We start from the raw sequence: 118,074 nt of genomic DNA on the forward strand, positions 1-118,074 counted from the left end.
TAAAAACAATCCCCAACAACACAACATTCTAATTCATCTTAATAGCATGAGATTTAAATGACGAGTAGCTTAAATGATTATTATTTTTAATGCACTCAGCACCCTGAAAGAAGTTCCCAAAGCAAGCCTGCCTGCAATGGGCCTCCACACATCTGGACAAGAATATTTTCAGACCGGTTTTTAAGTCCCCCCCCCATTTATTTATTTATTTATTTATTTATTTATTTGAAACCACATTGTTCTCAGAACCACTAGTTGTTAATCTGGGGGAAATCGCACCCTCCCCTTTGTCTCCATTCCGATTGGCTGAAAGTTTTCCAGCTTCGTTTCGATTGGGAAATCACAGGGCATCCCTCCCTCCCTCTCCCTCCACGCGCATTCAGTGCCTAGCGCTACCCGGGTTGAAACTGACCAGCCCTCGGAAGGCGCATTAGTCAGTTTCAAACTCACCACGATGAGGCTCTTGGGAGCGACCCATCTCGCCTCTCCTCTCCCTTGCCCCCAATTGCAGCTTCTCTCCGGACGAGCCGGGGCGAGAACGCGCTCTTTTGCAGCCTGAAAGAGGGAGAGCAAGAGAGCGATCCTTGCAAGGCAGCAGGAGATAAGCCGGCACAGTAAGGAGATGGACGAGGAGAAGCTGCGGGCGTTGCTAACTCCGCCGACGCATTCCAGGACGGTGCTCCAAAAGGGTCCATTCCCTTACATTTGATTCCCTCTTCTCCCTCCTGCATTCGCCAGGGGAAGAGATCTGAAGATGCCTTTGGCGTTCAGGCTCTTTTGCCTGTTTCTTCTGGATGCAGCCCTTGGCAGTTACTCAGAGGATCAGTGCAGCTGGAAGGGGAGGTAAGGAACAGGGACTTTCCTGTGCTTTGGCTTCAAAACGTGTGGCTGAAACTGCTGCTGCTTGACTTTTGTTCATGTGCAGAGGTTTTCTTTCTTCCCTTCCCCACCCTTTTTTGTTCAGTCTTAAAAATATTGGGTTGTCTCCTTCCAGGCCTGTTGAGCTCCGTACTAGATATAGGGGTTCTCCTAGAGATCGAGAGGGTTAATGGGGGGCGTAGCTGTTCAAGGAGGAATGAGATGTTGGAAACTGAAGCTGTGCAAGGGGGAGCAATTCTCAGAGGTGTATATCCGACTAAGATTTTACTCAGAGTAGACCTACTGAAATGAATAGACCGCAGGCGTGTTAATTTCAGTTGGGTCTACTCTGTGTAGGATTAACACTGGACACAAACCCATGGTTTGCTTTAAAGCAAGTAAGTAAGTTCATGGCTGAAGCAACGATGGAGGTTGTGTTCAACGAACTTTCACTTAGAGGAGACCCATGGAAATGAACGGCCTCCATTTGTCATGGCTACTACTTTCAATGGGTCTATTCCGAGTAAAAGTTAGTTGACTAGAACCCTGGGCCTTTATGCTGGAAAAGCACGGTGGTTTGGCAGCCTCCTTATCTGATTGATTTCATTTTTTTCATAGAATTACAGTGGGACTTAGCAGGGTTTTTTTCTAGCAATAGGAGATTGAGAGTGTCATCCTATACATGTGTACTCAAAAGTAAGCCCCACTGAGCTCAGTGCGTCTTTCTTCCAGATAGGCTGCAATCCTATGCATATTTATCTTGCTCAGTTTAAGTTTGAGAGAGACGGGAGTACTGGAATCTCCTGTTCTTTGAAAATGGTTTCCCAGAAAGATAAGTGAAATAATGTTTGCTTAGAGTTTAACTTTCCCCTGGCTTAATAAACATGTACCACCCTAAACCATCTTGCGCAATGGCCATATTCTGGACTTCTACCAGAGACTCCTGACCTAGGTTGGCTGAAACTGATGGAAAGTAATGTTGTGGACTGACCTTTTGCACCTATGAGAGGCCTAATCAATGGAAAGGAGAGGAATGGTGTGATGTGTGCCAAGGTTAATTGTCTCTAGGGATCTTCATTTCCTTGGCCCAGAAATCTAGTACTCTCCATGGGATTCCTTATTTTTTTTTTGCTGTGGTTGCATCTACAATTGGTGTTACTCAGAGCAGACCTGTTGGAATTGATGGACGTCTAACTTAGGCCCGTTAACTGCACTTTGTCTACTTTGAGTAAAAACATAAAGAGTTCTTCTGGATCAGGCCAATGGTGGCCCATCTAGTCCACCATCCTGTTCTCACAGTGGCAAGCCAGATGTCTCTAGGAAGCCTGCAAGCAGGACCTGATCACAAGAGCACTTACCCCTCCTGCGACTTCCAGCAACTTGACATTCAGAATCATACTGTCTCCAACTGTGGGTACAAATTGGATGCAACCATATGTTACGTTGTCATCCTGATCTTCTCATAGGCACAGGGTGGTATTGATAGTTCCCCTAGCCTATTATCCTATCCTCACAACAACCCTGTGAGGTAGGTTGGACTGAAAGTAGTCAGCCTAAAATCACTTATTTGGCTTTGTGGCTTTGAACCCAGATCACGGCAGTCTACCCTCATACAACACTGTCTGCCTGTCTACTGAACTGCCAATATTTTCTTGATTACTGCCTTTCAGCTGCAACCACTTATTTGTAGGGTTGTCTTACTTTTGAAAAAAAGTTGGTGAAAGACCTCCAAGAGGATGGTGTAGAGCTGAAAAGGCTTCAGAAAAGGGTCACCAAAATGATCAAGGGACAGGAGCAACTCCACTGTGAGGAAGTCAATGCATAGCAAGAAGAAGTTGAGTAGAGAGAGGTGTGGGTTTTTTTCCCATAATAGTAGAATCCAGGGCTGGCCAATGAAGCTGAATAGGCAACGGAGAGAATTTCTTTGCACAGAACATAGTTAAATTATGGAATTTACTCTCATAAGAAGCTATGATGGCCACCAACTTGGATGGCTTTTAAAGAGGATTAGACAAATTCATGGAGGATGAAGCTATCAATGGCCACTAGCCACAATGGCTCTGCTCTGCCTCTACTGTCGGATGTGCTTCTGAATACCAGTTGCTATAAACCACAGGAGGGGAGAGTGCTCTTGCGCTCAGGCCCTGGTTTCAGGCTTCCCACAGGCATCTGGTTGGCCACAGTGAGAACAGGATGCTGGACTAGATGGGCCGCTGGCCTGACCCAGCTGTAAGGCTCTACTTGTGCTCTTAAAAATCTGGGGTTTAGTTTATAAATTTACATCAGAAAACAATAGTTTTGAAACAAGAAGCATGCTTTTTTTAGAATTTGCACATGTATGTTGCAGCACTTACCATTTTAGAAAATACATACTTTTTTCTTTGTTTAAGACACATTCCCTCTTTGTGTGTGAGAGAGAAGGGGGAAAGCCTGTTTTATAATGGATCTTGTCATTTGCATTTTGTAAGTATGACAAATTATGGGGGGGATCCTCTTCTGGCTGATTAACTAGGGGCGTCATTTTATTTATTTATTTTTCAAAGTAACTGATTAACCAGTTTAAACATTGCAACCGTTTTGTGATGTGTGCAACATCATTAGCGGTAGCAAACCAAATCTGTAAAGATTTCTGGATTTGGCACCAAGAGTTTCCATCCGAAATGCTTAGTTTGTTGTAAAATTATATCCAAACTTTTCTATAATTGAAGCTGGCTACACTTCACTGTATACATGCCTAGATTGAGATGCAGCGGTCAGAAGAACCGCTGTGCTGGACTGAAGCCTCAGCCTTTAAAAAAAAACAGATGACAAGCTGCGTGATTGGAGGCAGTGGTACAGTTAGGTAATTTTAGATGATGGGGTTTATGGTCTTACGTCCTCCCCCTCCCCTTGATGGTCATGTGCTTTCTTCCAAATGTGGCGAGACAGCCCTGCTGCATTTTGGGGGCCTCCTACTCATTCTGCTGAGTGGGGCCCTGGTCATCTGCCCCAAAATCTGGCTCTGATGAAGAAGAAAATGTTCGAGTTGGACAGAACTCTTCTGAACTATTACTGCTTCTGGAACTCATACTGTTTCTTGTATCTTTATAAAAGGGGAATCTGTTTCATGTTGGACGCTGAAATTTGATGCACAGAAGATGGGACAGACCAGAGCCAGGGGTGAGGGACCTTTGGCCCTCAGGATATAGCTGAACAACTCCCATCAACCCCAGCAAGCATAGTCAATGCCCCAGGGATTATAGGAGTTGTAGTTCAGCAACAGAGCCAGTGTGGTGTAGTGGTTAAGGTGCTGGACTATGACCTGGGATACCAGGGTTCGAATCCCCACACAGGCATGAAGCTCACTGGGTGACCTTGGGCTAGTCACTGCCTCTCAGCCTCAGAGGGAGGCAATGGTAAACCCCCTCTGAATACCGCTTACCATGAAAACCCTATTCATAGGGTCACCATAAGTCGGAATTGACTTGAAGGCAGTCCATCATCATCATCAGTTCAGCAACATCTGGAGGGCCAAATGTTCCCTGCACCAGGACGACAGGGAAGGAGGCAGCCTCTGTGTGTAGGCTCATTTACAGGACATCATAGCCAGCAGGGTAGATAAGAAGTCAATGCAGAGAGTGGAGCACTGCTGTATTAGGCACTTGACCAGGCCATCACCTGCTCTATGGTCTTCAAGGACAGACCCTTGTGGCATGCATTACAGTAGCCAAGCGAATGACTTGCAGAGTTGAGCAACACTAGAAATTCATCTTTCAAGTTTCAGTTTAAGTATCGCCTTGCACTTGAAATGCACAGAGAAAATGTATTGACAGTTTGCATTGGAACTGTTATTATAATCATTCTTTCTTCCTACGCGCACACACTTTATTTGTTACAGTTGTGGGAAAGGCAAAAAAAAAGGCCTTAATGACAAGCCACCGTAGATTTTTCAGGGGGGCTTTTCAAGCAGGTTGTTAAAGCCTCGCTAAACAGCTCACGCTGGGTTTGGTGAGCAAACACCCTCTCCAAAGGCCCCTGCTTAAGCAGCTGTTCCCCCTGGGAGATCAGGCCTATGTTACCCTATAGAGCAAAGGTCGTGGCAACAGCTAGGCTTAACCAATTCAGCTTTTCAGGCACAGACAGCTGACCAGAGCCAGTGTGCATTATGATTATTTGTTATTATGCCGTCAATGTGCATGATACATTTTGGAGAGTACAAGGGGACAAGTCTCTGTCCTGAGGAGCTAATGACCTCAGATTAAACGTGGGGGGAAACACCAGAGGTAGAATATTCAGGGGAACAATGTGTGATTCTTTCAGGACCCCTCCCTACGGCTGTGTGAGTGTATTCCCCAGCGTGTCCTTGATCCAGTAATTGTGTTAGTGGTGGATTTATTCTGCTTCGGTTTGTTGCGCAGTAATTTCAAGTATGGTCACATTCACACCAGGCATTTATCCCACCATTATTCCACTTGAAGCAGTCGTGGCTTCACCCAAAGGATCCTGGGAAGGGTAGTTTGTGAAAGTAGCTGAGAGCTGAAAGGAGACTCTTATTCTCCTCACGGAGCTATAACCTTTCAGAGCGGTTTAACAACCTTCCCAGAGAACTCTGGGAATTGTAGCTTGGTGGGGAGTATTGGGGTCTAACCACTCTCAGCCCATTTCACAAACTACACTTTCCAGGATTCTTTGGGGGAAGCCAGGACTGTTTAAAGCAGGATAAAAGTGGAATAAACGTCGGGTGTGAATGTGTTTTAAGAAGGCAAGCAGTTGGGGGCTGGCTGCGGGCAGACTATGGTTGGTGGAGCAGTGCCCCATTCAGGCCAACATCCCAGTCTGTACTGATTGGCTGGGGTAAGACAGAAGTGAGGAACTTCAGGCCTGGGGGCCAAATGTGGCCCTCCAGCCTCTCTGTCTGGACCTTGGAGCTCTCTCTCTAGGCCACACGCCCCACCAGTTCTGATCCATGCCCTCCTTGAGTGCTTTTGCCTAGTCAGCACATGTCCCAGAGCGGTAATAAAGGCTCGTTCTTGGCTGGATGGAGGGGTCTGTGTATATATATGTAGAAACCTCACCTTGGCATGGCTGGACTGGCGCCGCTTCTACCAGGCTATGCTTTCTTGCTTTCCTCTCCCCTCTGTAGAGTTACCAGGTCTCCAGTGTTTGGCCAGAGTCTCTGGTTTTTGGGGGCCCCTCCAGCTCTCTGGCTAGCACCCCTTAATCTCCAGATGCTCAGCTTCAATTAAAAAAAAATTAAGTTTCTAGGTGGTCTGGTTCCCGAGATATACACCAAAACGTCAGCCGCCGTCCCCGCAACTGTTTAATCTATTTAACTGATACGACACTGAAGTTGGTTCCTAGTTCCCAGTTCCTTATTTCCTTGAAAGTTCAAAACACTAAAAAAGAAGAGTTGACAAATACAGCAACTTCAAACCAAACTTAACATGTCTCTGAACCCCAAAATATATGTTGGGGTACCCTGTATGATATATCACTGTGATCGGGGGACTCTCCCCATCAAGAATAACAATATATTTATGCAATCAAAGTCATCAGGCTTCTGATATTATCATAAATACATAATGATGTCATGAAATCATAAAAAATAAGTAACTGGGGGTGCCCACCCCAAACTCTGCTCTGGGACAGCACAAATCATATACCCCAGGAAAGGGGAGGGTGTCCTCTACGAGATGCCACTATGTCCCGCCTGGCCCAGAGCTTCTGCTGGGCGCAGGACACAGAAGAGGGCATCTATACAAAATCAAAGCAGAAAAAGACATACAGGAAAAATAAGTAATTGGGGATGTCCACCCCAAAATCTGCTCTGGGCCAGGACAAATCATACACCCCATGAAAGGGGAGGGTGTCCTCTATGAGATGCCACTGTGTACCACCTGGCCCAGAGCTTCTGCTGGGTGCAGGGGAAGGATAAGGGCATCTATGCAGACAGAAAGGGTAGAGAATCTTCTTACTCTTACTAATTTCTCAAGACCTCTTTCTGAAGTGAAGGGTCAGATCTGTAAAGAAGTTTGGAGCAGCCACATTAAAAGATAAGGGCAGGGCATTCCAGGCAGGGGGTTGCCAACCCTGCTTGGATATGGATCTCTTTGCAGAGGATCCCTAGTCAAGCTTTACCAACAGCACAATCCAAACTATATCTACTCAGAAGTAAGTCCTGTTGAGTTCTATGGGGGCTTAGTCCCTTAGTACGTGTGTTTAGAATTGCAGCCTTCAGGGGCATCCATCTTTACTCCCGAATGCTCCCATCTAACATCTCCACAACACTAGGCTCCTTTCTTCCTACAGTGACCTTCTGGTGACTGGCCTGGCCTGAAGGTACTTAAATCCTTCTTGCTGAAGGCAAGTAGGCTAGATTAAATGTTCCCTACCCAGGCTCCATCTTTTAGCTAAGATGTCAAGCTTATTTTCCAGTCAGATTTTTTTTTTAATTGTACACTCCAAGCAACTGTGGCTGATGCTTAATGTATCATGCTTAATGACATCACTTGGGCCCGCCCCGTGACATCACTCAGGCCCGCCCCATGACATCACTTGGGCCCGCCCCTAAAATCTCAGGTTTTGGGATGCTTCTGACCTGGCAACCCTACCCCTCTGTGCCCCTTTTGGGTCGTGTCATGACTTTTTAGATTGCAAACCTGGGTGTGTTGTGTTTATTTCAGAGCTTGGAAAAGTTACTTTTTTTGAACTACAACTCCCGTCAGGCCCAGCCAACATTATGCTGGCTGGGGCTGATGGGAGTTGTAGTTCAAAAAAGTAACTTTCCCAAGCTCTGGTTTATTTATTGATAATGAAGCCGCTCTGGGAGACTTTCCAGCTGAAGAGTGGGATAGAAATGCTTTGAATAAATGCAAACCAAGTAAATGACAAGCCAGCACAGTGAATATTTTTATCTTGTGTTCTAGGTATAGTCTAATAGAGTGTTGTTGTTTTTGAAATTAAAGTACTCATCGATTTGTATTTTCCCAGGGCTGATGACTGACCAGTATCAATTTAGATTGTCCAGAATAATAATTTAATCCAGAGGCCTCTGGCTGACTATCAACCACCTCTGTTTTAAACCTCAAAGTACAAAAGAAAACAAAATTGGCATTTGCTCCTCTCATTAATCCTGTGGCACAACTTTTCTTCCTCTTGTGTTGTATGCAGAATGTTTAAAAAGAAAATGGGGGAAAATATCTGCAGGCATAGCATTTTGTAAGAATTTGGGGAGGGGGCAATTCATCCTTCTGGGTTGTATTCATTGTTAGACATAGAGTAGGCCCATTGAAATGAATAGGTAACTTAATTGGAGACAATCCTGTTTCTGAACAGGTGTGTGTGTATATATATATGTACTTATATACACTTATGTATATACTTGCAGTCCATGAACTGAGGAATCTCCAGGCTTCATTCAAAAAGTAGTAGCCAAGCCTCTTTTATCATAATTATCCTTATATCCAGTCAATCACTACGCTCTGCAGGTGAGGGCCTCCTGCAGATACCATCTTATCAGGAGGTCCGTTCCACCCAACAGCAGGAAGGGGACCTTTAGTGTGATGGCCCCTACCCTTTGGAATTCCCTCCCCTTAAATATTACCATCTCTTATCTTTTGGGAGCCTACTGAAGACCTTCCCCTTTCAACAAGCCTTTTAAGTAAAGACCTTATCCCAGTCTGTGCCTGTGTTGGAACTGCTTTTTAAGACTTTTTTAAAAAAAGCTTTTTGTTTTTTTAAAGATGTTTTGTTTTAACGTGTTTTTAAAAATGTTTTGTTCTGACATATTTTAAAGTCTGTTTTTATGATATTTGAGAATGTTTTTTAGTGTTTTCGTTTGCCACCCTGGGCTCCTGCTGTGAGGAAGGGTGGGATATCAATTAAATAAACAAATAAATGAAGTCCTCCTTTTTGTGGGTCCTCTAGAGGGCAGCACAATAGGGTTTTGGATGGGTGTGTGTGGGTGACACAACTGCAGCCCCTGTTGTTCGGCGATCTTGATCCTTCTCCAGAAAAAGACAGATTTTTGCTGCGAAATGGCAAGTGTCTTCGACCATCTGGATGGCCTTGTGCTGCAAGAGATGCCTTTCTGTTCATGGATTGGGGACAGGGCGTCCAGGTGTCCGACTTTACAGAGGACAGTCCTCTATTCCAAGAATGGGGAGCATCAGGCCGGGGGAGGGGGAGATGCACCTCTCCAGGCCTCCCTGTCTGGCCCCCGGAACCCTCCCTTGGCCCACCCCTCTTTCACCCCCCCTCCAGTGTTTTTGCCTGTCCTCAATGTGTCCTTGAACACTGATGCCTCTTGTTTGGATGGATGGAGGATAGAGAGGGGTGTGAGGATGTGTAGAAACCAGCGCCATGGTACAAAGGTGCATTTGCCATCATTGCCCTGCACACTTTTGACTCTTTGTGTACCAACCACTGGCATGTGTCCCACGAGAGGCATAAGACATTGTTACCTTTCCCCTAAAATCCGTATGCCATGCATTGTCCTGACTTTATTAGGCGTTGGCAAAACTGCCCCAAGTATGAGGCAACCCTTTGACCAACGGGGTCCTTCTTACGCTGTCTCCGTTCTCCCCTCTCTGGCAGTGGCCTGTCCCAAGAAGCAGGCAGCGTGGAACAGATCTCTTTGCACTGCGCTGAGGGGTCCCTGGAGTGGCTGTATCCGGCGGGAGCCTTGCGCCTGAGCCTCTTCCCCCGCCTTCCCACCGGCAGCACCAGCGGGGAGAACCCCAGGCGGGTGACGGCCTGCATCAAGTCCTCCAGCAGTTTCTGTGGAGCTCAGATTTACTTGGAGCGGGATGGCGTTCTGGAGCTTCTTCTCTCCGAGGCCGATGCCGTCGTGCAGCCCAAAGTGCGCTGCTTTAGCTGGCTCCCCAAGGAGAAGGTTGCCCTGTTCCTCCAATCCACCTTACACCAGGACATCAGCCGGCGGATCGCCGCCTTCCGCTATGAGTTGCGGGGCGACTGGAACTCCCACTTCTCGTGGCCGTCCAGAAACCTCAGCACGGAAGGTAAACCTCGCGTGGGTTTTGCGGCTGGGTTGGTGGGGAGTGTTTGGCTTTGCGATGCATCTGTGCCGGCGTTTTCCAAAACGTCTTGACTGCAGAGCCGCCCCTCCAAAGGAGACTTTATCCTCCGGCTTCCCAAAGCCAGCAACAACCATCTGTTAAGCACATGAGCATGCAGAGATTTACATAGGAAGCTGCTTTATACTGAATCGGACCCGCTGGACCATCTCGCTCCATGCTGTCTACACTGACTGGCAGCTGCTCTCCAGGGTTTCAGACAGGGAGTCTCTCCCAGCCCCACTTGGAGATACCAGGGATTGAACCTGGGACCTTCTGCATGCAAAGTGGATGCTCTGCCACTGAGCTACAGCCCTTCTCCAGATCCTTGTGCACAGAGACAAAACTCTACTCAGAAACCCCAAATTATCGCTTGTGCTAAACATAGAGTTTAGAACAGCTTTTGCCTTTCCTGGCACCCTCCAGATGTTTTGAACTGCATCTCCCATCAGCCCCAGCTGGGGGTGACAGGAGCTGTTATCCAAAGTATCTGGAGAGTGACAGGATGGGGAAAGCTGGTTTAGAAAACTGGTTTAGGAAAGCTGGCTTCCAAACATATGGGTAACCCATGGTTTACAGTTCCTCTGCCGTCTTCTCAGCACTCCTGTTTCTATGATTCAGGCAGCAGTAACTCTGGTTTGTCAGTTCACCCATCACACCACGACCTAAGCAACCCTCCTTAACCGTGGTTTGACATGATATCTGCATTCAGCCTGAAGAAGAATGAAGTTGACCGCCTTCCTAAAATGCTCCATAGGGATTCGCGATGCTAGCTAGCTAGAATTTTACTGTCCCAACCAGAAGTTTCTCCTCTTAGCCCAAATGTGGGGAGCCTTTTTCAGACTACCTCATGGTCAACCTTCTGGGGGCCGGAAGTGAGTGAGGCAACAGATATGACTGTTACCGCAATGGGCTGCGTTCTGGCCGTGCAAAAATCAAAGGCTCCTACGTGCAGGCATCATCATCACTGTTCCAGGGCACATTTGAGCCAGGCGCAAAAGCACTTTAGGAGGGTGGGAGCAGGTCCAGTGAGGAATGTCGCCCTGGGCTCCTACTGGGAGGAACGGCTTGATATAAAGTAAGTCAACTGGGGAGAATTGTGATGGCCAGGTAGAGAGGGCTGGAAGGATTATTTGGCTCCCAGACTTGAGGTTCCTTGCCCCTGTCTTAGCCCAGTTTCACAGCTGGTTCCACAATTTCAGGTTCAACAGCACGCTAGGGCTGTCTCCAGACTGACAAGAAAGCATACCTTTCCCAGGGGATGTTTTACACATAGGTCCAAAGGACCTCTCCACATGCCCTGAGGCACCCTCGGTGCCAGAATGTTCCTCAACGAAAGGCGGCAATGGTCTCGTTTGATTGCCAGGCTTAGGAAAGGGGCAAGAAGGGACTGTTGCTTTTCTGGATGCTGTGTGGGCCTCCCTCGTGGCAAGGGGAGGCGGTGGGCTAGTAACCCGAGCCACCCGGAGCGCGCTTGGCAATCAAAAACACAAGGCCAGAGGAGGAACATCTAATCGGCCTCATCTCTGAGCTAACAAAAGTCTAGTGTGCCGCAGCCCACGGGGGACTCCTCCGCCAAGCTGTTCAGCTGCACTCAAGATAAGGCCTGAACATGGTTACCGTAGCAACCTAGGCACTCTACCCAGCTGGTTTCTCAAGATGAGGCTTTGTCTTAAGAAACTTTGACACCCAGGCCAGAGTGCAAGGCACAGGCCCCATCCGCACCATACATTTAAAGCACTTTAATACCACTCTGAATGGTCATGCCTTCCCCCAAAGAATCCTGGGAACTGTAGTTTGACTGTGAGGTGAGGGCTTCCCTTGGGTGAGTGACTGTTTGTTTATTTTCTCTTTGGAAGACACAGGGACTTGCCGGCCGTGTAACAACACTGAGATTCTGATGGCTGTTTGCACTAGTGATTTTGGTGAGTACATCTTCCTCAGCGTAGATTTTCACCACTCCTTTTTTCACCGTTGTAAATGGCTGCAGCTACAAGGGAAAGATGTCAGGTACAACATAAAAAAGAAGCCATAGGAGGTTCTTCACCTGCAAGTCTTCCTCCCAGTTTCCATTTCTCAGGGCTGGCCCTAACATTAGGCAGAGTGGTTTGTTTAAACCACAGTTTCCCATTCAATCCACACTGGGAAGCTTTGGTTTAACCTCAGACCGCATACCCAGATGTGCAACCAGTGTCTAGGGTACTTTCTAGCATACAGCAGGCCAATTCAGAAATAACAATCTCAACCTAATTTACCATGGTTCTATCACTACAAACCAGGATATGAAACCAGGGTCTGACCTTGGTTTCAGGTTCTCAGTTTGGATGTGAGGGAGAATCATGTTTTAAACAAACTATGAGAGAAGTGCTAAAGTGCATGATGGGGAAATTTGGGCATGGCTCCAGATTTTTGGCCATAGAAACCATGGTTTAGGTCAAGATCATTATATCTGAATGTCCCATATGCTTTGCAATCCTTATCCCATTCATCATCACAACCAACATTGTGAGGTAGGCCAAAGTCATAACATCTGAATTGACCCAATGTGTTTTGCAGTCCTTATCCTATTCAACTTCACAGCCAACCCTGTGAAGTAGGTTCTCCCTGTCCCCATTTTACAGATGAGGAGGTAAGGCGGAAAGATTGTGACTTGCCTAAGCTCTTTCTTTTGTAAACACTGAAAGGGAAAAAATGCCAACGAAATCACTCTTAGTAATGTGCGTGCAGCTGTGAAAGCGGAAATCTTCCGGAGCTCTGCCTCTGTCCTTGCTGCCGGCCGGGCTGGGCTGAGGCACCAGCAGTAAGAGCTGCCCCACAGAGCAACTGCCTCTCCAGCTGGCATTGTGCGGCCTTTCAATGCTCCCTTTTAAATGTCTGCACACTCACGGCTGTCTGCGCAGTGGGCAGTTGCCAATTGTTGCCCTGCACGATTTGCTAACCTCCAGATTTGCAACTCTAAACAATGGGGGACGGAGGTCACAGGGTTTGCTGGCTGCCCACTCTGGGGTTGCCACAGCAACCAGGAAGTCAAACAGAAGAACAAAAGGAGTTGCCACGCCGGCTCAGATCCCGAGCCTGTCAGAATGATCTCGGATTCTTGCTGATTTGGAGGAAGCTTAATCTACCTTCACGCAAACAGGCTAATAGCACAATTGCATTCTAGCACTGGCTAGATCTGACCAATGATGTTCTGCGATAGCCTTTCCGGAGCCCCTTCTGTTGATTTTATTTTACTTTTTTGGTTAAGAACATCTATGCTGCCGTTTGGTGTGGGGAACCCCCGCCATGGCTTACATTAAGGAAAATCAAATGAAATGTCTAAAAGCAACATTTTAAAGCATCAATTTGGAAACGCCAACAAATATAGAGAAGCCAAGCAAGCAAAAAAGGTCAAATGCTTCCCCAAACAAGTAAGCTTTGCAATTTGCCTAAAGGAGAGTCAGGGAATGTAAGAACAGCCAGATCCACACCATACATTTCAAGTACATCTAACACACATTTAAAGCACAGGACATCCCCTAAATAATCATGGGAATTGTAGTTTATTATGGTAAGGGTGCTGGGAAGTTGTTGCTCTGTGAAGGAAAAACCACATTTCCCAGGATTCTTTGGGGGAAGTCACCTGCTTGTGTGTCATTTAAATATATCGTGTAGGTCTGCCCACCATTAGAACCTCAGGTCTGGGGGCCATATGTGGCCCTCTTGGCATCTCTCTCCAGCCCTCAGGACTCTCTCTAGGCCACACCCCCTCTCTAGGCCACACCCCCTCTCTAGGCCACACCCCCTCTCTAGGCCACACCCCTCACCGACCCTGCTCCATGAGCTCCCCAAGTCCTTTTGCCAAGCTGAAATGATGTGTCCTTGAACTGCGACAATGCCTCTTGCTTGCATGGATGGCAGACAAAACGAGGTGCATGTAGAAACCGGATGTTGTTGGGCTGTGTTCAGTTTAAAGTGGTGTGTGTGTGGAACCTGTGGCCCTCCAGATGTTCTTGGACTCCAGCTTCCATCATCCCTGACCGTGGACCATGTTTGCTGAAGTCGCTGAGAGGCAGAATCCAAAAACATCTGGATGGTCACAGGTTCCCCATCCATGGTTCAAAGCTTCACCTATTTGAATCCAATGTTATGGGGCACAAACCTACCCCTGGCACAGTTTTCATTGTGCAATTTACACATAAGTAGACTGATATGGTCGTCTTCCTAGGGCATTGTCACAAATTGTCACCCGTACAACGCTCCCAAATTTCAGCCAGTTATCAGTTACCGTTTTCCTTCTGCAAACAAAAACCAAACCACCTAGGCCTAGGGCATAAATGTCCCCGAAATGCGTTGGGATGGATTGACTACCCCAGCCAATGTTAGTGGATTTGGGCAGTAAAAAAACACACCTCGTCGTTGTTTTCATAGAAAAATGGTCAGGGACAGGTCAACAAGGAATCAAATGCGCAGAAACATTCTCCCTCCTCTCTGAATAAGTGTATTCCGGCTCTGGGTGTTTGGGTATTGTCAAGCTCATGTCTTCTGATGCCACAGGCACCAGCGGTGGCCAGATTGGGACCTGACAGGCACAGTCGTTATCTGGGATCAAAGTATCAGCCCACCATACACTGGAACTCTCATTGGGGTAGAAAATACACCCCGAAAACCATTAGCATGATTTTTTTCCTTGAGATTGAATGAAGGCTGCAATCCTTACTTGTAAGCAAACACCACTGAACTCAGTGGGACTTGCTTCAAAGTAAATGGGCTCCTGCTGGGAGGAAGTGCGGGATATAAATCAAATAATACATACATCCATACATAAAATAAACAGGTCCAGGGTGCTTGAGCCTCCAGTCTTGAGTCACCCTTCTCTGTTGCTTTGTCTGCCTCTTGCTTTCTCCTTTCTTCTGCTGCCAATATTCTTCCTACACCTAGAATTTCCGGTTTCCCACCACTTAGTTGCTCCTTTGAATTGGAAGCCCCTCCCCAAAATATGCTACCTTCCATTCCATTCATTGCCACCTTCAAGATGGTTGTTTTTAAAGTAACACACATACTTTTTCTATACTTGTACATCCATTTCCCCTCTTATTAAATAAATGCGAACCTTTAAAAAAATAGTTGAAAAATTGCTCCAGGGATTAGGGGGAAGGGAGGAGTTGTGGGGATGTCGTGGGTGCACAAGGCATTTGGCCCTGTTCATGACTCACTTTCTTGCAGAATCTGCCCCCCCCCCAGTCAGTCTTGGCAAGACGGCTTTCAAACTGGGTCCATAGCCATACAAATATTGCATCTATCTTCACCCTTCAGAAATCCTTTGAGAGTGGCATATGATCGCATGGCACTTACAGTGCAATCCGATGCATGTCTGCCGCACTGGATTCAATGGGTCTTGCTCCCAGGTAAGTTTTACCTGGATTCTAGCTGTGCTACCCAGTGCCCACTTAGCCCATTAGGTGGCCTGGATTCCCAGCTTTCATTTTTAAAAAAGCACAAGTCTCTAGCCCTTGTGGATCCAGAGCTACAAGGCACAATGCGGAGGCAGTTTTCTGCCCATTTTGTGAGAAATCAGCCTATTCCGAATCCTGCCTTCCATTGTTCTTCGCCAATGAAGGGCGCCTCACCTGCCCGGAGAAAATCAACAATATTAGTGTGGCTGCCTACTGCATATGCAGAATCTAGGAGTTTAGAAAACTGCACATGCTCACTTGATCGACACTTGCAGCTCCACCCCTTGTCCATAGACTTTCTGGTTGAGTCAGCAAGGAGAAGCAGCCTTCATCTCAGTTGCCTCTGTGTCTCAAGGGTATGGGTTAGGGTTAGGGTTAGGGAGTGTCTGCCTGCCATCGGGTCTGGATCCACTAAATGTTCCCTTCCTGAACAAACACGAGATATTAAAGCAAATCTCTCTGTAGAAAAGGCTGCAATATTTGTGTGTGCATTTTTCAGGCCTGCCCCCCCCCCCCGTTAAATGGTGCTTCCTCTCAAGTAAAGTTGCATTGGAATGCAGCCTCACTCACCCTTTTGCCCAGCAGAGTCTCTGTTGAGCAATTCAGAAAAGGCTAAAAAGTTTTTTTTTATATACATATCCTTCTTCAAAATGCCTGGCAGACGTAGTTGGTACAGGCAACCTCTTGGTAACAATGTCGCTTTTCACTGATGCTTTGCTGGCTTTTTGTTTTATGCTGGCTTTTTAGACTGTTGCATTGACTTGTTTTATATTTGTTTCCATTTTGTGTTTTATTATGTTTTTGTATTGATTGTGTATTTTTATTGTTTTTTATTATGTTTATAAGCTGCCCTGAGCTCTGTTTTTAACAGCGGAAGGGCAGGATATAAATCCTCTTAATAAATAAATATTCCATAGTGTTGGCAACTAGGCATTTAAGGCTGAAAATGTGAAGGTTTTTTTTTAAAGGATTCCTCACATCCTCCCCCAGTTTTTGATGATAATTACTAGGCACAAAAACAAAAGTGGACAATGAAATAATTAACAATGTCAATTTGCATAATTAGCAAATAATTTGCATAATATGCAAAGTAGCCTGTCCAGATTTGTGGAACTGGAATATGGCAACCCAGCTGATGGAGGCCAAGGAAAGATGCTTTTCTAGAACTTTGGCGATGTAAAGACCTTTTTTAGAAGGGCATTTGGTTTATAAGAAGCATTTTAAATTCCTCATGGTATGTCTGATTCTCACATACACACACACTTTGATATTATTACCACATAGCTGTTCTGTAAATAACTAGTATGTCATACTGACTCCATTATATTTTTAGTCTTTAAGCCGCTGGCCATTTGGATTTGATCTGCTATTCTATGTTTTTGTTTCTGGTTACCATTAGCCAGTAGAAATTTTAAAAATGAATGAATGTTTCCGTTTTCTGTACTCCTCTCCCTTCGTGTCCCCGCCCCCCAGTCATCCGTGGCAATATCCGGACAGTCTCCAATGACATGGAGTCACAAGAATCCATCATCAGTGTGAGTGCCACTCGGGTCCACCGCCAAAAGTTTGCCTTGTTCCAACCGGTTGGCAAATACGGGAAATCCGTAGGCAGCATCCGAACCCTCCTGCGATGTGGGGTGAAGCCAGGACCTGGCAGCTTCCTGTTCACCGGCTGGCTTCATTTTGGGGAGGCCTGGCTCAGCTGTGCCCCTCGCTATAAAGACTTCCGCCACATCTATGAGGGCGCACGCCAAGCTCATGAAAACCCCTGTGAAGTTTCACTGGACTGATTTGCGATGAGATGGGGTGGGCAAATGAACTCCTGCCCCAGATGTTGAGAAAGGGACAGGATTTCACAGGCACTCACGTAAACGGCGTTTCCCAGCTAAACAGTGGGAGGCGAAAGGGAACAGAGAGGCAACAACCTCTTCTCTTTCCTGCATGAGACTGGTGGGTCTACCCTGTAACTTTTTCACTGGTCTCTCCAGCAAAATGAGGTGTTGTGGTCTGGGGCAGGGCAACTGAGCTGCCGTCCTAAGTTGGGACACACCATGAATTTCTGAGAGGGAATTGGTCCAGCATCTCCCAATGTGGAAAACATGGTCTTGCTTGGGATTTTTTAATCCTATTTCCCACTGGAGCACCAAATCAAAATGCATGACTCTTTAAAACAAGTACATGAACCCCCCTTCCTTTTTGTTTTCCTCCAAGCAAACCCCCTCTTACTTTTGCCTTTGGATTGCAGCATAGAGATCACAGTCCCTCCCAACAGGAAACAGGGTCCTATGCAAGAGGCCACCTCCGTAGCTGCCCCTGCCTCTTTCCCAGTCGCTTGAGGGGCCATGGACACCTGCAAAGCGACTCTCTTCCCTTCTGTGGCTTCCAAGGCAGAACAGCACCAGCCTCTGTCACCCAGGATAACTTCTCTGCTGCTGACGGAAACCATAAGAGGAACGGGATTCTGTATCTGAGAAATACAACCTTGATTTTCATTTTTTTTTTCCTCATTGGGACACTTTGGTCTGGTGGAAAGACATCGGGTAGGAAGACCGAGTGAGCAAGTGCTAGAATGGTCAGTGGACTTGTGCATGGTTCTGAGAAACAAAAACAACTTTTGCATCTACCTACGCTTGGAGATGCCACAGGGATGGTGATAACCTGTGGGCCCTTCAGATGATGTTAGACGTCCACTCCCATCAGCCCCACCCAGTATGGCCAGTGTTCAGGAATGATGGGAGTTGTAGGTTCAGCAAGACCCTCAATTGTGTTATATCCAGCCTCGCGTGCTTCTATATTCAGCCTCACATGCTTCTCTGCCCTACATGAAGTGCGTCCGTCAAAGACTGTGAAGATGAACAGATTGATTTAGCTATCTGGTCCATGTCTTAATGGATTTCTAACTTAGCCTCAACGATGAGCTCAGGTGTTCTAGCCCTCGGCTGCTGTCATGACTTTTCTTGGCAAAACTGCATTGCCTGTCCCTCACTTTGGGGGTGTGGGCCCTGTGGCCCTTCAGATATTGTTGGACTCCAGTTTCCATTAGCTCTTACCATTGGCTATGCTAGTCAAGCCTGAAGGGAGATGGGCTGGCAAACTTGGAATCAATTGTGCAAATTGGCAGAGAGAGAGAGAGAGAGAGAGAGAGTAAAAATATGCAGATATGTGTAATTTTCATTCTTTATCCAGGCTGCAAAATTGAACTTTCCTGGGCACAGAATTTGAATTTCATATACATGGCCGTGAGAAAGGGACAGAAGACGGAGCCAGAGTGGACGTTCTTCCTCAGTCAGTGCACACGCTGGATGGTATTCCATGCTAGTCCTACTCAGAGCACAATAGGATAGTGGCAAATTCAGCAGGCTCCCTTCGTGGTAGTCGCACTATGCCCCCTCACAGCCATGTTCCTCCTAGGATTCACTGTCTCTTCTGCATTTACAGAATTATAGACACAGAATAAAACTGTTGTCTGTATAGCCTTCTGCCCATCACCTATCTCTCTCAACTGGGGCTAAATGTTGCCAGAATGTTGATTTTAAGAATTCTGAAATGATAGCCAAGCGTGGGACTAGGATTTGAGAGACTAAAGTACTTTGCCATGAAGCTCACTTCTCATTACCCTAGGAGACAATCAGCATGAAATAGGAGGCATGTGTTAGCTACTGAGAAGAGTCTTTTCTCTGCCTGACTCATCTCTTTCACTCTGATTGGTGCCAATCAGCACAAAACAACAAAGAAGCATGCTGTTAGTCAAGTGAGAGGACTATTCTCAGTGGCTAACACACTCCCCTTTTATGCTATTGGGCTTGTCATAGGGACCCTGCTCCCAAAAAAGTAAAGGGTCTACAACCCTTGCCACCCCAGATGACTACACCCGTCAGAGTAAAACACTTCCAGTTAATTGGCATGACCTAAGTTAGGTTCATTGAATTCAATGGGTCACCAATGATAGCTGTAGAAGAGGAGGTGGAAAGTTATGAACAAAATTTCTGGTGGCGAAGGCAGCTTGGCTGCAAAGAGGGATGCAAACATCCAATTGCTACCGGCATCAAAAGAACTGCTCTTGGTGCCCAGGTTGTTGAAGAAGTCAGGAAGCAGGTTCTTTGCTCTTCTTGTGCTGCTGTGTGTGGGAATCAGACATCTCCTCACTCCCTCTGATCTTCCGAGGTTAGCATCCAGGTAAGACTAACCCTTGGCCCTAAATTGCTTAATTAGCAGCAGTGATGAAAAAGGAGAATCTGGGGCAGGGGGAGGAGAGACCAGAACCTAGGAGCAAAAACCACATCTTTGTTCACACTGGTGCACTTGGGTCTCCGTTCTTCTGCCCTGCTGCCTAGAAAATTTGTCTGGCTCCTAATATTTGCCAAGAAGCAGCAACCCTGGTTGTAACAGTGAAATGTTTGTTTACATATCCTCGGCAGAGTAGCTCGGAAGAGCTGCTAGATCCTAGAGACATTTAGGGAGTTCCTACCCACTTCTAACTTCCTCTGGCATTTGGAAGTGATTAGCAATGCAGCCAGCATTGAGCGTGTCACACATTCACGTGGATGATGTTTCTGCTCAGTGATGTCCCAGCAAACCCCCTACAAAAAAAAGTGTTGCGTCCAATGCAAGTTCTACTATGGGTAGACCCAATGAAGTGAGTGAATGTGCCTGAGTCCATCGGATACAACCTTAAGTTTTTCAGAGTTTGGACAGAGTTGCAGTCTAAATGTGAAGTTGTTGTTAGCCATCTTTTTCCCATGATGCAATGTAACAAAAATCTCTGTCCAGCTATTCATTCTCTGTCTCTCTCTCTCTCTCTCTCTGGGCTCATCCATGCATCTGTATAATTTGTTATGTAGGCCCCTTTGTGCTGCCATTAATTTGTCCTCATCCATGGTCTCCTCCAGTTGCTGCCTTCCAACTCTTTCCCCTCCCTTGATCCAGAGTTTCAAATACCAACTATACACTGAAAAGGGGAGAAACAGTGATTACAGTCACTGAGGAGCGAGGCCAGTTGCTTTGATTCATGGCTTAACCTCTTTCTGTATCTCCTGCTTCTGTTGGGTTCCCATTGGCTCCCTCACACCTTCCCTACAAATCTGAGCCAATCAGCAACACAAGATGAAAAGAGGGGGGAGCTTGTAAACATAAAAGGGCCTGCCTGCAAGTACGGATGAGGAAAAAGTATGATTTGAGTATGGAGAAAGTGCAAAGCAATCAGGTTTGGACTCCCAGTGGACAATTCCAATAAGGAAAATGAGGTTTTTTAGTATTGTCTGAATGAGCGCTCCCTCTCCCTCTCTCCCCTCCACACATTGGTTGAATGTGTGCACAGATTCTAAATGCATGAACTCTGAGACCTGTTGATGAGACTTGCGCAATCCATGCAACTCATTATTTCTTGGAGCACGAAGGGTGCTATTAGTGCATGCCCAAATATGGGCCTGTGTGCACACACTCGTGACAGCCAGTGTGGCTTAGTGGTTAGAGTGTTGGACTATGTCCTGGGAGACCAGGGTTTGAATCCCCACACAGTCATGAAGCTCACTGGGTGACCTGGGGCCAGGCACTGCCTCAGCCTCAGAGGAAGGCAGTGGTAAACCCCAGAGCTTGGCAAAGTTACTTTTTTGAACTACAACTCCCATCAGCCCAGTCCAGTGGCCATGCTGGCTGGGGCTGATGGGAGTTGTAGTTCAAAAAAAGTAACTTTTCCAAGCTCTGAATACCGCTTGCCATGAAAACCCTGCTCATAGGGTCACCATCAGTCGGAATCGACTTGAAGGCGGTCCAATTTCCAATTTCATTTTATGTGCATACTCGTACGTGAAGGGTACCATGACTCTGACTTCTCCTCAGCAAACAAAAAAGTGTGCACAGGGCTGAACAGAGGGCAGGTGTGGCTATTCAACTCCCATGGTCATGTCACAATTGGAATCCAATTTGCAGCAGTGGCGGCTGGTGGTTCCATGTCAGTCGGGCAGTGGAATCCGCTCTGGGTTTTAGCCCGAACTTTCAAGGAGTTGTCCAATGTGCACCAGCCCCACTGACCCAGAGCCGCCACTACCTGTATTTTTTAGACATTGGCAAACAGAAATAGAATAAATCTCACCATAGCAGGAAAGACTGTGACCTATGTGTGCTTGCTCCGCTTGCTGTCCAGGTGCTCACTGCAGATGGGCAATTTCAACCCCCCCCTCCACACACACAGTTCTCCATTATTAGGGTTCCTTCTCTTTAAACTGGACTTTAAACTTCCTTCCAGTGAGGATGCTTTCTCTTGTAAAGTAGGAAGCTTGACTACCATGTGTGTAAAAATCCCTCAGCCACCTCTCCCTGACAATAAAAAAAAAACTACAAATTTCCTGCCCTTTTAGGACATGTTACAATCAGTTGTTTAAGAAGTCTGCGTCATTCTGCCTAATGGCAGAGCCAACCGCAACAGATTTCTCCCTCTCCCATTCTGGCACCCAGATCCCCCCCCCCATCTGAGATGGAGGTTGCCTCAGAATGCCCAACATTAACTTCTGTTGAAGAAGTCTTCAGACCATATAAAATACAATACAAACAAGTGCAATTTTTTAAAAAGAAAATGGAAACCCCAAAATTAGAATATTAAGAACATTATAAATGACCTCAAAGACAGTTATATGGCCCATTGATCAGACTTCCCCCCACCCCCCATTAAACTGGCGCCTTACCTGCAACCCTCCTACTCACAAACTGGTTAGATCCACTTAAAAGAAGATTCAATTTGTCTTTGGCCTCCCTGTTTCTCATATGGTCAAGAAATGGGGATAAATAATGTTTCCTGTTGTTGGAATGCAACTGACATTCCAGTAAATAGTGGGCCAGATCTTCCATTTCATTTGCTCCACAAAAGCAAAGTCTATCTTGCCCTGAAAGCTCCCTTGTTGCATCATGGTATCTGTTTGCTCAAGACAACTAAAGGCCATGCGTTGATCACTTTTCATTGGGAGAAACAGGTATTTTTCTTCCTGACATTGGGTATTAGCCCTTGCTAACCATTTCATAGACCTTGTGTTCAACAGGGCAGCCATATCCATCTAACCTCTGGTGTCTACTATTCTCTTTGTTTAAGAACATTTCTTATATTGGGATTAGAAGCGTTCGGATTGCCGAATGACTGGCCGAGAGTGGCTGACCTGTGGCCTTCCAGCTGCTGATGGACTACAGCTCCCATCATCCCTGTGCCATTGGCCATGCTGGCTGGGGCTGAGATCAGTTGGAAGGTGCCACAACATCTGTAGGGCCACAGGTCTCCCACCCTTGCAAGAGCAGGGCCATCTCTGCTGAAGCACCTGATTCTGTTGTCCAGCTTAGAGCACCACAATTGGCACCGCGCCAGTTTTCTCAGCTTCGACGGCCCATGAATTGATTGTTTGATCACACTGGAGCAGCAAAATAGTCACTGTGCGATGCAGAGGTGTTATGTGTGTGTGAAGAAACCACCAGAGCAGCCCCAAAGCACGGCTGTTGTCCTTGCATCAACTTCTGGCGCCATGATTCCATCATAATGCAATTCCTCTGGCAAGGCCTTGTTGTAGATCAGTAGTTCTGTGTGCAAACTCATCCGGACAAACCTTTAATTCAAATCACAATTGTTTTCACAAGCAGCGTCAAGAACATATTTTCAGTCTGGCATGCATCACTTCCGAGTGTAATGCAGGACAGACCGCAGACAAGGGGCCAGTTGTCAATTGACAGTGCAATCATTAAGCATGTCTACTCAGAAGTAAATCCCAGTGAGTCTAACAGGACTTACTCCCAGGAAAGTGTGAATAGGATTGCAGCCGGGATGTCCATTTTAGCCAATGTAGTTTTTCTACTCAAGTTACAGATATGAGAAATGCAAACAATTTAAGCTTGAGAAAATAGCCTGTTGACCTACCACCTTAAATCAGTTTTATTAATCCAGTTTAAATTAGAACCACTGAAAATCTCAATGTAGGCCAACCTTTAAGCCTAGTTTTCAGGAATTATTATTTTACAAGTGAGGATTGAAGGAGTATCATATGTGCACTAAAGTTATAACGATACCAAATTTATGGTTTTGTTTTTTAAATCTGCATTGCATTGTCATGTTTATGTGTGGTTTTTTTTCTTTTTAAAAAGTGAAATGTTAATATAAAGTGAATTGCCGCTGATAGAAAGGCATTGCCAGATATGGTCTGGCCATTTGTAGTCATTTTTAGACCAAAATAAAAATAAAAATACTGAGATCTGTAATATTTTAAATATAGTTTTTGTACATATTCATGTCTGTGTACAGGTCAAGAGACAAATCGGACTCTATGTAGGTTGTAATGGTGAAGATCCCCCCCTTATCTGTTCATTTTTAATCTTGTATTTGTCTTTTGGAGGAGAAGAATAAAACTAATTCTTAGTAATGCCTGGCTGGCAGTGATTTCTCTCTCTGGTTTGGTTTATTCCCCCCCCCCTTGATAGTCTTCAAACAAAACGAATGAAGCAGTCAAGGATAGCTGGAGGATGGTCAGCTAGCTCATGCTTCATCTAGGCAAGCCATTGACGCAGCAGCGGCCAAATGAGCTTGAATAATTGAACAAGCCCTGGAATGCGCGGTAGCTGAGGGCAAGGCCAGAGCATTGATTTTGGCACCTGAGGCGGAAAATCCCAATGAGGTGCGCACACACGCACAAACAATAACTGACTATTTGCCACCTCGGACTAGTTTCCCAGAATCTGCTGCCTCGGGCCAAACTGCCGCAGCCAGGTTTGCTTCGTTCACACATCAAGTGCGGGGAAGGGACGGGGCTGTTTGCATGCAGTGCAACACGTGAGTGAAAGCGATGGAGCCGTTAGGAAGCTGAGCTCTGTGGCTTCAAGCGCTTTCTCCCCATAGACCAGGTCTCTTCTGGTGTCACAGCTGGACTGGGAGATAACTGTTCGAAGCAGTCGTGAGAAACCTCAGCCCTGAGGTCCTGACGCGGCCCTCCACAGCTGTCTCTATCTGGCCCTCGGCACTCTCTGCAGGCCACAGATCTCACTGGTCCTCCTTTGCAATCTGAGTATTTTTCGCCTGGGTAGAATGCCTCTTTGAACCCTGATCATGGCCCTTGCTGGTCTAGATGGAGGACAGGGATGAGTGTGTGTGCGGGTGTGCGTGCATGTGCGGGTGAGTGTTGAAACTGGCCTATTGGGCAAAGGTAGAATTTACATGTGTTGCTCCGCCCACTGTGTTGCTCCACCCACTTTTGCCTCTGGCCCGGCCCACCTTTGGCATGTGGCCCTCAAAAGGTTGCCCTGAAGGGAATGAGACCCTTGGGCTGAAAATGCTGCCGCATCTGGTGGACAACAGCTGTGCCCAGTAGTGTAGTGACAAATCCAGATGGGCAGGGTCCCTTCATGACAGTCACAGCCATGGCCCCTTCTAAAATTATACAATCTGCTAAGATCATGGAATAATCTGGCCAGGCTTGAGTACTGCTTTCTGCTTCTTTGTTGCTGCCATAGTCTGACTGTCCTTTCTCACTGTCAGGGATATTGCTTGAATCTCCTACTGCTACCAAACTACTTGATGATGTAGATGGGATGCTATCCTCAGGATTCACTGCCTCTTCTTCTGCATTTACAGAATTCTCAATCTCCACAACTTGTTGAAGTAGGAACTAATTGGAACTCGTTTCACTCTGATTGGCTCCTATCAGCAGGTAACAACAAGAAAGCAAGTCAGAAGACTCTTCCCAGTGGCTAATACCCTTCCCTTTCATGCTGATTGACTCGTTTGTTATACGACTTCAAGTCGATTATGACTTAAGGCGACCCTATGAATCCTTTGGATATATTCATAGGGTTTTCATGGTAAGAGGTATTCAGAGGTGGTTCACCATTGCCTTGCTCTAAGCTTACAGCACCCAGGATTCCCAGGCAGTCTCCCATCCAAGTAGTAACCAGGCCTGACTCTGCTTAGCTTCCAAGATCAGACGAGATCAGGTGTGTTCAGGGTAGGATGCTGGAAACATAGGGACCCTGCTCCCAAAAAAGTAAGGGGTGTAAGCCCCCCACCCAGACCCCTGATTACTACACCCCTGGCTGTGCCTATCGAGTCAGGGCTGACTCAAGGTTTTGGAGAAGAGTCAACTCAAGCCACATTGCTGCCTGAGGCAAAGATGATGCCCCCCCTCCCAATTCCAGAAACAAAAGCTAATTTCACTGCAGGGGACCCACACCCCCATCCACCATCTAAGGCGGCTGCCTTCCCCTGCTTTATGTCAGGGCTGGCCTTGACCCTCTGTTAGGTCCCAACAAGGGAGGATTAAGCCCCATCGGCACTAACCATTTAAAACAGTATCATACCACTTTCCACAGTCATGGCTTCTCCCAAAGAGTCCTGGGAACTGTCATGTGTTAAGGGTGCTGAGAGTGATTAGGAACCCCCCTATTTCCCTCACAGAGCTACTGTCGCCAGAATGCCCTAGGAAGAGAGGCTGTTAAACCACTCTAGAATTGGATTCTTTGTGGGGAAAGCCAGGAGTGTTTAAAGTGGTATGATGATGCTTTAAATGCAGTGCGGATGGGCCCCCCAGTCTATTACATATGCTCCTCTTTACCAAGAACAATGTGGTTTTTGTTACCTGTCCCTGATCAGTCACCGTCTATATTTGTCCCTTTTTGAACTGGCATGGCAGAAGAAGACTAAGCAGTGTGGCACAGAGGTGTCAATTGGCAAAATGCCTCTGGTTGGCACTGGAACCAAAGTCAATCTCAGCTCCCTGATGTGGGAACCTAGACATTGTCCATGTTGGCAAACACATTTTTGTTGTGTTCACACTAGGGATGGGTGAGAATTTCGATTCAGTTTGCATTTCAAGCAGAATTTATCAAATTCACACTTTCCAAAACGATATGAGAACCGAAACAGACGTCCTTGGAAATCCACCGAAACTGACAGATCTTTCCATCCCTAGTTCACACCTTTCATATTTTTAGGTGTGCACGTAAAACGTTTTGGCCTCAGTCCAACTAAAGTTACCTGTTATGAAGTTAGCCACAAAGTCAATGGGGGCCGATTAGATGTAACCTAAAGATTTATGCCAAGGCCACATCTACACAACACATTTAAAGCAGGATCATACCACTTTCACCAGTCCTGGCTTCTCTCAAAGAATCCTGGGAACTGTAGTTTGTTAAGGGTGCTGAGAGTGGCTAGGAGAGCCCCCTCTCTCCACCACACAGCTACACTTTCAGAGGTCTCTGGGAAGAAAGGTTGGTTGTATCATACCGTGAGCTTCATAGCTGAGCAGGTATTTAAACCTGGGCCTCCCCAGGCTGACATTCACCACAATTCCACACATCTCTGTTTGTTGGAAAGAAACTCACAGATAACAAAGCATGCTCGCGCACAAATGCACGCTTTGAGTCCAAGGCCAATCCCCAGGGATTTCCACTGCTCCCACCAACACCTCGGTGAAGTCTTTGCAGCAGTCAGGATAACAGGGATGTAGTTGTCCAGGGTCATGGGAGGTCATAGACCCCTTACTTTTGAAGAGCAGGGTCCCAGCAGGATCTCTATGTACCAGCCAATCAGCATGAAAGGGGAGCACATTAGCCACTGAGAAGAGTCTTCTCACTTGGCTGACAACATGCTTCCTTGTCGTTTGGTGCTGATTGGAGCCAGAGTGAGAGGAGAGTCAATCACTGAGTAGCTAACACACGCCTCCCCTTTCATGCTGACAGTCTCCTTGGGTAAGCGGGAAGTGAGCTTCATGGCCAAGTTCCTTGGTCTCCCAAATCCTAGTCCCACACTTGGCTTCAATTCAGAATTCTTAAAATCAAAACCTTTTGGGCAATGTTTGGCCCCCAGAGAGAAAAAGAGATTGAGTGGGAGGGAAGCCTATGCACACAGCAGTTTTATTCTGGTTCTTTGTTGTTGTTGTTGTTATGTGCCTTCAAGTTGATTATGACTTAATGGCGACCCTATGAATCAGCAACCTCCAGTAGCATCTGTCGTGAACCACCCTGTTCAGATCTTGTAAGTTCAGCTCTGTGGCTTCCTTTATGGAATCAATCCATCTCTTGTTTGGCCTTCTTCTTTTTCTACTCCCTTCTGCTTTCCCCAGCATTATTGTCTTTTCTAGTGAATCATGTCTTCTCATGATGTGTCCTAAGTATGATAACCTTAGTTTTATCATTTTAGCTTCTAGTGATACTTCTGGTTTAATTTGTTCTAACACCCAATTATTTGTCTTTTTCGCAGTCCATGGTATGCACAGAGTTCTCCAACACCACATTTCAAATGAGTTGATTTTTCTCTTATCCACTTTTTTCACTGTCCAACTCTCACATCCATACATAGAGACTGGGAATACCATGGTCTGAATGATCTTGACTTTAGTGTTCAGTGGTACATCTCTGCATTTGAGGACCTTTTCTAGTTCTCTCATAGCTGCCCTCCCCAGTCCTAGCCTTCTTCTGATTTCTTGCTATTATCTCCCTTTTGGTTAATGACTGTGCCACGGTATTGATAATCCTTGAGGAGTTCAACGTCCTCATTGTCAACTTGAAAGTTACACAGATCTTCTGTTGTGTAATTGCAGAAGAGACAATGAATCCTGGGGGCGTGGCTGCGAGGGGGGATGGCATGACTATGGTGAAGGGACCCTGCACTTCTGAATTTGGCACTACACGAGTGCTCAAGGACATCTCCCCCTTCAGCACATCCCTTGGGTCGAGGTGCAATTCTTGCTCTGCTTCTTTCCCTCACTGGGAGGCTGCCGCTTGAGTCGCCATGGAGCTGAGGAAGATGTCTGTGTGAGACGGCAACAGGGAGGTGCAGGGGCTGTTGGGGGGGGCTGCATGGTTGAAATAGCTTTGGTGGAAGAGAGGCAAGAGAGAGCTGGAGGCCCCGGCAGCTCCCACCCTGCAGGCTGTCAGGCCTTATTTCTGTCATGCGCCTCAAAACCACAAGTCCTCATTGTCCTGGCTTGTTAAACATGATTTTCCCAGCCAAACAGAAGAGATCCGGCTTCGGTGCTTCCCACCCGCCCTTTATCCTTCTTATTCCCTCCCTCCTTTATCTCTCCAAATGAATTCGCCCCCCCTTTCTCTGCAGCTCTCCCCTTCGCTGTCACCTCAAGGCTCTCTCTGAGCATGGCTAGAGGGACTCATCACAAAGGCTGAGGCATGGATGGACACCCCCACCCCAGGCTCCTTTCTACCCAGCCAGAGAGTTCACATCCCAGAAAGACAAGAGCTTGTAGCTCGTGGGACCATTCACCAAAGGGGTCTCCGCTTCCCCCACATTTTCACACAGTAGGAAATGCTTCCTGCCTCCATCCTGGTGAGTCATTTCCTCAGCCCACTGATTCTGTCTCCGCTGGGGCTGTGGAATGCTGTTGCTGTTTTAATTTTATTCAGTGGAGGCTGCTCCATGAGAGCACAAGGAGTGCTGCCCCACCAGCCTCTCTCTGCCCTCAGCCAGCCTCTCACCTGCCTGCCTTCCTGCTTACAGCCAGTCCACGGGGTGGCCCTGTCTGTCACCTTCCTCCTCCTTTGTCAGCTTTGTCCTTGTAGAACTCAGCAGGGAGGAAGATGGGGGCAAACCTGGAGTTAGTTGGCTCTGCCTGTCACTGGCTCTTGCTCTGCCTCCTGTATGGGCTCCCTGCCTTCCGCCTGGCCAGTCCCAATGGCCACCTCTGATTTTAATTGTTCACACAGCAGAGCCCAGATCTCCTCAAGCACCTGTCAGTTTCTCACTCACCAGGGGCCTGATCTGCAAAAGAGGGAATGGGGAAGAGATTGGGGCCAAGATGGGGAAATTGGTCTGTTTTTCAGTTTTGCATTTCTTTTTTCGCATCTGAAACTAAAGTGGTCCAGAGTTCCACATCAATGTGTGAATTATTTTTTTTCTAAAAAACCTCATGAGAATGCATCAGCGTTTTAGTGCAAATTTCTGCTAATATATGCACACACACATCTTTCCATTAGACATTTGTTCATTCCATCCTTTTCAAGACATTTCCCCATCAGTTTCCAATTTGCAAAAAGAGCCCTTTTAAAAACAAAAAGGGCAACAGCGCATTTTCATCCTCTTTAAATGCACAAATACATTTAAAGCACATGGCTTCCCTCTCAAAGAATCCTGAGAACTACAGTTAGGCTTACCTCTCAGAGAGCTTCAGTATCCTTAGCAAACTACAGTTCCCAGGATTCTTTGGGGGGAAAGCCTTGTACTTTAAATGCTCTGGTATATGCTTGAATCCCTCCCAGAGAATACTAACAGTTTGAAGGGAGCCTTGATCAGTGGTATAGCAAACGAAGACCATTTTGGTTATGTGAGACCTTCTGCACAGGTTCACACTAGGAATGGAAAGAGCTGCCCCTCCGTGTCTCATTTTTTACAGTCTTAAATTCAGTTCTCCATATTTCTGCAGCAATTTGCAGGTTTTTATTTTCAAACAATCCTCATGAAAATTCTCCAGCATTTTAGTGTGAATTTCTCCTTTGTAGGGAGCTTTGACCAAGGTACATATTTTTGCAACCTATTTCTCATCATTGAATGCCATTTTCCATGCTGTTTTCACTCATATTCATTTTTATGCACACTTTCCTCTCATAGATGGATTATATATATATTACAAATACATTACAATATTATATATTGTTTGGTTGACGAACTGCATCGCAGAATTTGAATAAGTGCAAATTTCAAAGGATGGCTGTGTTTTGGTTCTCCTATTGTTTCAGAAAGTGTGAATTTAACAGATTCAGCTTTACATGCGACCTGAATCAAAATTCTCGCCCATCCCTAGCTCACACAGCAAGGGGGGCCAGAGCGGTGTCATCGTGCATCATGGAGACTACAGGCCAGAGTGTCTCTTTAGACCTCACCATGCCTTGCTGCACTCGTGCCACTGTCAACAGTACCATAGAGAAGCTGCTGCTTTGCAGTTACAAATAGGAATGGAGGAGTAATTGATTCAGTTTGCATTTAAAGCCAAATCTATCCAATTCACATAATATGAGGTGTAGTCATACACGATCTCGGGGGGGGGGGCTTAAACATTTTACTATTTTGGAAAGCCAGCTCCCAGCAGGGTCCCGATGTCCTATGAGCCAATCAGCATGAAGGGGGAGTGTGTTGGCCACTGAGAAGAATCCCAGTGTGTGTCAATTGCAAGCAACTTTCTTCAAAAAGCCAAGACAAGTTGTGGAGAGTGAGACTTCTGCAACTGCAGAAGGAGAGACAGGGAGTCCCGATGATAGCATCCCATCTATATCGTCAAGCAGTTTGGTAGCAGCAGGAGATAAACATATAGACACTGAATCCAGCAACTCAAGAAATATCTCTGACAGTGAGAAATGACAGTCAAATGGTGACAGTGGTAGAGAAGCAGAAAGCAGTGTTCAAGCCTGGCCAGATTAATTTCAGAAGGTTGTATAGTTTTAGAAGGGCGCGTGGCTGTGACAGTCGTGAAGGGACCCTGCACTTCTGGATTTGCCACTACACTACTGGAATGGAAATACACCATCCTTCAAAGTTGCCACTTCTCTGAATTTTGTAGTGTGGTTCTCCAACCAAAGAACGTTTACAAGAATGCATACATTAGGAAACAGTGCCCATGAAAAGGAATGTATAAGAAATGCATTATATAAGGTAAAACTGATTGCAAAAGATAGGTACATTAGTCAACACTGCATACAAAAATGTTTTCAGGACGAGAAATTTGCTACAAATTGCTACAGAAATGTGGAGAACTGAAGACTGGTCAAATGAGAGAGAGAGAAGCGAAACTGACAGACCCTTCCATCCCTAGAGCCTGTGTGGAGCTAGAAACACAGAGAGCGCCTGGCCTGGGTATGGAGGGGAGGGGAAGCAGAAAGCAGCGCAAGGGAAAGGCGGAGAGAGAAACCAGCTAATGAAACAACAGCAAAGTTGGCTCCGTTTCCCCTCTCTAATGCATTCCTCTCATTAAAATAATTGCATTTAATACTGTGCACATCCGGTGGAGTTTCTAGCCCAGGAGAAGAAATATCTTGTTTTGATTTAACGAGGATTTTTTTTTTTGCCAAATCAGATAGCCTTTTCTGCCAAAGAGAAACATTTATGCTCCTTTTCCCCCAAATGTCTTTTTTTTTTTGCTCTCTTCTTTGTCGTTTCTACTGGCCTCTGCCCTGTGTCAGATTCAACCTTCTCCTCCCACTTCCCCACATCTCTCTCATTCCAGAGCAGTGTTTGGGTGCCGGCCAGAACTTCAGTGCTATATAAAAGGCTTGTTTTTCTTTTCTTTTTTTTTTAAAAAAAAAGGAAAGGAAAAAGAAAACAAACGAGGGCCAACCAAGCCAGAGGTGGAGAGCCAAGGAAAGGGAGCACAAGGTAGGCTGCAGATGCCAAAGGCAGAGAAGCGCACACCACATTCACATGAACCATCACACCATGAGGTGCGGTGGTTTCCTAGAGTTCTGTCCACCCAGTGAGGATGGGGAGAATTGTGCACAGCCCTACCGATTGGTAAGTCAGAGAACGATTCCATTTTGGGGTGGCCATGTGTCCATCTTTACAGAGAATAGTCCTCCCTTTCAGCAACGGGAAGCCTTCAGCCCACCAGGCCTCTGTCATGACCCTGGAGTCAGATTCCTCATCGTATGTATGTATGTATGTATGTATGTATGTATGTATGTATGTATGTATGTATGTATGTATGTATTTATTTATTTATTTATTTATATCCCGCCCTTCCTCCCAGCAGGAGCCCAGGGTGGCAAACAAAAGCACTAAAAACATTTTAAAACATCATAAAAACAGACCTTAAAATACATTAAAACAAAACAACTTTAAAAACATTTTTTTAAAAAGCTTTAAAACCATCGTAAATAAAAAGGGTTAAAAATATTGTTTGGGGGGGAAAGGTTTTAAGAAAACATATTAAAAAGCAATTCCAACACAGACACAGACTGGGATAGGTCTCAACTGAAAAGGCTTGTTGAAAGAGGAAAGTCTTCGATAGGCGCCGAAAAGATAACAGATAACATCTTCAGGGGATGAAGGGGAAGACTCTGAAGCAGACAGTGATGGCTGGTGGCTCCATGTCACTGGGGCACTAGAATCCGCTCTGGGTTTTAGCCCGAACTTTCAAGGCACTGTCCAAGGTGCAGAAGCACCCAGAGCAGATTCCACTGCCCCACTGCCATGGAGCGACCAGCTGCCACTGGAAGCAGAAGGGGAAAGGCATGCAGGTCTGGCCCTGTAAGCGCTCTCAGATGAATCTACTGGGGTGATACTCCCCCACCCAGCCTGAGAATGTAGCACTGCCATCCTCTGACTCCAAGGACTCCACTGCAAAAGACCAGGAGCTCCCCTGCTCCAATGCATCACAGTAGGAGGTTACTGGACAAGGGTGGCCCTTTAAGCAGAGCAACCACTTACAGCACAGGCTGTGCCTGCTGCTACTACTATATAAGGGCTCAGTTTCAACTTGTTCTTTGCTGGAGTAGCTTCAGAGCTCTGTGTTCACTAGAGCCCAGCCTGAACCTGGTCCTACCATGCTTTTCATCTGGTTGGGCCCTGTCTTGCCAGACCACAGAGCACAACAACCTCCCCATTTGGCCCATCAGGCCATTTCAGCTGAGCCACACCTACCTGCCCAATGTTTAATGTCACAAACGTGGGGTTTGCAGACCCTTCACCAGGGCCTGCAAAGCCCTGTGCCTTTGCCAGCACAGCTTGATTTAAAACGGTGTGGAAAATGTGTCCCTTGATGTCACGTTGGCCCACAGGGTGTGTGGAGGAGACAAGGATTCAGCCCACCAGCTGGATCCTGTTTGGAGATATCTTCTGTTCCAGGGGTTGACCAGCCCAAATCCAGTTTAAAAATAAAGCATCATAAGGGGGGGCTTTGTCACACTCCAGGGGGTGCCCTCGGGTGCTAAGTTTCCAGCAACATCAGCCTCTCGCCAGAGTACTTACAAGCACAGCCTAGGTTTCTGGTTGCATGCAATCCAAACCAATCAAGGGCAAACACAAGGGCAAATGAGAAGCAAAGGTCAAGAATCAGTCCAAGGTGAGGATGGGTGAGAATTCCAATTCAGTTCGCATTCCAAACAGAATTTATCCATTTTGCAATTTCCAAAGCAATATGAGAACTGAAACAAGGCCATCCTTCGAAATTTGCATTTATTAGAAGTTTGGGATGCAGTTTGCCAACTAAACAATATTTATAAAAATGCATATATTTGGGGAAAGTGTGCATAAAAATGAACACATGAGTGAAAATAACAGGCAAGAAGGCACGATGTGATGAGAAATGGCTTGCAAAAATGTGTGCTTTTGTCAGAACTGCCTACAAAAATGTGTATCTGGAGAAATTTGCACTAAAATGGTGGAGAATTTTCATAAGGATTTAAAAAAAAAAACAGGCTGATTGCTGCAGAAATGTAGAGACCTGAAATTAACATAGCAAACTGAGAAATTGAGAGAACCGAAATTGACAGATCTTTCTAGGCCTGGTCCAAGGTCAAGATCACAGGGTATTCTACATGGTAAACATGGCAAGGAGAAATAACTAGAGCCAGGAGCAAGGCTTCAGGAAACAAAACCCCCGAGACCTTTGATGTTTCCAGCAAGAAGACAGCTCAAGAAGGAGACTTTATGTACTCTGGCTTCCTAAACCACACCCTAACCACAGCTGCTGGTATTGAAGAAGTACCTTGGACAGCTCCTTGAAAGTTTGGACGAAAACCCAGAGTGGATTCCCTGCCCTGTTCACATCGGAGCCACCAGCCTCCACTGCCTCTGAGGGTCTGGCATGACAGGCCTGAACCTGCCCATCAACAGTTAGCACTGGTTCAGCAGGCTGACACCTGGTCAGTCTTCCCGACTATGGTGAGATGTATTCGATTTCTGTTTAAATTATAGCAATTAGTAAATTGCTTTCTAGATTTCTAAATAAATGTCTAAATCTATTCATATACATTAGCACGTGCAAATTTTATGCAACTATGTCCCATTTTTCTCTTTTGTTAAAGGGATGCATTCCCCCCCCTTTTTTGGGGGGGGTAGTGCTTACATTCATTGGCCACTCTACAGTTCCACCACAGGGCAGGTGATTTGGGGTCAAAAAAACTGGAAGAGTTAAATGCACTCCCCCACACACACCAGTGTCCCATTTGAGATTGCAGCCTAGGTGGCTGCTTTATTTAAAAGAAAAAATAGGTGTGTGTTATTTTGAAGGAGTGCAGATGACAACTGATCTATGGCATGTATACTTTGAGCCAACTCTCCCCCTCTACCAATGCCTGCACGTTCTTTAAAGGCATAACTATGTAACGTGGACTTCCAAATCCTGGGCTTGCTTTGTAATGTCAATGTGGAGGCAACACCAGGCATTTACAGGAGAATCGGTAGGTGAGTTCTTAACCTTTTCTAACTGGTTTTCATCCAGCTGGGCTCTGAGGCCAGCTGAGCACATTCTATTTAGCCTGCCAATTCCCCCCTACAAATCTGACCTGCCTCACATTCATATTAACATTAACATGTGTTTCCAGTAAAATGTGTCTTTCTACCCCAGCAGAGGCTTGAACCAATGTGGCGGCAGGCCATTTATCGACAGCTCTGTCAAGGGCTCCTCCTGGGCCCCTGCCGTAACTCCAATGCACGGGATTAATTATTTCCCACAGAGATCCCCATGAACCTTGTCGCCTTGGCACAGAATTCAGCACAAGCCAGTATCAAAAAGAAAACGTGCCCCTCGAGAAGCACATCCGGATTGATATTTCCTCAGCGAGCAGGATAAAAAACAGCGTTGTCCACTGTTGTCACAATGCGAGCGGGAGGAAAGCCTCAATGTGAAGCTCGATGGATGATCAGTTTGCATAAATAAGGTTTGGTTTTGTATGTGGCAACGTCCCTCCCCTCCCCTCCCCTCATTGTCATTTCCATTCCCCCTTACATTTAATGGCGCTGGTGCGAAGCACCTCCGGGCTGGGTTGGGCATGCGTATGATGCATGGTCTTCCCACAGTAGGAGCCTAGGAAATTGCTTTATACTGAATCAGACCAGAGTTGTCTACACTGACTGGCAGCGGCTCTCTGGGATTTCAGGCAGGAGTCTCTCCCGTCCCTGAAGAGGCCTGGGGATTAAAACTGGGACCTTCTGCATGCAAAGCTCTACGACTGAGCTGTGCCCCTTCCCAAGACATGTGCATTATGTGCAAATGTCCTAAAGCAGTGTTCTTCAACCTTTGGTCTCCGGATGTCACTGGACTACAACTCCCATCATCCCTGACCATTATTGTTGTTGTTGTTGTTTAAGTTTGTATACTGCTTTTCCATAAAAATATGCTCAAAGCAGCTTACAACAAAACAGAAATACAAGTCACTACATCAGTTACAATCAAATACGAAGTCATTTGAAAATAACAATCAAAAATATAACTCAGTTTGATCACATGAACATCATAATATTTAAAGTTATAATAAAACAAACAATCAATTAAAGCATCTCAATTAACGACAAACATCAATTAGTGACAACTGTAATAAGTCTTCCAATACAAGAAAAGAACCTGCCAGAAGTTACAGCCTTCACAAGTTACTGTTGGCTGGCTGGGAATGATGGGAGTTGTGGTCTATAAGAACATAAGGAAAGCCTGTCTGCTGCATCCAGCCAGGGGCCTATCAAACCAGCATCCTGTTCTCACAGTGGCCAACCAGATGCCTATGGGAAGCCCACCAGCAGGACCCAAACAGAACAACAACTCTCCTCTCTCATGCTTTCTAGCAATTGGTATTCAGAAGCACACTGCTTCCGAGAGTGGAGGTATAGCATCGCCATCAGGGTTATCCCAACAATACCTGGGGACCTCAGATTGAAGGACACTGCTCTAGGACATCTGCACATAACGCACATCTCCGGCGCCATTGTGGAGTCACTCCGCTGACTACACAAAAGGCCAGAATGGTGAGTTCAGTGCTCAAAGGCATACACATTGTCTCTTTAACCTCAGCCACTCAAGGAGAACCAAGAGTGGAAGTCTTCTGGATGGAGGAATCCAGCTCAGGGAGGGGTGGTGGGTGGTGGAGAGCTTGTAGCAGATGCCATTTTGTCCTTTTGAAGTTACAAAATGAACCTCAAGGATGACTGCATGTGAAATGGCAGAAGGTGCAATCTGTGGTACCTTGGTGTTCATGTGTGTGCATTTCTCTCACCAAGAGATCTAGATCCCGAGGGAGGCTGAAACCTGGAAAATGAGAACTCGTGACCAATTTGCATCTCCATGGGGGCAACATTTCCTTCTGGCGAAAGTGGCCAGGTGGTGGTGGGTGGGGCCAAAGTCCAAAATGAGTGAGGCCAAAACCAAAATACAAGCCACGTTCTCACAAAAAGGGCCACAGCCCAGTGGTGGAACATCTACTTTGTATGCAAAATGTCCCAATTTCAATCCCGGGCATTTCCACATTGGGCTCGGTGCAGGGGGGGGCATCTCTCTGAAAGTCTGGAGAGCTGCTGCCAGTCAGTGTGGAAAATGCTGACTTGGAGCAGTGGGCCAGCCTGAGCTCAATGGGCACGTACAGCCCATCCATGTGCATGGAAGGCGGCAAGAGCATCGCCAGACTCATGTTCCTTCCTTGCATCCCAGAAAGCTGTAAAGAAATCCTGTGGGTGCGTGTCTCTCCTCCCCACCCCGCTCCATTCCCCAACAAGGTCACTCCCGGCGCACATCATGAAAAGCCCGACTCCCTCAATAGGCCAAACTCTTTTCTGCACTCAAGAGCTCTCGGGGGAATCGGGAGGGTGATTTTCTTCCAACCTCCCCCCCCCTCCAAATGCTCTGGGAAAAAAAAGAAAAAAGCACATCAGTGAAGAATGCGCAGCTTGTCCATGAATTCCCCACAGAGGCCCAAGGGCTCCTTCTCACACATGATTAGTGTGTTTACCCTTGTAACACGGGCAAAGGCGCACAATGGGACGTCTGAGGAGACGTTTCCCGCCATTTTCCCTCTTCATTGTGGCCTTTCACTTTCCTCTTGCAATCCACCCCCCATTTTTCTTCCTTCTTCTCCCTTCCCCCCCCCTTTTTTTTCCAGAGAGATAAAAGGGCCGAATTCGTGAATCGCTCGATTACAAAGGAGGAGAATCACAAAGGTGAAGCGGAGAGAGCAGAGTCTTTAATGCGACCTCCTTCCCCCCCAGCCGCCAGTGAAAAGGGGCTCGAGGCCTATGAGGTTGGAGAATAAGCCTTTGGCGGTGCTGATGATTCCCGCTCTTCTCTATTGTGGATGCAGAAGAGGAGGATGGAGGAGGGAACTGGACGGGACAGCAGTGCTGTGAAGGGCTTATCTGAAATGAAATAGCAGCTGGGGAATTCCGGAGGGCTGCCACGTCGTCGAGCGGGCAGGCAGAGCGAATGGCAAAACATTGCTCTCAGGCGTCCCTGAGGGCCCCGGCCCTTGAACTCGGCAAACTTTGGTTGTGAAGTAATCCTTCCCAGCCATGCACTGAACAAGAAAATTGGGACGAGGCCTCCCGTACAATACAAGACAGAATGGCAGGTGTTTCAAGGGCATAGGTTAATACACCCACCGACGTTTGCTAGAGGAAAAATAGGGTACAGCGGATTTGGAGGTGGTTGGTTGGCTTAGTGTTGTCGAGTCAACGAAGTCAGCCTTTAGGCGAGACCTGGATCTTTTCCATCAGGCTTTCCCAAACGTCTGGGTTCCTTGACCCTTTTGATGGGCTTAGACAGTGGTAGTCGACCCCAACCCAAATTCTTTGGAATGTGAAAGCAATGAAGCCAAGACATAGCAAGATATAACCAACCTTTATTAAATCATTAAGCACTGTTACTAGGGATCGTAAAATGTAAAGAAGAAATGCTGTTGTATAGTGGAATCCGCTTATGAAATACAGAGGTTCCTCACTGACAAGGGAGGTGCACTCTGTACATGCCTTATTTCTGAGGCTCAACGTTTCTAATTAATTTTTTTATTCAATATCTTGTAAACTTCTTTTTCCACCCCAGGACACTTTTTGAACCACTTTTGACCCCACAGGTCTTTATTCACCCTGTGCACACTTCCATTGACCTCAGGGAGTCAGTACCGACAACTTTTTGAAACCCTGTTTTGAATCTTTGCACAGATCCTGGATCAGTTTGGACATCTTTCACATCAATTTTAGGAAAATAATAATTACATATATTAATAATAATGTATATTACAAGTACAGCAAAAGATTAATATTGTGACAGTGGGCAATTTCAAGAATATAATAGAATATTGTTGCCTTTCTTATATATTATATTACGCAGATGTTATAAAAGAATAGAATAGAATATTTTTAATTAAAATTATTTGCAAATATAACAGAAAGAAATAGGAGGATGAAAATAAAAACTTTGCCAGCTGACATTAACAATAAGAATATTCCATCAATCCTAATTTAAACATATCTATACATATAATAAAAATGTAAGCATCACACTGCAGTTCACTATGCCACAGACAGGTGGTGCTGTGAACTGCAGCATGAATGCTACGGTCCCCCTTGCCTGTCCACCACTCACTCCACCTGCCACACCTGCCTCTCCACCTGCCACACTGCCTCTCCTGCCACGAACCCACCCATACACAATGCTCAACATCTAAGGCCCTCCTCCGGGTGCCTACTCCGAGGGAAACTGGGAGGATGGCAACAAGGGAGAGGGCCTTCTCAGTGGTGGCCTCCAAATTATGGAATGGTCTGCTTGATGAGGTGTGCCTGGCACCAACACTGTTATCTTTTTAGCACCAGGTCAAGACTTTCCTCTTCTCCCAGGCATTTTAGCATGTGCTTTTAATTTTCTTTTAAGTGTTTTTAAATTTGTATATTTGTATATTTGTTTTTAATGTTTTTAATTGTTGTAAACTGCCCAGAGAGCTTCAGCTATGGGGCACTATACAAATGTAATAAATAATAATAATAAAATAATAATTAGGAAGGTTCGCCTTCAGATATGAACTGAATTGAATTTCTCCTCCAACCCCAGTGAAAGGTTCATTTTGACTTGAGCAGTAGCATCAGAAGAAAAGCAACAGCAGTGTACTAGTGCCTTGTTTTCCAAACTGGAGGATTTAAACTTCTGAGTAAACATGCCCAGGATTAGGCGGCACTACAGCTATTTTGCCGGAACCATCTCCTCTTGGCAGAGCTTGCCATGCCTTCATGTCCACACCCCCTACTGTCCCCCCTTCCCCATGCATCTGTTTGGGCCCCCACAGCTTTTCCAGTGGTTGGCTGAGCCTCTGACAGCTGGGGAAGACAGAACTTACCCGTGCATAGCGACAAATTCTTTACATTCACTGCTACTTTACAGCCTCTGAGAAAAGGACCTGAGATTTGAAGGGGGGGGGGGAGAGAATCAGCCTTTTGTGAAGGCTTCCGATTAAAACCTCTCTCATTAGCACAGAACCATTTCCAGAGGATGCCTCCTGCTCCCAGATCCACCTGCTTTGTTAAATAACAAGTGCATCACCCTTGTGGCCTAAGCTGCATTCTTAGTTTGCCACGGACTGCCCCCCTAACTTGGCCCTGGTGGGCCTCTTGTACGTTTAAACAGCAGCAGAACAGGCAGAAATGAAACAGGTAAAGCTTTTCCTAGCATTTTTGTACACATTATTTGGCTGCAGAACTGCGTTGCAAATTTTGGAGAAGTGCCCATTTCAAAGGATGGCTGTGTTTCAGTTCTCACATTGATTCAGGAATAGGGATGGAAAAATCTGCCACATTCAGTTATCTCGGTTTCTCATTTTTCCAATCTTAAATTCAGATCTCCACATTTCTGCAGCAATTTTGTGAATTTTTTATTTAAAAAGCCTCATGAAAATTCTCCTGAGTTTTAGGGCAAATTTCTCCTAATGAACTCTTTTTTTGTAGGGAGTTTTAACTCGTGTACACATTTTTGCAAGCCATTTCTCATCATATAATGCATGTTTGCATGTTATGTTCACTCATATATTCATGTTAATGCATACTTTCCCCTACATGTGCATTTTTGCAATCACTGTTTGACTGGCAAACTGCATTGCCAAATTCGGACGGCCACATTTCAATTCTCATATTGTTTCAGAACTTGTGGATTTGATAAATATGGCTTGAAATGAGAACTGAATTTAAATCCTTGGCCATCCCTATTCAGGAAATGCAAATTTGGTAGGTTCGCCTTTAAATGTGAACTAAATTGAATTCCTTCCCCACCCCTTCTTTCAGCCTGTCATGCAACTTGTTAAAGGCATAGGAGCCCTGCCAGACTAAAAGGTGGCAACTCTAGCTTGATTCACATTCTGGCACTTACTCTTTGGGATTCCCTCCCCTTAAATATTAGACAGCCACCATCTCTGTTATCTTTTCGGTGCCTACTGAAGACCTTTCTCTTTCAACAAGCCTTTAAAGTAGGGACTTTATCCCAGTTTGCATCTGTTTTGGAAACCGCTTTTGAAGATGGTTTTAAAGATGTTTTCTTTAAAGATGTTTTGTTTTAATATGTTTCAAACATCTTTTATTTTTACAATTTTAGAGTGTTTTGAGTGTGTTTGTTTGCCGCCCCAGGCTCCTTCTAGGAGGAAGGAAGGGATATAAATTTAATTAATAATAATAACAAAGAAATAAATAATTCTCAGCAAGAGAACCATCAGAAAAAGAAACCCAAGCATTCCCCAGTGACCAAGTGCAAATTGTTGAAAAGGAAGAAACAAATTCTTTGAAACCTCGCCCTCTAATAAGGGCAGCAGAGAGGGAAGGGGCTCTTTATTTACTTGGGGGGAAACGAAGAGGCTTACAGTAATATCTCAGTTGACAAAGTAGATGCGTTCCTGGACATTACTTCTTTAAAAAAAACTTTGGTACCAAAGTTAGGAATAACATGGAAAGAATAGGGATTGTTTCCTACTCCCACTTATAGATGGTGAGGACAGCTTCAACAAGGGCTTTAAAGGGGGCCTACCCAACATCCACCCCACTCCCCTCTCCCTCCTTCTCCTCCTCTGAATAGTATTGGATCCTTCCCTCCCCAGTCTTGGGAGAAAGCAAGAGATCTCTTTAATGCAAAGCAAACACACAGTCTTGTCAGTTTCAGCCTAGCAAAGCAAAGGTGCATGTTTTAGCGAAAATAACCTACAGAAATGTATTGTTTTAGTGGACATTGCTTTGCAAAAATTTGAATATTAGGCAACGTTGCATAAAAACATGTGTACGTGAGGAGGAATTTACACTAAGATGCTGACAAATTTTCACACAGACTTTTTTTTTAATAACAAGCTGAGGTGGAAATGTGGAGATTGTGAATTTAAGACTGGAAAAATAAGAAACTGATATTGACAGATTTGCCCATCCCTAACCAGGACAGGTTTTTCTTTTTTCCTAATGAGTTGCCACCCTTCTTTCTTAGGATTCCCCACTTCTTACGATGAATGACTGGTTGAGGACGGAGCTGGATCATGTCTTTGGCTTGACCTCTAAGCACATTCGGTGAGCCTTCTGAAGCAGCCTGCATACTTATAATACAAATGGTATTTGTGTAGATCTCTGCCTGCATTTGGGAAACCTGGGAAAAGCAGGCTCTTCAAGAGTTGTACGCTCTTTCAGGAGTTGTGCTGAACATGCAAATGGAGTGAGAGTCTAGAGAGTGAGGAGCAGTCCCACTCACTATAAAATGTGAAGAATGTTCCCATCTTTCCATGCCTGCATCTCCCAGCTTCGCTCTCCTTCCCAGCCCCCCCTTTTCCCTCTGTATTTCCCCCCTGCTTTTAGTTCCCTCTGGTTTTCTGCTTGCTGTTAGGCTAATTGGCTGCACCTGCCAGCAAGGGCCATAAAATTGGAGAAGCCGCCATGGCTGACTGATTTGGATATGCCCAGCTTTCAGATTGTTGACATTAGTATCGCCCTTTGTCATGGGTTCTCACGAGTCCTCAGCCTTGGGATACCCCTGCAACAGCACCATTCTTTATGACTGTGTATAAATATGGTCACATCCACACCATCAATTTAAAGCACCTTCAACACACCATTTGAAGCACATGACTTCCCCCAAAGAATCCCGGTAACTGTAGCTTACTCCTCACGTTATTATGATTATTATTTATTAGTCTCTTGACACCCAAAGGTCCCCAAGTGACTTACACAATGTTTAAAACAAAACAAATAAAATAGACTATAAAAACATAACAAGAAATAATTACAAAACAATAGCAATACCACCCCCACAGAGCCACGTGAAGGTTTGGCAGCATATGAAAAACAAAACCTCATCTCAATCTGTCAAAGAACTACGATTCCCAGCACCCTTAACAAACTACATGTCCCAGAATTCTTTGGGGGAAGCCATGCACTTTAAATGTGTTTTAAATGTATAGTGCGGATATAACCTTAGCCTCACTCTTTATTGTTGTTGTTGTTGTTATTTACCTGCCCTTCACCAGCAGGTCCCAGGGCAGGTTACAACAATTTAAAATTCAGTATTAAAAACAGTTAAAACAAATCACAGTCACGAGAATAGGGTGGCTCCTGAAAGGACACATCTCAGGGGGTCAAAGGTCAGGTTAAAGAGATGTGTCTGTATGATATATATTAGGGTTGGGGAGCCTGTAGCTCTCCAGATGTTTGTTGGCCTACAACTCCCATCATCCCTTGCCAATGCTGGCTGGGGCTGAGTTGGAGTCCAGCAACGTCCAGAGGGCCACAGGTTCCTTACCTGCGATATATACACATATGAATGAAACTTGGGGGGACACTGCAGTTTAGTAGCTTCCTAAGACCCCTCTTGGAGCAGACCAAAGGCTCATCTTGTCCAACCTCCTGTTCTTATTGTGGCCAGCCAGATGCCTACGGGGAGGCCACAAGCCAGAAATGAGCGCAACAGCATTAGTAGACAGCCATTGTGGCTAGTAGCCTTCGATGGCCTTCTCCTCCATGAATTGGTCTAACCCTTTTCTAAAGCCGTCCAGGTTGGTGGCCATCACTGCCTCCTGTAGGACTGAGTTCCATAGCTTAACTATCTGCTCTGTGAAGTAGTTTCTTTTGTCCTGAATCGCCCAACTTTCAGTTTGACCGGATGACCCCATTGGTTTCATATATCACGCAAGAAGGAGAAAATGTCTTTCTATCCGCTTTCTCCACACCATGCGTAATTTTCTACATCTCTATCATGTCCCTTTTTATTCACCTTTTTTTTCCAGACTGAAAAGTCCCATCACCTGCTCTGGCTCTGCCCACTCCTGGCATGCAGCCCTTGGCAGGCTACCTTGGAGGGAAAGTGGCCCTTGATAGAAACAAAAAGGTTGCCCACCTCTGTTACGCACATTTGAACAAAGAGGGACTTGTTTCCAAGTAAACAGACACAGGATTACACTGCCTGTGTTTCAAAGCCAAATGAGGATCCACCAGTAGTTGTGACTGGTGCCCATTGGGGCTGGTGGGACGGAAGGCAGAGAGCATGACTGTAGGTTCAGTCACAGCCAATAAGAGGCAACACCAACTAATTCTAGTTTTGTCCCCATCCTCTTCCCTGCTGAGTTTGACAACAGTAACACTGAGATTGAAGAGGAGGAAGCTGACGGACAATGCCATCCCTTGGAGCGGTTTTAGCAAGGAAGTAGGCAAGTGAGAGCTGGCTGAGGGCAGACTGAGGTTGGTGGAGCAGTGCCCCACTAGTCCTCATGGACCAGCCTCCCCTGGGAGAAAAACTGGGATTCCAACCTCAGTTCCCTGCGGTTTTAGCTAGCACCTCCTGGCTGATTTATCAGGACACCCTTCCCTAGTGTATTAACATTCCATCAAGTCAGCAGAACGGCAGTATTTATAAATAACCAGCCTCCCATAGAATTCAAATACACAAAGAGACAGGGATGAGAACATCCATATGTTTCCTTATCAAGGTTTGTTAGATAGACAGAGAGAGACAGAGAGAGAGAGAGAGAGAGATTATGCCCCTTGAGAGAATGTTACAAACATTAGAGGTTGTGATCCTGATTGGTCGATTGTCTAGATTTCAGGCAGCGTGCTTGTATGTGTGTCCATGAGAGAGAGTGATTCTGATTCCAAGAAGGAACCAAATATTTGGTTCCCACGCATAAGCAATGGAAGAGAAAAAAAAACATTCTGTTTTGGCAGCCTCTCCTGTTTGGCTCATAGTTGTCTTTTACTGACATAAAGATGGTGGGGGGGGCGGTAAGTCTAGGAAGGCAAAGAGCTGGGCTGGGGTAGGGATAGGGGAGGGATTTGATTCAGTTCACACTTCAAGCCAAATCGATCAAATCTGCACTTTCCAAACCAATTGGAGAACTGAAATATAGCCAACCCTCTAAATCTGAAGTTATCCGAATTTTGTGATGCATTTTTGACTAACGTCCCACGTGTTTGCAAGCAACTTCCCCTAACGCAGTGCATTTGTGTATGTGATTTTCACTCACATATTCCTTTCTGTGCAGATTTAGATGCCTTTTTGTACACCTTGCTTGGTTGGAGACGTGCACCGCAAAATTCAGATCAGTGCGAAGGCTGGAGGTTTGCTGTGCTTCGCATATTGTTTCAGAAAGCACAAATTTGATCGATTCGGCTGTCAGTGGGAACCGAATCAAATTTCTCCCCCGTTCCTATAACTGGTTTGCATTTGTCAACGCAGTGCAAACTCCTCTTTGACCCTTCTTCCAAGAGTCCGCCCTGCATCTGCACCATTTGCGCACGCACACACCCATATCCCACCCGGTGCATTCCCTTGCATCAAACTCTTGCGTGTGTGTGTTCCTTTCTCTCCGCTACATCTGAAAATGGCACCACCTGTTTGTGGCTTTCCGCGCTGCGTTACATTCAGATGCTCAGCTTCGTTTCCCCTGTTAATGAAAACAGGCTTGGGAATGAGGGTCTAAGCTGTGAGAAAGTTGCAGCGTGTGGGAAGACAGTGTGGAGCCCCAGGGAGAGGAGAGAAGGAGGGGGGGAGGTTGTGTGTGTCCACGCATACAGGGTGGGGGTGGAAGCCGTCCGTTCACTAGCCGCTCTTCCCCATCATTTAGGAGACAAAGTGCCACCCACAATCAGAGGGCCGGACATAAGGGAGAACCACAACAATGCGTAAATTGGAAGGAAAGACGCATGGGGGGGAAGATTCTGCCACATCATATTAGTCTCTTTCTTTCCTTGCTGCCAGCCCCCTTTTACACCCTCTCCCTCAACATTCCACCACCAGGAGAAACCTGCCTCCCCGCCCTCCCAACCCTTCCCCTATGGGAACTGTTCACTAGGGTGGGGATTCACCGAATCGTAAAGTCATCTCCTCTGACCCCCTGCCAGGAACCCAATTCTGACACAAATCTTTCTTTGGCTGGGGGATGGATCATCTGTTTTGAGAGTTGACATGAACCGTGGCATGGCTTCGTTGCCTGTGGCAGATGGATTTACTAGGGATGCAGGAGAATTTCAATTCCGTTAGTGTTTCAAGCCAAATCTATGAAATGTGCACTGTCTGAAACAACATGAGAACCGAAACACAGCCATCCTTTGAAATTTGCATTCATTTGAATTTTGAAATGCAGTTTGCCAACCAAACATGGTTTACAAAAATGCCAATGTTAGGGGAAAGCATCCATGAAAATGAGCATACCAGTGAAGATAGCAAAGACAAACGCATTATAGGGCGAGAAATGGCTTGCAAAAATGTGTACATTAGTCAAAACTGCCTGCAAAAATGTGTTTATCAGGATAAATTTGCACTAAAATGCTGGCGAATGTTCATGAAGATTTTTTTTTAATTGCACATTGCAGCAAAAAAGTGGAGAACTGAATTTAAGATTGGAAAAATGAGAAACGGAGAGACCCCAAACTGGCAGATCTTTCCATCCCTCGTATGCACCAATGCTCTACACTGAAGGGATGGAAAAGCCCTTTGGACTTTCCCCAGATGACACCCCCTCCCCAGCCTTGCTTCGCACTCTCTTTATAATGCACCTTTGGATGTCCTTTTCACTAACATACTTCATATGTTAGTGAAAAGGACATCCAAAGGTGCATTATGCATTTTAGGCACACTTGACCCTAGCATATGCATTTTTTGTACACGTCACCGTGCTGTAGAACGGCACTGCAACATTTAGAGAGGGGGGAATTTCAAAGAACGGCTGTGGTTTCAGTTTGCAAATTGTTTCGGAAAGTTCGGATTTGGAAGGTTCACCTTTCAATGCAAACTGAATCGCATTTCTCCCCCATCCTGGGTGGCTACAGGAGGCAGGTTTGGAACCAACGGGTGAGAACTGCAGGGACACAACCTTAGCCTAAACATTAGCAGGAACCTCAGAACTGTAAGGGCTGTTCAACAGTGAGACAGACTGTCTCAGGACAATAGCAGCTGACTGAGCTCTCCGGAGTTGGAGACATCTAAGCAAAGGCTAGATATCCATCTGCCAGAGATGCTGTAGTTGCATCCTGTATTGCAGATCCTTTACTGAACAGAGGGGTTGGACTAGATGGCCTCTAAGGTACATTCCAACTTATATGTAAAGGCGGAGGAGGATGATAAATTGGCATGTTATGTGAATATTATAAGAAGCCAATTTTCTAGCGGTGAAACTGACATCAGAAATAATAACAACAACAACAACAATAATGATGATAATAATAATAGTAATAATAGTGAGAATAGTAATAATATTTTTTTTTCTTTATATCCCACCTTTCCTGCATGGAAATCAAATTAGAAAAGTGGCCCATTAATGGAAAGATCTAAACCAGGTGTGGCAAGCGTTTGGCCTTCCAGATGTTGCTGAACAACAACTCCCATCATCCCTGGCCACTGGCCATGCTTGCTGGGGCTGATGGTAGCTGTAGTTCAGCAACATCTGGAGGGCCAAAGGTTTACCACCTCCAATCTAAAGGATGCTAACTTGGAACATTGTCCATGGCAGCTCCATGTCAATAGGGCAGTGGAATTCACTCCAGGTTTTAGTCCGAACTTTCAAGGAGCTGTCCAAGGTGCCGAAGCAAAAACCCAGAGTGGATTCCACTGCCCCACTGACATGGAGCCACCAGCCACCACTGAATGGTGGTATGCCAAATTGCCTTAAATGAAAAGCTCATCCAAAAGTGCCGTACGGTAAAAAGAAATAACCACACAGATACTTTCACTGCAGAATGGTACAAGCTTGTTGCAACAAGTCAAGCAACAACAGGAAGGTTCAAGACGCACATACAAGGATTTGGACTGCATGGTTGCAAAAGGACTATTTTGTCAGAATCTGATGTTGTCATATTTCTGCTATACTCACCTGGAAAATGAATTTTAAAAAATGATACATCATATGTCAACAAGGCCAATAATATTCTGCAGTTTGGTATGCGATTGTGCTTTTGTTTTTTGACTCTGTTTAGATTTTGAACATTTAAATAAAGAATAAGGTGTTTTTTTTAAAAAACCCAGCATTCAACATAAGAAAGAGAAAGCATCAGGGGTTTTTGCAAACAGTCTCCCACCCAGGCACTGATCAGACCCAGACCAGCTTAGATTCCACAACGCTGCTGCACCCAGGCTACATCAGATCATGCCGTGGAAAGGAATACGAAATGCAAAATGTGTTCCAGGAAAGTTCCATGAGTGGAAGTGGGTGGCAAATCGAATCTCTTGCGTCGTGCACAAATCCTTCCTGAAAAATAAATGCATAGCTAACATCTCGTGGGCCAGGCTTGGTCTCGTGGGCCAGGCTCACCACCAGCCTGCAAAGCGCCTTCGGGAATCTGTTTTGAATAAAAGAGCCAAGCTAGTCAGCCAGTCTAGAGTTTTACAATGGAAAGCTGGAAGAGGGGGTGGATTTCCCCCCCCCTCTCCCTCCCTACCCTCTTTAAAGTCAGGCCAACTTCCTTTGGCAGCTTTGGGTGAGATGGAGAAGGGAGAGGAGATGGCTTTGGCTGGGGGAGTGCAGAGAGAGAAGAGGCAACTTTCAAATAAAAATAATTTAAAAAGCAGAGAGAGGGGAGCAGCAACAGCAGCTGAGGAATGTTAATGCTGTGCAGTCTTCATTTCCACAGTCCCATTCACCACACCAGCAGTTTCCCAGCGGATTTGCTTGTAAGCCCTGCATTCCTCAGCAGACCAAAGGCATGAAGCCTTCGCTGCAAGGATTGGATCAGTCCTCTGTGTGGGAAAAAAAAAACTATCTCCAGCAACAAGCTCTGTCCCAGCCTTTTCTGTTGTTTTACAGATGCTTTCTATTGTTCCACTGTGTCATTTTACGAGTTTTTTAAAGTGCGATTTTGGTGGTGTTTTTTTTTAATTGATGATGATGATATTGCCATTTATAGACTGCTCACTAGCTGAAAGATCTCAAAAGCGGTTTACAGTAGAATACACAAGGTATAATAAAAAACTGTATCAAATTAATTTACAAAGCAAAATACGTGAACAAGATAAACACAATTTGAAAGTCAGAGTATTACAAACAGTATAATAGAAATAACAACCAGCATAGCACAATTCAGCCATTCACCATCTATTCCATGTAACCACTACCATCATTCACTACCTCAAACATATCAACCAATCACTCATAAATTTTGCAGATTATGCAGACACAAGGCTACATAAATAACACAATATTCAGATAACCAAGAGATTCACGTAACCATTTAGGATACTGGAAAATCTATAGCCCGATCCTATGCAGAGGGTTAAGCATGCCCAGCTCTGCACAGAATTGCCCGCAGAGATCTCTTTTCTTTGTGAGTGTTCTTAGGAATAATAATGTTTTATGAAGAGCTGAAGTGGATTCTTCTTTCAAAAAGAATTAGATAATTCTTAGAATTCTTATCAAATAAATAATTAGATTGACTGTAAATACTTTGGAAGCATTTGCTGAAACGTAGTATAGATATGATGATGACGATATTTCTATTCTGCCTTTCTTCCAAGGAACTGCAGCTCATGTACATGGTTCCTCACTACCACCTCCTTAATCCTCACAACAACCCTAGGAGATAGGGTTAGGCAGAGAGATAAGGACTGGCCCAACATTACCCAGTGACAGTGTGACAACTCACACATCTCCAGAAAAGAGGAAATGCGTCACCAAAAAAAAAGATGACAGATTTGCATAAGCAGATGTTTTTGTTTGTTTATTTAATGGGTTGTGTTTGTCGCCCACCTTCCCTCTAAGGAACTCAAGGTGATGCACATGGCTCCTCCCCTTCCCAATTTTATCCTCACAACAACCCTGTGAGGTAGGGTTAGGCTGAGAGATGGTGACTGGCCCAAGGTGAGCTATGTATGGATGCACATTTAGAAACAATTTCTGACACTGAAAGAGAAATGCAATACATTTCAGCGCATGGTCCAGGTGGCCTGTGAGCCTGCTCAGTTTGCTGCCCAAGTGCTAACAACTGATGGACAACTCCAAGGACCGAACAGCCCTTCAAAGAGGGGACGGGGGGCCTAGCTCAGTGGCAGAACATCTGCCTTGCATGCAGAAGGCCCCAGGTTCAACCCTCAAAGGCATCTCAAGGTAGGCCTGGGAAAGAGCTCTGTCTGAAGCCCTGCAGAGCTGCTACCAGTCAGTGTAGACAATGCTGGCCTAGATGGACTGATGGGTCTGACTCAGTCTAAGGCAGCTTCCCGTGTTGCAGAGTATTGCATATCCCTAGCTAAACGAGGCACCGCATGTGCACTTAGATGCTGCACTGACAGTTCTCCTTGACATGCACAGCCCTTCTTGGAAAGCTAAAATCCTAGTTATCATCTCTGTGGGAGGAGAGGTGTGGGGCAGCCCCCTCTGTTCTTCCTTCACTACCCAAGAGTTGTTGCGTGGGATTTTAGCTTAAAAAAAAAAAAAAAGCTGGGTTCAAGGCACACAGCACCAGCTGCTCCACACACGCTGCATGGGATCGGAGTGACAGTCTGGTGGTGAAACCATAGGGGAAGGAAGACAGTGTGTGAAGAGGCAGACTGAGAACAGATTGCCACCAGTTTGCCTGCTCAGAGTATCTACAACATCTCTGTGATAGGATCCAGCTGGGGGACAATGCTCACTTTACAGGGGAAGCCTAGGAGACATGGCTGGCATTACCTTTTTGTCCTGGAACAAGGGCTGGAAGGATCTGTCAATTTCAGTTCTCTCTGTCTCTCATTTTTCCAACCTTCAAGTCATTTCTGCAGCAATCTGCAATTTAAAAAATCCTCCAGCATTTTAGTGTGAATTTCTCCTAATAAATGTTTATTTATTTATTTATTTTCATTTCTAGACCGCCCATAGCTAATAGCTCTCTGGGCGGTGTACAAAACGAGATTAAAATACAATATAGAATAAAATCAGTAACAAAGGAACACATTAAACTAAAAACATAAACATAAAGCATTAAACATTAAAATGCGTGGGAGTATAGCCAGGTCTTAACCTGGCGCCTAAAAGAAAGAACCGTAGGCGCCAGGCGTATTTCCTCCGGTAAGCTGTTCCATAATTCGGGGGCCACCACAGAAAAGGCCCTAGATCTAGTAACAGTCCTCCGGGCATCCTGGTGAGTTGGTACCCGGAGGAGGGCCTTAGATACTGAACAAAGTGAACGGGTAGGTTCATAGCGGGAGAGGCGTTCCACAAGGTATTGCGGTCCCACACCGTGTAAGGCTTTATAGGTCAACACCAGCACCTTGAATCTAGCTCGGAAACAAATAGGTAGCCAGTGCAAGCGAGCCAGGACAGGTGTTACACATGCATTTTTGCATGATTTCACGCATGCACACTTTTCCCTAACACAGGCATTTTTGTAAACACTGTTTGGTTGGCAAACTGCATCGCAAAATTTGAATAAATGCGGATTTCAAAGGATGGCCATGCTTCGGTTCACATATTGTTTCGGAAAGTGCAAATTTGATATATTTGGCTTGAAATGCAAACTGAATCAAAATTCTCTCCTGTCCCTACCTGGAACATAGGAAGCTGACATATACCAAGTTATGAAAAATGCCCATAAGGTGTGTGTACATATTTGTCGATGCCCTTGTAATACTTATGTCCATCACTAGGTGCCACTATAGTGCTCTGTGTTAAGCATTAGTTTGTCCAGGCTGACTCCCAGCCCAATATAGAAAACCTGTGGACATCCAATTAAGCTGGATGTTGGGAAAAATCAGGACAGACAAAAGAAAGTCCTTCTTCACTAGGTGTATAGTTAAAACTATGGAATTCACTCCCACAAGCGGCAGTGATGGCCATTAACATGGTTGGCTTTAAAAGATTAGACAAATTCATGGAGAATATGGCTACTAGCCACAATGGCAATGCTCTCCCCTCCACAGTCAAAGGCGGTATGCTTCCGAATACCAGTTGCTGGAAACCGCAGGAAGGGAGAGGGCTGTTGCGCTCGGGTCCTGCTTGCGGGCTTCCCACGGGCATCCAGTTGGCCACTGTGAGAACAGGATGCTGGACCAGATGGGCCACTGGCCTGATCCAGCAGGCTCTTCTTATGTTTTATCAAATGCAAATGGTACATCAAGAATCCCAAGTTTTAGCACAATCCTCCAGCAATAGAAGAGGTTACCTATGCAGAGTCATGCAATCAGCTATGAATAGGGCCACCAGCTGTGGGGAAGCCCTCAAGGAGGACCTGAACACAGCAGCACTCTCCCCACTTGCCATGCTATCAGCAACTGGAGTTCAAAGCAGAGCTTGGAAAAGTTACTATTTTGAACTACAACTCGCATCAGCCCCAGCCAGCATGGCCACTGGATTGGGCTGATGGGAGTTGTAGTTCAAAAAAGTAACTTTTCCAAGCTCTGGTTCAAAGGCACACCGCCTCTGGTGGTGGAAGCAGAACATAGCCCAGTGCAGAGAGGGCTGTTGCACTCGGCTCCGGCTGGCAGGGTTCCAGTTGGCCACTGTGAGAACGAGACGCTGGACTAGATGGGCCTTGGGCCTAATCTAGGAAGGCGTTTCTTATGTTCCTAAGCTCCCGACCATGATGCGTGTGTTCTCCTGCCACCGATGGAGGCACTATGCTTCTGAATACGCCAGTTGCTGGGAATCACAAATGGGGAGAGTTGCTGTTGCGCTCAGGTCCTGCTTGCAGGCTTCCCACGGGGGCATCCGGCTGGCCACTGTGAGAACAGGACGCTGGACTGACCCAGCAGCAGGAGTTTCCTTACATTCTTATGAATAACAGTAAGGGAAGGGCACTTGCCTTTATGCCCTACCTGTTGGCTTCCTGGAGGATTCTGATTGGCCACTGTGAGGACAGGAGGTTGGACTAGATGGGCCACTGGCCTGATCCAGCAGGGCAATTGTTTTGTTCACACTGAAGTGATGGGCAGGACCAGAGACAAAAGCGGGGAGGGCTCACTCCCTCCTGGGCAACCTTTCATGGAGGATAAGGCTATCCATGGAGGATATCACCGACTACTAGCCACAATGGTGGATGGTGATGATGATGATGATGATGATGATGTTTGTATCCCACCTTTCCTCCAAGGAGCTCAAGGTGGTGTACATGATTCTCCTCCCTGTCCATTTTATCATCACAACAACTCTGTGCAGTAAGTTAGACTGAGCAAGTGTGACTGGCTCAAGGTCACCCAGTGAGCTTCATGACTGTGTGTGGATTTGAACCCTGGTTTCTCAGGTCCTAGTCTAATACTCTAACTGCTACACCACACTGGGTCTCCAGATCATTGGTCCCTCTAGCTCAGTATTGCCTACACTGACTGGCAGCAGCTCTCCAGGATTTCAGACAGGGGTTTCTCCCAGCCCTACCTGGTGATGCCACGGATTGAACCTGGAACTTTCTGCATGCAAAACAGATGCTCTCCCACTGAGCTACACCCCTACCTCCCCTGTCGGAAACAGTAAGCTTGGGGAATCACAAGCATTGGAGAGCATTGTTGCACTCAGGTCCGGCTTGCAGGCTTCCCGGGAGCATCTGGCTGACCACTGTGTGAACAAGATGCTGGTCTAGATGGGCCTTTGGCCTGATCAAGCAACCAGGCCCTTCTTATGTTTATCAAGATGAGACTTTACTCCCACATTCCAGAAAACCAAGAAGTATGCACTTGCAAATAAGTTTGACAAGTAGATGAAAGGAGCCACAGGCTCTGCCATCCAAAAGCCAAAGGGGATGAGGATATTGGCGTTTCTTTATAGAAGCAATGCATCACACTGGGCTCTTGGCCAATATTCCTGTCTGTGACCACCCCACCCCACTCCTCCCTGGACCCCAGAGTTTATTTGGGCAGCAGAGGTCTAAAGGGCTGTTGGTTTAAGGAGGCGAAGGAGGGCTGGCTTCACGCTGAGGCAATTTGTTTAGTGGCCTGTCGGATGATGGATGTTTCCCTCCCTCTGAACTTAGCCGTCCAGCAGGATCACATTTCCCTCTTGCGCCGGACGCACGATGCCAAAAGCCACAAGCCGGGTGGAGGCTGTTATTTATACAAACTTCCCTTCCTTTTTTTTTTCATCCTCTACCCTCTTGTGGTTTGTTTTTTCAAGATGTAATCTAAGACATAAAGTCCAGCATTGCCTGGATTTCAGGGGTAGCAAAGCCTGGGAGACCAGGGTTCGAATCCCCACACAGCCACGAAGCTCCCTGGGTGACCTTGGGCCAGTCACTGCCTCTCAGCCTCGTGAAAACCCTCTTCATAGGATCGCCGTAAGTCGGGATCAACTTAAAGGCAGTACATTTACATTTTTTTAAGAGATGGTTAAGAGGAAAAGCCCAACTAAAATGGGGAGAACCCCGTAATGGCTTAGAAAAATCCTTTTGGGGAAATGGCCACAGCCCAGCGGTGGAGCATCTGCCTTGCATGCAGAAGGTCTCAGGTTCAACCCCTGACATTTCTACGTAGGGCTGGGAGGGACTCCTGCCTGGAACCCTGGAGAGTCGCAGCTGGTCAGTGAGCTTGATGGACCAATTGTCTGACTCAGTATTATTCTTATTTATTGTATTTATATACCTCCCCATAGCCGAAGCTCTCTGGGCGGTTTACAATAAGTAAAAACATTAAAAACAAATATACAAATTTAAAAACACATCTTTTGAAAACAATTTAAAGGCAATTTAAAACAATTTAAGGTAGCTTCCTATATTTCTAGATCTTGGGTTCACACACACCCCTTGACAAGGTTGCTAGCAAAAGTGACTTGTCGTGAGATAAGGCTATGGATTTGGGGTGCTGTTAAGGATGGCAGACAGATCTGACTCATGGACACACATCTCTGTCCTATTCTGGGTACAACTTTTTAAGAAGGACATTCATACATTAGATGTGGGGGAGCCAATGTGCTGCCCTCCAGAAGTTGTTGCTGTTGATGATGATGATCTGTTTTTTGCTTGTTACCTAAAAGGTCTCTAAGTGGTTTACATTTAAAAATATAAACACATTATTCCATTAAGAATTCACACACACACACCGTCCATCCATCCTCAGGAAGCTTTGGCAGCGCACTTCACAGCAGAATAAAATCAGCAAAAGCCTGGGATTGCAACTCTCATCAGCCCCAGTCAGCAAAGCAAATGGCCAGGAGTTATGGGAGTTGTAGTCCAAACGTCTGGAGGGCACCCCATTGGGTACCCCTGCACTAGAGTGTGTCCAGAGGAGGACGACCAAAATGGTGAGGGTTCAGGAAACAAAGGCTCGTGGGGAACGGCTATAAGAGCTGGGTATGTTTAGCCGGCAGAAGAGAACATTTAAGGAGAGGCACGATAGCTGTCTTCAGTTGCCTGAAGACTCTTCTCAGTAGCTAACACTCTCCTCTTTTATGCTTATTGATTCCTAGGGATGTCTGTTGTTGTGGAAGAAAGCATTAACAAGGATCTCATTCTCAACCCCGCAGCGAAAAAAGGGGGAGGGGGCTTGGCTGTGACTAACATGAAGGGATCCTGCACTTCTGAATTTGCCACTACGCTACTGCCTGAAACCCGGGTTCAAATCCCTACTCGGCCATGAAGCTCACTGGGTGACCTTGCACCAGTCACTGCCTCTCAGCCTAACCTACCTCACAGGGTTGTTGTGATGATGAAATGGAGAGGTGGGAGAAACTGTGAAAAAGGCAAATTCCATGCTAGCGATAATTAGGAAAGGTATTGAAAATAAAACAGCCGATATCATAATGCCGTTGTATAAATCTATGGTGCGGCCGCATTTGGAATACTGTGTACAGTTCTGGTCGCCTCATCTCAAAAAGGATATTATAGAGTTGGAAAAGGTTCAGAAGAGGGCAACCAGAATGATCAAGGGGATGGAGTGACTCCTTTACGAGGAAAGGTTGCAGCATTTGGGGCTTTTTAGTTTAGAGAAAAGGCGGGTCAGAGGAGACATGATAGAAGTGTATAAAATTATGCATGGCATTAAGAAAGTGGATAGAGAAAAGTTCTTCTCCCTCTCTCATAATACTAGAACTCGTGGACATTCAAAGAAGCTGAATGTTGGAAGATTCAGGACAGACAAAAGGAAGGACTTCTTTACTCAGCGCATAGTTAAACTATGGAATTTGCTCCCACAAGATGCAGTAATGGCCACCAGCTTGGACGGCTTTAAAAGAAGATTAGACAAATTCATGGAGGACAGGGCTATCCATGGCTACTAGCCATGATGGCTGTGCTGTGCCACCCTAGTCAGAGGCAGCATGCTTCTGAAAACCAGTTGCCGGAAGCCTCAGGAGGGGAGAGTGTTCTTGCACTCGGGTCCTGCTTGCAGGCTTTCCCCAGGCACCTGGTTGGCCACTGTGAGAACAGGATGCTGGACTAGATGGGCCACTGGCCTGATCCAGCAGGCTCTTCTTATGTTCTTATGTTCTTAACTCCACCTTGAGCTCCTTGGAGGAAAGGCGGGACAGAAATCCAATAATAAATGAATAAATAATGCTGACTATATGCAGGTCGCGCTGTTTGTCCAGCATCGAACCCAGTTTTGTCTGCTCTGATATACCCAAATATCCCAGGTGTCGGAGTCCTGTCGTGTTTTCGCATCTGCTGCTGGTACCTTTAACAATACAAGACCGACGAGGGATCCCTACGCTTTCCCTTTCGCTCGCTCCAGAGGAGGAGGGGGGAACGGAATGCGCCTCGGGTGCGTGTTTCCACACGGAGCGCCATAAAGAGCGGGCTGCTGCTGGAGACTGCACGGAGCGGGCTTCCGGGAGAGGTATTGGGGGCACGTGTAGGGGACAATCGCGGGCGGCACGCAACACTAGGAGCGGTTTAATTTGTGTCTAAAAAGATCGAGATTGCCGCCGGGGCGCCATGCAATCTCATCAGCCCCTCAATGAGATGCCTGTGCTTATCTCCGGATCCCTTGGCTGCTCAGTGGGAAGGGCGGTGTGCCGTCTGCCCATGCTCAGAAACCCCCCTCGTTCTTTCTGGCTGTTGTTCTCACATTTTATCCCACCTCGCGTCCAAGGATCTCAGGACAGAGTGCGTTGTTCTGCCCCATCTCTATACATTTTATCTTCACCACAACCCTGTGGGGTAGATTAGGCGGGGAGTGGGTGCACAACTCAAGGTCACCTGGTGAGCGTGGTGGCTGAGTGGGAAGGGTTCAAAGCTGGAGATTGTGTCCGACTAAAGTTTACTCAAAATAGAGCCACTGAAATTAACAGTTTGAATCATTTCATTGGGTCTACTCTGAGTAGGACTAACACTGGATACAGCCTTGGGTCTCCCTGGGCCTAGTCTGGAACTCTAACCACTTCACTACACAGTTATTGTAGTTGCTATGGAGTTGATGCCTTGACAACACAAGAAAGTTAGAAAGTTCTAGGGTCGCTTTAGTTAAGATTAAAGCTTGCATACACACTTAACTGGGGGAGCCAGTGTGGTGTAGTGATTAGAGTGCTGCACTAGGACCTAGGAGATGAGGGTCTGAAGCCCCACTTGGCTATGAAACTAACTGGGTGACTTTGTGCCAGTCATTGTTTCTCAGCCTAACCTACCTCATAGGAATGGGTGAGAATTTTGATTCAGTTCACATTTCAAGCAGAGTTTATCAAATTTGCACTTCCCAAAACAATATGAGAGCCGAAACACATTCTTTGAAATCCGCATTTATTAGAATTTTGGGGTGCAGTTTGCCAACTAAACAATATTTACAAAAATGCAAGTATTAGGGGAAAGTGCATAAAAATGAATATATGAGTGAAAATAACAGTCAAAAAGGCATGATGTGATGACAAATGGCTTGCAAAAATGTGTACCTTTGTCAAAACTGCCTACACAAAAGTGTTTATTTGGAGAAATTTGCACTAAAACGGTGGAGAATTTTCATGAGAATTTTTTTTAAAAAGTCACAGATCGCTGCAGAAATGTAGAGAACTGAATTTAACACTGGAAAAATGGGAAACTGGGAGAATCGAAATTGACAGATCTTCCATCTCTACTCATAGGATTGTTGTGAGGATAGAATGGGAAGAGGGAGAATCTTGTATACCACCTTGAAATGAAAGAAGAAGAGTAAGGCCCTTTAATTCAGTGAGACTGATTTCTGAGTTAATCATGCATAGAATTGTGCTCTCCCTGTGTATTCCTGCAATATGATAACAAAGTGTATTTATTTATTTATTTAACATATTTCTATCCCGCCCTTCTACCCTATAATAGGGCACTCAGGGCGGCTTACAAAAGTAAAATCAAACATGTACATAATAAAATTGTAAACAATAAAATCACAAAAGCATTAAAATAATTAAAATACATAAAATATAATTAAAATACATAAAATACACTATACACACACACACACACTTATAGGGAGTGGTACTAAACTGGACTACAAGGGTAAAATTTAACGTAGATTTATCAAGTTCAAGGTGCTGCTTTTGGTGTACAAAGCCCTGTACCTTGGGACCAAGATACCTGAAAGATCATCTTACCCCTTATATACCCAGTTGATCACTACGCTGTGCAGGTGAGGGTCTCTTGCAGATATCATCTTATCAGGAGGTCCATTCTCCACAACATAGGAAGCAGACCTTTAGTGTAGTGGCACCTACCCTTTGGAATTCCCTCCTCTTAAATAATAGACAGAGAGCCAGTGTGGTGTAGTGGTTAGGTGTTGGACTACGACCTGGGATACCAGGGTTCAAATCCCCACACCGACATGAAGCTCACTGGGTGACCTTGGGCCAGTCCCTGCCTCTCAGCCTCAGAGGAAGGAAATGGTAAACCCCCTGTGCATGAAAACCCTATTCGAAGGGTCGCTATAAGTTGGAATTGACTTGGAAGGCAGTCCATTTCCATTCAAATAATTTCGGTGCCTACTGAAGACCTTCCTCTTTCAACAAGCCTTTTAAGTAGAGACCTTATCCCAGTCTGCAACTGTGTTGAAATTGCTTTTAAAGATGTTTTTAAAGCTTTTTTTAAAAAGATGTTTTAAACATATTTTTAATATGTTTTAAAGTCTTGTTTTTAAGATGTTTTTAATGTGCTTTTAGTGTTTTTGCATGTTGCTCTGGGCTCCTGGGAGGAAGGACAAGATATAAATTTAACAAATATATATATTGTAAAAAGGGGATAGCAGAAAAATAAAAAAGCACTTTTGCAGCAGCTGCAGCTTTAAAACAAACAAATGTTGACCTAATGCTAAAATTGCTGGATTTGATAATGCTGAAGAAATAGTGTTAATGCCCCCAATTCTCAAATATGTTTCTCAAGCATCAGGTTTCCTAAGCTATTAATAATCCCCCCCACCTTTTCTAACGGAATCAAACAGATATTCAGTAATAATATTGTGTTGTGTGTAATATATATATATATATATATATATATATATATACACACACACACATCTGCTGTTGTTTTTAGCTTTGTTACTTCTCTTTATTGTATCTCGTACATCCCCTTGAGACGCTTGTGTTGGAAGGCAATAAATAAATAAATCATGGGTTGGAGTGGAGAAGTTGGCGCTGTTGTATTCTTCTCCCAGGGAAGCGTATATAGTGTAATGAATGAATGTTTGCTCTTGCAGACATGGATCCTGAAGATGCTGAAGAGCTAGCAGCTGAGTTGCATGGAAAGGCTATGGGTGTCTTGGACCTTTTGCAGATTGCAACAGGCGCTGGCTTAACTGCCTATGTTGTGTGGGCTGGAATTCTCATGCCAGGATTCCGCAGTGTGCCTTTGAAATTACAGGTACGCACTGGACGATTTGGTGGGACTTCTAAGGGGAGAGTGGAACTGCTAACTGGAACTTGAATTTGTTGCGTTGGGAGAGACCTTCTGAAGGCAGGACTATCTCTTATAAATCTGGCTGGCCACTGTGAGAACAGGATGCTGGCCTGATCCATCAGGCTCATATTCGTAAATAAGGACATTTGGAATTAAAAAAACACACACCTGAAGATGTCTCATAGAAATTTGATCCAGATATTTGGATTTTTAATCACTTTTTTTTCCACAGTCTATATCAGGGGTAGCCAACTTGGTGCTTTCCAGACATTGTGCCCTAATGTGATACTCTACAGTGGCCATCAACCCCAGCAACCATGGCTGATGTTCGGGGATGATGGGAGTTGTAGTCCTGCACAGTCTGGAGAGTACCATGTTGGCTGCCCTTACTTTAAGGCAGTGGGGGCCAGGAGGAAACCTGTGGCCCTCCAGATGTCGCTGGACTACAACTCCCAACAACCTCAGCCAGTATTAGCAAAGGTCAGGGATGCTGTCATCAGCTGGAGGGCCACCACTTCCCCAGTGCTTCTCTAAGGTGTCACAAGGCTGTGTTGTTTTTGCTGCAGCAGATTATCATGGAAATTATCTGGAAGGCACAAGGATGCCTTAATAGGGATACTGCCTGTTGGTAAGTATTCAGCTAGATCGAATAGATTGTGTTGATCTGACTCAACACAAGATAATTCAGTATAAGTTGCATCAAGTCACCTTTTACCTCTTCCAAGGTCTGGTTCGCCCACAGGCCCCTGTCAGCATCACTGTGCATGCTAGGGTGGATGGGAATTGTAGTCCAAAAAATCTGGAAGGCACCAGGTTCATGAAGACTGTTTTAGGGTGCCATGCCATGCCATGCCTGGGAACTCTACGGTGCCTTCCAACGCAGAGCTTGCTTTTCTCCTCTTCTTTTCACCCAGGTGCCATATGTCCCGGCAAATGCCAGTCAAGTGGAGAATGTGATGTCGCTGCTGAAAGGGCGCTCTGGGAAGATGGTGGATTTAGGCTCAGGAGATGGCAGAATTGTAAGAACAGCTGGGTAGGCCTACTTGAAAGAACCCTACAATACAGAATGAGTTTAAATGAATTTAAATGAAAGGAATCTAGAGGTGCCCTTCTACTCACAGAAAAACATCTATGAATGAGGAGGACACCTTTTGATCTAACCTCAAAAGCTGCAGCTGGCTATGCATTGTTTGTTGTTATATGCCTTCAAGTTGATTATGACTTATGGCGACCCTATGAATTTTTATATATATATTCATAAGATTTTCATGGTAAGAGGTATTCAGAGGTGGTTTACCATTGCCTTCCTCTAAGCTGGTATAGCACAGTGGGGAAGAGAGCCTGGCTCGGAGTCCAGAGTCTGTGAGTTCAAATCCCCGCTCGTGTCTCCTGGGTGTCAAGGGCCAGCTAAAGATCACCCCCAAAGTGAGTGGCTCAGGGGTTATGTGCCCTGCCACCTGTGGGCACGCTGCACAGTCCCAAGGAGCCCAGTTGCCCCCCAGCTGGCAGTTGAGGACAAAGAAGGGGCTGGTTGTGCAGCTGTGGCAAGCTGAGCAGGCCCTGGCCAGCTGGGGAGGAGAGGGAGGCAATAGCAAACCCCCTCTGAATACTGCTTACCATGAAATCCCTATTCATAGGGTCACCATAAGTCGGGATCGACTGGAAGGCAGTCCATTTCCATTTTCAAGGCTACGGCACCAGGCATTCCCAAGCAGTCTCCCATCCAAGTACTAACCAGGCCTGACCCTGCTTAGCTTCCAAGATCAAATGAGATCAGGTGTGTTCAGGATAGTGTTGGTGCAGGCGCTACACACTGTACATAAGTCAAAATAAAGGCAATCTTAATATAGCCTCTCACACACAAAAACCCACCTTGTAATCTATTTACAAATACATCACTTTGCAGGCAAAGACCTCTGGCAGGTTGCCAGTCGATAATATTCGGCTTGATGAATAGCTAAACCTGTTAGAAGGTAGCGGCTTCCTATGATTCTAAAGAATAAAAATCCAGTATATCAGATAAACCCTCTGGCTGTGCTTCCAGGTACTAGAGGCCTACAAACGAGGCTTCAGGCCAGCTGTTGGCTACGAGCTCAATCCATGGTTGTTGCGACTGTCCCGCTATCGTGCCTGGAAGGCCGGGTGTTCCAGAAAAGTTTTCTACTGTCGGGAAGATCTTTGGAAGGTGAGAGAAGAGGCTTCGTGAAATGGGACTGAGGATCTGGGGGCGATGAGAGGGATGCAAAACACCAGGGGTTATATTCAGTGTTAGTCCTCCTAAGAGTAGACACATTAGAAATGAATGGGCATGACTGTTGAAGGTCTATTCATTCCAGTGGGTCTTCTGAGTAAAAGTTAGTTGGACAATCAAGCTATGCTCTTACTAGAACTAAGAGAGTCGGGTCCATTAATTTCAGTGGGTCTACTCTGAGGAGGACTAAAGCTGGATACAGCCATTTAGCTTCATGTATGTCACTGAGAGAGTGCGTGTGTGTGATGCAGGTGGGAGGACTGTCTCTACATTTATTTTATTATTTATTTAGTACATTTGTATGCCACTATTCATCACCAGGTGACCTCAAAGCGACTTCTGCAGCAAGAATAAAACAATCTTAATAAAAACAATTGAGAACATAATCATAATAAAAAAACTTCAACAGTATCAATAAATAACATCACAAAATACGTTGCAAATTAAGCACGTCTCCAGGTCGCTGGATCTTTTATATTTATTTAACAAAATGTATATACCACTTGAATGCAGAAACCTCTAAGCGGTTTACAAAAAACATTAAAATTATCAATAAAATAAATCAGCAATTTAAAAACATATTTAAAGCAATTAAAAACAGCTACTGATTACTCGGATTAAAACGCATCCACATTTATGTGCCTTCCTAAATAAAAAGGTTTTTAAGCAGGCGCCGAAAGGAATTCTGCGAAGGCACCTGCCCAACGTCATTGGGCAGGGAGTTCCAAAGACTAGGCGCTGCCGTGCTAAAATAATAATTACTTACAAGGCTGGAACGGTATTATGTGGCACCTGTAACAGTGCCAGTTCCACAGAGCGAAGTGCTTGAGTGGGTGTATATGGGGTAAGGTGGTCTCGCAAGTAACCTGAGGTTGGTTGAGATCAGGGATGGGGAACCTCAGACCCAGAGACCAAATGTGGCCCTCCAGCCCACACCACTCACTGGCCCTGATTCGCACACTGAACATTTTTGTCTGCCTGGATTGTGTCCTTGAACTCTGACAGTGCCTCTTGGTTGTCCAAATGAAGGTTACAGAGGGAAAGTAACCTACCGTACATACATTTGTGACACTGCCCACTTTTGCCCCTAGCCCCACCCACTATTAGCATGTGGGCCATGGAAGGTTGACCCCCAGATGGGAATGTGGCCCTCTGGCTAAAAAGGGCTCCCCCTAACCCTGGTTTATAGAAGCAGCAGAATCGAGAGCAGAAGTTCTTCTAGTTGAGGTTAAACTCTGGAATTCACTCCCACGGGAAATTTATGGCCGCCAACTTGGTTGGCTTTAAAAAGCAATTGGAGACATTCATGGAGGATGAGGTTGTCATTGGCTACCAGCCATGACAGCTATGCTCTGCCTCCACAGTCAGGCTGCATGCTTCCGAACACCAGTTGCTGGGAACTGCAGGAAGGGAGAGTGCTCTTGTGCTCAGGTCCTGCTTGCAGGCTTCTTATGGGGACATCTGACTGGCCACCCTGAGAACAGGATGCTGGACTAGATGGGCCACTGGCCTGACCCAGCAGGCTCTTATGTTCTAGGACTGTACCATTTCAGGCTGCAGGCCAGTTCTTCAAGCTCTTCTTCATACAGTCTGTTTTTTATTTTTTATTTATTTCTTACATTTATATACCGCCTTTTCCTCCAAGGAGCTCAAGGCGGAGTACATGATTCGCCACTCCCCATTATATCCCTACAACAACCCTGTGAGGTAAGTTAGGCTGAGAGGCAGCGACTGGCCCAAGGCCACCCAGGGAGGTTCATGGCTGAATGAGGATTTGAACCCTGGTCTCCCAGGTCAGAGTCTGACACTCCAACCACTTCACCATTTTGGATTTTTTTCGTTAAGCAGCACGTACATTTTCTTAAATAATTAAAAATGAACAAACAGCCCAACAACATCTGGAGGGCCGCAGGTTCCCCCATCCCAGATTTGGACCAGCACTGTCTACTCCAACTGGCAGCAGCGCTCTAATTTAGCAGCCTTTCATAGCCCCTCTGTTGCCAGAGATCCCTTTTTAAACTGAGGATGCCAGGGACTGAACCTGGAATCTGCTGTACACGGAAGCATGTGCTTTCACCACTGAGCGGATGCTCCTTTCCCAAGTGTCTGAGGAATTCTGAGGCTTCGTGTATGGCAATATGAAGCTGCCGTACAACGAGCCAGACTCCTTGCCTGTCTAACCCAGTATTGTGAAGTCCAGTTAGCAGACAGTCTCGGGCATCGCATGGTCTTTCCGAACTCTTCTACTCAAGATCCCTTTTAATTGAAGATGCGATGCTGAGCGCTTGGGGATCCAACCGAGGCCCCGGGCATTGGATCAGGTTAACCAGTAGTCTTCTTCATCTCTCTGAAAGGTGAATCTGTCAGACTGCAAGAACGTCACTGTGTTCCTGGCACCCAGTGTGGTAAGTTTCTATATTTTATAGCCAGCATTTCCCTGCTATTTTTATTACTTTCATTTATTGCCTGCCCTTCACCCTAAGGTCCCAGGGCAGATCCCAATAATTTAAAATGCCACATATTTAAAACTGTTTAAAGCGTATTACAATTGCCACAATAGGGTGGGCCCTACAAAAAGGCCAGGGTAAAGAGGTGCCTCTTTAGCATATGACAGAAACTGCACTGAAGGTGCTAGGCGGACTTCTGTGGGGAGGGAGGTCCGCAGCTGAGTGTTGGGGGCTGTCACAGGCTGTGCCCTCTCCCAGGATACAGCCATCTCCACCATCCGCTTCTGAGGTCAGTAGAACTACCAAGGGGGCTCCCTCTTGGTAAATTCTCTAACTGGGTTACATAAAAACAAAATTCAGAGAAGTGCCAATTTCAAAGGATGCCTACGTTTTGGTTTGCATATTTACTTATATTTATTTTTATATTGATATCTCACTTTTTTTGTATCGGGAAGGGCAAATTATGTAAGTTCACCTTTAAAGGCGAACAAAACCCAGTATCTACCCCATCCCTATCAGCACTGCAACTGAAAGAGAAGCGACTCCCTTACGTGGAAAGGTTGCAGCATTTGGGGCTTTTCAGTTTAGAGGAAAGGCGGGTCAGAGGAGACATGATAGAAGTGTATAAAATTATGCATGGCATTGAGAAAGTGGATAGAGAAAAGTTCTTCTCCCTCTCTCATAATACTAGAACTTGTGGACATTCAAAGAAGCTGAAAGTTGGAAGACAAAAGGAAGGACTTCTTAACTCAGCGCATAGTAAACTATGGAATTTGCTCCCACAAGACACAGTAATGGCTACCAGTTTGGATGGCTTTAAAAGAAGATTAGACAAATTCATGGAGGACAGGGCTATCCATGGCTACTAGCCATGATGGCTGTGCTCTGCCACCCTAGTCAGAGGCAGCATGCTTCTGAAAACCAGTTGCCGGAAGCCTCAGGAGGGGAGAGTGTTCTTGCACTCGGGTTGGCCACTGGTTGGCCACTGTGAGAACAGGATGCTGGACTAGATGGGCCACTGGCCTGATCCAGCAGGCTCTTCTTATGTTGTTAAGCAGACAGGTGCACCTTGGGACAGCCGAAGCTCAATTTCGAGCCTAGCCAACATCCAAAAGGATTTTGGCTCTGCTCGTAAAATGCTGAAGTGGAGATTCATTTGCAAATCTCCCCAGTTCTGAAAGAAAGAAAGAAATCAGCAATATTGCTACGCTACAGAATTGTTTCTGCCCAAGAGGACAAAAGAAATCATACTCCGCTCCAGAACAGTCTTCCCTGCCTCTTCCTTGCTGGTGGATCTTCCAGCAGCAAATGTAACGCCAAGTGCAAGGCCTTTCTCAGCAAGGAGCCATCGAGCAGTAAAGAGCAATGAGTTTGCAACAATTCTTGGCTTTCAGGAAAGGTTTTTAATCCAGGCTTTCAAATAAATCACCAGAAATGAAAGGTCCACATAGCCAGACGTTAGTTGCTTGTGGCCTAAAGGGAAACAGGCACTGCGCTTTGATTCCTTGTTTGCGTGGAGATCATTGGCAACAACGGCCAGGCAAGTGGCTCTTTGCAAGCCTGGTTTGGCTACCTTTCCAAACTTGTCTCCCCGCACTGAAAGGGCCCCTCCCCATCGCTGTGGATTTATCTTGGGTGGAGCAATGCCTGTCTTAGGCACTGGCTGGCAGCAGCTGACCAGGGTTTCCAGCAGGGTTCTCTCCCAGCCCTGCCTGGAGATGTCAAGAACTGAACCTGGGACCTCCTGCAGGCAAAGCTCTACCACAGAGCTACCGCCCTTCCCCAGTGTCAAATCCAAGGATTCGGCTCTCTTGAGGATAGAGGGGGATCAATGGCCAGTACTTTTTTTACAAAGAAAGAACGGACACCCTTAACGGCACAGCCTCTTCTCTCCCCTTTCTCAGCTGCTGCTTCTGGAAAGAAAGCTGCTCGTGGAACTTCCAGAGGAGGCCCGCGTGGTTGCTGGACGCTTTCCCCTCCCCAGCTGGACACCCACCAGCATGGCTGGGGAAGGTCTGAATCGAGCCTGGGCTTACGATATGAAGACTGTACGGCAAGCCCAGCTGGACAAACCAGAGGGAAGCCCGGTATAGCAACCTGCCAGCTTGGGAAACCCGCGTGCATTTTGCAAGACAGGCAAGGGCTGTTTCCGGCTGCTGGGAAAGCAAATGGGCTTCTTTCGAATTGCTAAGCTTAACAGCCCCTTTCAACCTCCAGAGGGAAGCAGAGAGGAACAAGGAAATGATTTGTCGGGAGAAATCACCTGGTTTGGGCTCCCCCGCCCAATTAGAATCCTGAAACTCCCAAGAACCTTTGCCAAAAGATTGGCCATATTTGTCTTTTCGTTATGGGTCAGTGTATATATTTTGTTTGTTAATGATGAACTCTCGCAATACATATTTTTCTACTCATCTCTGTTTGCCGTACAGTGGCCAGCTTCAGCGAAGATCTGGCTTCTTTGAGGTTGTGACCCCATCTCATGCCTCGTCATGGAGTTTGTGTTGGGAAAGACAGGAGTTTGAGATCCTCAGTTTGAGATACTGATTTATTTTACTCACTAGGTGTGTGTACTGATTCCCCACACAGTGCGCTGGTTTACATGTAACACTAAACCATGGTTTAGCATTGTCTAGGTGAGCCTCCATTAGCTCAAGAAAGTGTTCACACACTCCGCTGTCCATGAGGCCGGGAGGAGGACTTTGGCTGAATTAAGCTTTGCTTTCAAAGAATCTCATACCAATCAGGGAGCCTAGTCTGTAACAGCCAACGGTTAGTGACTAAACGAACCAACTTCAAGCTCTGGGTTATGAAGCTGGTTGTTGAATTAGCCATTTCACTGGAGCTCCTAATGAGCATCTGAACATCAGCCAGTAATGCAGGTTGCTTGGAGCAAGACAGAAAGGGGAGAGGGCATCATGCAAATATCAAAATAAGAAATGGGTGGCTTGCATTTGGAACCTGAGAGCCCACTGAGTGTCGTGAATCGAGTGTGTGAGACCAGGGTTCAGCTCCTTACTCCACCATGACTATCGGAGAGTGACCTTGCACCAGCCAGTGTTTCTCATCTCAGCCTACCTCCCAAGGCCACTGTGGGACAGGTTGTGGTGGAGACACAACCCTGTGCACTATGACTCCGAACTCCTTGGAGGAAGGCTTTTAAAAGAAGCAATCAAAGAAATGGTTGCTGAAAGACTTCCATAAGCTACGTGCTTCCTGTCTGGGGGATGGAAGTACTCCCAACTAATCTAATATTGGTTATAACTTACAAGTCCTTTTCGATGCTGGTCCATCTTATTTAAAGAATAGACTTTCTCTTCTTGGAGAAGGTGGTCACACCAGATCCTCAGCTGTTAGATCTCTTGTTGTTCCTTCAATTAGAGTGGCCAAATTAGCCGGCACTAGGTCTAAAGCCTTTTGTATCGCGGCTCCCTTACTATGGAATACCTTGCCAATTGCCATTCGCCTAGCGCCATCACTTTTGTGTATTAGGAAGCAGCTGAAAACCTGGCTTTTTGATTAGGTAGGAGGTGCAATTTGTCATGCTGGGTAGTTGAAGGTGTGGTTCTGGCCTTTTGTTTTCCTGATTTTTATTGGATTTAATTGACTGTTCTGTATTTTGTGTTTTGACATTTATTATGTATTATACTTTTATTGTACGTCGCCTAGAGTGACAGGATTCTACCTGCCAGATAGGCGTCTAATAAATTTTAGATAATAATAGTTGCCGTTCAGGCCAAGGTGCCAGTCCTCTTTGAGGATGCTGCAAAGCCTTCTCCTGCCATAGCTTGCGAGGCAGAGACTACATTTCATTGCTGAAATTCCTCCTGGGTTTCAAAGTTGCCGGGGCGTCAGAAGCTCCAGCGCTCAGTGCTCGGGGGCTGTCTGTTCCCAGCAGTTTCCTCAACCTCAAGATCTCCTGCTTGTACCTGCAGCACAAAAACACAGCGAAGGCAGCGTTAACCCAGTTGCTCTGGAGCATGCAGATGCTTAAACTGAGGCTGGAGCCAGGACCAGCTTGAAGGTTAAGCTTACTTATGTCTTCTCTCATGAGTGAGGGACTGAGAGAGTACAGTGGAGAGTGCTGGCAGAGCTTGGAAAAGTTACTTTTTTGAACTACAACTCCCATCAGCCCAATCCAGTGGCCATGCTGGCTGGGGCTGATGGGAGTTGTAGTTTAAAAAAGTAACTTTTCCAAGCTCTGCAGCCTGTACATAGGGGGCAGTGGAACGGCATTGGCTGACCAAAGTCACCTGGTTCCCAAGGCCAGAAAGATTTCTGAGCTGCAGCGTTTACAGCCCAACTTAACCCCCTGTGCCAATGGTGCAGCCCTCAGCCTGACCCCTCATTGCACCACAGCACCACCCACGTGTTGGCGAGAGACGGTACTGCTCCTTTCAGCCCAGCTGGATCAGGGGCCCAGCAAAACTAATAAGGGACTGGCTAGCTCTGTATAACTCTTGTGCCTGGTTGGGTTCCTCAGTTTGGGAAACTCAAACCTTCAGAGGAACTGCTGAAGAGATGCTCCTTACTGTTTCGTCTGCTCATCCTAGAACCCTTCAAGGGTTCCCTCCTGTCCGGCTGGGGTGATGCCTTAACATCAGACCTTTGCTGAGCTGATGCCCTCCAGTTTGGTTTGGACTACAATACCCAGGTTGGTAACGGCTGCCTTACCGGATTGCTGTACAGATCATGACTACGCCATGCGTGCGGCCTGCTTTGGCCTCTTGAAAGCTCTGTACAAGAGATGAGGAACCTGAGGCCCCATTTGTGTTTTTGGTAGGTAATACATTACAGCGGAGTGCAGAAACAACTGGTCTGTTACGACTGGCAGTTGAAAGAATAAAGGTACGTAAGGTACTACAAAGAGGTAAAGTCATGCATGCTGAAACAGCCATGCGGCCTGCACTCAGGGTGCCGTTATTAACTGAGAACAAAGATAGGACAAAAAGGAAGGAAGGGGAGGAGCAAATCCTGCAAAAAAAACCACAAACACTTTAGAGGAGGAATCAGCAAAGGGAAGACTAGATTGCCTTTCTGCCTGTTTCCAACACACACACACTGGTTCAGGTTCCTTGTTGCTGCTTTACTCCCAACAGGCCCATGAGCCAGATGCAGCCCTCAAGGCCCGTCTCTCTGACCCTCAGAACTCTCTCCAGGCTACAACCCTAACCAGAAGTGCTTTGCACCCTCTTTGAGTGTTTTTGCCTGGCTGAAATGTGTCCTTGGGTTCTGTTGCCAGGATGGAGGACAGAGAGAGGGTGTGTGTGTAGAAATGAGAGTACTGTACAAAGACAAAATTAGCATTAATTGCTCCTCCCACTTTTGCTTTGGGCCCTGCCTACCACTGTCAGGTCTACCCCCCCCCCGAATATTGCCTCACAGGGAAAAAGGCCCCCCAGATGAAAAAGGTTTCCCCTCCCTGCTCTATTCAAATGTCAGAAACGTTTTATCCTTCGACATGAAGCGACCGGGAAGCGCAAGGGGAGGATTTCAGCCACAAAGCCTCACCCGGGCGAAAAAGGGCCTTCGGCCTCACCTCACCTCACCAGGTGCTTATCCAAGTACTCCTGCAGTTCGGCTACCTGCTCTTCCGCCACCGTCGCCCGCGTCAGAAGCTGGCTCCTCTCCTTTTCCAGGGCCTCCTGAGGTGGTGAGCAGGCAAGCAGAGAGGAAGGAAGGAAGGAAGGAAGGAGAAAAAGAGGATGGGGTTGACTGGCTGGTTTTTATTTTATTTTATAGCCCGCTTTTCCACCCAGAGGTCTTCAGGGCTGCTCATACGATTAAAAACAAGCATACTGTGCAAATTAACACCACTCCCTGTTTGACATACGGAAGGGCCCCCCCCATCTGTATTGACATTCTGCTGGCTTTTGAACACTGAAACCTGTTTACACAGACATACCCTGACACTCCCTCCCCGACTCTCCTGTTTTTAATTATGACGTTTTAATTGGATTGTTTTACCGCATGCTTTAATTCTGCAGGTTTGTATTTTACTGTTTTAACGGGATTGTTTCACTGTGTATTTTAATTATGGATGTTTATAGAATCGTAGAGAGCCAGTGTGGTGTAGTGGTTAAGGTGTTGGACTATGACCTGGGAGACCAGGGTTCGAATCCCCACATAGCCACGAAGCTCACTGGGTGATCTTGGGCCAGTCCCTGCCTCTCAGCCTCAGAGGAAGGCAATGGTAAAACCACCTCTGAATACCTCTTACCATGAAAACCCTATTCATAGAGTCGCCATAAGTCGGAATCGACTTGAAGGCAGTACATTTACATTTTATAGAATCATAGAGTTGGAAGGGGCCTATGAGGCCATTGAGTCCAACCCCCTGCTCAATGCAGGAATCCCCAACATTCTATTTCACTGCTTCTCATTGGGGCATCTGGTTGGCCACTGTGAGAACAGGAAGCTGGACTAGATACACCACAGGCCCAATCCAGCAGTCTCTTCCTATTTTCTTAATGCTTGTGATGCTGGTTTTGAAACGTGTAAACTGCTTAGAAGCCTGTTTTGGCATTCAGCAGGATCAATAATTATTATTGGACAAGCACTGCAGCAAAACCACTCCGTTTTATAAAGCGGGCAGCCAACGTGGTGGCCTCCTGATGCAAATGAGATGTTCTAACACTGAGGCATGGTGTGTCACCTTCTGCTTTGGGCAAATTAATAGAGCTGTACCCCACACTCCCACAAGCTTCATATCAGCCACTGATCCCAAGGACCTGAGCCAGAGAACATCCCTTCCAGTCTAGATTCAGGAATGGCCACCTGGCCTTGATGTGAGCATAATCCGTGTATTTTAAAATTTATTTGAAAATGTGTGCTTTTCGTAATTGACAGGATATGTCAGTTACATGAAAAGCCAGGGGGGAAAGAGCAGAAGTGAACTGAAATCCACACTTCAGCTTTTTTGCATGCTTAACTTGAATTGCATCTCAGAGGAAGGCAATGGTAAACCACCTCTGAATATCTCTTACCATGAAAACCCTATGAACAGAGTATCCAAAATGACAGATTGGAGGTCACTGATTCATAGGGTCGCCATAAGTAACAATCGACTGGAAGGCACATAACAACAGCAACTTGAATTGCATTTAAAATGCAATGCCAGATTATTATCTTTTTTTAAATAAGGCACACCTGGAAAATGAACACACAACCCACTAACATTATTAGGGAGGTGGGGTTGCTGTGGTCTATAAGAGTTCCATCTCACTCACCAAGCACCATGTCCATGCAGTTACTGGCCTGGAGTGTTTGCACCTTGTGCTGGGCCAGAGGGACAGGCTGGGAATCCTTTTGGTGTACCGCCCACCTTGCTGCCCAATGGCTTCCCTAACTGAGCTGACGGAAGTGGTCTCGGAGGTATTGCTGAGATCCCCCAGACTATTAGTACTGGGGGATGTCAACATCCATGCCGAGGCTACTTTGTCTGGGGCAGCTCAGGACTTCATGGCTTCCATGACAACCATGGGGCTGTCTCAATATGTTTGTGGTCCAACACGTATGTCGGGGCATACTCTAGACCTTATCTTTGCTACTGGACATGGGGATAGTGATCTGGATGTGGGGAATCTTACATCTTTCCCTTTGTCATGGACAGATCACTGCTTGTTGAAGTTTAGACTTACAGTAGCCTTTCCCCTCTGCAAGGGTGGGGGACCTATTAAATTGGTCCGCCCCCGGAGACTAATGAATCCTGAAGGTTTTCAAAGGGCTGTGGGGGATTTTCCGGCTGATAGGACTGGTGCTCCTGTTGAAGCCCTGGCTGATCTGTGGAATGCGGAGATGACTCGGGCTGTTGACATGATCGCTCCTGCGCGCCCTCTCCTATGTAGAGCTCATACAGCTCCTTGGTACACACCAGAGCTGAGAGCGATGAAACAAGACAGGAGGCGGCTTGAGTGGAGATGGAGACGAACTCCCGACTGATGCAATCATGCGCTGGTTAGTGCTTTTACCAAGCTATATGTAGGAGCGGTGAGGGCGGTGAAAAAACAACATTTTGCTGCCACTATTAAGTCATCTCTTTGCCGCCCAGCGGAGCTTTTTAGAGTTGTCCGAGGGCTACTCCATTCTGGCCTTCAGGACACGGTAGAATCATCGGTGGCCCGCTGTAATGAGTTTGCTGAGCACTTCCAGCGTAAGATCTCATGCATCCGCCGGGACTTAGACTCCCAGTTTATAGCGGCTGATCCTAATGAGGTGTCCGGAGCACAGTCTTGTCATGTTTTATTGGATGAGTTCCAGTTGGTTCAGCTCGAGGATGTGGACAAGGTGCTTGGACAGGTACGTGCAACCACTTCAGTACTGGATCCTTGCCCCTCCTGGCTAATCAAAACTAGCAGGGATGGAACAGTTGGCTGGGCCAAGGAAGTGATTAACGCCTCTTTACGAGAGGGAGTGGTCCCTGGCTGTCTGAAAGAGGCAGTGGTGAGACCACTTCTGAAAAAACCTTCCTTGGACCCAGAAAATTTCAACAGCTACAGACTGGTAGCGAATGTTCCATTCCTGGGCAAGATCTTGGAACGAGTGGTTGCTGGCCAGCTCCAGGCGCTATTGGATTAAACCGATTATCTAGATCCATTTCAATCGGGTTTTAGGCCCGGTTTTGGCACTGAGATGGCCTTGGTCGCCCTGTTTGATGACCTATGTCGGGAGAGGGACAGAGGGAGTGTAACTCTGTTGATTCTCCTTGATCTCTCAGCGGCTTTTGATACCATCGACCATGGTATCCTTCTGGAGAGGCTCGCGGAGTTGGGAGTTGGAGGTACTGCTTGGCAGTGGTTCCGCTCCTACTTGGCGGGCCGTCTCCAGAAGGTAGTGCTTGGGGAACATTGTTCGACACCGTGGGCTCTCCAATGTGGGGTCCCGCAGGGGTCGGTTTTGTCTCCCATGCTTTTCAACATCTATATGAAGCCGTTGGGTGTGGTCATCAGGAGTTTTGGAGTGCGTTGTCATCAGTATGCTGATGACACGCAGCTCTACTTCTCCTTTTCATCCTCTTCAGGTGAGGCTGTCGATGTGCTGAACCGTTGCCTGGCCGCGACAATGGACTGGATGAGAGCTAACAAACTGAGGCTCAATCCTGACAAGACTGAGATGCTGTTGGTGGATGGTTTCTCTGATCGGATGGTGGATATATACCCTGTCCTGGATGGGGTTACACTCCCCCTAAAGGAGCAGGTTCGTAGTCTGGGAGTCTTCTTAGACTCTTCCCTTTCACTTGAGGCTCAAGTAGCCTCGGTGGCACGGAATGTGTTCTACCAACTTCGGTTGGTAGCCCAGCTACGTCCCTATTTGAGTAAGGAGGACCTTACATCAGTGGTACATGCTCTGGTAACCTCGCATTTGGATTACTGCAACGCGCTCTACGTAGGGCTGCCTTTGAAGACAGTTCGGAAGCTACAGCTAGTGCAAAATGCGGCGGCCAGATTGTTAACAAGGACCAAGCGGTCCGAGCACATAACACCTGTTCTGGCTCGCCTGCACTGGCTACCAATATGCTTCCGGGCCAGATTCAAAGTGTTGGTATTAACCTATAAAGCCTTATATGGCGCGGGACCAAGATACCTGTCGGAATGCCTCTCCCAATACGAACCGGCCCGTACACTACGGTCTACTACGAAGGCCCTCCTCCAGGTTCCGACTCATAGAGAGGCCCGGAGGGTGATGACAAGATCTAGGGCCTTCTCAGTGGTGGCCCCCGAACTCTGGAACAGTCTCCCCGAGGAGGTGCGCTTGGCGCCGACATTGTTATCCTTTCGGCGCCAAGTTAAAACCTTCCTCTTTTCCGAGGCATTTTCATTTTAATTTTAATTTAAGCTAACTTAATTTTAAATCTGTTGTAATTGATTTTAGATTGTTTTATTTTTATATGTCTTTGTTGTATTACTGCGTATTTTATTGTATTTCTATGTTCACCGCCCAGAGAGCTATTGCTAGTCGGGCGGTATAAAAGTCTAATAAATAAATATAAATAAATAAATAATATTATTATGCTATTATTATTTATTAAATGTATGCCCTGCAGCACCCTTCCTCCCAAAGGGAGCATTGACACCATCATGCTTGCCGTTTTCTCAGAGAGTTTTACCTGCGTGGCATGAGTGAACTCCCGCAGCTGTTTCCTGAGCTCGGCCCAGCCGGCCTCTTCCAGCATACTAAAAACAAGGAAGAGGGAAAGTGAATTGAGAAGAGCCGGGATAGCAAGTTCTGCACTTGACTACACCACCTGTTGCCACCCTGGCGGGCTGCGAATATCTTGGAATACAACTCCCATCAGCCCTAACCAACAAGGCAGACAGCAGCATGGTGTAAAATTAAGAAATGGCACAAATGATTTTTACATGAGAGTGTCCCTCCAAATAAATCGGGAAGGATGTGGCTGAACACTGGACTCATCTGCATCAAGATGATGGGAGTAATAACCCAAATGTCTGGAGGGCACCAGGTTGGCGAAGGCCACTCTGCTTCCTGCTCAGACCCTCAGAAGTAGCCAACAAGGTGTCCTCCAGATGTTGCTGGACTCCAGCTCCCGTCAGCCCCTGACAGCATGGCTAACCCAGCAGTAGCATAGTGGCAAATTCAGAAGTGCAGGGTCCCTTCATGATAGCCATGGCATGCCTCCACAAAGCCATGCCCCCTCTTCCACATTTCCTCATCTCCCTTGCTTTCCCTGTCATCTCGCAAGTCCACACTCCACTACAACAGACGTCCGTAGGAGACAATTGGCATACCAAGAGAGGCTGCATGTTTGCTACTGAGAAGAGTCTTCTCAATGCCTGACTCACCTCCTTTCACTTTGATTGGCTCCAATCAGCACAAAAGGACAAGGACTCTTCTCAGTGGCTAACACGCTCCCCTTTCGTGCCGATTGGCTTGTACATAGGGACCTGGCTAGGATCTTGCTCCCAAAAAAGTAAAGGGTCTATGGCTTTCCGCAACCCCGGATGACTACAGCCCTGTACCCCAGTAGAAGTATCTTCCCCCACAAAGATGGTCAAATGAGCAAACACAAAGTCACGTTAGCAGGCCCAGTTACTGCCGTCCTGGGCTCCTATTGGGAGGAAGGGCAGGATATAATTTAATAAACAAGTAATAAATAAAATATTTATTTAAATAAATAAATAAAAATACCGCACAAGCAAAGCATTCTCTAAAACAATGGGCTCCGGCTGGTGAGAAACTGAAGGACAGAAGCTCTGGAATGTCAACTCTTGCATTTATGTAAACTTTTTTGTATGTTTGTTTCTGGGTAAATTCACTTATTTCACTGTGGTGGCTTAAATCAGGAGGATAGGTGATCTAATTGTGAGGAAGTCTGCAGGCAAGCCGTGGGAAAGTTCTTTCTAGCCTGTCCGGGGACTGCATAAGCAAAATATAGGTCACATTTAATGTCTGGGGCATTCTGGTTGTATAGAAAGGATGGTATGAACTGAGGAATGCTTGGCTAGCATCTACCAAAGTTTGTTTGGGGCTGCAAGAGCTCCCTCTAGAGGTCATGTTAGCTGTTACAGACTCAGGAAAAAAGAAAACACCCACCCCAGTATTTCAGCTAGGGATGGCTGAATCTGTCAATTTTGGTTTCTCATTTTTCAAATCTCAAGTCAGTCCTCCACATTGGTTTGCGATTTTTTAAACAAAGTTCTTATGAAAATGCATCAACGTTTTAGTGCAAACTTTTCCTACTGTGCACATGCTTGCACACCATTTTGCCTGATATACACAGGAGTCATGAGTTTGCTTTGGTTCACGCTCCTGTCAGGCCACCATCAGTTTTTACCAGCTGCCATCACCAGCAGCAGGCATGGCAACAACATCCCAGCGGAGAACCCTGTGAGGGCCCTGGCACAGACCTACAGATGCTATACGCTGGCACTGGGTCTGATCTGGACCTCATTCTCGGGATGTAAACCTCTGTCTTCGGCTTCACCACTTCAGACTGCAGGAGGTTTTTTTGGGGGGGACTCACCTGATGGAATGCTCTTTTATATAAAATTAATAAATTCCCCACAGACAGAAAACTAGACGTCAGGGAGAAGAGCTCTAGCCTTTCTCCCCCACGTCCCTAGCTTTCTATTGGCAAGGATTTATTTAATTTTGTAAAGGGGTGGTGGAGCATTCCCACAGCCCTCACTTGCAACGTGAGGTGGTACAAGGCAGGCAGAGCGGAGTCTAAGGTTGGCCCCTGGGAGGCCCAGCTGCACCCCAGATTTAGCCTCAGGGTCTCCAGTTGCTGAACCCTGCCCTAGGGCAGCCGTCAGCAAACCTGAAGCCCTCCTAATGTGAATGTACTATTAACTCCTATCATCTCTGACTGTTGGCCATGCAGGCTGATGCGAGCTGGAGTCCAGCAAGAGCTGGAGGGCACCAGGTTGGAAATGGCTGCTCTAGAATAACCAGATGCAAAGAAAAAAAGGGGGCAGGAATGTCCGGGTGTATGTCATGAAATCAAGGCGGCACATGTGGAAATTTCCTCTTCTATAAAGTTCTAAAGGTGCTATGCTGGGGGCACGAGTTCTGTCCTGCTTTATATCTAGCCAGAGCTTGGAAAAGTTACTTTTTTGAACTACAACTCCCATCAACCCCAGCCAGCGTGGCCACTGGATTGGGCTGATGGGAGTTGTAGTTCAAAAAAGTAACTTTTCCAAGCTCTGATCTAGACACCCAGTGAGAGATACAGCTTGCTTCATTCAACTTGGGTACAATCACCTTCAACCAGTGTAGGAAACTTGTGGCCCTCCAGATGTTGTTTGACTTCATCGGGTGACATGAACAGAAGGAAGTGGGCATTAGAAATGTTTTTCGTTAACACTAGAATTTGCCGGCATCCCACGAAACTGCATGTTGGAAGATCCTGGGCAGGCGAAAGAAAGGACTTCTTCACGCAGCACAGAGTGATACTATGGAATTTGCTCCCACAGGAGTCAGTGATGGCCACCAATTTGGATGGCTTTACAAGAGGATTAGGCAAATTCATGGAGAAAGGCTATCAGGGGCTACTAGCCATGATGGCTATGCTGTTCCTCCTGCCAGCTGCTGGGAATCACAAGGAGGGAGAATTAGTTGCCCTCAGATCCTGCTGGCGGGCTTCGCATAAGGGCATCTGGTTGGCCACTATGAGAACAGGATGTTGCACCAGATGAGCCATTGGCCTGATCCAGCAGCCAGGCCCTTCTGATGTTCCTATCAGCCCCAGGGGGCACGGCCAACGGTCAAGGATGGCACAGTCCAACAACATCTGGAGAGTCACTGATTTCCCAGCCCTGACTTGCAAGAAGTGACAATACTCACTGCGGCGGCGATATCCCTGAGCCCGCATTTTGGCTTAGCTTTACCTGTAAGGGAAAGAGGCGAGGACAGGAAATGATAGATTTGATCAAATCTTCAGGGCCGCAGAGCCTTTTTCAGCCCAAGGCTCACATTCCCTTCTGGGCAGTCTCCCCAGGGCCATACAGGCAGCACAATGGATAAAAATTGTACCGTTGCACAGCGCTTAGTTTCTACACGCACTCACACACCTCTGTCTCCTCCACCCAGACAAGCAAGAGGCTTTATCCGAGTTCACGGACACAATCCAGCCAGGCAAAGCAGGTGGGGTGCAAAGCAGAGCCCATGGGAGGGTGGCCTGGGAAAAGAGGATGCGGCTTGGGGCCCAAGGGCTGGAGAGAGAGGCTTGGAGGGCCACATTTGACCCCGCACCATCCTGCGCAGGAGGGCCCACCGCCCAGGTAACAAAATCACCTTCATCTGCAGTTCCTGCAGCTGGGCCTCTAGGCTGGCTTTATCTTCCCGCAGCCGGTTCAGTTCCTGAGAGGTGCTGGTCAATAGCTCGGCATCTGTGATGGTGAAATGGTGTTCCGGAGGGCCAGGATCCACGTCGTGGCTGCCTAGTGCCCGAATCTGTTCACGCTGCATCCTGTCACCAACCAGAAGGGTTACTGATCAGCCCTTAACGTGGCTTGGCAACGAGGTGCGTTCATAGCAACAGCCTGCACCATTAATGCATCCAGGTGCCAATGGGATGCATCCATCGCAGCGTTTCCCAACCAGTGTGCCCCCAGATGTTGTTGGACCACAACTCCCATCTTTCCTGACCATTGGCAATGCTGGCTGAGGCTGATGGGAGTTGTGGTCCAACAACATCTGGAGGCACACTGGTTGGGAAAGGCTGATCTAAGGCGTGAATGAGGAACTTCTGGCCCTCCAGAACCACGACTCCCATCATCCCCGGCTGTTGGCCGTGTTGCTGGGCTGATGGGAACTGTAGTTCAGCAACTGGAGGGACAAAGCTTAGCAGCGGTGCTTCACATGGGGAGTCGTTCCCAACCCTACCTGGAGACGCCGGGGATTGAACCTGGGACCTTCTGCCTGCAAAACGGGCTCTACTGCTGGGCGATAGTCCTGCCCCATAAGTACTGCCAGCCTTCTATCCCACCCACCCCAGCAGACCTCATTGCTTCAGTGACAACTTCAAGCATCTGATGAAACAGACTCTGGCCTATAATAAACCGTGTTTAAGCCTTCAAGGTAACATAAGACATTTTCTCTACCGCCGCCTCTGTCTGCAAGAGTGTTGAGATTTAACTGCTTTTATTTATTTATTTATTATTGCATTTATATCCCACTTTTCCTCCAAGGAGCCCAAAGTGGCATACATGGTTCTCCTCCTCCTAAGTTAATCCCCACAACAACCCTGTGAGGTAGGTTAAGCTGAGAGGCAGCGACTGGCCCAAGGTCACCCAGTGTGCTTCATTGGCTGAATGAGGATTTGAACCCTGGTCGCCCAGGTCCTAGTCAAACACTCTAGCCACTGCACCACACTGAAGAGGCTTTTAGGAAGGTGTGACTTTCAAAAAGGGTTGAGTCGCAGCTCTGGCCACTGTAGGGTTGAACCACCGGCGCTAGGGGGATTGCTGTCTTCCGAGAAGGCCTCTGCCCCTACCTGTACACAATCAGCAGGCTCTCGTGCCTCTTGATCAAGTTCTGCATGCGCTTCTTGAAACTGCGAGTGGCTCTGGCCAGCTGCTCTTCCCGAGACTTGTGGGAAGCCCGGATGTCCTTCAGCATGCCGTCCACAAAGCGCGTCATGTGAGCTGGCTCGGACGGCATTTTGCTGGTGCCTTTTGCAGCAACGGTTGACTTGCCATCCACGTATTCCTTGAAAGATGCACACACACAGCGCCAGTTTCATACATTAGCCCAGTTCAAGGGTGGGAAAACTGTTTTTCCGCCCAAGGGCCAGAGTCCCTTTTGGATACCCTTCCGGGGTCCTCATGACAGGGGTGGGCATGGCCAGAGGCACAACTGGGCAGAGCAATGCATGTTAATTCTACTTTGCACAGTACAGTAGGCTAGTTTGACACACTCTTGCACGCATCCCTTTGCTCTGTCCTCCATCCAGGCCAGCAAGTAGCATGATCTGAGTTCAAGGGCACACTCCAAACGGGCACAAACACTTGAGGTGGGTGCAAAGCAGGGATCGTAAGAGCTGGGGCTGCAGAGATTGTATGGCCTGCAGAGAGTCCCAGGGGCCACACAAAGAGGCCCGTACGGCCGCACTTGACACACCCACCCATCCCTGACCCAGTTATTTCCAAACTGTGGAAGCAGGAGCACTTAGAATGCCATGAGGAATGAATAAATTACAGCCACCCGTGAACGCTAAGAATCCAGGCATAGGAGAGGTTGCCCACTGCCTCTCTTCATGATCCCCTGACCTCTTCCAACCACCCTAATGCTGCCACACCCCTGTGGGGGCTGCAATTGGAACACGGGAAGCTGTCTTGCTCCAGGTCAGGTTGTTTGGCCATTGAAGCCCATTAGTGCCTACTCTGACCGACAGCGGCTCTGGGATTTGGTGCACAAGATCCAGGCTCCCACTCGCCGGCTGCCCATCCACCCCAGAGGGAGACGCTTACCGCCAGGTCTGTGACGTACTGAATGAGCCGCGAGCGGTACTCCTCGTTCAGCTCCTTCAGCTGGAGCTGCAGCCGGGAATTCTCCGCCTCCACTTCTTGGAGCTGGCTTTGTGAGGAGAGCAACACCTGCAAGGAAAGTGGCCTACAACTGTTGCTGAAATGTGAGGCCTCATCTGTGTTGGCATCTTGCAGGCTTTTGAAGATGCATTAATGGGATTGTTTCATTAGTTACTAATAGCCTCGTAGCGGGTGTTACGCGAGCAAACCAAAAAATCAGTGCTGTTAAGCTTTCTGTCTGCCATCTTGATTCAAAATGGCGCCCAAGGGTATCCAAACACAGATGAAAAGCTGCTCCTCAGTCTCAGGAACCATCATGCAAAATTTGCTTATGATATCTTCAGAGGTGTCCAAATGGACAGCAAGCAAAGTGTCCAAAATATATACTAGATTTTACTTAGGGATGCTTCCATTTTAATGTTTTACTCGGACTGTTTTATTGCGTATTGAAATTACAGGTGTTTATATTTTAACGTCTGTGCTCCTTGTGGGAGGAAGGGCAGGATATACATTTAATAAACAAACGAACTAGCTTTTGTATCTTTAAACCACTTAGAAGCCTGTTTTGTCTCTTGGAGTGGTTTGTTTCTTGATGTTTATTTTTTTTTTAATTATGCATTTTTAGGGCGTTGGATTAAACGGCTTTCAGGCTCTTGAGCTTCAAAAGTGGCTTCAAAATTTAAAGAGCTATGCAGTTATACATAAATCCTGCTGACCGGGTAGTTCAGCTCTGACATTCACTAGCTTCTCTTACCGCAGACTGTTCTGCCATCTTGTGCTGCGTGTTCCGAATCGCTTTCTTGGCTTCCTGCAGCTCTTTCCCCAGGATCACCCTGCAAACACACAGAACATCGCAGCCCAGAATTACTCTCTCTCTTTCTCTGCTGCAACTAGGGATGGGTGAGAATTTGGATTCAGTTTGCATTTCAAGCGGAATTTATCAAATTCACACTTTCCGAAATGACATGAGAACTGAAACACAGCCATCCTTCGAAATTCACATTTATTAGAATTTTGGGACACAGTTTGCCAACTAAACAACATCTACAGAAATGCATGTATTAGGGGAAAGTGTGCATAAAAATGAATATACAGTATGAGTTCAAATAGCATGCAAAAAGGCATGATGTGATGTAATATTATTTTTAAAAATGCGCACATTAGTCAAACCCGCCTACAACAATGTGTTTATTAGGAGAAATTCACACTAAAATGATGGACAATTTTCATGATTATTTTTTTTTAAAAAAATTGCAGATTGCTGTAGAAATGTAGAGAACTGAACTTAACATCAGAAAAGTGAGAGAGAACTGAAATTGACAGCTCTTTCCATCCCTAACCGCAGCCTTCCCCATCCTGGTGCCCTTCGGATGTCTTGGACTCCAACTCCCATCAGCTCCAACCAGCACCGCTGTGCTCTCATCAGCTTCAGCATCATATAGCTGTGCTGTCTGGGGCTGATGGGGGCTGGAGTCTAAAACATCTATAGAACACACAGCTGAGAAAGGCAGGTAAAAAAAAACCCAACCCACAACACCCAAGTTTCTAGCCCTCATGGCCGAGAATGTTTAGAAAGATTGTGGCAGCTTCTAACCCGGGGAAATGCTGGCAAGGGTTCTGTGCCTTACTTCGCCTCGGCATCCTTTGTGGACAAAGGGCTAAGGCAGGGATGGAGAACCTGCAGCCCTCCAAATGTCGGCTGAACTACAACTCCCATCATCCCTGTGCATCGCCTATGCTGGTTAGGGTTAATGGGAGTCGGCTTCCCCAACATTTGGAGGGCCACGTGGAACCCGCAGGTCACATTTAGTGTGGCAAGATTTTGTGCGTCAGCTGTTACCTGTCAGAGAGGGATGATGGAAACATCATAATAATAGCTAACCTTTTGGGGGCTTTTTGTGCTCTGGGGTATTTATTCAACACCGTTTCAGTCATATTATCTTACGTTTCAGCTGTTTGTTTGTTTCTCTGTATAATGTTGATATGTTTTTATAGTTTTTAATATTTTACAGTGCTGGTCTTTGACCGTAATAAATGATTGATTGATTGATTGATTGATTGATCGATCGATTGGAGAGCCACAGGTTTCCCACCCAACTTGGATTAACGGTCGTTGTTAGGAGGAGCCATGACAGTAGGGATAGGCAAATCTGTCAATTTCATTTTCTATATTTCCCAGCCTGCAATTCAGTTCTCCATATTTACAGATCCATTTTACAATTTTTTTTAAAACAGTCCTCATGAAAATTTGTCAGCATTTAGTAATTCCTCCTAACGCATACATTCCTGCATCCATTTTTTCTGCATACACAATTTTGCAAAGCAGTTTCCCCTAATATAGTGCATTATGTTCTTTTCACTAACATACGCATTTATGTGCACCCTTTAGACGAGTGCATGCATGTTTGTACACATGACATGGCTGGAGAACTGCACTGCAACGTTCGGAGATGTGCAAATTTCGAACGAGGGCTGCGTTTCAGTTCGCCTATCATTTCGGAAAGTGCAAATCGGGTGTATTCCCCTTTAAAAGTGATCTTAATTGAAATTCTCCCCCATCCCTATGTGGGAGTCTGACATAGCAGAATACCAATACAAGTTTTGTAGTGAAGACAACCCTCCAAGCCACTCAGGGGGTTGGGCCGGCAGCTGATCTCTTACACTCTCTCCTCCAGTTTCTGTTGCTGGGAGTTGTACATTTCTTTCATCTTTTCAAGCTCTGCGGTGATGTGATCCTGGTTTCCAAACAGCTGGGAAGGGGCAGGAAAAACGGAAGGAGTGGTCAGTTACACCCTAAGATTGCAAGAAGCTGTTTTGTCCCGAATCGGGCCACCTAGCTCAGTATTGTTTACAGCAGGGGTGGTGAACCATTTTCAGGCAAAGGGCCACATTCCCTTGTGGGCAAATGTCTGGGGGCCACATGCCCGGGGTGGGTGGGGCAAGAGAGAAAAGTGGGCAGAGCAGCGGATGCATATTTCACCTTGGTACAGTGGGCAAGTTTCCTCTCTGTCCACCATCCAGGCAAGCACGATCAGAGTTCCAGCCAGGGAACAACACTCCAGGAGGAAGCGAAGCAGTGCTCCATGAGAGGCTTGGCCTGGGGAGAGGGGGGGTGGCCTTGGAAGGGTCACAAAGGCCAGGCAGAGAGGCTTTGAGGCTCACATTTGCCCCATGGGCCTGAGGTTTCCTATGCCTGGTTGACAGTACACTGACTGAGTGTCTCCAGGGTCTCAGAGACAGGGATCTTTCTCAGACCCGCTTGGAGACGCCAAGGGTTGAACTTCCATATAACCAGAAGATGCCACGTTTCATTGTGAGTTCGCCCAGACCCAGGCAGGGCCGGCCCTACCATCAGGCCAAAAGTGATGTGGCCTCCTCAAGCGGTGGACCTTGGATGCCATTAGGAGCAGTGCAGTGTACAAACAACTGGGAGGTTTCCTGCGCAAGCCTAACTGGAAGTTATGGGAGTTGAGCAGCATCATTCATTTAAGTGGGGCACATGTAGGAGACCTTCCCCAGAGTTTGTGCCCCACATGAATGAATGAGAATGAGGGTGCTGTTCCCTCCTGCCCCAGCGTTCAGGCACTAGGGATGGTCAAACCTGTCAAAATCGGTTTCTTTCAGTCTCTCATTTTACAAGTTCGGATCTCCACATCAGTTTGCTTTTTTTCAAAAAAAAAAAAAAAGTCCTCATGAGCAATTCAGTGCAAGTTTCTCCTAACATACATGTTTTTTGCAAAGCAGTTTCCCCTAATGTGATGTCTTGACCCACCCCTTTGCTGGTAGCACTGCACAAACATCAGACACTTACGCTTCGCTCCAGTTTCCGCCGTTCGTGTTCCGAAGCGACCACCTCTTCTGGCTAAAGGCAAGAAGACGCAAAAGACAGTTGGCATTAGATTTCTGCGTAAGAGCCCTACAGCTGGATCAGGCCAGAGGCCCATCTAGTCCAATGTACGGTGGCCAACCTCCTTTCTGGCCTCCTTTCCCTCACCCATCACTGGCAGCTGTCAATCCACTAGTTTGCCTCACTGGGAGAAGCAGAGCTCAGTCCATCAGCTCTGCTGGAAGCCTAGACACCAGGCACCTCCTACCCCTGAACTGTCTCTATGCCAGCTGGTCATTGTTAAGAACTACCATTTAAGAATTGGTGCCTGAGTTTGCTTTTTTCCCCTCTTCCCTCTCTGCCCCTTTTCCCTTGTGTGTCGTCTTTTTTCGATTGTAAGCCTGTGGGCAGGGACTGTCTTGTACTGACTGATTTCAGGTAAGCCACTCTGGAAGCCTTTTTGACTGAAGAGCGGGGTACAAATACTCTCAATAAACAATAATAATAACCAGATGCCCCAATGGGAGAAGACTACGTTTGGAGAAGGAAAGGGTTTGCCTGTGCTACAGACTCAAATTTAAATCATTACTGCTGAGAAGCCAAAGGGACTGCTGTTCTGGAACAACGACATGGGTGGGGTACCAATATTTTCTTTCTTTACTTTCGCACATTTAGATCCCACCTTTTTTCTGTCATGGAACTTAAGCCAGGGGTACAGGTGACCGACTAGTCCCAGACCTGCTTAGCTTCAGCAAGGCGGTGGCCTCATGTGCCTTCAGACCATACTCTGGGGCCAACAACATTATGTACATGCTCCCACATCCAGAGTAGTGTGACATTTCTGGGCAGCCTTACCAGGCTTTGGCTTCTTTTGGAGGAGAGAGGCCACAGGAGATGTTCGAAGAAGAGTGAATTTCAAAGGATAGCCATGTTTCGGTTCTCTTATTGTTTCAGAAAGCACGAATTTGATCAATTTGGCTTGCAACGCATATGGAATGTAATTGCTCACCCATCCCTACTCAGGAAGGGCCCTTCACGGCCCAAAGATGCATACCTTCACTTTGCGGGCGGACAGACGGTGAACCAAGGCTCGCACCCGCTCCAACTCTGCAGAAGGGTGATTGGCTTGAGCTCGGGACTTCTTCACATTGGCCAGGTTGAGTAACTCTATGCTCAACTCTTCATTCTTAGTGACCTACAAAGCAGAGCAGGCGACAGAGTGATGGAGCTACGGATCATCCCGTAATATGTTACCCCCTTCTGATTTCAAAAGTTCTGGTTCTTGGGAAGAGCTAGAGCAGAGGGCCTGGTGGGATTCTCACAGGAAGCAGCTGAGAGCAGAAGCTTTCGGCTTGCTCCTCTAACATGCAGCACTGTTTCTGTTCCGCTGCAGGTCATCTTCTGCCAAAAATTACATTATTTGTCTCGCTGTCCAGTATTAATTAATACTTTACATTACATTGTCTTTGCGTTATTCATTTCAGTGCAAATGAGGCAGAAAGCCTAATCAGTCATCTGTCATTTGAGCACTGAAAGCAACAAGTTGTGTTCACTGGATTGACTTCCGTTCCAGTCATGGGTCGAATAACTGGACATTGCCAATTTCCACTCCCATTCCATTTTTACTGGAATGCTCTGGCATCCCTAGATCAGGCTGCGGACTCTTCCAGGCGGGAGCTTATTTTGGAATTGGTGCCTGCTCACACGCCTCAGTTTTCTGCAGCATCCACATGACATTGACGTCAAAATGCCACATTTCATCCAGATTTCCCCTTATTGCAGAAAATCTGACAAGTCAAAACCACTTGTTATACATCTGCAGCAGGGATGAAGAACCTGCAGCCTCCCTGCAGCTGTTCTTGGACTCCCAACTCCCATAATCCCTGACCACCGGCCATGCTGGCTGGGGCTGATGGGAGTTGGAATCCCACAATATCCAGAAGGCCATGGCTTCCCCATCCCTCCCCCACAACATCTGGAGGGCCACAGCAGTTCCCCCCATCCCTGATCTACAGGCCCCTGCTGGTGTGGCAATTCATTAGCACATTTCTTTTGGTGGGCAGTTAGCTCTGTGTGGTGACGTTCTGACAGGTGGCCACTATCGCCGCAGCGCAACAAACAGTGGGGACCCCAACAAGGAAATGGAAATAGACAAAAGATATATTTACTGTTCAGCATGCTTCGTAGCCTAGTGGTCCTTCGTTTGGAAATCAGTTGGCTCTCCTAGCTGTGTGCAGCAAGAGGCATTGGTATGATTATGCCACAGGACAGCCTGGTGCCCTCCAGGTGATTTGGCCTACAGCTCCCATCCGCCCCCAGCCACCATGGCCAATGGTCAGGGATGATGGAAGCTGTAGTCCAAATGATGTGGAGGGCACCAGGTTGGGGAAGGCTGACTTCTTCCATATGTTACTTCCTGTGAGCTCTGGTTAACAACATCTAAGATCCCAGATTCTGTGGCTGACATTGGCAAGGTGGGCAGCTAAGTACGAGCAGGGCCTTCTCAGCAGTGGCCCCTTTGCTGTGGAACATCCTTCCAAACAAAGTTTGTCACACCCTGATATTATATTCCTTCTGGTGTTTGATTTAAATCTGTAAAGGAAATTTACAAGGGCCTTTGGCTGAATGGCTTTAATTCCAATACGTGTTTCATGCTGTTCTTTTATACCAGCCTTCCCCAACCTGATGCCCTTCAGATATTTTGAACTACAACTCCCATCATCCCCAGCCAGTTGTAGTCCAAAGACATCTAGAGGGCGCCAGCTTGGAGATGGCTTGCATAGATCATGAGCAGCCCATACTTCCTGTTCATGCTCTTTGCCCAGTGCAAGATAATTGCTCTTCAGAACTAGGTACTCATCCACCAGCTCCTTGCGGTTGGTCTCGAGGGCACTCAGGTGCTCCCGCAAAGCATCGCGCTCTCCGGTGATCTTCTCGTCGTGGAGCTCAACCTGCAGAATACGATTCTCCAGGGCCAGGATCTGGGAAAACAAGAGCCAGCAAGGGAAATGTATGCGCTGCTTGGGGAGAGGGAAGATTTTAAAAGATTATGGTCTTTCTCCATGCATAGCTTTCGCGTGTTTTTTGTAGTTGGTTTTAGACTATCTAGCAGAGCTTGGAAAAGTTACTTTTTTAAACTACAACTCCCATCAGCCCCAACTAGCATGGCCACTGGATTGGGCTGATGGGAGTTGTAGTTCAAAAAAGTAACTTTTCCAAGCTCTGCTATCTAGATAGTCAGATGCAGGTCTTCCTGTCTGAAGTGTAGGTCATACAATAAACTTAGCTTTTATTGCTTTTCTTATACCAGAGTCACAGTGCGATGTCCACCAAGCTAAAGGGTAGCTATTGCTTAGGGTTTACTGCCTGCGCTTAATTCTGCAAACTAGTGTTATAATCCATAACTCCTAACATCAGCCATGCCACCGAGACAATCTCTTCTTCCTTCTCCTCCCCCCAGGTGCTCAAGGACACATGTTCCCATTTTTCCCAGCCTTTTCTTAGTTTATTTTGTTTATTTATTTTATTTCACAAATATTCTTAACAAAAAAAAAAAAATATCAAAATTATGAACACCCAAATTCCCTCCCTCCCAAGGGGATCCTTTTTTCTGTAATTCTTGTACACATTCTTACAAGCATATCGTACGATGATACATATGGAAACAAAGTTATAAAATAATCATTTAGACTGTCCATAGAGTTTTGTATGATTTTGGGACTTGACAACTTATGTTGCCTCCGGCTGTGAATACAAAAGGAATCTGAGAGGAGTAGGGAAAGATAGCTACCAGGAGGTGTTAGGAAATGTAAGTGTAACCACCACTTCAGGACGTCGATCCAGGCTTTACAAGCTACCAAACAGATACCTACTTCTAAGTAGACAGCGGCGTTACTCACACAGAAAGTCCCAATAATTTGCTAAGGAAATGCATGCAGTGGTGAAGAAAATAAACACCTTGGGTTTTTCTCTTGAAGTGCTGGGGAATTATGGGTTTCAGAAGGCTCAGATTTCTGTTGCCCAAAGATTAATAGATATAGATTTACAGCCCTTGAGAAACACAGCTAATAAATTCTGCTCCCCATTAATCTATAGAAAATTTAGCAATTATGGAATTACTGTACCCCTTATTGACCATTCCAAAATATAGGAGAGCATTTAGTCCTGCTCGATTCAACGTGCTCCCTTCGGCACTATTGGAGGGCCGCTTTAATAAGATTCCAGTTAGTGAACAGATATGCCTCTGTGGAGCTGGTGTAGTGGAGTCTGTAGAACATGTCCTTCTGTCTTGCGAGTTATATAAAGAACATAGAAGGAAGTTAATCTCCCCTTTGCTAACTGCTTTGCCTAAGGGCAATCCCGTCGATTTGGTGTCGATCTGTCTAAGTGATGTGTCATCTTATGTCACCACTAAGGTTGCAAAGTTTCTTCTCATTTCAATGCAAATTAGGAAAACATGTTGTCACCCTGCTCTCTAAAAAAATTGTTTATGGGCATTTGGAATTCTGGTAGCTCTGTCCCCTAAATATCTAAATCATCCATGCTGTATGTTTGTTTTTTATATGTCTCTTTCAATATGTGGTCTGTGACTGTAATAAATTAAAAATTCAAATTCAACAATAAATGGCCATCGTTCTGCTGTTAAGTCATCCATTTTCTTCTTTACTTTAGATGTGCGTATTTTTGTCATAAGTATCTCCAATAGCGTGATTTCCCAATGTTTTTTGTACCAACAGTCCATTGTCAGGCCCTCCAAATCTCTCCAGAACAGTTCTAGCCACTACCAACATAATTGCCCACCCTTTTTTGTCCCTCTGTTTTGTTTTTAAATATTCATTTATTCATTCAGTTTATATCCCACCTGCCCTCCCGAAGGAGCCCAACCTTCCTGACCTTACCACCCCTTGACTAAAAAACACTTTCCCTTCTGCCTCCTCTTGAATCTGATCCTACAAAGCCGGAGGGGGGGGGAACCTTTGGCCCTCCAGATGTTGCTGAACTACAGCTCCCATCAGCCCCCCAGGCAAGCATGGTGCATGGCCAGGAATGATGGGAGTTGGTTCAGCAACATCTGGAGGCCAAATGTCCCCCCCAGTTCTGCAAAGAATCTTGGGTACTGTAGTTTGGCGAGGTGAAAGAAAATTATGTTTGCAGTCCTTACTCCTCCTGGGATTCCCTTTGGACAGGAAGGAGTGGCGGTTAAATCAGGTTAGTGTTGCCGTGGATATGCCTGGCATCTGGAGGGAATTACAGCATGGAAAAACAGCCTGTAAGGCACAAGCTTAGGCACATGCCAAAGGCAGACTTACCAAATTCTTCAGTTCAAAGTTTTCCTCTTCGTGCTTTTCTCTCATTTTATTAGCCTCAATCTGGAAATCAACGAAGTCTTTGGAAATCTAAGAGGGCAGGAACGTAAGAACACAGAAGCTGTCTCATACTGGATCATTCCACTGGCCCATCTCACTCAGTACTGGGGTATTGTTCATGACGTGTTTTGAACACTGGGAAGGGGGAAAGCAGAGGGTTGTAGATCCAATGCAGCTCCTACTCAGAGTAATCCCATTGGCATTAATGGAATGGACAGGGGTGTAGTTGTCCAGGGTCTCAGGGGGGTCTTAGACCCTTTAGCAGAGTCCCTATATCTCCAGCATCCTACGAGCCAATCAGCATGAAAGGGGAGCATGTTAGCCACTGAGAAGAGTCTCCTAACATGCTTCCTTGTTCTTTCCTGCTACTGGAGCCAATCAGAGTGAAAGGAGGTGAGTCAGCCACTGAGAAGACTCTTCTCAGTAGCTAACACTCTCCCCTTTGATGCTTATTGGCTCCTAAGGATGTCTGTTGTTGTGGGGGAAGGCGTTAACAAGGAGCTCATTCTCAACTCAGCAGCAAAAAAGAGGGAAGGATGTGGCTGTGATTACCATGCACTTCTGAATTTGCCACTACACTACTGGAAATGGACATGAGCAACTCAGGTTCATTCTTTTCATTGGATCTGCTCTGATCAGAGCTTAGTTGGATGCAACCACAAGTACCTGCAAGTCTCTACGCAGGGGGCCTTGCCCGCACATTACCTTGAGTTTCTCTTCTTCGCTGCGGACCAGTCTGGATGACAAGTTGGTTTTCGAGCCGGCCATTTGCCCTGTTTTCTCTTGCAGCTCTCCCAGTTTGCCATAGAGCCTTTCATTCCTGTCTTGCAGCTGAACCTGCATGAAGGAAAAAGTATCTTCAGAGCCCCAACGACAAGGGATGAATGAATTGGTCCATTTTGGTTTCTCTGTTTTTCAAACATTAAATTCAATTCTCCATATTTTCACATCAGGTTGCAATTTTTTTAAAAATATTCACTCATGAAAATTCATCAGCATTTCATGATTAATTTATCCTAATATATACATCTTTGTATACAGTTTTTGCCTACATCACACTTTTTTGCAAAGCAATTTCCCAGAATATAATGCATTTATTTTCACTAAAGATGCATTTTTATGCACACTGTGCTGCAACAGATGCACTTTTGTAGACATTACTTGGCTGGAAAACTGCACTGCAAAATTCACAGAAGCCCACGTTTCTAAGGATGCCTATGTCTTGGTGTGCATATTGTTTTGGAAAGTGCAGCTTAGGTCCAATCGCCTTTAAATACGAACCAAATCTAATTCCTTCCCCATTCTTACCAAGGTCCACTAGAAGTGAGCTTTCTTCTGGTGCCTTCTGCCGCAGCATGAAGCTGGCAGTAATTCTGAAGGGCTGGCAAGATGTTGCACGCGGCTTAGACTTTTATTTAAATACAAGCGGTATATAAATGGTCTAAATAAAAATAAATAATAGATAAAATCTGATCATTCCATGATGGGACACAGCACTGGTCTTGGAAGTGAAGGGACCTGTGTTTAGATGCCCTTGGTGGCCCCTGGCCCGCTGTGAGCATATGGCAAGTACTTGTGGCATGCAAGGGGTTGTCAGACGTCCATCAGTCCAGACCATTGACTATGCTAACTGGGGCTGATGGGGAGTCCAGCGACATCTGGAGGGCTACAGGGTTGCACATCCCTGGGATATGGCCTATTGCGGATGCTTGCCTTAGGCTTGTGGTGGCGATCCCCGGGCCTGTCTCTCATACAGCCTCCAACAGTGGAGATGGAACCTAGCCATCATTGCTAGTGGCCACTGATAGCCTTATCCTCCATGCATTTGCCAAATCCTCTTTCAAAGCCATCCCAGTGGGTGGCCATCTTGCATTGCCTCTTGCAGGGGCAAATTCCATAACTATGTGTCGTGTGAAGAAGGACTTCCTTTTGCCTGTCTTGGATCTGCCAGCATTCAGCTTCATTGGGTGTCCCTGAGGTGTCCCTGATGGTGATGAAGGGAGTGAAGTCCAACAAGGCCCCAGGCTGGAAAGGGCAGGTGCTGCAGCGAGCTGGAAAGAAGACACGTTTCATGCACAACGCTTACGTTTTCATTGGTGAGGCGCTGCACTTGCTCTTGGAGAGTGCTGAGGACGCTGTTCTCCGTCTTGTTGCCAAAGTCCATGCGGTCCGTGGGTTGGTGATGGAAGGCTGGGGTGGGTGGGATTCAGCTGCAGGGGGAAAGGGCCAGTATGAAAGCAAAGAGGGGCGGTATGTCTCTAAAAGACAACAGTGTTAGCCAAGAGCTCTTGCCTGTGCAGGAGGGGGGTTGCTATCAACTCAGGTTGCTAATGGGCGTGGCTTTCACCTTGTCGTGGAGCAAATGGGAAACTCACCTGTTCGCTTAGGAAGCAGAATAGAAAAGGAAAGCCGGGCTGTTTTCTGGTAACAAAGACTCTAAGATCCAGATTTGACTGTATGCGGGGGTTCCGCAATGCCTTCCGTGTTAAAGTGGGATGGGGGGGGAGGTGGTAGCCTGGAACAAAAATCAGGAATGCAAACAGTGCTTTGCATAACTTCACAAAAATGGAAAGACAGGAGCGGGGAATGGTTTTGTGATTTGAAGGTTGCAACCAGAGCTTGGAAAAGTTACTTTTTTGAACTACAACTCCCATCAGCCCAATCCAGTGGCCATGCTGCCTGGGGCTGATGGGAGTTGTAGTGGAAAAAAGTAACTTTTCCAAGCTCTGGTTGCAACTAGGAATGGAAGGATTAATCCATTTTGCTTCTCTCTGTTTCTTGCTTTTCCAGTCTGAAATTCACCTCGTCACATTTCCCCAGCAATCTGAGATTTTTAAAAAAAACAATCCTCATGAAAATTCATCAGCATTTTAGTGTGAACTTATCCTAATAAACATGTTGCTATATGCAGTTTTGACCAATGTACATACTTTTGCAAGCAATGTTCTCTAATACAATGCATTTTTGTATGTTGCTTCCACTAATATGTTCATTTTGTGCGCACTTTCCTCTAATATATGCATTTTTGCAAACACTGCTTGGTTGGAGGACTGCAGCACAATGTTCAGATGCATGCAAATTTCGAAGTAGGGCCGTGTTTCAGTTCCCATACTGTCTCGGAAAGTGTGAATTTGATAGATTCGCCTTTAAATGGGACGTGAATCACATTTTCCCTCCATCCCTGTTTGAATGTATACAAATAGCAGAGTTTAAGTTTCATGGATTGCAACCCCCAAATTTAAATTGCATCCATAAATTATTTTATGTCATGAAACACACTGGGTTGTGGTTATTGTTGGTTTTGATGATTGGCTGAATGATTGACTGATTATGTGCCGTCTTTCCAGAGTGAACTGAGCCCAAAGGGGCTTACAACAACAGTCCACTCATCAAAATACAAAACAAATACAAAACAGGAGAGAGAAAGCAGAACATACCAATGTATTATCTGTTTATTTGTTAGATTTATATCCCGCCCTTCCTCCCAGTAGGAGCCCAGGGCGGCATAAATTCAAAAGTCAACAACTTAGCGAACAGAGAATAAATTGAATATTACAAAAGACACAATCTAGACTTAATTACCTAAATATGAGACATTTGATCGGAGGCCTTGGCAAATTCGAATTCAGCCATCTTGAACATGTGAAATTAGTTGAGTTTTGCTCTCATGTTTTTTAATCCCAGTGGGAACAAATGTCTCCTTTTTGTTATTACCTTTCTGGCTTCCTGCCCACCCTCAGTTGACTTACTATGCGGTCTTAGTTTAAAGATCCAAGTAACTTCCAAACGGTCCATTGGGGACCATTAATGAGTTCTTAAGAACAGAAGAACAGCCTGCAGGATCAGGCCACGTTTCTCCATTCACTTTTGCCTCTGGCCCCACCCACCACTGGCATGTGGCCCTCAGAAGGTTGCCCAGTGGGGAATGTGGCCCTTGGACTGAAAGAGGTTCCCCACCCTTGGTATACACCATGGGGGAGAGAGGGCTGTCTTGTCCTTTGCCCCTACCAGCAAAATAATATCTTGAGATGGCCTTACAGAAGGGTATCATTTGCTTTCTGTCTTTATTATTTATTTATTTTATTTTATTTATATCCCACCCTTCCTTGTGGTAGGAGCCCAGGGCGGCAAACAAAAACACTCAAAACACTCTAAAATGCCTTTAAAACAGACTTTAAAAGATATTAATCCAAAACATCTTTTAAAAATATATTAACACATTTTTAAAAAAATCTTTTTAAAAAACTTTAAAATACATCTTTAAAAGCAATTCCAGCAGACTGGGATAAAGTCTCTGCTTAAAAGGCTTATTGAAAGAGGGATGTCTTCAGTAGGCGCCGAAAAGATAACAGAGATGGCGCCTGTCTAATATTTAACAGGAGGGAATTCCACACTAAAGGTCCGTTTTCTATGTTGTGAGGAATGGACCTCCTGATAAGATGGTATCTGCAGGAAGCCCTCACCTGCAGAGCGCAGTGATCGACTGGGTATATAAGGGGTAAAACGATCTTTCAGGTATCCTGATCCCAAGCTGTAGAGGGCTTTGTACACCAAAACTGATACCTTGCACTTGGCCTGATAGCAAATGAGCAGCCAGTGCAATTCTTTCAGCAGCCGGGTGACATGTCGGTGATATACTGCCCCACTGAGCAGTCGCACCACCACATTGTGCACCAGCCGCAGCTTCTGGACCCCCGGTCTTGGGGTGTGGGATGCGGGATATCTTGAGCTAGCCCTAAGGAACATGCCAGAAAAAGCTTTACCACTTTAATTCTGCTGAATGTACATCTGGCCCTTAGAGAAGCTGGAAATAGTTTGCAAACAGCCTCTGTGTGATATTGAGGTCTATTATACCAAGAACCACAAGAAAACAGTGGCGAGTTTTCCATGCCACCACTTATCTTGAAAGAGCCAGCAGGACAGATCCAGTGGAAGGTGGATATATTGGAGAGTGACATCACACCAGAAGCTGGGGTCACCCAAAGAAACTGACCGGCAGTCATTTGGGACATACAAGGATTTTTTTTTGCATAAAGTTTGTTATTAACTTATAAAAGTCCCAGGCTATGGTCTGAAGGCACAAAAGACCAGCTCCCTACTGAAGCTAAGCGGGGTCAGGTCTGGTCAGTGCCTGGATGGGAGACTGCCTGGGAACCATATGTAAGCCGCCGTGGGTTTCTATCATGAGAAGAAAAGCGGGGTATAAATGTAATAAATAAATAAATAAAGAGTGACTGTCTTGAGATGGGGCAATAACCACCAGCTCAAATGGCTTTAAAAAGGAAGCAGGCAAAGATCACATCCGCACCATACATTTTAAAGCACATGGCTTACCCCCCGCCCAAGAATCCTGGGAACTGTAGTTCATTAAGAGTTCTGGGAATGGTAGCTCTGTGAGGGGTTAACTACAGTTCCCAGGATACTTTGGGGGAAGCCAGGTGCTTTATGTATATAGCGTGGATGTGACCAAATTCTTGGAGGGTGGCTATTAGCCACAATAGCTGACAGAGCCTCCCTATCCAGCAGCAGTATATATTTGATTAACAGGCAGTTAGGAGGTTTGAACATCAGATGGTGGGCTTCCCAGAGGCATTTTGCAGATGATTATTGGAAACAGGATGATGCATTGGATGGACCCTTGGTGTTATCTTCAATACATCTACATCACCTGAATGGCATGTGTCATTCCACCAGCTGAGTCTTGCTTACTCATGTGTTCATGACTGCTGACCGCAGTGCAGTTCTGTCTCTTTCTGACCTTCAGGCCAGGAGTGCCAATGCTTATGCAGCCAAAGTGGCACTACGTCCAAGAAGGAAGTATTAGCAGCCTTGGGGGGACTTCCAAGGTTTGCGGAAGTTCAATTTTTTTTTTTGAAAACTTGCTAAGTAGAGAGGGGACTCAAAATAGCAAAAAGGACTGAGGGTGCTCAGTAGCCATAGAACGCTGACTCTCTGGTATGGGAGTGTGTATGGAAAAAAAGGGAGCAGGGAATGGAATAGAGTACTCTACGCTGCAATATTTTGTTGCAGGTCCCACTCTCAAATGCTGGCACGCATGTGCAAATGAGCCCTTTGAATCAACTTGTTTTGTCTACACCTCATACATTTAAATCACCTGGCTGTATGTTATTTTCTCTTTTTAATGGACACTTTACCCTAGTATATGCATTTTTATCGCATTGTTTGGCTGGAAAATTCAGAGCACGGCAAAAGCTTTGAAGAATGTCTGTGCTGCGTTTTCACGTATTGTTTCAGAAAGTGTGAATTAGGGAGGTTTGTCTTTAAATGCAAACTATTTCTAATGTCTCCCCCTTCCCAGCTCAGAGGCACTGTCTTCTTCCATGTTTACTGGGATGTCTTTTGTACCTGGCTCCGGTTAGTAGATCGTGGGGTTCTCGAGGGGGGGAAACAGAGCAGACCCAACAAGGTTGACATCCCTGTTTTAGAACCTCTGAAAAGATCCCGTCAGGAAACAGACAATGGAGGGGAAGGGCAGACTGGGTCGATTCGCCTCCTTCTCTAGCAAAAGGGATCCCCAACTAAGAACATAAGAAGAGCCCCCTTGGATCAGGCCAGTGGCCCATCTAGTCCAGCAGCCTCAAAAATGACCAATCAGATGCTTAAGGGAAGCCCGCAAGCAGGACCTGAGTATAAGAGCACTCTCCCCTCCTGCAGCTTCCAGCAACTGGTTTTCAGAAGCAGACTGCCTCTGACTGTAGAGGAAGAGCATAGCCATCATGGCTGGTAGCCACTGACAACCTTCTCTGCCATGAACGTGCCCAGTCCTCTTTTACAGCCATCCAAGTTGGTGCCATCACTGCCTCCTCTAGGAGCGAATTCCACAATTTAAACTATTCCCTGTGTGAAGACGTCCTTCCTTTTTTCTCTCCTGAATCTTCCGACATTCAGCTTCATGGAAGGTCCACAAGTTCTAGCATTATGAGAATCTATCTGCCAAAGATAGATTGATTTGGCCTGAAAAGAGGGCGCGGAAGAAGCAGATAAGATTCTTTTGTGTGCAAAGAGGAGAGGTTTGCTTAGCAGAAGACAAATGACTTCAGGATTTGTTTTCCAGACATTCCAATCATTGCACCATTTCTCACACACGCCTTTCCTGATACCACTTGGATTTTGAAGCCACTGCCTCGCACAGCCCTCTCTCGTGTATGTATGGAAACACATCAGAGTCTTTCACGGGCTTTCAGAATATCCCCTCCAACATTTCAACCCAGTAGGCCAGTATTATCTTGTTTATGTATTTTTTAATTGTTGCATTTATATCCCACCTGCCTTCCAAAGAGTTCAAGGAGGCATACACGGCTCTCTCCTTCCCATCCTTACAACAACCCTGTGAGGTAGGTTTCCCAGGTCATAGTCTAACACTCTAACTTGGGTTGCCAAATTACCAAGGGAAAAAAAACCAGCCTGGTCGATTTTATTTTTTTAAGAAAATATTGATTGGGGCAGGGTTGCTTGTTTAGTGCCTTTGGACCACTTGCCCATTTCCACCAGTGCCACCATCTAACTGAGTCAGAAACTGGGACTGGTTGGCAGAAAGTTTAGAGTGTAAATCAACAGCATCCTTTTCACGTCAGCTGCACCTTTTGTTGTGCTGTAGCACAAGAGTAACCCTCCAGACAGCAAAAATGTGGTGACACTGAGGAAGCCTTACAGAACAACTAATAAAGCCGAATGATATGTGAGTGGTTCAGTATAAACCCACCATTAACGCACTTTCATTGCATCAGTGATGTGCTAATTTTTTTGTCCCAATCTATATTAGATCTGAAACTGTTTCTACACACGGGGTTGTCTGCAGGGCTAAACTTCCTCAGAGTAGACCCACTGACATTATAGGTATGGCTGTGGTCCGTTAATTTTGGCGGGTCTCTACGCTGTTTTTCATTGTTTGTATGCATGGGCCTGTTTTTACAGATTGAGTTCTCTTTCATTGTTTTTATCGTTGGTGTTTTCAACTATGAAATCGCTTTGAGATATTTCTTGCGGGAAGCCATTCCCGAATGGAATCAAATAAATAAATAAATAAATGTTGCCCAATATACCTGCAAAACAAAAACAAACACCAGCTTGCATTAAAATGTGAACCAGGCCAAATGTTGCCCCCAGTCCCTACTCGATAGACAAAAGGGAAAGGGGCAAAACTTGTTGGGAGTATTTTAACTTTCAGGCCATTCAAACTGGTTTATTTCCCACACACACACACACACACACACCTACAGCCATACTACCCTGAACACACCTGATCTCGGAAGCTAAGCAGGGTCACGCCTGGTTAGTATTTGGATGGGAAACCACCTGGAATACCAGGTGCCGCAGGCTTAGAGGAAGGCAATGGTAAACCATCTCTGAATACCTCTTACCATGCAAACCCTACGAATATATCCAAAAAAAGATTCATAAGGTCACCATAAGTTGTAATAAACTTGAAGGCATATAACAACAACAACACACACACACACACACCTTGTAGCTCCACATCTTAGATCAGGTATGGGGAGCCTTTGGCCCTCCAGAATTTGTTGAACAACTCCCATCAGCCCCATCAAGCGTCTCCAATGGCCAGGGATTGTTGTAGTTCAGCAACATCCGGAGGGCCAATGGTTCCCCACACCTGCCGTAGATGAATCCTTAGGTCAGGGATAGGAAATATGTGCCCTTTTAGATGTTGCTGGACTCCACATCTGAGCAGCTGCAGCAGCCAGGGATGATGGGAGTTGTAGTCCTGCAACATTGGGACGGTCAGAAGTTCCCATCCCTGCCTTAGATCCATCTCAAATGGCTGGTCTCTGCCTCCACCAGACCCACCCCTAATCATAAGGCTCTGTTAGCGAGCCCCCCAAAATCCCTGGCTCTGCCCCCTGACTCCAGCCCTTCTCAACTCTGCCTCCAGAGTTTATTGTTTTATTGTCAGTCCTGCCAGCAAACTTCCTGACATGGTCAATTTCCTTGTGAAATGCGAGTAGAGAGTATTGGAGAAGACCCACATTTTTTCACTGGTAATATTTATTTACAGTTATACCAATTGAGCAGGAGACTTCCAGGCACACAACAGGGCTAGGGGCCAGCAGGCACATTTGGAATTTTAAGAAAGTGTCTCGGGCGCCAGTCACAAAATGGCACCTGTGCGGTGTGCAGCATAACACAAAATGGCTGCCACAAGGGGTGTGGCATACAAAATGACAGCTGTGGGGATGTGGCATAACACAAAATGGCTGCCGTAGGGGGAATGGCACAACACAAAATGGCTGCCACATCTAAAAGCACAGAAACGGGGACACACAAATGGTGCAGGCAGGACCCACACACACACAAATCACCATTTTGTGCATTGTGGATTTTTGAGGGGATATATACTGAGACATTTCGTGGGAGCCATAGAGATACTGATGGGCACCCTGGCACCCACGGGCCCCGGATTAGCAACCCCTATGATACGTAAAGGACCAGAATCCATGTGGTCAGTCAGAGCTTGGAAAAGTTACTTTTTTGAATTACAACTCCCATCAGCCCAATCCAGTGGCCAAGCTGGCTGAGGCTGATGGGGGTTGTAGTTCAAAAAAGTAACTTTTCCAAGCTCTGGTCAGGATCCAGGAGTGACTGCCCTTCTGAAGCCTCATAGGCCGCCAAAATGGTCCATGTTCTCCACCCTCCTGTTAGCCTCGCTGGGATGCTCTCGGCCAGTATTAAGGCCCTCCTGGCTGGTTTCACAAGTCCAGTTGGCCAGCAGGTCACTGAAATCTGGAGGGTTGCTGTTGAGCATGCAGATGGAGCTGAGGGCCGGCTCTTTCCAAAAAGACTGGGGCAACTTCCTGCCATGCATGGGGGCGACATGGGCATACTTCCGCTCCAGCCTCAGCTTCCGGTGCTCTGAGGAGGCTTGCCGCTTGACGTACCTGCCCAAGCCATATTCAAAGAGCTCGGCCAGAGGGCCCAGCTTCTTGGCTTCCTCTTGGCTGCAGAAAGACCACCATAGCTGCCAGTCCATCGGCACCAGGGCTTTGGAAGGGCCAGGAAAGTCACCACCATCATCCTCAGGCTCCCCACCTTGAGAAATCCTGACCAAGTCGGCATAGTACAGCACCTGCCCTGACAGGGGAGGGGAGCAGCAGTTCTCGTAGATGTTGCAGGAGTCCGGGCATTCCTCTTTGCTCTTCCGGCCAAAAAACCTCTGGATGTCATCACTGATGCGCTCAGCGAATCGAAGGAGCTGCAGTGTCATTTCCATGTTGCTCAGGTTGGCGTCGTCGGTGGCCCCGCTGTCCGGCCTGCGGCCTGCAGGATTGCTGCCTGTTTCCATATCCTCCCTTTCTTCTTCTTCTTCTTCTTCCTCTTCCTCCTCTTCCTCCTCCTCCATTTCTTCCTCATCGGATAAGTCTTGGAAAATCACTTCCTGGCAGGCTGCAGTGGATAGGAACGGATTCTGGAACGCTGCGGGGAGTCTAAATTTGCTTAGGCTTTGTATTATCCCAGCGGCCATTTTTTCTCTTCCTGTCCCTTTCTCCTTGCTTGGCAAGTGCTTGAATCTGGATTAAATAAACAGTAGGGAGAACAAAGTGTCATGGAATGCACCCTAATGCTCTCTTTCATCATAATGATCACCATCACACCATCTAATAGCAAACTCAAGTGGAGAGTGCCAACGGAACTGGAAGCTACAGGGAGGTATTTGCATGTTCAGGAGAACCCTGGTTACCCAATAATTAGTATAATCAAAAGGGAGTGGGGCAAAAAACTACCTTCCCGTCTTCAAACAGCCCAATGACTACTGAATATGCTCAGTGGACTCCAGAAGCCATAAAACGGGTGGAGAACACAAACGGGGGAGAATTTCAATTTAATTCTCCTTTCAAGCCGAATCGAGCAAATTCATACTTTCTAAAACAATATGAGAACCAGCACATGACTATTCTTCTAAATTCGCACTTCTTCGAATGAACACATGAGTAAAAATAACATGCAAACATGTTTACATGAGTCAAAACTGCCAACAGAAATGTGTTTATTAGGAGATTTTATTTATTTATTTATTTATTTATTTATTTATTTATTTATTATTTGATTTATATCCCGCCCTTCCTCCCAGCAGGAATCCTGGCTGTCAAACAAAAGCACTAAAAACACTTTAAAACATCATAAAAACAGACTTTAAAATACATTAAACCATCTTTAAAAACATTTTTAAAAGCTTTCAAGACATCTTTAAAAGAAAAAAAAGGTTAAAAACATTGTTTTTAAAAATGGTTTGAAAACACATTAAAAAGTAATTCCAACACAGACGCAGATTGGGATAAGGTCTCAACATAAATGGCTTGTTGGAAGAGCAAGGTCTTCAATAGGCACAGAAAAGATAACAGAGATGGTGCCTTTCTAATATTTAAGGGGAGGGAGTTCCACAGGGTAGGTGCCACCACACTAAAGGTCCGTTTCCTATGTTGTGCGGAACTGACCTCCTGATAAGATGGTATCTGCAGGAGGCCCTCACCTGCAGAGTGCAGTGATGGACTGGGTATATAAGGGATAAGATGGTCTTTCAGGTATTCTGGTCCCAAGCTCTATAGGGCTTTGTACACCAAGACTAGAACCTTGAACTTGGCCCAGTAGCAAATAGTCAGCCACTACAATTCTTTCAGCAGCAGGGTGACATGTTGGCGATATCCTGCTCCAGTGAGCAGTCTCGCTGCCGCATTTTGCACCAGCTGCAGGTTCTGGACCAACCTCAAGGGCAGCCCCACATACAGCGCATTACAGTAATCCAGCCTGGAGGTTACCAGTGCATGGACAACAGTGGTCAGTGTCCTGCTTGCTGACACCTTGCCCCAAATCTCCTGATGACCGCTCCCAAGAGCTTCATATAGATGTTGAGCAGCATGGGGGACAAGATGGTACCCTGTGGCGCCCCACAGCACAACTGCCAGGGGACCGAAAGATAATCTCCCAATGCTATTCTCTGAAAATGACCCTGGAGATAAGATCGGAACCAATCTAAAACGCCTCCAATACCCATCTCACCAAGTCAGCCCAGAAGGATACCATGGTCAATGGTATCAAAAGCCACTGAGAGATCAAGTAAAGGTAACAGGGTCGCATAATGAGATGCTGAAGAATTTTCATGAGGATTTTTTTTTAAAAAACCCTGCAAATTGACGCAGAAATGTGGAGAACTGAATTTAAGATTGGAAAAATGTGAGAGAACTGAAATTGACAGTCCATATTTAGTGGATAATGTTTTTCAGCCACATTCCCATCTTGGCAAACTTGAGAGGACCACATGTCAGAAGTGGGCAGGGCAAGAATTAAAAGTAGGTGGAGCAACATATTGTTGTGATTTTGGGGTTTGAGATGGATACTTTCTATGAGTCCTCTTCCAGCCACTGATTTGGAATCCTGCACCTGTGGGTGAGAAACCCACTCTGCTGGTCAGATGAGTTTCTTTTGTTAATCTAATAGAGTGGCCAGGTGGGTTAATGGGTCTATCAGGTGCCCATCAACTGGTGAATGGGCCAGGAAGACCCTTTTGTCATTGAAACTCTTCAGGAGAGCCCTCCCCCCCCCAGGGCACAGGAAAAGCTTGTGTTTTTGGTGTGTCTGGGAAAGGCTGGGAACTGAAGGCTCTCTGCACCATGGCTTTAGGATGCCTCCTGTAACACTGATGGAAAAGCTGAATATTGGACTGCTGATGCCTTGAACCCCTCCATCCTAAGCTCAGGTTGGAATGTGTGTAAATAAACAAAACACCACAGTCTCCGCTGACTTTCTTCCCAAGAGAACCAAACCCTGGGTGAGCACAGGGACCCCTGGAAATCTCACAGCTCGGAGATTGGGGTGGAGCGCAACAATATGTTAATTTTACCTTTGTACAGTATGCTACTTTCTACACAGTCTCCTCTCTCTACCCCATCCAGACAAGCTTTTTTTAAAAATGAAATTGCAGTATACAAATATTTTTATAAATAAATATAATCTGGCAAGCTTTCCATGGTGTCCATATGACATCGTCGTTATCAAATGCTGCCCCATATTATTTCCCCTTAATCCAGATTTCCCATTCCAATGGAAAGTCTGCTAATTCTTTTTTTTTTTTAATCCACCCACGAAAATTGTAAATCTGAATTAAAGGCGGGTTGGGAATGGAATGGCATTTTGACAAATGTTTTTCCCTCTGTTTCAGAACGTTTTTTCACTGAGTTTTTAAGAATGATTTTAATTGTAGTTGTGTTTTGGGATTTTTTAACTCTTTTCAGTATACTTTTTTTTAAATTGCTTTGTTGATGTTTGCTGCCCTGGGCTCCTTTGGAAGGTAGGGCAGGATCTAAATTCAATAAATAAATAATAGATAGGACAATGTAACGTGGATCCTGCCGGGTGCAGAGGGAGTGGGCAGTTAACTGCCATGTCGGAGCATTGTGTTCCTCCCAATGCAATTCTTGACATTCTTTCTTAAGCAAGAGATATGTTCCACCTGAGTGCAATTCAATGTACAGAATGGCTCTGAACACTCCTGTCACCTAGAAACTAATCGGCACATTATGCAGAAGGAGAGCCTAATGGAACCCTGCACACCCGCGCACCCAGCTCTGAATGTAGGCACAGAGGAAGCTGCCGTATATGGAGTCAAGCCGTTGGCCCATCTAGCTCAGCATTCACTGACTGGCAGCAGCTCTCTAGGGCTTCAGACGGAGTTTCTCCCTGCCCTAACCAGAGATGCCATTGGGGACTGAACTTGGGACCATGCAAGGCAGATGTTCTACCCCCGAGCTATGGCCCTGCCCCCAAAAGAACCTTTGGAGAAGGGTAGGAAGGTAGGGATAGGTGACTCTGTCCATTTCGGTTTATCTCAGTTTCTCATTTTTCCAGTCTCAAGTTCGGTTCTCCACACTTGCACATCAGTTTGTGATTTTTTTTTTTTTAAAGTCCTCATGAAAATTCTTCAGCATTTTAGTCCCTGTCTGCACCTTACATTTAAAGCAGTATCATACCACTTTAAATAGTTATGGCTTCCCCCAATGAATCCTGGGAACTGTCTCTTGTTAAGGGTCCTGAGAGCAGCGGGTGTAGTCTTTTAACAGCTCTGGTGGAAGCATATAAAAGGATGAAGAGTGGAGGGGAAAGCTTGAAAAAGGACTTGGGTGATATGTATAACTTCAAACCTCAAACAAATTGACAAACAGTGCCGAACAGAAAAGCGTGCAGGAGAATGTCCTTTCCTTCTGTTTGGAGCCAATCAGAGCGAAAGGAGGTGAGTCAGCTACTGAGAAGACTCTTTTCAATAGCTTACACTCTCCCCTTTCACGCTGATTTGAGCCAGTCTTGTCCTTTTCTGCTGACTGGAGCCAGTCAGAGTAAAAGGAGATGAATCAGCCACTGAGAAGGCTCTTCTCAGTAGCAGGCACATCTGTTGTGGTGGGGGAAGGCATTGACAAGGATCTCATTGTCAACCCAGCAGCAAAAAAAAAAGGAAGGGGAGAGGAGGAGGCATGGCTGTGACTATCATGAAGGGACCCTGCACTTCTGAATTTGCCACTGCACTACTGCCTGAGAGCTACAACTCCCAGACTTCCCTGGGAAGAGGGATTGATTGTTAAGCCACTCTGAGAATTGTAGCTCTGGGAGGGGAACAGGGGGTCTCCCAACAACTTTCAGCAAAATGGCATCACCCACCCTCTTTCTTACAGCCTGAAGACCCAGCAAACTGCAGCGCAGGTCTGGGGAACCTGCGGTCCTCCAGATGTTGTTGGGCTCCATCTCTCAGGAGCCCCGGCCATCATGGCCAGTGAGCAGGGATGCTGGGAGTTGGAGGTCGGCAACACATGGAGGGCCAAAGGCTCCCCCAGCCCAGGTGCAGTGGCAGGATGACGGATTTATGGAAAGATCCAGGTTCAGATCCCTGCCCAGGTGTCAAGCTTGAGCCAATCCATATTTCTCAGCCTCGCCTACCCCACAGGGTTGTTGTGAGGATAACATGCGGATGGGGGAGAGGATAATACTGTGCACATGCCTTGAACTCCTTGGAGACAAGACAGGGGTTCAGATGATCTCTCGGCTTGAGACGGTGGACGGAGGAATGCAGGATGCTGCCTTATACAGAGTGAGACCCACTGGTCCATCTAAGTATCACCACTACACTGACTGGCAGTGGCTCTCCTAGGTTTCAGGTAGGGGGTCTTTCCCAGCCCTGCCTGGGGATTGAACTTGGGCCCACTGCATGTGCTCCACCGCTGATCTGCACCCTTTTCCTCCAAACATGGGATACTAATTCATACAGAGTTGGATCACTGGTCCATCTGGCTCTATCTTGTCTACACTGACCGGCAGCGGCTCGCCAGGGGTTCAGGCAGGGGCCTATTCCCAGCCCTGTCTGGAGATCAAACCTGGGACCCTCTGCATGAAAGACAGGCAGCCTATCACAGAGCTAAGGCCCTTCCCCCAAACATTAGGGAACTACCTTATACGGAGTCAGATTCACGGGTCCATCTAGCTCAGTATTGCCTACACTGACCGGCAGCGGCTCTCCGGGGTTTCAGACAAGGGTCTCTCCCAGCCTGGGGATCGAACCAGGGACTTCCTGAACACTAGGCAGAGGCTCTGCCACTGAGCTACGGCCCTCCCCCTTGCCATGAGTCCCCTTTCTCCCCAGGTGGTGCGCTCTGCTTACCTGCCCGCCGAGGCTAGCCCTCCACTTCTCCTCTGCCAACTCTCAGCCGGTCCACCTGGGGCCGAAGTATTTATAGTGGCGCTGCCAAACTGGTGACTAGCAAATATTTGGTGGCTGTATTGTAATCGTAGACTCGGCAAACAAAACTCTGGTTTGCTTTAGTGCCCGGCAACCGGAGAACACCGTAGACAAGGAGCCGGCGAGGACAGGAGATAGGGCTCCCCTTAATGGTCGACTTCCTGGGGGATTTTTGAGTGTTATTCCTGCCAATTCCCCTATTAGGTCTGTCGCCACAGCTGCCAAATCGTCCCCCAACCCGACACACGTTGACAGAGGACTCCTTATCTCCAATGTTGATTTGGAGACTGAATCGAGCCTCGTCAAATAGGCGTAAAATTAAATTTCATGGTGTTTTGACTCCAGGAGTAGGCATCATCTCCAGAAGAAAGTAACGCTTATCCAACAATGCCTGTGCAAATAGTCAGGAGCCAAGGCAGAACAGGGAAGTGACTGGCCGGCTTCTAGGCTGGGCGACTCTTGTCAATTTCAGGTTCTGCTTTTTCAGATCATTTCTCCACATTTCTTTATTTTATTTCTTTATTAAATTTATATCTCACCCTTCCTTCCAGAAAAAGCCCACATCAGTTTGCAATCCCCCCCGAAAAAAAAGTCTTCATGAAAACCCATCCGCATTTAAGTGGGCATTTCTCCAAATATGCACATTTCTGTATCCAATTTCCCCTAAAGTACACATTTCCCCTTAATGCACCCATTTTTGCAGAGCAATTTTCACAATTATAATGTATTTTTGCATGTTATTTTCACTAACGGGTGCATTTCTTTACCCACACTTGACCCCCTACTATATGCAATTTTGTATGCATTACTTGGCCGGAGAATTGCATTGAAAAATTTGGAAAAGTGACAATTTCAAAGAATGCTTATATTTCCTTTTGTACAGTATTGTTTCAGAAAGTGCGAATTAGGTAGGTTCACTTTTAAAAGTGAAGTGAATTTCTTCCCCATCCATACTACTGGCTACCAGGGGTGTAGTCACCCAGGAGCTCAGGGGGTCTTAGACCCTTTACTTTTTTAGGAGCAGGATCCAGCAGGGTCCCTATATCTCCAGCATGCTATGAGTCAATCAGCATGAAAGGGGAGTCTGTTAGCAGTCTTTTAAAAATGCTTCCTTATTTTTTCTTGCCGATTGGAGCCAATCAGAGTGAAAGGAGGTGAGTCAGCCACTGAGAAGACTCTTCTCAGTAGCTAATACTCTCCTCTTTCCTGCTGATTGCCTCCTGGGAGTGTCTGTTGTTGTGGGGAAAAGGCATGCACAAGGATCTCATCATCAACCCTGCAGCAAAAAAAGGTGGGCGTGGGCGTGGGCTTGGCTGTGACTAACATGAAGGGACCCTGCACGTCTGAATTTGCCACTACAGTACTGCTGGCTTCACTTCCAAATCATCCTGTTTTAAAACAAAGGACCCCATTCCATCCCTTGATTACAACAGTGCTGAGACTGGTAATATTAGGGTTCTTTTATTGCTTACATTGTCTTTAAAAAGAACAGTTACTTTCCGTTGCCTCAAGACCTTTTGCTGCCTAAGGCGACAGACCGCCCCTTGCCCTGTACAGAAACGAAAAAAAAACTGGCAAGTTAGGTCATACCACAAATGTTCTGGTTTATTTCTGGCTGCTGCGCACCATACTTTAAAACGATGTTGAAAGCGAATGACTTCCCCAAAAGAATCCTGGGAGCTGTAGTTTCTTAAGGGTGTTGGGAACTGTCACTCTGTGAGGGGTAAACGACAGTTCTGCGGATTCTTTGGGGGAAGCCATGACTGTTAAAGTAGTAGAAATGTGCTTTAAATGTATGCTGTGGATCATGTGACCATCTACCCTCTTTGCAAGCGTTGTGCAAGCAAATTAGAACGAATGCTCAGTAAAACAGGTAATCTGGAAGAGCCTCCTCTCAATGCCAGCAATCAGAGAGCATTATCCACTGTACCTGAGGGTAACATGTTAGTTTTAGCACAGGTGTGGTGAACCTTTGGCCCTCCAGATGTTGCTGAACTCCCACCAGCCCCAGTCAGGATGGCCAGTGGCCAGGGATGATGAGAGGTGTAGTTCAGCAACATCTGGAAAGCTAAAGGTTCCTCACACTGGCTTTAGGGGGTCACATGGCACGCATCTGCCACCTAAGGCAACTACCTCACTTCGCCCAATAGCAGAACCAGTCCTGGTTACTTTACGCCAGTGATGGGGGAACCAGCAGCCCTCCAGATGTTGCTGAGACTTCAAATCCCATCAACCCCAGTCAGACTGACCAATGGTCAGAGATAGCGATAGAGACAGCGGCGAAAGTCAATTCAGCTCTCATTTAAAGCTGATTCTATCAAATTCGCACCATCCTAAAACAATCTGAGAACCAAAACACAGACCTCCCTCAAAATTCACACTTCTCGGAATTTTGTGATGCAGCTCTCCAGCCAGCCAATGTTTACAAAAATGCATATACTTAGGGAAAGTGTGCATAAAAATGTATGCATTAGTGAAAACAACATCCAAAATTGCACTATATTTGGAGAAATTGCTTGCAAAAATGTATACATTCTTCAAACCTTCATACAAAAAATGTGTTTAATTTGGAGAAATTCTCTTTAAAACGGTGGAAAGCTTTCATGAGTTTTTTTTTTTAATGCAAATTGCTGCAGAAATGTGGAGAACTGAATTTAAGGCTGCGTACACACCATATATTGAAAGCACACTTAAAGCATGTGACTTGTCCCAAAGAATCCTGGGAACTGTAGTTCACAGACCTTCAGTTCCCAGCACCCTTAAGAAACTATAGTTCCCAGTATTCTTTGGGGAAAGTCATGTGCTTTAAATGTATGGTATGAACACAGCCTGAGATCTGAAGAATGAGAACCAAATTTGACAGATCCTTCCATCCCTAGTTGAGGGGGGGGGAGGATTACAGTTGGAGTCCAAGAACATCTAGAGGACCATCGGTCCTCCATCCTTCCTCTCCCTTTAATTTCACTGGTAAAAGTGATAAACATCAAGATAAGCAAAAAGGAAGACCTATATCAACTCAGACCAGAGTACACACACACACATCTCTTCCTATATTATATTTTTGCATGTAGCGTAACGCTGCAAGATGAGGTGGGGTGCTGATGGCGCCACCACTCACTTGAGGTGCCCAGCAGCAGCTGCACGTGAGTCGCCTCATTGTGGTGGTGGCAGCACGCGGGTTGTGTGTGTTTCCCAATGGTGGCAGTGCCCATGGTGAGCAGGCATGAGTGAGTGGGGAGGTGGCAGAGGTGACCAAGGCCCTTGGTGGGTCAGTCGGTCAGTGGGGGGAGAGGGGGACCAATGGGGGAGGGAGGAGAGGGGGCACCTGTGGGAAGGGAGGGCTGGTGACCCGTGGGGGGGAGGGCTGGTGACCTGTGGGGGGAGGAGGAGAGCTGGTGACCCATGGGTGGAGAAGCACTGGAGACCTGTGTTCAGGGGAGGAGGAGGAGGAGGGTGTGTGTGTGTGTGTCCGTGTCCAGATTCTGGTGGACTAGCCTGCTGTCGTTTGCACATCAGCCACCCCTATTGAAAGTCCCACTTCTGCACAAGTATTAAAGGTACAGAAACTCTGTCCTCTTTTCCACCTCCACCCACCCAGCCAGCCAACATCCTCCTGAGCCCATCCCTAATGGGCTGATAATAATGGCATTGACGGCTTGCCTCACCTCCTGTTCTAATTGATTTATTGGTACCAATTTGTATTGTAAATCACATGTAGCAACATAATAATTTGATTTATGAAGCCCTTAGGAGCCTTGTGCTACAGGGCAGCCCTGCAATCATCCTGGGTTTATCTTTGTATGAGAGAGAGAGAGAGGGAAGGGGCGTTGAATGGAGGACGGCCATTTAGGCATTGTAAAAAAAAAAAAGGAAGAAATGAATCACTTTTTAAAAAAGAGGCAGTAGATATTTAGTTTATTTATTATTAAATTTATATCCTGCCTTTCTTGTCAAAGGGAGCCCAGGGTAGCAAACAGTGACAAAACACTAAAATAAATCTTTGAAAAAAACCTTTTAAAACGTATTTTAAAACATCTTAAAAACCAAACATCTTTTAAAACATCTTAAAAACAATTGCAATACAGATGGAGGCTGGGAAAAGGGATCTACTTAAAAAGCTTTGCAACCAGCTGCCTAGCACAATGCTGATTCAATGAGAAAGAGAAAGAGATTACACACAGAGAGAGAGAGAGAGATTCTATAATTTAAACAGAAATGCAATACACTTGAGGGGCCATAGCCCAAAGCATCTGCTTGACATGCAAAAGGTCCCAGATTCAATCGCCAGCATCGTCAGGTAGGTAGACTCCTGTCTGAAAGCCTGAAGAGCTGCTGCAAAAGAACTGTAGTTAAGTGGCAAATTCGGAAGTGCAGGGTCCCTTCATGATAATCACTCCCCCTCACAGCCATGGGAACACCCTTCCCACTTCCCCTTGTCTCCCTTGCTGTCTCTGTCATCTTGCAGGTCCATACTCCACTACAACAGACGTCCCTAGAGGCCAATCAGCATGAAAGGGGAGGCTGTGTGTTAGCTACTGAGAAGAGTCTTCTCAGCGGCTGGCTTGCCTCCTTTCACTCTGATTGGGCACAATCAGCACGAAAGGGCAGGACTCTTTTCAGCGGCTAACAAGCTCCCCTTTCATGTTGATTGGCTTGTACATAGGGACCTGGCTGAGACCCAGTTCCCAAAAAAGTAAAGGGTCGATGACCTTCTGCGACCTTTCCATTCCTGGCAAGAAGAAAAGAAAAAAGAAAGAACTGCTGCCAGTCAGGGTAGACAGTTCTGAGCTAACTGGACCAATGGGCTGATTCAGTAGAGGGCAGCTGCCTATGTTCCTGTCTCAGCATAGTGGGGACAACTGTGGCCAGGTGACCTGTGCGCCTGCTCCGTTTGCTGTTTAGGTGCTAACTGCTGAGGGACAACTTCTCATGCTCACAAATTTCTTAGGGTTCTCTTTCTCTAAACCCAACCTGGAACAAACAGCCCTTCAAACAGAGAACATAAGAAGAGCCTTGATGGATCAGGCCAGTGGCCCATCTAGCCCAGCATCCTGTTCACACAGTGGCTGACCAGATGCCCCAATGGGAATGCTGAAAGCGCAACATGAGCGCAAGAGCACTCTCCCCTCCTGCGACTTCCGGCAACTGGTTTTCAGAAGCAGACTGCCTCTGACTATACTGGCAGAGCAAAGCCATCATGGTGGGATGGTGGCCACAGGTAGCCTCCTCCTCCGTGAATTTGTCTAATCCTTTTTTTCAAGCCATCCAATAACTGAGTTATGTGCTGCGTGAAGATGTTCTTTCTTTTCTCTGTCTTGAATCTTCCAACGTTCAGCATCATTGGATGTCCCCGAATTCTAGTGTTACAAGAGAGGGAGAAAAAACTCTTCTCTATCCACTTTCTCCATGCCATGTCTAATTTTATACGCTGTCATGTCGACTCTGACTCGCCTTTTCTCTAAACGAAAAAGCCCCAAATGCTGCAACCTTTCCTCATCGCTCCATCCCCTTGATCGTTTTGATTGCCCTTTTTCAAGCCTCTTCCAGCTCTACAATGTCGTCGTTGAGGTGAGGCAACCAGAACTATACGGAAAATGGAAATGGACTGCCTTCAAGTCGATCCCGACTTATGGCGACCCTACAAATAGGGTTTTCATGGTAAGCGGTATTCAGAGGGGGTTTACCATTGCCTTCCTATGAGGCTGAGAGGCAGCGACTGGCCCAGGGTCGCCCAGTGAGCTTCATCGCTGTGTGGGGATTCGAACCCTGGTCTCCCACGTCGGATTCCAACACCTTAACCACTACACCACACTGGCTCTCCCAGAACTATACACAGTATTCCAAACGCAGCCGCGGATTGTCCACTGCGAAGTAAGACAGCGGGCCACACCCTATCGGAGTAAACGGGGCAATGGGATAACCATCTCCTAGGTAAATCAAGGCCCTGATGCCTGCAAGTCCGAAGGCAGGCTTGGCATTAGCAGGTGGAATGCTGATGCCAATGACCAGGGGCCCCTTTCTGACATGCTCCTGATGAGCAAATTGAGGCTGCTGTTGTCATTATCCACAAGGATAACAAGGATCCACTCAGGAGCACCGTGCAGAATTGCAGTGTCAACTGCCAGGAGTATACTAAAGCTCTGCATGCATTGTCAACTGCCTGTTCTCTTGCCCCCTTACTTGGTGATAATAAATGGTGTGTGGGGGGAGAGAGGACTGCTAACTGACATGGGGTAGGCATGAGGGAGGAATTAGATTCAGTTTGCTTGTGAAGGCAAATGTGCCTCATTCACACTTTCTGAAACAGTACGCAAAACAGAACACAGTTATCCTACTAAATGGGCAAATTTTCTCCAAGTTTTGCAATGCCATTCTCCAGCCAAGTAACATGTACAAAAAGTGTGTATAAAATGTACATTAAAATGTATACATTCATGAAAATAACATACAAAAGCACTTTATTTGGGGGGGGGGATGGAAATGGACTGCCTTCAAATCGATTCTGACTTACGGCGACCCTACGAATAGGGTTTTCCTGGTAAGCGGTATTCAGAGGTGGTTTACCATTGCCTCCCTCTGAGGCTGAGAGGCAGTGACTGGCCCAAGGTCACCCAGTGAACTTCATGGCTGTGTGGGGATTCAAACCCTGGTCTCCCAGGTCATAGTCCAACACTCTAACCACTAGGCCACACTGGCTCCCTTTTAGAGTCCCTACTCGAGTCCCTGGGTGCTCCAGTATGGGGTCCCGCAGGGCTCAGTTCTGTCCCCCATGCTTTTTAATATCTATATGAAGCCGCTGGGTGAGGTCATCAGGAGTTATGGAGTGCGTTTCCAGCAATATGCTGATGATACGCAGCTCTATTTCTCCTTTTCATCTTCTTCAGGTGAGGCTGTTGCTGTACTGAACCGCTGCCTGGCCGTGATAATGGACTGGATGAGAGCAAACAAACTGAAACTCAATCCTGACAAGACTGAGATGCTGCTAGTTGGGGGGCCCTCTGCTCAGATGGTTGATGTCAGACCTGTCCTAGATGGGGTTACACTCCCCCTAAAGGAACAGGTCTGTATTTTGGGGATCTTATTAGATCCGCTTCTGTCACTTGAGGCCCAAGTAGCCTCGGTGGCACGAAATGCGTTCTACCAGCTTCGGCTGGTAGCCCAACTACGACCCTATCTGGACAGGGAGAACCTAGCCTCAGTTATTCACACTCTGGTAACCTCTAGATTGGATTACTGTAATGCTCTCTACGTAGGGTTACCTTTGAAAACGATTCGGAAACTTCAGCTAGTGCAGAATGCTGCAGCCAGAGTTCTTACTGGGACGAAGAAATTCGACCACATAACACCTATTCTGGCCCAACTGCACTGGCTTCCAATATGTTTCCGGGCCAGATTCAAAGTGTTGGTCCTTACCTATAAAGCCCTTAACGGCACTGGACCGCAATATTTGATGGAATGCCTCTCCCGCTATGTTCCTACCCGTTCACTCCGCTCGACGTCTAAGGCCCTTCTCCGGGTCCCAACCCATACAGAGGCCCGGAGAACAGTAACAACATCTAGGGCCTTTTCGGTGGTGGCCCCCGAATTATGGAATGCCCTCCCAGATGAGATACGCCTGGCGCCTTCTCTGTCATCTTTCCGGCGCCAGGTAAAAACCCACCTCTTCACCCAGGCATTTTAAAGTATTTAAGTTTTTAATCTTTTTTTTTTTTAGTTTTCTTTCACTTTGTTTATATAATATTTATATTGTCTGCGCAATACACACTTGCTGTATTTTAAATATTGTGGTTTTATCATGTTGTACACCGCCCTGGGAGCTGCTAGCTATAGGGCGGTTTAGAAATGCAACTAAATAAAATAAAAATAAATAAATAGAGGGAATTGCACTGCAAAAATGTGTGCATGAGGAGAAATGTGTGCTAAAATGCAGATTCCTTTTCATTAGGAGGTTTTGTTTTTAAAAGTAAACTGATGTTGATCTGAGCTTAAGACTGGAAAAATTAGAAGCTGATTCACTTATCCTGTGGGTGGGTTCGCCTCAAAGCTGAAGCCCCCCTGGCTCAAGTAGCAGTATTGGGAGAGACTGCTGCCTGATACTATTATGCCTTTTTCAGGTGCATGACAGGCAGAAATTCAATGGGCAATGCCCCTTCCCCGATATCCTTTGAAATTTTCACTTCTCCAAATTTTGCAACACAGTTTTCCAGACCAGTACAAAAGTGCATGTGCTAGGGTAATGTGTGCACATAAGTACATGTATTAGTAACATAAATACATGTATTAGTAAAAATAACATATAAAATGTGTGATATTAGTGGAAATTGCTTTACAAAAATGTGTAAGGCAAAATTGCATACAAAACCATGTATATTAGGATAAAATCAGCTGATGAATTTTCATGAAGACTTCTTTGCTAATAAACGCAAACTGATGTGGAATGTGGGAAACTGAATTTAAGATGGAAAGATGAGAAACCAAAACAGACAGACTCGCCCGTCCTTCTCTACCACTGACCTCTGGTTTCTTCCCATCAATACAATGTACATGAATTGCTTCGAACACTTGAAAACATTCAAATATGTGTTATTACTGCTGTTTGTCTATCTATCATCATCGTATCATCATGTTTGCTTATTTATTTACTTAGAGGTAGGGATCGAAAGATCTGTTCGTTGTGGTTCTCTCACCTTCTCCTGATAAACTCATTTTTGTAGGCAGTTTTGACTCATGTATACATTGTTGCAAGCCATTTCTTGTCATATAATGCATTTCTGTAAGTTGCTTTCACTAATAGATTCATTTCTATGCATGCTTTCCCCTGATACATGTATTTTTGTAAACATTGGTCAACTGGAGAACTGCACTGCAAAATTCAGAGAAGCGTGGATTTCGAAGGAGGGCTGTATTTTGCTTCTCATATTCTTCCAGAAAGCGCAGATTTGATACATTCAGCTTTAAATGTGAACTGAATCGAATTTCTTCCCCATTCCTACTTGCAGGCACTGCTACCCCCTTGGAGTTTGAACCGTAATGACAGGATATATGCAGTAGTGTAGTGGCAAATTCAGAAGTGCAGGGTCCCCTCATGATATTCACAGCCACACACCCTCCCCGCCTTTTTTGCTGTTGAGTTGAGAATGAGATCCTTGTTAATGCCTTCTCCCACAACAACAGACATCCCTAGGAGCCAATAAGCACGAGGGAGGAGAGTGTTAGCTACTGAGAAGAGTCTGCTCGGTTGCTGACTCACCTCCTTTCACTCTGATTGGGTCCAATCAGCAGGAAAGGACAAGGAAGAAGACTCTTCCTTTCATGTTGATTGGCTTGCAGGAAGCTGGAGATATAGGTACCCTGCTCCCCCCAAAAGTAAAGGGTCTAAGATACACACACCCTGAGATCCTGGACAACTATACCCCTGGATATATGAAGCTGTAGCATTTTTACAATCCAGACTTTTAAGGTTCTGTTGCTGTAGAGCCTGGAGGGAAGTGCTCCATCTTCCATCCACCCACCCAGAGACCACAGCCTTGTGTCTGGAGACTGACTTTTGCGAATGCCCTTTGCACAAGTGGCGTGCAATGACCCAGCCCCACATGGGAGCACTTAGACTTCTCCAAACATTCGCACTGGCAGCCCCCCTGCCTCAATAGGAGCTATCTAGCCCATTTGCTGGCTCGACAAACATGTTTAGATACACAGACAGATCCAAGCGGCAGAAACTGATAAGCCAAGCCTGTCATCGCCCCTTCAATATGCTCACCTGACGTCATTGTTGCTGCCTTTGCCTTCTCCTCCTCCTCCTCCTCCTAGGACAACTACACAGATAATTACAGGGAAGCTTTGAAACACCTGGGGGCATGGTAAGGACATAAATGCCCCCCTGTATGCACCCCCTGAAGCAGCTGCCTTCTGTAATGGGCATCTTGCTCCATTCACTCGTATGGAACAGGGGAAAGAGGCTGCAACGGCCCTTTGCTCCATTCACTCGTATGGAATAGGGAAAAGAGGCTGCAATTGGGAAAACCTGGTGGTGGGTGGGGGAGAGAGAGAGAGAGACAAAAATTGCTCCACATCTCAGATGCCGCTGGTCCAAGGGGCCTAGGACAACAGGGGTTGTGTTCTCCTTTGTGGGGTTTCCTCATTAGCTGTGGGCCGGCCTTTACTGCCTTCGGCCTTTGGTGCCCTGGTCCCGCCCTTGGAGAAAAGCAGATCTCGGCGAGTGGGTGGGCGGATGGCACCTCTCTTGCAACCTTCTCCTTTGCCCAGGCTGTTTGATGAAAGCAGCGATGCTTCATCATTCCCCTAACTAATAAAGAGAGTTTTGACTCTCACTGTGGGGCGACAGAGCATCTGTCTGGGCATATGCTTCTCTCGGGAGGCCCTCTTCTGCCTTGAATTTTCTCATAAAATAAATATATATATATAAACACCATTCGCCTTTCCGCCAAGCCAGCTTTGGTCTTATCACACCCCATTGGCTTTTGGAAGCAGCAGCAAGGGTGTCTGTGGGTCAGAGGCGATGGCTCCACGATCCCTGTACAGGAGGACTCTGGCCCCACTTCTTGGTCTCCATGCAAAGAGGAGGGGAAAATCAATAGCTCCAATATGTCAGGCACTCCAGACAAGCTGCAATCATATTACACTGGCCATTAACCCCACAAGCACTCCAGTTCACTTCTTTCCATTGGAAGGAGCATTAGGTTGTCATGTTTGGCGTGCCTATATTCAGAGCTAGTGGACCAGTTCCTGGGATGGGTCATGAGAAGGTGTGACAGAGTTGGCTTGGAGAACATCCCCGACATTTTGCTCTGCCCAGGCATCTCGGGGCATCCCTTTTACTCTGGAAAACTCATTTCACATCCACAGCATACATTTCATATCCACAGCATACATTTACAGCACTCTTTTAATGGTCACAGATTCTCGTCACCCCCCAAGAATCCTGGGAACTGTAGTTTGTTAAGCGTTCCGGGAATTGTAGTTTTGGGAGGCCTCAGGATTCGTTGGGGGAAGCCAAAGTGGTAAAAGAGAGCTTTAGTTGTATGGCGCAGATATGACCGTCATAGCTGTTCATTTACAAATATGCAACATGAGATGGGAAGACCAGGCACTTGCAGATAGACTGTGAGATTGTAAAACTGTGTCACTTTCCTGAAAGCAGGGTTGGGGGACCTCTGACTGAGTGCCATTCTTGACCTGCTGGGGGTTAAATTTGTCCCACAGGGCCATTTTTCAAAAAATGTGCCCACCTGTCAATCAGGTGATGTCACTCCAATGAGGGGTGCTACCAGCTGATGAGCAGGGTTCAATTCTGTGTTAGCAGCACATGCCAGTTCCTCTACTGGGAACAGACATGTGCAGCCAAATCACAGTGCAAGGCTGTTTGAAAGCCCTTTTGCAAACAGGCACACGCTGTTCTTTGAACATGCACCTTTCAGAGTTTCAAAGAGCAGCTTGGGACTCTGTACAAAACGGCTTTCAAACAGCCCACACTGCTCTTTGAAGTCCCGACAATCGAGGCTTCAAAGCACAGCATCTCCTGATGTGATAGCGACAACAGGGGGTGGACAGATGGGCGGCCCCATCCACCTGTCAAATTTGCCCCAGCAGGATTTAGCCTGTCAGGCTAAAGCAAAGGTGGGGAACCTTTCTCAGCCAAAGAGCCACATTACCCCATGGGCAACCTTCCAGGGACCACAGGCCACTGGTGGGCAGGACCAGAGGCATTCCAGTCATGCAGAATTCAGAGGTCTCTACACACACACACACACCCCTCACTCTTTCCATTCAGACAAGCAAGAGGCATTGTCACAGTTGATGGATGTATTCTGGCCAGGCAAAAGCACCCAAGGATGGCACAGAGCAGGGATAGTAAGTCTTGGGGAAAGGGGGCATGCCCTGGAGAGGAGGGTGCCTGGGGAGAAGAGTACATCTGACCACCAAGCTTTGTGTTCTTTGTCCTCACCCACAGTCATTTCAGAATTTGGCTCCAATGCTATTTACTATGTTCCCATCTATGTTACCCTGCTGCTGAAAGAATTTCACTGGCTGCCCATTAGTTACCGGGCCAAGTTCAAGGTGCTGGTTTTGGTGTACAAAGTCCTACACGGCTTGGGACCAGGATACCTGAAAGATCATCTTACCCCTTATATACCCAGTCGATCACTGTGCTCTACAGGTGAGGGCCTCCTGCAGATACCATCTGATCAGGAGGTCCGTTCCGCACAACATAGGAAATGGACCTTTAGTGTAGTGGTGCCTACCCTTTAGAATTCCCTCCCCTTAAATATTAGACAGGTGCTATCTCTGTTATCTTTTCGGCACCTACTGAAGACCTTCCTTTTTCAACAAGCCTTTTAAGTAGAGACCTTATCCCAGTCTGTGTCTGTGCTGGAATTGCTTTTTAAGAGGTTTTTGTTTTGTTTTTAAGATGGTTTTTAAAAGTTTTTTTTAAGTGTTTTGTCACTGTAGTTTGCGGCCCTGGGCTCTCTTTGGGATATAAATGTAATAAATCAGTAAATCCAAGCTATATGACAGAAGTGCATTTGTTCTGGATCCTTGAAAGAATTGCACGAAGCCTTCTTAAAAGTACAGGTAGTGGAGAAACTGATTGACACAGCCAGATAATGGGATCCAGCGGGTCCCTCCTAGGGGACAGACCCCAAAGAGGAAGTTACGCAGCATGCAGTTATCACCTACAGGTCCCAACTAAAACTGGCATTGGCCGAAAACCTGTCCTTCATTTTCTTGAAACTTTTCTTGCCCTGTGGAAGAGGCTCCAGTTTTTCTGCATCACTATTATTGGCTTTAATGCCCTCTGCTGTCTAGAAACAGAGATGCACATTTCTCATTTACTGTCACAGGTTCTGTACTGAGGTTCTGTTCAATCAGGTGCATCAGCCCCAGGATATCAGGGGCACAAGGGCAATCAAACAAACCCAGTCTCAACCACTCTGCCCTGGATATCCTTCTGTCTAAATAAATTCATATG

General features: G+C 46.3%; 4 protein-coding genes, 1 long non-coding RNA gene and 2 pseudogenes across 8 annotated transcripts; 3 read left to right on the plus strand and 4 right to left on the minus strand.

Annotated features, from left to right (window-relative positions):
* The first annotated feature begins 394 nt into the window (after nt 1-394).
* METRN (meteorin, glial cell differentiation regulator) lies at nt 395-23,736 on the plus strand. The gene is made up of 4 exons (XM_061599178.1): nt 395-843; nt 9,433-9,857; nt 11,771-11,836; nt 16,820-23,736. The coding sequence occupies exons 1-4, from the start codon at nt 755-757 to the stop codon at nt 17,134-17,136; spliced, it is 897 nt and encodes a 298-aa protein (XP_061455162.1). The 5' UTR covers nt 395-754; the 3' UTR covers nt 17,137-23,736.
* A 1,473-nt stretch (nt 23,737-25,209) lies between these two features.
* On the minus strand, nt 25,210-25,327 carry LOC133372191 (5S ribosomal RNA; annotated as a pseudogene).
* Nucleotides 25,328-29,984: 4,657 nt separating this feature from the next.
* LOC133371626 (uncharacterized) lies at nt 29,985-39,277 on the plus strand. Its single transcript, XR_009759355.1, has 3 exons — nt 29,985-34,187; nt 34,982-35,185; nt 37,391-39,277. It is a non-coding gene; the product is annotated as an uncharacterized LOC133371626 (long non-coding RNA).
* A 17,069-nt stretch (nt 39,278-56,346) lies between these two features.
* ANTKMT (adenine nucleotide translocase lysine methyltransferase) lies at nt 56,347-67,874 on the plus strand. Of its 4 annotated transcripts, none has more exons than XM_061599139.1 (6): nt 56,347-56,439; nt 59,257-59,420; nt 60,371-60,475; nt 61,501-61,641; nt 64,062-64,112; nt 66,059-67,874. In XM_061599139.1, exons 2-6 carry the CDS (start codon nt 59,259-59,261, stop codon nt 66,245-66,247), a joined length of 648 nt encoding a protein of 215 aa, XP_061455123.1. In that variant the 5' UTR covers nt 56,347-56,439; nt 59,257-59,258; the 3' UTR covers nt 66,248-67,874. The 4 variants fall into 4 exon arrangements, with proteins under 4 accessions (XP_061455123.1, XP_061455126.1, XP_061455124.1 ...); XM_061599140.1 differs by lacking the exon at nt 56,347-56,439 and adding an exon at nt 56,463-56,708; XM_061599141.1 differs by lacking the exon at nt 56,347-56,439 and adding an exon at nt 57,909-58,197.
* LOC133372176 (5S ribosomal RNA) lies at nt 61,143-61,261 on the minus strand (annotated as a pseudogene).
* Nucleotides 67,875-67,953: 79 nt separating the features above from the next.
* Nucleotides 67,954-91,496, minus strand: CCDC78 (coiled-coil domain containing 78). Its single transcript, XM_061600088.1, has 15 exons — nt 91,419-91,496; nt 90,038-90,169; nt 89,276-89,362; nt 86,768-86,947; nt 85,021-85,161; nt 83,952-84,002; nt 82,802-82,890; nt 80,895-80,973; nt 80,084-80,209; nt 79,108-79,322; nt 77,907-78,081; nt 77,457-77,500; nt 74,257-74,323; nt 69,696-69,796; nt 67,954-68,080 (listed from the first exon to the last, which is right to left on the minus strand). Exons 1-15 carry the CDS (start codon nt 91,494-91,496, stop codon nt 67,954-67,956), a joined length of 1,692 nt encoding a protein of 563 aa, XP_061456072.1.
* Nucleotides 91,497-98,900: 7,404 nt separating this feature from the next.
* Nucleotides 98,901-99,830, minus strand: PERCC1 (proline and glutamate rich with coiled coil 1). The gene has a single exon (XM_061600398.1). The coding sequence runs from the start codon at nt 99,828-99,830 to the stop codon at nt 98,967-98,969; it is 864 nt and encodes a 287-aa protein (XP_061456382.1). The 3' UTR covers nt 98,901-98,966.
* Between the last annotated feature and the right edge of the window lie 18,244 nt (nt 99,831-118,074).

The sequence above is a fragment of the Rhineura floridana genome, chromosome 17, assembly GCF_030035675.1.
Source record: "Rhineura floridana isolate rRhiFlo1 chromosome 17, rRhiFlo1.hap2, whole genome shotgun sequence".
NCBI classification, from domain to species: domain Eukaryota; kingdom Metazoa; phylum Chordata; class Lepidosauria; order Squamata; family Rhineuridae; genus Rhineura; species Rhineura floridana.

Bases quoted from the DNA above. Each gene is read 5' to 3' on its own strand.
- METRN (XM_061599178.1), top strand. From the start codon at position 755: ATGCCTTTGGCGTTCAGGCTCTTTTGCCTGTTTCTTCTGGATGCAGCC. The intron at 9,858-11,770 runs GTAAACCTCGCG...TCTCTTTGGAAG, and splicing joins CAGAAACCTCAGCACGGAAG to ACACAGGGACTTGCCGGCCG. The intron at 11,837-16,819 runs GTGAGTACATCT...CCCGCCCCCCAG, and splicing joins TGTTTGCACTAGTGATTTTG to TCATCCGTGGCAATATCCGG.
- ANTKMT (XM_061599139.1), top strand. From the start codon at position 59,259: ATGGATCCTGAAGATGCTGAAGAGCTAGCAGCTGAGTTGCATGGAAAG. The intron at 60,476-61,500 runs GTAAGAACAGCT...CTGTGCTTCCAG, and splicing joins GCTCAGGAGATGGCAGAATT to GTACTAGAGGCCTACAAACG. The intron at 61,642-64,061 runs GTGAGAGAAGAG...TCTCTCTGAAAG, and splicing joins GTCGGGAAGATCTTTGGAAG to GTGAATCTGTCAGACTGCAA.
- CCDC78 (XM_061600088.1), bottom strand. From the start codon at position 91,496: ATGGACTTTGGCAACAAGACGGAGAACAGCGTCCTCAGCACTCTCCAA. The intron at 80,974-82,801 runs GTAAGAGATCAG...GTGTGTTTGCAG, and splicing joins CAGAAACTGGAGGAGAGAGT to GGTGATCCTGGGGAAAGAGC. The intron at 74,324-77,456 runs GTGAGTATTGTC...CCTTGTTTTTAG, and splicing joins TCAGGGATATCGCCGCCGCA to TATGCTGGAAGAGGCCGGCT.
- PERCC1 (XM_061600398.1), bottom strand. From the start codon at position 99,830: ATGGCCGCTGGGATAATACAAAGCCTAAGCAAATTTAGACTCCCCGCA.